The sequence below is a fragment of the Sorex araneus genome, chromosome 5 (assembly GCF_027595985.1).
Source record: "Sorex araneus isolate mSorAra2 chromosome 5, mSorAra2.pri, whole genome shotgun sequence".
In the NCBI taxonomy this organism is placed as follows: Eukaryota; Metazoa; Chordata; class Mammalia; order Eulipotyphla; family Soricidae; genus Sorex; species Sorex araneus.
In genome coordinates this window covers 183,063,108-183,207,286 of record NC_073306.1, presented here as the reverse complement: position 1 = coordinate 183,207,286, position 144,179 = coordinate 183,063,108, and the positions used below count along the sequence as shown (strand labels likewise).

General features: G+C 41.7%; 3 protein-coding genes and 1 non-coding gene across 4 annotated transcripts; all 4 read left to right on the top strand.

The window, feature by feature from the left end:
- Nucleotides 1–70,275: 70,275 nt before the first annotated feature.
- NMU (neuromedin U) lies at nucleotides 70,276–106,425 on the top strand. The gene is made up of 10 exons (XM_055140907.1): nucleotides 70,276–70,409; nucleotides 77,635–77,693; nucleotides 86,916–86,963; nucleotides 90,530–90,589; nucleotides 92,620–92,652; nucleotides 92,753–92,803; nucleotides 94,696–94,770; nucleotides 100,102–100,155; nucleotides 102,354–102,393; nucleotides 106,290–106,425. Exons 1-9 carry the CDS (start codon nucleotides 70,304–70,306, stop codon nucleotides 102,387–102,389), a joined length of 522 nt encoding a protein of 173 aa, XP_054996882.1. The 5' UTR covers nucleotides 70,276–70,303; the 3' UTR covers nucleotides 102,390–102,393; nucleotides 106,290–106,425.
- A 2,565-nt stretch (nucleotides 106,426–108,990) lies between these two features.
- Nucleotides 108,991–142,873, top strand: PDCL2 (phosducin like 2). Its single transcript, XM_055138816.1, has 6 exons — nucleotides 108,991–109,129; nucleotides 117,463–117,583; nucleotides 119,657–119,747; nucleotides 134,422–134,565; nucleotides 138,407–138,615; nucleotides 142,382–142,873. Exons 1-6 carry the CDS (start codon nucleotides 109,124–109,126, stop codon nucleotides 142,537–142,539), a joined length of 729 nt encoding a protein of 242 aa, XP_054994791.1. The 5' UTR covers nucleotides 108,991–109,123; the 3' UTR covers nucleotides 142,540–142,873.
- On the top strand, nucleotides 122,123–122,224 carry LOC129405455 (small nucleolar RNA U13). The gene has a single exon (XR_008630595.1). It is a non-coding gene; the product is annotated as a small nucleolar RNA U13 (small nucleolar RNA).
- On the top strand, nucleotides 122,223–123,024 carry LOC105942980 (ADP-ribosylation factor 1-like). Its single transcript, XM_055138817.1, has one exon. The coding sequence runs from the start codon at nucleotides 122,370–122,372 to the stop codon at nucleotides 122,862–122,864; it is 495 nt and encodes a 164-aa protein (XP_054994792.1). The 5' UTR covers nucleotides 122,223–122,369; the 3' UTR covers nucleotides 122,865–123,024.
- Nucleotides 142,874–144,179: the final 1,306 nt, after the last annotated feature.

Below are 144,179 nucleotides of genomic sequence, written 5' to 3'. Positions count from 1 at the left end.
TTTCGGTAAGATGATCAGCCAGCAATTGAGTTGAAAAAAGTGATATAAAATAATTTTGTGCGGGTAAGGGTGCAGTCTTGGGCGTGTGGGAAACTAGGGACAACGTTGGCGGGAAGGTCACACTGCAGTGAGATTGGTGTAAACATTTAAAAAATTAACCAAAAATACTTGTCTGGGTCCCAGAGAGAACATTGAGTGGCAGAGCTCTCACCTTGCATATAGCAAACCTAGGTTCAATTCAGGCACTCTACTTAGTGCCCTGAACATTGCAGGGAGTGACGTTGGAGCGCAGACACAGGAATAAGCCCATGACAGAGCTTCTCCAAAACAAAATTCATATCTGGATAAAGATATTCTTTTTCTCCCTTGAGATTTTTACTTCATCACTATCTCAAACACAAGACGCAAGAATCAGTGGCATGCTTAGAATTTACAAATGATAATCAAGAGGCACTTTTGTAGGGCATAAACTTTGATAAACTCAAGTTTTAGCCAATATCAGCTCAATCATCCTAGTAGTGGCATATAGGTATCTACTACTTTTGATATTTCCTAAATGCATAGGTATATATTGTACATACATGTATCTTTTGGAATTGGAGGCCAGGATTTAAATCGATTGCTCAATTTTACACAATGTGAAGGTGTCAAATATCCAGTATTCAAAATGAAATTGTGTTATGACTTTTAATAAGCCATAGCCATAGCATAATAAGTCATAGTTTTAGGAATCATTCACAAAAACCTGAACTAAAGGCAGGAAGAAGTATAAGGAGCCATGCTGGAAACTGGGAGTTAGAAGCAAGGAGAAGAACCTACACTAATTAAGTGGGGTCACACCTGAATCCATCCCAAAATAGCTGTATTCCTAAAAGCGCTGACTTGTCAAATGAGTAATTTCTTTTACAAGGAAAAAAATAACAGCTGAAAAAAGTAGTCTTTATCCTGAGTCACAGCAAAGCACGGCCAGGAATAAAGCTGGAATGCTTTCTGGGAAGGGCTTAGGCACTTTTGCCACCAGAATGAATTTAAGAAATCATGGTATAATTCGGTACCTTGAACATCACCACAAAGTTTCAACAGAACATTGATTCTTGTACAGTTTTGGATATCAGAAGTCAGAAACCAGTTTCACTGAACTCAAATAAGATGTGGGAGGCCCAGTTCCCTCTGGACGCTCTAAGGGATAATCCATTTCACTGGCGTTGAGTCATGCCAGTCCAATCTCTGTATTCTTCTCTTTCTGGTAAACTATCCCTCTGTCTCATAAGAATATTTGTAATTTAATTGAAAGGTATTCCCATACAATTCTGAGTAAATATTTTTCATCTCAAGATTACTAATCTTTCTGAAATCACATTCCCTATTGAAATGGAAAGGATATGCATGGAAGGATGTGGATTTTGGGGGACAAGATATTCAGCCTGCCTCAAAGCAGAATTTGTTTTTCAGATGCAGGTAATAATGTTTAGGGAAACAGCTTGTCCTAGGTCTCTTTATTTATTCATTAATTAATTTATTGCTTTGGGGGCCACACCTGACTATGCTCAGGGATTATCCTGGCTATGCATTCAGGAATTATACCTGGCAGTATACACAGGGGACCATATGGGATACTGGGGATCAAACCCAAGTTAGACACATGCAAGGCAAGTGCTCTCTTCACTGTAGTATTTCTCTGGCCCCTCCTAAGTCTTAAACTAATTCAGAATGTTTAATGTTCACGAAAATCTATTAAGTGAAAAATAGAAGTCAATAATGAATAAAGTGAAAGAAGATGCAAGGAAATAAAATCACATTCCTGGTTCATGGATCTGATGAAACAATATGATTAAGATAACCAAACTGATTTATACAGGGCAAGAGTGATAATCCAATGGCATGGTACTTGCCTTGCATGTGATTGACTCAGGATTGATCCTCGGCACCACATATGGTTTCCTGATAATCCCCAGGAGTGATCTGAGCACAGATGCAGAAGTAAGTCCTAAGCACTACAGGATATGCGGCTCAAGAAGTGGAAAAATAAATAAACTGTAATTGTAATAGAAGTATAGAAAGGTAGAGAGATAGTGCTCCGATATTAGAAAAGATGAAGTACTGCAATTTTTCTTCAATGGAATAGAATTGGATGGAGTCATGTTCAGTGAATTATACCAGAAAAAAATCCGAAGACCTGATTACTTTACTGATATGCAGAGTATAAATAAACGAAGCAACCAGATGAAATCCAACAGGCCAAAGCATCAGATATGTTCAACAGGGCAGAGTCTCTTGTCCCTGTGCCTGGCGGTCTTGACTGGGGCCCCTCAGAGAGGGTGGGTTGAGCTTCCCTCTCCAGCCTGAGCAGAAGCACTGCAGCTGAAGACCTCTGAAAGCCAGCCACAGCCCCAAAACTTAGTCCATTTCAAGACTGGGCACCACAAGGGCCCCTGTGTTCCCAGGTGCAGCCCTGGGGAGGCCCCAAGCACCACGGCTTGGGGCCTTGAAACACATTTCCCCCAGCTCTCCTCTCCCTGCCACTGCACCTCTAGAATGACCCAGGTAACTCCCAGCACCACAGGTCCAAGCCATGTTCCCTTGCTGTGTTCCTTGCATGAACCACCAGCCCAGCGAGGCAAGCATCACTGACAACGACGTCAGGCCTGAGCTCTGCTTGGGAGGCACTCCTGTCCCAAAGCTCCTCTTCCCTTTCGAAAGGGAGACCTGAAAGAAGAGGGAGATGGTAGAAATTTGCCCTAATATTATAAAGGTCCCATACAACAAACCCACAGCCACAATCATCCCCAGGGAAAACTAAGTCTTTCCTCTAAGGTCAGGCACAAGACAAGATGCCCACTTTGAGCCTGACTATGAAATAGAGTGTTGAAAGTCCTTACCACAAGCAGTCAAGAAAGAAATCAAAGCAATGCAAATTAGTAAAGAAGTCCGTGCCTTCGCCTGGCACCTTTCATCCGCTACACCTTGGGTTCCTGACCACTCCCCACTCTGCAGGTAAATAGGAAATCCCTTGGAGACCCTGCCCAGCACGGAGAAGACCCCTTCTGCCCCCTGCCCACCGGGATTTGGGGCTCGCCTTGACGCCCCCACCCCTGCCTGGCATGTTTTTGGCCACATTCAGCCCTTAGGGACCTGACCACTCCCCACTCTGCTGATTGGGGCGTGGCCTCAAAGTGGGCGTGGCCTCTTTCCGGAGCATCAGCTGCTTATGCTGCACTTATGCTGTGGTTTATTTACCACTCCATGCATTGTCCTTTGGCCACAATTGATAGAACCCACTCCTCTGAAGAATTCCCTGGTCATCTTAGTCACTAGATGTTAATAGTCAAGTAACCTAGCCTATCCTAATTTCATGAAAACCGTCAGTCAACACAGCAACGTGCACATAAAAGTCCTTTGGAAAAAGAGTATAGACCCACAACTTCAATCGAGGCCCCTCCCAAGCTAAGGAGAGCACCGGATAGTAAAGCCCATAACAACATGAAGAAACAGCGAAAATCCCCACCACCAGGAGAGATCCAAGAAAATATCTCACTAACCTCTGCAGCGACTTCCCAGAAATACACCCCCTCTCGGATAAAAAATTTAGAGAAGAAAATGTGAGGATGGTTTACGAACTCAAAGCAACTATGGAACGAACTTCCAATAAATTAAGGGAGGATATGGATGCAGCATTGCCACAGTCCACCAAGATAATCCAAGGAAGAAATGAGAGCAGAAATCTCAAAGCTACGAACAGAAGTCACACAACGAAAAGAATCAGTAGATGAAATAAAAAACTCGGTAGGAGCCCTCAATAGTAGAATGACTACAGCCGAAGACAGAATCAGTGAGCTTGAAGATGAGCTGCACAAAGCATCTAGGGAACAACAAATAATGGCAAAAGACCTCAAAATGGCTCTAGAGCGAATTAAAGTCCTAGGGGATGACCTCAGGAGAAACAACATAAGAATCATGGGAGAGCCGGAACCACAGGAACCAATCCCAATGAAAAAAAAAAACCCACAATTAAAGACATCATTGCTAAAAAATTGCCAGAGCTAGAGAATGCGGACATCCAGATCCAAGGAGTCCGAAGGGTGCCAGCTAAAAGGGACCCAAAGAGAAAATCCCCAAGGCATATCATAGTCAGAATGATGGATGCCGAGGATAGAGACACAATACCGCAAGCAGCAAGATCAAAGAAGGAGATCATATACAAAGGAGCACCCCTTAGATTCACAGAAGACCTATCAGAAGAAACCCTCCAAGCCCGAAGACAATGGTGGGACATAGTGAAAAAACTTCATGAAATGAATGCCTCACCAAGTATACTCTACCCAGCTAAACTCTCAGTTAAACTTGAAGGAACCACACTATTTCACGGAGAAGCAAAAGCTCAGGAACTTCATAGACTCAAGACCAAATTTAAAAGAAGGACTCCAAGGGCTACTATAAGACAAGGAAAAAACCTACAAGAACAACAAACCCTACAGAAAAATGGCACAAAAGCCCATGACAATAGAGGCACAGAGTGGCAAAATGGATTCAGAAACTAAACCCAACTTTCTGCTGCCTACAAGACGCACATCTGAATAGTCAGAACAAACACAGACTCAAAATCAAAGGATGGAAAACAATCCTGCAAACAAACAGCTCCCTCAAAAAAAAAAAAAAAGCGGGGGTGGCCATACTAGTATCCGATAGCATAGATTTCTGGCTGAAAATGATCAGAAGGGACAGCGAAGGTCATTTTCTATTCATCAAGGGATATGTACAACAGGAAGAAATCACACTCTTAAACGTATACGCATCTAATGAACGACCAGCTAAATACTTAAAAGAACTCCTAACAGAATTTAAGGAGGACATAACTAGCACCGCAATAACTAGTTGGAGACTTCAACACTGCCTTGTCACCTCTGGATAGATCGACAAGAACAACACTAGGCAAGGAAACGATGGCTCTGAAGGAAGAAATGGAGGAGACAGGGCTAATAGACCTAGACAGGTCCATACACCCCCAAAAGAAAGAATGCACATTCTCTTCCAGCGCACACGGAACATTTTCCAAAATTGACCACATGCTGGGCCACAAATTATACCTTAACAGAATCGGGAAGATAGAAATTGTATCAACTATCTTTTCAGACCACGATGCACTGAAGATGGAAGTTAATCACGCACAGATGCGGAGAACCAAATCAAACACTTGGAAATTCAACAACTCACTATTGAACAATGACTGGGTCACGAAGGAAATCAAGGAAGAAATCAAGAGATACCTCGAAACAAATGAGAATGAAGACTCAAGCTACCAGAACCTATGGGACACTGATCAAGCTTAACAAACTTTATAGCTCTGCAAGCCTTCCTCAGAAAGGAAGAAAGGGCCTAGATAGATAGCTTGACTTCGCAGCTCAAGATCTTAGGAGAGGACCAGCCAAAGGAGCCCAAACCAGATCGAAGGAAAGAAATCATTAAACTTAGAGTAGAAATTAACGATATGGAAACCCAAAAAACTAATCTGAAAGATCAATGCGACAAAGAGCTGGTTCTTCGAGAAAACAAATAAGATTGATAAACCCCTAGCAAGACTCACAAAGAAAGAGAGAAAACCCTAATAAACCGAATCAGAAATGAAAAGGGGGAATATTACAACAGAAACCAAGGAGATTCAAAGGATCATCAGAGACTATTTTGAAAGTCTGTATGCCACGAAACAAGAGAACCTAAAAGAAATGGACAAATTCCTTGACTCCTACAGTCTCCCAAGACTGAACCAAGAAGACGTGAAAGACCTGAATAGGCCCATAAATAGCAAGGAAATCGAAACTGTAATCAAAAGTCTCCCCAAAAACAAAAGCCCAGGTCCAGACAGATTCACTGGCGAATTCTTCCAAACATTTCAAGAAGACTTGTTGCCAGTTCTCCTCAAGCTTTCCCAGGAAATTGAAAAGACAGGAACCCTTCCAAACAGTGTCTACGAGGCACATATCTCCCTAACACCAAAAGCAAACAAAGACACCACTAACAAAGAAAACTATAGGCCAATATCCTTGATGAACACGGATGCGAAGATCCTCAACAAAAATTCTGGCAAATAGAATCCAACAACTCATCCAGAAGATCATACACCATGACCAAGTGGGATTCATCTCGGGGATGCAAGGATGGTTTAATATCCAGAAATCAATCAACATAATCCACCATATCAACAAAAGTAAAGATAAAAACCATACGATCATATCAATAGATGCAGAGAAAGCATTTGGTAAGATCCAACACCCATTCATGATAAAAACTCTCACCAAAATGGGTTTTGGAGGAACTTTTCTCAAGATAGACAGAGCCATCCATCTACCACGAACCTATGGCAAGCATTATCATCAATGGAGAAAAACTAAGGGCCTTTCCTCTAAGATCGGGGACAAGACAAGGATGCCCACTGTCACCCCTTCTCTTTAATAGAGTACTGGAAGTATTAGCAATAGCCATCAGGCAAGAAAAAGATATTAAGGGGATTCAGATCGGAAAGGAAGAAATCAAGCTCTCACTATTCGCAGACGATATGATACTAGACCTAGAGAAGCCTAAAAGCTCTAGTAAGAAACTCTTAGAAACAATTGACCTGTACAGGACAGTCGCAGGCGATAAAATCAATAACCCAAAAATCCATGGCCTTCCTAGATGCCAACAATGAGACAGAGGAAAAGGACATGAAAAGAGCAATCCCGTTCACAATCGTGCCCCAGAAAATCAAATACCTTGGAATCAGCTTAAGTAAAGAAGTAAAGGACCTCTACAAAGAAAATTATAAAACGCTACTCCATGAAATAAAAGAGGACATGAGGAAATGGAAACATATCCCCTGCTCATGGATAGGGAGAATCAACATTGTCAAAATGGCAACACTCCCCAAAGCATTATACAGATTTAACGCGATCCCTATAAGGATACCCATGGCATTCTTCAAAGAAACGGATCAAGCAATCCTGAAATTTATATGGAACAATAAACGCCCACGGATAGCTAAAACAATTCTTGGGAAATAGATGATGGGAGGCATCACCCTCCCCAACTTTAAACTCTCCTACAAAGCGGTAACCATTAAAACAGCATGGGACTGGAACAAAGGCAGAGCTGAAGACCAAAGGAACAGGGTGGAATATCCCTACACACAACCTCAAATGTACGATCACCCAATCTTTGATAAGGGAGCAAGAGATGTGAAATGGAGCAAGGAAAGCCTCTTTAACAAATGGTGCTGGCAGAACTGGACAACCACGTGCAAAAGAATGGGCTTACAGGGCTGGAGTGATAGCACAGCGGGTAGGGAGTTTGCCTTGCACGCGGCCGACCCGGGTTCGAATCCCAGCATCCCATATGGTCCCCTCAGCACCGCCAGGGGTGATTCCTGAGTGCAGGAGCTAGGAGTGACCCCTGTGCATCGCCGGGTGTGACCCAAAAAGCAAAAAAAAAAAAAAAATGAAGAAGAATGGGCTTAGACCTCGAACTGACACCATGCACAAAAGTCAGACCAAAACGGATTAAAGACCTCAACATCAGACCACAAACCATAAAGTACATTGAAGACAAGGTCGGCAAAACCCTCCACGAGACTGAAGATAAAGGTATCTTCAAAGATGACACGGAACTAAGCAGTCTAGTAGAAACAGAGATCAACAAATGGGACTACATTAAACTAAAAAGCTTCTGCACCGCAAAAGATACAGTGACCAAAACACAAAGACTATCTACAGAATGGGAAAGGATATTTATTTACACAATACCCATCAGATAAGGGGTTGATATCAATGGTATATAAAGCACTGGTTGAACTCTACAAGAAGAAAACATCCAACCCCATCAAAAAAATGGGGCGAAGAAATGAACAGAAACTTTCCCAAGGAAGAGATACGAATGGCCAAAAGGCACATGAAAAAGTGCTCTGCATCTCTAATCATCAGAGAGATGGAGATCAAAACAACCATGAGATACCACCTCACACCACAGATTCTAGCACACATCCAAAAGAACAAAAGCAACCACTGTTGGAGAGGATGTGGGGAGAAAGGGACCCTTCTACACTGCTGGTGGGAATGCCGACTTGTTCAGCCCTTTTGGGAAACAATATGGACGATTCTCAAAAAACTAGAGGTTGAGCTCCCATTTGACCCAGCAATACCACTGCTGGGAATATATCCCAGAGGAGCAAGAAAGTATAGTCGAAAAGACATCTGCACTTATATGTTCATTGCAGCACTGTTTACAATAGCCAGAATCTGGAAAAAACCCGAGTGCCCTAGAACAAGTGACTGGTTGAAGAAACTCTGGTATGTCTATACAATGGAATACTATGCAGCTGTTAGAAAAAAATGAGGTCATAGAGTTTGCATATAAGTGGATCAGCAAGGAAAGTATCATACTAAGTGAAGTGAGTCAGAAAGAGAGAGACAGACATAGAAAGATTGCACTCATCTGTGGAATATAGAATAATAGACTAGGAGTCTAACACCCAAGAATAGTACAAATAAGTACTAGGAGGTTGACTCCATGGCTTGGAGGCTGGTCTCTCATTCTGGGCAACTCAGAGAAGGGAACACCAAGTAAAATGTGGTCGAAGGTCGTGCGGGCGGGGTGGGGGGGGGGGGCGACACGTGCCAAATGTACACTAGAGACTGAACACAATGGCCGCTCAACACCTTTCTTGCAGACCACAACACCGAGAGAGAGAGAACGAAAGGGAATACCCTGCCATAGTGGCAGTTTGGGGTGGGGGGAGACGGGACTGGGGAGGGTGGGAGGGACACTGGGTTTGCTGGTGGTGGAGAATGGGCACTGGTGAAGGGATGGGTTCTCGAACTTTGTATGGGGGAAACGTGAGCACAAAGATGTAAAAATCTGTAACTGTACAATCATGGTGATTCACTAATTAAAAAAATGCGAAAAAAATTAGTAAAGATGTCGGACTAATGCTACCTGTGTATGACATAATATTATCCGAAGAAAACCCTAAAAACTCCTTTAAAAAAACCCTGGAACAATAAACAATAAAGAGTTACGTAGCAGGTTAGAAAATAAATGCACAGTAAACTGTTTCATTGTCTTTAGAGATTCATTATTCCCCCATTATGTTCCCTTAGACTCCACACATAGGAGAAATCATTCTGTATCCTTCTGTCTCCCTCTGAAAAACCTCACTCAGAACGATACCTTTTAAAGACCTCGGGAAGAAAGAAAATGAGAGCTAGTAGTCAGTAGGAAACTTACTATTGAGGAGGCTGGGAGACTGGACAGGGAGACGGAAATGGCTCTACTGAAGAGAAAACCAAATTATTGAAGTATTGGAAGTATGTAGTGCTGAAAGGTGGTAAAGTGTTTTGTATGAAATCCTATCAGCCACTGCACAGTAAACCACAATCAAAAACATGTAATTCATAGAACCAGATATGTATGCTTATGTATACTTTTATATAGAACTCATCGCTGTTTCTCCCCTAGGGGAGCATAAAGTGAGGCTCCCATAACCATGCCCAGGACTCCGCTCCTGCCTGTCTCCACTAGGGTTGCCCCAGAGGGGGGCGAGTGAGAGCCCTCCCCGCCCCAAGAGACCCAGGTCTGGCAGCCGACCTCCACTAAGCAAGCACCGCCACGATCCAGGCTTCTTTCCACATGCTCGGGCTGAGCTCACGTATGAGCAGAGTTTCACGGAACCCAGGTAATGCAGAACTTTGTGATCTTGAACTCTGGGCTCAATGAGACCCAGGAGCAGAGATCCTTTGCCTGCTTCATCCAATCTCCAGCCACCCTGGGGTCACACCCAAAGCCAGCTCCTGCCATCTCTACACAACCTCGTCTTCGGCCACCCTCCAGAACTCAAGGCTGCTTTTCCTGGAAGGGAGTCTAACATGAGGTTCCCATAACCATACTGCCAGACTACACGCCAGGCAGTCTGCACAGCCTGATTGAACACAGGTGAACCAAAGGAAACCAAGTGGGGGGCGGGTGAGAACCCTTCCTGCCCCAAGGGACCCAGATTGGAAGCCGACCCCCACTACCCCATGTCGCTAAGCTATAGGCCCCTTTCCACAAGCTTGGGTTGAGCTTCATACATGAGTGAACATATTCTTGGACACATCCACTCCAATCAGAAAAAACATGAGTAAAGAGCATGGGTGGTGGTACAAATGTACATATGTAGGTAGAGATAGACAGAGAGATAGACAGACAGACAGACAGATAGATAGAGACACACACGTGTATGTGTGTGTGTGTGTGTATTCAATTTTAAAGCACTACAATTTGGGCATCTACTCATTAAGTAATGCACCCATTTACTCAACACTCAAAAATGTATTGATGTTTTAAGAAATTTTAGGCCCTTCTCTTTATTATGGTTTAAAATTATGCTCAGGTAATGTATCAGTGAGGAAATAGAGAGATAGCACAGCAAGTAGGCTGATTGTAGCATATGAGGCCCACCCAGGTTCAATCTTCTGCATCCCATGTGGTTCTTCTGAACTCACCAGGATAAATTACTGAGCACAGAGCCAGGAGTAACCCCTGAGTCTATGGGGTTTGACCCCATAATCAACAAGAATGAGGTAACAATCACCTCTCTCTAGCTGAGATAAATTGGGTTAACAAAAAAAGATAACAGGCAGAGCCTGGCAAGCTACCCATGGCGTATTCACTATGCTAAAAACAGTCATGATAGGTCTCATTCCCCTGAACCTAAAAGAGCCCCCGATCTTTGGGAAAGAGGAGTAAGGAGAGGCTGCTAAGATCTCAGGGCTGAGTGTAATAGAGATGTTGCTGGTGCCCTCTCCAGTAAATCGATGAACAGTGGGATGACAGTGATGCAGTGATAAAGTGATATGTATATACATACTCATACATACATATGAGCATATACTATTCATGGATTAAACGTATTCATGAGCATATAAATAAAATGAAATGGATCAAATAATTAGAATGCTGAGTTAGGAAAGAAGATGGAGAAGATTGGTAGAAAGAGGTGAAATGTTCAAATAAGAGATCAACAAAGGTTTTAAACAGTATTTAAGGAATAGAAAGAATGTGTGTCTGGGACGGACTAATCACTTTATCACTATCATCCTGTTGTTTGTCAATGTACTAGGGAGGGCACCAGAGGCCTCTCTATTCCTCCCAGCCCTGAGAGATTAGCAGCCTCACCTTACTCATCTTGCCCAGAGATTGGAGGCTCTTTCAGGGTCATGAGAATGAGACCTATCCTTACTGTTTTTGGCATATCGAATACGCCACGGGTAGCTTGCCAGGCTCTGCCGTGCGGGCGGGATACTCTCAGTAATTGTTGGGGTCTCCGAGAGATATATGTGTATATATATATACATATATATGTAAATGCATATATATATATATATCATGTACTCTCTATGATTTGTTGTCTGCTGTGTGAACTCCATCCAATATGGTGTGGTAATTATGCCCAAGGCTTCCTCACTAAGGACTGAATTGGGCTTTCTAGAGATAGAACAGAGGTTCTCAATCTTGGGCAGAGAGCAGAAACCCTTGGGATGGGGAAGAAAGAGAAGAGTTGGGGAGTGGGGGTGTTGGAAAGAGGCAAATTTTCCAGGTAGTGCTAACCAGATCTCAATTCTGCCATAAACATCATCAATGGCACATAGTGATGAATTAGAACTCACATGCACACTGTCAACATGAACCACTTGAAAATGTGTATCTAGACCCAAACTTGCCAAAGTGAAGGTACTGCAGCCCTGGGTTGCTGGAAGGATCTAGGAGGTTAGTAGTAGCCTAGGGTACAAATGGGAATATAGACATCTCCACTTAGTTATTTTAAATTATTCAGGGGGCACTGAATTATTTTGCTTCTGAAAAAAAAAGACAGCAGGCCAAGTGTTTGAGAATGTCTGATATAGACCAAAGCGTAATAATTTTCAACTCGACTAAACTATGGCATCTAGTCTTTCAGACATAAACCTTACTTAGAAAATAACTGCACTGAGTTCACTATACACGGGACTGAATGACCAGACTCCAGCTATTTCTCCAAGCTTATTTCATATAAAAATATCGCACCCTCAGCTGTCACATCTGCTACTGGAACACCTAAGTTCTTTCCTGCTTTGGACCTTTGTATTTGCTTTCTTCTTCCTTGTGAATATAATTCTTTAAAGGATTACCTCATCAGGAACAGTTTCCTAATCTGCTCTAACTAGGGTTCACCAGTAATACCTAAATTTTCCCTCATCACAATACTTAGAAGTCTGGTTCTCTCTTCACAAAAGTGTGTGTTTTGAGGGATCTTTTTTAAAAAAATTTATTTATGAGTGAGTCACAGTGTGGGTACAGTTACAGATTTATACATTTTCGTGCTCATGTTTCCCTCATACAAAGTTCGAAAACCCATCCCTTCACCAGTGCCCATTCTCCACCACAAATAAACCCAACATCCCTCCCACCCCCCCAAATCCCATCTTCCCACCCCACCCCACCCCCCACCACTGTGGCAGGGTATTCCCTTTTGTTCTCTCTCTCTAATTAGGTGTTGTGGTTTGCAATAAAGGTGTTGAGTGGCCATTGTGTTCAGTCTCTAGTCTACATTCAGCACTCTTCACCCTTCCCCTGCGTGGTCTCCAACCCCATTTTGCTTGGTGTTCCCTCCTCTATCTGAGCTGCCCTTTTCCCAGAATGTGGGGCCAGCTTCCAAGCGTGGGAGTCAACCTCCTGGTACTTATTTCTACTATTCTTGGGTGTTAGTCTCCTATTCTGTTATTCTATATTCCACAGATGAGTGCAATCTTTCTAGATCTGTCTCTCTCTTTCTGACTCATTTCACTTAGCATGAAACTTTCCATGCCGATCCACTTATATGCAAAGTGAAGTCATTATTCCTTAGTGAATGATCTCAAAGGATAGCAAGAAATTGGAATTTAAATCTATAGTTGTAAATATACATTTATCATGGAGAGGTTACGATGTCCGAGAGTATTCCCTACTTTTCAAAATCATTTTCGATATGAGCAAAACCTAATATGATTTTCCATTCCTCAAAGTGTGTGTGGATGTCAACATCTCCTCACCCATTTGATTCAAGAAATCTCATGAATAAAGGTCTAACATTAATTTCATATATGACCAATGTCCAACATGACAAAGATTGTTAACTCCAAGGGCTTTTTCCTGGTTTGGGTCCTGACTTACGGAACCCAGGGATCAACTCAGATTGCCCAGGATTGCAAACGCCCGTACCTGCTGATTTTCTCTCCGACCACTACAATGATTCTTACTGTTCAGTATGACTTTTGGATCCTGAACGTCCGCTTGCCATATGCCTTAATAGACAGTAGCAGCCATATGAAAGATCCCAGTGAACTAAGCCAGAGAACGAGGTGCAGAAGAACATATAGAGTCATATTGAATTCCCAATAGCATCCTGTGAAGATTTCACCACGCCCACTTTGTGCTTCTTATGACAATCTTCCACTACTGAAGTGACTTTGTTGGTTTGGGGCCAGATGCATCAGTACTCGGTGTTACTCCTGGCTCTGTGCTCAGGGAACACTCCTGGCAGGGATCAGGATACCGCAGCAGAAATGGCGGGGACTAAACCTGCACTGTCCTCATACAAGGCAAGCACCTTCCCATGTACGATCTCTCCAGTGTTGTTCCACTAGAGTAGATAAAGAGACACAAAGGACGGGCATGTGATAGTTGCTCCACAGCCCTGACCGGTCAGATAACACAGACTAGGTTCCTATCCTGGCTAGACCAAAGACCACTGGTGTTGACCTAGGGGCACGTTGAAGATGGAATGACATGCTTTCAGTTGTTTGAAAATCAAATCTGTAAAGCACCTGCCCAAGGGGCAGGCAAGAGACCAGGGGCTGTGGGGTGGGGTGCTGGGAGAGAACCTGGGGATATTGGTGCGGGGGGGGGGGGGGGAATGTACGCGCGTGGAGGGATGCGTGTTGGAATACTGTATGACTGAAATTCAATCACGAAGGGCTTTGTAATGCTCTAAAGGAAAAGCAAAGAACCCCCCCAACACACACCCGTCCCCGCCAAACAACAAAATAAAATAAAATCTGTAGAATGAAGTGGAGAACAAGTGGCCCGTTAGCTCTGGGCAATTTATCCATTCCTTGGAAACTTGGAAACTCAGAGGCCTGGGTGAGCCTGGGAGGCTGGACACGTGGCTCCACGCGGGGCAGAGCAACCCAGCACAGCATCTGGGGTCTGGGCCCCGCCTTCAGCAGGCGGGCCTTCGGGACCGAGGGAGGGGGCAGCGCCAGGCGCCCAGGCCTTGGCCCGCACAGACCGTGGGCGCTGAGAGCACACGCTCAGCGACGTGTGCTCTGGCCGACAGACCTGAGCAGCCCCCAGCGTTCCTGCACGGATTCGATCAGGTCCGACCCCCCTCCCCGCGGCACGACTTCTAGGCTCCCGCACCCCTGGAGCGGCCGCCCTCTGCCCTCGGACGTGGTCCCTGAGCCCCGCGCTGGTTTGGTAGAAGCCACGACGGTCTTTCCCGTCACGCCCCAGGCGACGTCACAATCACTGCCTGGGGATATATTGACCGCCCGGAGCGGACAAGACCCAGAAACTTGGCGTTTCTATTACGGTAATCCGTGAGCTTTGATCGTCGATCAGAGAAAACAATGGGCAACCTACTAGCACGAGTTGGCCTCCTGCTAAAGAGTCGCCACCGTGCCCCACGGGGTGGTCTGGGCCAGACCCGACCGCTCCCTGTGTCCAGACAGCCCACCGCTCGCCCTGGCCGGGGGCACCCCGGGGCTCCGCCACCTGCCCACCACCCGCAGAAGCCTAGGAGGCCTCCGCCAGCCACCTTCAAAATCACCCCCAGGAGGCCGTGTGCCCTGCCACCGGCCACGAGCGCCCCTGTGCGGGTTCCTGCGGCATGTGGGGGCCGTGGGGAGAAGCTGGTGCTCTCCCCGTCGAGGTCAGTGACCTTTGCGTACCGGGGCCCCGTCGGGATCCGGGCTGCGGGGCGCCACTTCCGTGTCCTGCGGATGCGCTCCCTCCAGACCCTCAAATCCTCCAGGCGCACACTGGAGGCCACTGGAGAGAGGAGCCGAGACCACCCCCAGCCCGCAGGACACCGGGAAGTCGGCGTCCAGACGGGGCCGTGGGAGCACGGCGGGCCCCTCAGCGGCAAGGCGCCTTTGTCCAGCGGCCTGCAGGCCAGTGGCGCCGGCCCCAGGTCCTCCCGCGGCCCGCCTCTCCACCTCCAGGCCTTGCAGGCAGGCCCACAGACACCCTCGGCCTCATCTCCACAGCCCTCTGTCCCGCCCCCGGCCAGACAGGGCCAGCCTCCTGGGGGGCCTCTTCCCAGCGCGGCCCTGGGGGCTGTGCCCTGCTGCTCGCTGCCAGGGAAGTCCACAGCAGAGGAGCAGCCTGCAGAGCCCCGGGCCAGCCCTCCCGGTCCGCCGGTAGGCACCGAGGTCGCAGGACAGAAGCCTCCAGGAGGTCCATCGGGGAGCGCTCCTCCACAATCTGCAGGCAGGCGGGCCAGCAAGAGGAAGCAACCTCCAGCGCAGCAACCTCCACCGCCGGCTCCTCTGCAACTGCCCCTGCAATGGGGTCGGGGTGAGTTTCCCCCGCCTCCCAAGCTCCCCTGTTTAGGCACCACAAACTGGCAGGCAACCAACAACACCCAGGTGCCAAGCAACAACATCCCATCCAAGGGGAGCACAAACCAGCTTGTCATCACGGAGGGCCCAGCAGAGCCCCGGGCCAGCCCTCCCGGTCCGCCGGTAGGCCCCAAGGTCTCAGGACAGAAGCCTCCAGGAGGTCCATCGGGGAGCGCTCCTCCACAATCTGCAGGCAGGCGGGCCAGCAAGAGGAAGCAACCTCCGGCGCAGCAACCTCCACCGCCGGCTCCTCTGCAACTGCCCCGGCAATGGGGTCGGGGTGAGTTTCCCCCGCCTCCCAAGCTCCCCTGTTTAGGCACCACAAACTGGCAGGCAACCAACAACACCCAGGTGCCGAGCAACAACATCCCATCTAAGAGGAGCACAAACCAGCTTGTCATGACGGCGGGCCCAGCAGAGCCCCGGGCCAGGCCTCCCGGTCCGCCGGTAGGCCCCGAGGTCTCAGGACAGAAGCCTCCAGGAGGTCCATCGGGGAGCGCTCCTCCACAATCTGCAGGCAGGCGGGCCAGCAAGAGGAAGCAACCTCCACCACCGGCTCCTCTGCAACTGCCCCGGCAATGGGGTCGGGGTGAGTTTCCCCCGCCTCCCAAGCTCCCCTGTTTAGGCACCACAAACTGGCAGGCAACCAACAACACCCAGGTGCCGAGCAACAACATCCCATCGAAGAGAAGCACAAAAAACCAGCTTGTCATGAAGAAGGGCCCGGCTGACCCCGGTCCCACGCAGCCTGTCCCTTCCAGCACCACGAGATCTGGTGCCACTACCGGGCGCCTGCTCCCACCCAGCAGGACGCGCCAGCCCCATACTGCTACTACCAGCGGGCATTACCAATCGTCAGGTTCCCAAAGTGGAGCCCAAACACGCCATTCCAAATTCCCAACTGCTCCATCGGACGCTGAGAACGAGTTAGCAGAATTATTTGCCCGTGTATCCATGGGCAAATAATTGCCCATGGATACAGGACGTTACCTCTAAGTCTTAGCTATCAGCGGAGGCACAAAATACAATTCCCAGCCAGTCCTCTCGAACTGTATCCATGGACAGACCTGATTTCATCCTTGAAGTGAAACAACAAGGACTCTCCTTTGTGTTAGCACAAACCAGCTTGTCATCACGGAGGGCCCAGCAGAGCCCCGGGCCAGCCCTCCCGGTCCGCCGGTAGGCCCCGAGGTCTCAGGACAGAAGCCTCCAGGAGGTCCATCGGGGAGCGCTCCTCCACAATCTGCAGGCAGGCGGGCCAGCAAGAGGAAGCAACCTCCGGCGCAGCAACCTCCACCGCCGGCTCCTCTGCAACTGCCCCGGCAATGGGGTCGGGGTGAGTTTCCCCCGCCTCCCAAGCTCCCCTGTTTAGGCACCACAAACTGGCAGGCAACCAACAACACCCAGGTGCCGAGCAACAACATCCCATCGAAGAGAAGCACAAAAAACCAGCTTGTCATGAAGAAGGGCCCGGCTGACCCCGGTCCCACGCAGCCTGTCCCTTCCAGCACCACGAGATCTGGTGCCACTACCGGGCGCCTGCTCCCACCCAGCAGGACGCGCCAGCCCCATACTGCTACTACCAGCGGGCATTACCAATCGTCAGGTTCCCAAAGTGGAGCCCAAACACGCCATTCCAAATTCCCAACTGCTCCATCGGACGCTGAGAACGAGTTATCAGAATTATTTGCCCATGGATACAGGACGTTACCTCTGAGTCTTAGCTATCAGCGGAGGCACAAAATACAATTCCCAGCCAGTCCTCTCGAACTGTATCCACGGACAGACCTGATTTCATCCTTGAAGTGAAACAACAAGGACTCTCCTTTGTGTTAGCACAAACCAGCTTGTCATCACGGAGGGCCCAGCAGAGCCCCGGGCCAGCCCTCCCGGTCCGCCGGTAGGCCCCGAGGTCTCAGGACAGAAGCCTCCAGGAGGTCCATCGGGGAGCGCTCCTCCACAATCTGCATGCAGGCGGGCCAGCAAGAGGAAGCAACCTCCGGCGCAGCAACCTCCACCGCCGGCTCCTCTGCAACTGCCCCGGCAATGGGGTCGGGGTGAGTTTCCCCCGCCTCCCAAGCTCCCCTGTTTAGGCACCACAAACTGGCAGGCAACCAACAACACCCAGGTGCCGAGCAACAACATCCCATCGAAGAGAAGCACAAAAAACCAGCTTGTCATGAAGAAGGGCCCGGCTGACCCCGGTCCCACGCAGCCTGTCCCTTCCAGCACCACGAGATCTGGTGCCACTACCGGGCGCCTGCTCCCACCCAGCAGGACGCGCCAGCCCCATACTGCTACTACCAGCTGGCATTACCAATCGTCAGGTTCCCAAAGTGGAGCCCAAACACGCCATTCCAAATTCCCAGCTGCTCCATCGGACGCTGAGAACGAGTTAGCAGAATTATTTGCCCATGGATACAGGACGTTACCTCTGAGTCTTAGCTATCAGCGGAGGCACAAAATACAATTCCCAGCCAGTCCTCTCGAACTGTATCCACGGACAGACCTGATTTCATCCTTGAAGTGAAACAACAAGGACTCTCCTTTGTGTTAGAGCATGCAAATGAGTACATAGGATTTCAAGGTGCGGTGGAAAACCAACCAAATTCAAACCATAGGTACAATGACTTAGAAGGTTCGTCATGGAGATGCATATTCGCTGAGTAGCACAGTAGCACTGTAGCACTATCGTCCCATTGTTCATCGATTTTGTCACGCGGGCACCAGTGATGTCTCCATTGTGAGACTTGTTACTGTTTTTGGTATATCGAATGCACCACGGGTAGCTTGCCACATTCTGCCATACGGGCGAGATGCTCTCCTTCTTTTCCGGGCTCTTCGAAAGGGACGTAGGAATCGAAGCTGGGTTGGCCTCATGCAAGGCAAATGCCTTCCCGCTGTGCTATCCAGGGCTGGTGAGATGGCACAGTGGGTAGGGCCTTCACCTTGCATGCGGTGGACCCGTGTTTGATTCCCTCACCCTTCTCGGAGAGCCCAGCCAGCTACCGAGAGTATTCCACCAGCACGCAAGAACCTGGCAAGCTACCCGTGGTGTATTCGATATGCTAGAAAGAGTAACAAGTCTCGCAATGGAGACGTTCCTGGTGCCCGCTTAGTGCAAACCCATGACAAAGGGATGCTAGTGCTACAGTGCTACAGTGCCACTCAGTGAATATGCATCTCCGTGAGGAATCTTCGACAAGTCATTGTACCTCAGGCGTGAGCGGGACTTGAAGTCAACAGCGCAACAGTGCTACAGTACTACAGTTCATCGACTAATGTCTCTAAATGGACTGAATCCAGGTCTGCAGTGAGCTCGGCGTTGGAATTGGCAGGATGCCAACTTCTACTGCTTCTTTAGGCTTTATTCACCCCTACGCACGATTTCTCAATCTTTGTCCCCAAGTGCTTGAAGCACATGTATGTCTCCGAGGTACTTGTATAAAACTTAATGAAGTGAATGCTTCGTCTGTCTCTGCTCATGGGTCTTTTCCCTTCAACTTAGTTGTAGTGGAGAAACTGACATTCCCACGGTCATATGTTGCACCCAAGTCAACCGCAAAATTTGTGTTCCAGTGCTTAGGCCGTGAAAGGAGTCATGCCGTCTGGCTGCACGGCTGACTCCCGATTCCTGTAGCGGATCGAAGGAATGTGTCAGCTGAGGAGGAAGATGATGATAAGGAGGAAGAGTTGGGGTGACTCTTCCATCTATGCTTCTCTCGTGTCTCCTACCACTCTAGCCTCACTCGATGCTAGTTTGGCCCCTATGCACAGGAAACCTAGTTTTGAAAAATATTTGTTCATGTTGTTTTGGGTTTTGGTGTACGCTTGTATGTGATGGTGCCAGGAATCAAACCAGATGTCAAACACATGAAGTGTGTGGTATACCACAGCCATATCCCTGGTGCTTATGGCTTTGAATTGATTATTCAAAGCTGACACTTAGAAGTCAGCATTATCCTATTCTAGCTTCATTCAAAGAGAATGGATTTGACATCCCGGTCTTACATCTGGAGTAACAAGAACACTTTTATATCTTCTCTGTCATTTTTGAGAATTTAAGTTTGCTTAAAAGTTACGTTTCTGCAGCAACTGGATGCGTGCGAGATCTCGGGACGGGCATAAGCGGTACCGTGCTCTGCCGAGATGTGACCCTAGTGGCCACACGATTGCCGCTTCTCCGTTGCTTGATGACCGTGATCCCGGAGGCCAGAAAAACTATTGCTGGTACCTGCAGCTGCTTGCAGAAATGTCTCTAGACTGTGAACTCATCCACAGCCCCATGCTGCACCAGGAGGGGAAAGGTTTTTCTTTCTCGGCTTTTCCTTTCCGGGGGTGGGGGGTGGGGGGTGTGGCGGGTAAGGTGTGGCAACCGCCATATTGTAAGGACCCCTCAAGAGAGGTACGAGCTTGCAATGATGCCATCCATTTCTGGCAGAAATTTACATGGACATAAGATTTACTAAAATACTAAACGACAGAAATCCAAAACCTCATGATGAGTCAATTAATTATGCAAGTTTAGCCTCTAGTGTCCAACACATAACACAAAAACCACTGACTGTTATTTCTTACTTGACCAACTTAACACCTAAAGCCAGGGTTTGTTCTGCACATGTGGGGGTGCTCCCATAGTTCCTCTCCTGCTTTCCCCTGTCCACTTGGTCATTGGTTTGTAGCTGGACTACAACGTCAGTTGCTCTTGGATTCCTTAGACAACAACCTGCATGTGAAGAGGGCCAAGGGAGCCGAAGAAAGAGGCAGGTAATCTGAAATCAGTGGATAACAACTTTATTAGTACACAATGGTAGTTACTTTGGTTTTTTTTGTTTTGGGCCATCTCAAGATGTTTTCTTTCCAGTGTCAAAGTTTTGCACAGACTCTGTCCAGAAATAGATGCAGTGTCAGGAATACAATACCCGTATCCAAGCTCTATCCGTAGAGCAGCGTCTGCAAAGCATGTACCTTGGGACAGATATGAAAAGTGCCTGCCCAGATCTAGCTTCTGGCTCAAATGAGTGATCCTAATTGGCATGGGGTGGGGCGGGCTATGGTAAGGACCTGGCCACTCTCCCTGCGCTGCAATATTTTGGGGACCTACTGGACTTGAACTACACACATAGGATTTGTGGCCGTGGTGTGGTGAGGCAGTGCTAGGTTTTCAACTCAGGCCTTGGATCTTGCAGGTAAGGTATACACTATTGAAGTCCCATCCCCAGCCATCGCACAGACCTTTGCTAGCCTTCCTCCGTGCATGTTTGCTTTTTTCTCTGCTGCTTATGTTTATAACGTGATAAGCAATAGAGCAAAGTATGTCGTGTTTTATTCAGAGGTTTGCTCAATTTTTCAAATAGAATTTTTTAACCATTTCTTAGTCTGAAGAGGACTGTATTTTCATGTTTGAAAGTGCAGTGCTCGTACTGCCTTTAACTTCGATTGTTTAAAATGATCCTGTGTTTTCGTTTGGTTTTGCTTCAACTATTATTTGGTCATGATGATTTTATTGCCTATCCTGATAGTTGAATAATCATTCTTTTTCATAACTTTTCATTATTGGCCCAAATCGTTATTTTGTGGAGCCTGCTTTTGGAATGCTAGTAACTAATTTCAACTGAGGCTTAAGTCAAGCAAAAGGATGCCCAGGAGTGAAAGTGATTCGAGTCAATTAACTCCTAAGTTACAGAAGCACAGCAGTATCAGTTTTCCTGTGTCTATACAAAAACAGGACATTGCTATGAAAGAAACTATGCAAAAGGATATAAGGGAGCGATAAAAGCAAGAGTTCACTTACAAATAAAAAATCAGAGATTTCTGAGGAATTTGACTGGGCAAATCAAAGGCACTGCTTGCTGTTTTGGGGGAACGGTGATTAACCAATTGGGGAAGCAGAGCACAGAGAGGTTAAACCTAAACACAGAGGAATAGCACTGCTTCAGGAGCACTGTGAATGGTGTAACCCAATAAACCTAAGCTCCCAGAACCAGGGAGAAAGAACAACCCAATGGTATCCTACAATTGTGGGGCTCATACTTAGCCATGTAACCAGTTTACCTGCTGAGCCTAGCCATAGCCTACCTAGAGAATATATAGTCCTAGACGAAATGTACACCAAGGGGTAGCCTAAGAAAAAGCTTAGGGAAGTCCCTCCCTCACTCCCTCCCTCCCACCCTACCTCCATCCCTTCCATTTTTCCTTCTTCCTTTCTTCCTTCCTTCCTTCGTTCCTACCTTCCTTCCTTCCTTCCTTCCTTCCTTCCTTCCTTCCTTCCTTCCTTCCTTCCTTCCTTCCGTACTCCTTCCTTCCTTCCTTCCTTCCTTCCTTCCTTCCTTCCTTCCTTCCTTCCTTCCTTCTTCCTTCCTTCCTACCTTCCTTCCTTCCTTCCGTACTTCCTCCTTCCTTCCTTCCTTCCTCCCTCCCTCCCACCCTTCCCCAACTCCTTCCTTCTTTCCTTCCTCTGCCACACCCACATCACACAGTTGCTGCCATATAAACTCATCAGCCCTGCTTCTCAGATTCACAGATCCTGGACGTCCTGGCGAACGACAACTCCAAATTCCCCAATAATGACAGACCAGTAGAAACACACAATATTAGATGAGAAAGTAACATATAAGTCAACTAAACGCACCAAACAGAATAACATAGCAATAAACAGCTAAGCGAGCAACAAACGGCTTAGTTTACCCTTAGACAAAGACTTAATGACCTCATGGTGAGATTAAACAATTTTCACAAATTTTCTTTTATTAATGTATTTTTCGGTAAGATGATCAGCCAGCAATTGAGTTGAAAAAAGTGATATAAAATAATTTTGTGCGGGTAAGGGTGCAGTCTTGGGCGTGTGGGAAACTAGGGACAACGTTGGCGGGAAGGTCACACTGCAGTGAGATTGGTGTAAACATTTAAAAAATTAACCAAAAATACTTGTCTGGGTCCCAGAGAGAACATTGAGTGGCAGAGCTCTCACCTTGCATATAGCAAACCTAGGTTCAATTCAGGCACTCTACTTAGTGCCCTGAACATTGCAGGGAGTGACGTTGGAGCGCAGACACAGGAATAAGCCCATGACAGAGCTTCTCCAAAACAAAATTCATATCTGGATAAAGATATTCTTTTTCTCCCTTGAGATTTTTACTTCATCACTATCTCAAACACAAGACGCAAGAATCAGTGGCATGCTTAGAATTTACAAATGATAATCAAGAGGCACTTTTGTAGGGCATAAACTTTGATAAACTCAAGTTTTAGCCAATATCAGCTCAATCATCCTAGTAGTGGCATATAGGTATCTACTACTTTTGATATTTCCTAAATGCATAGGTATATATTGTACATACATGTATCTTTTGGAATTGGAGGCCAGGATTTAAATCGATTGCTCAATTTTACACAATGTGAAGGTGTCAAATATCCAGTATTCAAAATGAAATTGTGTTATGACTTTTAATAAGCCATAGCCATAGCATAATAAGTCATAGTTTTAGGAATCATTCACAAAAACCTGAACTAAAGGCAGGAAGAAGTATAAGGAGCCATGCTGGAAACTGGGAGTTAGAAGCAAGGAGAAGAACCTACACTAATTAAGTGGGGTCACACCTGAATCCATCCCAAAATAGCTGTATTCCTAAAAGCGCTGACTTGTCAAATGAGTAATTTCTTTTACAAGGAAAAAAATAACAGCTGAAAAAAGTAGTCTTTATCCTGAGTCACAGCAAAGCACGGCCAGGAATAAAGCTGGAATGCTTTCTGGGAAGGGCTTAGGCACTTTTGCCACCAGAATGAATTTAAGAAATCATGGTATAATTCGGTACCTTGAACATCACCACAAAGTTTCAACAGAACATTGATTCTTGTACAGTTTTGGATATCAGAAGTCAGAAACCAGTTTCACTGAACTCAAATAAGATGTGGGAGGCCCAGTTCCCTCTGGACGCTCTAAGGGATAATCCATTTCACTGGCGTTGAGTCATGCCAGTCCAATCTCTGTATTCTTCTCTTTCTGGTAAACTATCCCTCTGTCTCATAAGAATATTTGTAATTTAATTGAAAGGTATTCCCATACAATTCTGAGTAAATATTTTTCATCTCAAGATTACTAATCTTTCTGAAATCACATTCCCTATTGAAATGGAAAGGATATGCATGGAAGGATGTGGATTTTGGGGGACAAGATATTCAGCCTGCCTCAAAGCAGAATTTGTTTTTCAGATGCAGGTAATAATGTTTAGGGAAACAGCTTGTCCTAGGTCTCTTTATTTATTCATTAATTAATTTATTGCTTTGGGGGCCACACCTGACTATGCTCAGGGATTATCCTGGCTATGCATTCAGGAATTATACCTGGCAGTATACACAGGGGACCATATGGGATACTGGGGATCAAACCCAAGTTAGACACATGCAAGGCAAGTGCTCTCTTCACTGTAGTATTTCTCTGGCCCCTCCTAAGTCTTAAACTAATTCAGAATGTTTAATGTTCACGAAAATCTATTAAGTGAAAAATAGAAGTCAATAATGAATAAAGTGAAAGAAGATGCAAGGAAATAAAATCACATTCCTGGTTCATGGATCTGATGAAACAATATGATTAAGATAACCAAACTGATTTATACAGGGCAAGAGTGATAATCCAATGGCATGGTACTTGCCTTGCATGTGATTGACTCAGGATTGATCCTCGGCACCACATATGGTTTCCTGATAATCCCCAGGAGTGATCTGAGCACAGATGCAGAAGTAAGTCCTAAGCACTACAGGATATGCGGCTCAAGAAGTGGAAAAATAAATAAACTGTAATTGTAATAGAAGTATAGAAAGGTAGAGAGATAGTGCTCCGATATTAGAAAAGATGAAGTACTGCAATTTTTCTTCAATGGAATAGAATTGGATGGAGTCATGTTCAGTGAATTATACCAGAAAAAAATCCGAAGACCTGATTACTTTACTGATATGCAGAGTATAAATAAACGAAGCAACCAGATGAAATCCAACAGGCCAAAGCATCAGATATGTTCAACAGGGCAGAGTCTCTTGTCCCTGTGCCTGGCGGTCTTGACTGGGGCCCCTCAGAGAGGGTGGGTTGAGCTTCCCTCTCCAGCCTGAGCAGAAGCACTGCAGCTGAAGACCTCTGAAAGCCAGCCACAGCCCCAAAACTTAGTCCATTTCAAGACTGGGCACCACAAGGGCCCCTGTGTTCCCAGGTGCAGCCCTGGGGAGGCCCCAAGCACCACGGCTTGGGGCCTTGAAACACATTTCCCCCAGCTCTCCTCTCCCTGCCACTGCACCTCTAGAATGACCCAGGTAACTCCCAGCACCACAGGTCCAAGCCATGTTCCCTTGCTGTGTTCCTTGCATGAACCACCAGCCCAGCGAGGCAAGCATCACTGACAACGACGTCAGGCCTGAGCTCTGCTTGGGAGGCACTCCTGCCCCAAAGCTCCTCTTCCCTTTCGAAAGGGAGACCTGAAAGAAGAGGGAGATGGTAGAAATTTGCCCTAATATTATAAAGGTCCCATACAACAAACCCACAGCCACAATCATCCCCAGGGAAAACTAAGTCTTTCCTCTAAGGTCAGGCACAAGACAAGATGCCCACTTTGAGCCTGACTATGAAATAGAGTGTTGGAAGTCCTTACCACAAGCAGTCAAGAAAGAAATTAAAGCAATGCAAATTAGTAAAGAAGTCCCTGCCCGAGGTTTGGGACTCACCCTGACGCCCCCAGCCCCGCCTTGCACCTTTAGACCACTGCACCCTATGGACCTGACCACTCCCCACTCTGCTGGTTAGGGGCGTGCTCTCACCTTAGGGGGCGTGGCCTCAAGGTGGGCGTGGCCTCCTTCAGGAGTTTCGGCTGCTTATGCTGCAATTGTTTTTTGCCCATCCATGTATTGTCCTTTGGCTACAATTGATAGAACCCACTCCTCTGAAGAATTCCCTGGTCATCTTAGTCACTAGATGTTAATAGTCAAGTAACCTAGCCTATCCTAATTTCACAAAAACTGTCAGTGAACACAGCAACTTGCACATAAAAGTCCTTTGAAAAATGAGTATAGCCCCACATCTTCAATCGAGGCCCCTCCCAAGCTAAGGAGAGCACCGGATAGTAAAGCCCATAACAACATGAAGAAACAGCGAAAATCCCCACCACCAGGAGAGATCCAAGAAAATATCTCACTACCCTCAGCAGCGACTTCCCAGAAATACACCCCCTCTCGGATAAAAAATTTAGAGAAGAAAATGTGAGGATGGTTTACGAACTCAAAGCAACTATGGAACGAACTTCCAATAAATTAAGGGAGGATATGGATGCAGCATTGCCACAGTCCACCAAGATAATCCAAGGAAGAAATGAGAGCAGAAATCTCAAAGCTACGAACAGAAGTCACACAACGAAAAGAATCAGTAGATGAAATAAAAAACTCGGTAGGAGCCCTCAATAGTAGAATGACTACAGCCGAAGACAGAATCAGTGAGCTTGAAGATGAGCTGCACAAAGCATCTAGGGAACAACAAATAATGGCAAAAGACCTCAAAATGGCTCTAGAGCGAATTAGAGTCCTAGGGGCTGACCTCAGGAGAAACAACATAAGAATCATGGGAGAGCCGGAACCACACGGAACCAATCCCAATGAAAAAAATAAAACCACAATTAAAGACATCATTGCTAAAAAATTGCCAGAGCTAGAGAATGCGGACATCCAGATCCAAGGAGTCCGAAGGGTGCCAGCTAAAAGGGACCCAAAGAGAAAATCCCCAAGGCATATCATAGTCAGAATGATGGATGCCGAGGATAGAGACACAATACCGCAAGCAGCAAGATCAAAGAAGGAGATCATATACAAAGGAGCACCCCTTAGATTCACAGAAGACCTATCAGAAGAAACCCTCCAAGCCCGAAGACAATGGTGGGACATAGTGAAAAAACTTCATGAAATGAATGCCTCACCAAGTATACTCTACCCAGCTAAACTCTCAGTTAAACTTGAAGGAACCACACTATTTCACGGAGAAGCAACAGCTCAGGAACTTCATACACTCAAGAACAAATTTAAAAGAAGGACTCAAAGGGCTACTATAAGACAAGGAAAAAACCTACAAGAACAACAAACCCTACAGAAAAATGGCACAAAATCCCATGACAATAATTTCTCTTAATGTTAACGGTCTAAAAGCACAAATCAAGAGGCACAGAGTGGCAAAATGGATTCAGAAACTAAACCCAACTTTCTGCTGCCTATAGGACACACATCTGAATAGTCAGAACAAACACAGACTCAAAATCAAAGGATGGAAAACAATCCTGCAAGCAAACAGCTCCCTCAAAAAAAAAAGTGGGGGTGGCCATACTAGTATCCGATAGCATAGATTTCTGGCTGAAAAAGATCAGAAGGGACAGCGAAGGTCATTTTCTATTCATCAAGGGATATGTACAACAGGAAGAAATCACACTCTTAAACGTATACGCATCTAATGAACGACCAGCTAAATACTTAAAAGAACTCCTAACAGAATTTAAGGAGGACATAACTAGCACCGCAATAGTAGTTGGAGACTTCAACACTGCCTTGTCACCTCTGGATAGATCGACAAGAACAATACTCAGCAAGGAAATGATGGCTCTGAAAAAAAAATGGAGGAGACAGGGCTAATAGACCTATACAGGGCTATACACCTCCAAAAGAAAGAATACACATTCTTTTCCAGCGCACACGGAACGTTTTCCAAAATAGACTATGTGCTGGGCCACAAATTATACCTTAACAGAATCGGGAAGATAGAAATTGTATCAACTATCTTTTCAGACCACGATGCACTGAAGATGGAAGTTAATCACGCACAGACGAGAGAACCAAATCAAACACTTGGAAATTCAACAACTCACTATTGAACAATGACTGGGTCACGAAGGAAATCAAGGAAGAAATCAAGAGATACCTCGAAACAAATGAGAATGAAGACATAAGCTACCAGAATCTATGGGACTGCAATTTTTCTTCAAATGGAATAGAATTGGATGGAGTCATGTTCAATGAGTTATACCAGAAAAAAATACGAAGACGAGTGCTCTCCTCACTGTAGTATTTCTCTGACCCGTCCTAGGACTTAAACTAATTCAGAACGTTTAATGTTCATGAAATTCAACTTTAGGATACTGTGAATCATTGTTAGCCCTCATCCCTCTCTTCTTCCCTCCCTCCTTCCCTCCCCCATCCTTTCCTCCCTCCCTCCCTTCCTCCCTCCCCTCTCTCTTCCCTCCCTCCCTACTTCTTTTTTTCCCAGAGCACATATATGCCAATTCCCAGGAGTTACATACAAGGCTCTGTCCTCAGAGTTCACTTAACTCCTGGTAGTTCTAAGATCTTATGGGGTTGGGAATAAAATCAGGCCTTCGCATACATAGCATGTGCTCCTGACTAATGAGTGCTCTCTCTCTCTCTCTCTCTCTTTCTCTCTCTCCCCCTCCTTCCCTCCCTCCCCCATAACCTGCATTCTTAACCACTACAGGCTCTTGGTTAAGAGACTCTCAGCCACCTAGACCACATTGCATAAAATACGGCATACTCTTTCATCACTCTGTTCAATTATTGCATTTATGAAATTTTCCCAATCAAAATATTTCAGAAAACTGTTAAAAAGTCTTATTTAGTTTTTACTATTTTGTTTTAGCTTCATAATAGAGGACTTTCTTATAGGATATGACACCAAGTACTGTTATCACCACCTCATCTATTTAAACAATCTACTACCACCAAAAACAGTGGATGAAAACATGTCAGGAAACTATCTAGAGTCATTCTGGAAGGCTAGAATCACATATCGGGTGCCCAGCTCTAGATTCATCATATCCAGACCTGATTAATCAGTGACATATTTAGAGGAAGAGTGAGTCTAAGTTCCATCAACTGAGACCTGATACCCCAAATTCCACATCACAGAGTCTTGTATTATTCTGCTATCCTCATTCTATGTGAGAAAGATTTTGCTCAGTATTTCAAATTCCTTTCCCGCTTTTGAAAGAATGAGTGGCTTTACTCCTCTGGCTATGACCTATAGTATGTTAGGAAGGAAAGTGGCAAGCTCATCTGTAAAACCTACCCCCGACATTTATGGAACATTCATCAGGTTCAGACGCAGTCACTACATTTTTCTGAGGATCAGTAATGATTTGCTGAAAATATCATTCTTGCTTTCCATAAGCCTGCTGACAGGGCATGATCTCTGATTTCCTTCCCTTCCATCTGTGGGCAAGAATTTGTACAAATATTTGAGACAGCAGCTTTTTAATATATCATCTCATCTCTTAACATTTCCCAGATGAGTCTATAAAAATTAACTTAGGTGTGTTATCAAAGGCATTCTTTTTGTCCCTATTCCACATCTTTTGAATATTTATGTCCTTTATGCCCTTTGAGACTCTAATGTGGAGCTGGAGCAATAGCACAGCCAGGAGGGCACTTACCTGGCACACAGACGACCCGGTTCAATTCCCAGCATCCCATATGGTCCCCTGAGAACACTAGAAGTAATTTCTGAGTGTATGAGCCAAGAATAACCCCTGTGCATCACCAGGTGTGACCCCCCCCAAAAAAGACTGTAATGTGTTTTTAATGGCTAGTACTCATTTTTATATTATTAGGGCTACAAAAATGACAGTTGGTACGTTCATTAACTACTCATTTCTTTCCCTCCAGATGGTTTATAGTGATCTGCTAAAGATTGCATGTTGTGGTGTTTTGCAAAACTCAAGGCAGACATAATTGTAGGGAAAATTCTGTTCATTTTTCTCCTTGTGATATTGAATAGAAAGGAGATTCAACTGATGTAAGTTGTTTTGTTTGATTTGATTTGGCCATACCTATGTGTTGAAGCTATTGTTATTCTTCTAGATCACTCCTGGCAAGAGCTCTGGGGACCATAGTGGTGCTGGGGATTGAAATGGGTCAGTCACGTGCAAGGCAAGATTCTTAACAATCCCTGTACTATTTCCCTGAACCCCAGGGTTTTCAACATATATTTGAAAAAGAACTAGATCAGATTTGCTAATTTAATGTTTTCTGATGGAGGTACTTTGCATTTCATAAAATAAGATTCATTCGATGTGAGGAACTTCCTTTAGCTTTTTATCTGCTGTCTCACGATTTCTCCTCTGCATATTGCTGTACAGGAAAATTCTGACAAAGTCATCAGTCAAATGACGTATTTTCTACTTCATCATTTACTCTTTACACTTTTGGATTACTCTTGCCCATGTGGAATTATATTTTTTATTTGATTTTTTTGGCTCACACCTGGGAATGCAGGGGTTTCCTCCTGGCTTTGCACTCAGGAATAATTTCTGGCGGTGCTCAGGAGACCTTTTGGGATGCTGATAATCGTATCTCGGTCGACTGTGTGCAAGGTAAACTCCCTGCCTGCTGTGCTATTGCTCCGGCCTCTTAATTTGATGTTTTTCCTACATTTAATTATTTATTTTTTGGTTTTTGGGGTCAAGACCCCGTAGTGCACAGGACTGACTCCTGGCTCTGCGCTCAGGGATAGCCCCAGGCAGCAGGGATACCATAAGGAGAGCCGGGATTGTGCCCAGCTCAGCCCCACGCAAGGCTGCTCATCCAAGGTAAGTGCCTTACCTGCTCTGTGTGCTATTGCTCCTGCCTCAGAATTCTTGGATTTTTTGAAGCCCATCCGCTGTCTTTTTAACGTTTCACTGAGTTAATCATACTTAAGCATACCAAGACTATGCTTTCTTCTTCTAGTTTGTATTTTTCTAAATATTTTTCTTTCAGCGAATCTTACCAAATGTATTAGAGAAAGTCTTCACTTTATCTGTCAGCTCTGAGTGAATTTCAGTTACAGAGTACAGTTAAACAACTCCAGTCCCGTCGGGTGCACTCGCGTTCTGGAGGGGGTGGGTGCGGAAGGATCACTGGAAAGAGCTTGCTGCCTGCACCCCATCCCACCCACGCGTCCCCCGCCACCCCCTCGTCTCCCCAGGCTGATTGGACCCAAGTTCATGTTTCTTTAATGATTTTCTATTCTTCAGTCACCATAGGAAACAGCAATTCTCCACTAGCGATTCTGCATTTTGTGTCTAAGAGATCAAAATATTTGCAACTTCCTAGAAAGAGGATTATCAATGGGAGGATCTGCCAACAAACTGATTTTAGACATTATGCAATATTATATTTTGCCTTCTACATCGGGCAAATTTTTCTTCAGAAAGTGAACTTAGCATTTTAGACTTAATGATTTGGAAACACTAGACACTGAATTTGAAAACGTTTGTGAACTGGGTTTATTTTTCCATGTAATTTCCGTTTAATTTTCCAAGGTTCACAGTAAACTTGCAGAAATGGTGAGGTCTTGGAAACTAACATAAATGAGACTGTGAGACAAATTGTTGCCTAAAGTAAGCTGGAGAAATCTGAGGCTGGGTCTCGGAGTTGGTGCTGTATCAGAGGTAAAGAATATGAATCTTCTTGAGATACCAAAAATATCAACATTGGTGACAGCTGTATAAGAATGCCAAATGTGCCTTCTTTGAAATGAAAAAATAAAATAAAAAAGGGCATTTCAGAGAAATATTCACCGGGGCATCCAAGTTTATCATACAATTGTTTACCAAAAACAAAGAGTCTTAATTTTCGCTCCTGAATCAAGGTATTCAATAGAGGTTTTGTAAAATCAGCATGGAAGTTCCATGCTTCTTTTCTAGCTTAGTGGTTTGTAAAGAAATGGAGTAGATCTTGTGTGATTTTTTCCCCTAAACTGCATTCTTATGCCCACCTCAGACATGTCTCAAGGTCCAACATGAATCTCCCAATTATGCAGAACCAAAAATATTGTTTTGAAAAATAACAAGTGAGAATTCCTATATCTTTCTATTGTCCCATTGCTATTTAAAGTACCCAGTAAGTATTGCATGGGAACATGACTTATTCTCTCAGTTAAACTCTAAGATAAACTGGAATTATAAAAAAAATCCAGTTCTTTAAAACACCATTCAATTTTGGTAACCACTGCTTACAACATCAAAATAAACACATCAAATAGAAATGTTGCATTTAGCCCATCATCTAAAAATCACCATGTAAATAACAGATAAGTATCATTATTGGTACATAATCAAAGCTGTGGTGCTTCTTTACTGTTACTCTAGTCTCACACGGACAGTAAAATTTGCCATAGCACTGACTTTCCTGAGACATGTCACAAAAACAGTGCAACAAAGATGAAGAAGTCGCAGAGAAAAGGGAGAATAGTAAAAGTACAGTTCTTCTTTTCTAAAATTCCCTTCTACCCTTTCCCTTTTTGTCATTGTGACTTAGGGGGTGACACGGATAGCACATATGCTTAGCTAAGATAATGCACTATACCTCTCGTCCTTGGAGTGAAATTCTCACAGAACTTAAATGGGATTTAGGGAAAATGGTGACCATTGTAACGTTGAGTATGCAAACCTTAGAAAGACTATTTATGTATACAACAGAACTTGGTAAAGACAAAATCAATATCATGTTTCAAAGTCAACAAAGTCAACATAAAGAAAACTGATTGCAACAATGACAGGGATGTCACAAAGTAAGTGATAACAACAAGAGAACTTCATATTCAATGAATTTCAAATGTGTTTTATGTCTTTGAATGCATAGAGGATAAATTTGAAATCTAATGCAAGTATGACAACTTTACAAATCATATTAAAAATGATTGCGTCTTACTATGGTTGATGTAGAGAGCCTGAAAGAGCCTCCAGTCTTTGGGAAAGATGAGTCAGGAGAGGTAGCTAAATTCTCTGAGCTGAGTGGAACAGAGATGTCACTGGTGTCGTGCTCGAGTAAATCGACGAACAATGGGATGACAATGATAACAGTAACACTATGTTATATGAAAAGAGGACACTGTGCAAACTATTACATTTTTCTCTTCAATTTTTATTTAATTTTCCCACTTTCCCTTCATTTTTTAAAATATAAATAATTGTATTGTGCTGCCAGATATTAAATCCACACATTAAAATTAATCACTGGACCCCATTCCTGGCACCTTCCTTACTCCTTCCACATAGAATTGACATTTTTAGAGCACTTCTAGGTTCTCAGAAAAACTGGTGATCAAATACAGAGAGTTCCCATTTCCCTTCTGCTCTCTCACAAACACATCCTCTTCACCATCAATTTCCACACCAGGGTGGTCCATTTGCAGCTGATGAACCTATATGAACATATTATCAGGCAAAATATACAATTCTATGGTTCACTCTTTTTGTGTTGTTTTGCTTGGGGGCCACTTCTGGCCATGCTCAGGGCTCACTCCAGGCTATACACTCAGGAATCACACCTGGTGCTATTCAGGGGACTCTACAGGATGCTGGGAATCAAACCCAGGTCTTCCACATGCATGGAGAGCGCCCTACCCACTATACTATCTCTTCAGCCCATACTTTTGTATAAGATTTTGCCAGTGTGTCTTTGAAAGAATTCTTCTATTTTATCTAGATTCTAAATTTTCTCAGCAGATAAATTTTCATAATATTCTTTTTTGTCCCTTAATTGCTGAGATATCTAGTGATATTCCCCTCTTTCATTTCTAATATTAGTAACTAATTCTATTTCTTCCTCCTTCCTTCCCTACTTTCCCTCTTTTTAGTGATCTTGTCTGAGTTTTAAAATTTTATAACCTATTTCAATATATCAGCTTTCAGTGTGTTGTTTCCCTTGCTGTTTTTTCCCTTATTTTCAATTGCATTGATAGTTGCTTGAACTTTTCCTAACATTTTTTTTTGGCTTACTTTGGATTCAATCTGATTTGTCTCTACTTTTCTAAGGTGGGATGTTCTGTTATTGATTTTAGATATTTCTCCTCTACCTTCATCACTCTTCTTCCTCTTGTTCTCTCTCATTTCCTTTGCTTCTTTTCACCTTTTCTTCTTCCTTCTCCTTGTTTACTTACAGCCTTCTTCTGTTTGCAGGAGACACACTAGGACTTTAACAATAAAAGAAGATCAAAATGAAATGCTGCAAAGCAATTGTACAGATAAAAGTCTTAAAAAGGGAGGGGCAATCACTGATGACTAGCGATGTGGAGCATTTTTTCATCACCCTTTGGTCATTTGTATTTTTTTTTTTTTGATGGAACTTCTGTTCATTATTTCTCCCCACGTTTTGATGGGGTTGGAGGTTTTTCTCTACTACAACTCTACTCGCGTCTGGTATATCCTGGATATTAATCCCTTATCAGATGGGTATTGGGTAAATATTCTTTACCATTCTGTGGGCACTTTCTGTATTTTGGACACTCTTTCCTTTGAAGTGCAGAAGTTCCTTCATTTGATGTAGTCCCATTTGTTTTTGTTTGCTTTCCCTTGCATGGTCCGTGGTGTTTCATTCTTAAAGATAATTTTAGCTTCAATGTCATGGAGGATTCTGCCTACGTTTTCCTCTATGTATCCTATGGATTGCTGTCTGATATTGAGGTCTTAATCCATTTTGATCTGACTTTTGTTCCTGGCACTAGGTGTGGGTTCATTTTCAGGTAGCTATCCAGTTTTCCCAGCACCCCTTTTTGAGGAGGTTTTTCTTGTTTTACTTCACATTGCTTGCTCCTTTCTCAAAGATATGTTCATTGCAGCACTGTTCAAAATAGCCAAAGTCTGGAAACAACCCAAAGTGCCCTAGAACAGATGACTGGTTGAAGAAACTTTGGTATATCTACATAATGGAATACTATGCAACTGTTAGGAGGGATGAAGTCATAAAATTTGCTTATAAATGGATAGACATGAAGAGTATCATGCTAAGTGAAATGAGTCAGAAAGAGAGCGACAGACATAGAAAGACTGCACACATTTGTGGAGTATAAAATAACATAACATGAGGTTGACAGCCAAGGTCAGTATATACAAGGGCAAGGAAGATTGCTCCATATCTGGAAGCCTGCTGAGTGGAGAGGAGAAAGAAATTGGAATTGAGATGGGATCACTAAGAATATGATGGCTGAAGGAATCAGTCGGGATGGGAGACATGTGCTGAAATTAGATAATGAATCAAACATGATAACCTCTCAGTTTCTGTATTGCAAACCATAATGCCCCAAAGTAGAGAGAGAATATGGGGAATATTGTCTGTCCTAGAGGCAGGGGGAGAGTGGGAAATGGGGTTATACTGGGGAGATGGTCGTGGGGAATGTGCACTGGTGGAGGGATGAGTGTTTAGTCATTTTGTGATTGTAACCGAAGCATGAAAGCTTCTAACTATCTCACGGTGATTCTCTAAAATTAAAAAAAAAGGAGGGGCAGTCTTATTCCTATCAACAAAGTACATTTCAATATAAAAACAGTAAAATCTTTTTTTAAAAAAAGATACTTAGGTGTGAACAGAACTTTTGAAATGCATCATTAGACCAGAGGAACTTGGTTCTTTGTTTTCATAAGAAGTCTAAACATCATTTTATTAAAAATATCCATTTTTCTCATCCTCAGCAATGGAAAACAAATTATCTAATGCTTCCTTTTCAGCAGGTCTGACTTTAGGGGAGAGACTCTCCAAACAATAATAGTGAGTTTTGTTGAAATATTGTATGCAATCAAAGTGAAAGTAAAGTGAAATTTATTAGTTACACAGGCGGGGGGGGGGTGGCTAAGGGTGGGAGGTTAGGGGCGTGGGGGGGTTAGGGGTTGGGGGGGCGGGGTGAAGCTATACTGGGATTCTTGGTGGTGGAATATGAGCACTGGTGAAGGGATGGGTATTCGAGCATTGTATAACTGAGATTTAAACCTGAAAACTTTGTAACTTTCCACATGGTGACTCAATAAAAAATTTAAAAAAAGAGATATAACACATATATAAAAGACATAAAATATTTATATATCAAATGTGCTTTAAATAAAAGATTACAAATATAAAAAATATCCATTTTTCTAGTGAACCTCTGAATAGAGTAGGATCCATCCTTTACATATAAAGGAAATTGTAGAGAGGAAAGAGAAACTAGTATTTGTTATTTCTACTCTTGCTGTGGAATAATTTCTGATGTATATTTTTGAAAATAAATCTCCTCCCTGACCAAAAAAAACAGCCAACCTTGTGAGTTATCCCTCTATTTATGAAAGAAAATGAAAATGAGAATAAATTTTAAATTGATGCTTATATTTAAAAAAAAGGCTGAACAAAAGAAAAATCTGTCTTTCCTTCCCAAAAGAAAGGGCAGGATAGAGATAATGCAGGTAATAGATGATGTGTATGTGTACATGTGTATCTGTGTGTGTGCATATTACATGTCTCATTTTGGATAATTTGTGAAAATCAATCAGCACATTATGTGAGTTTCTGTATCTGTATTTATGTGTATATCTTCTTTGGTTTTCAATAATATTTTCCAGTTTTATTCATGATATAGCATATATCAATGACTCATTTGGATTGTTCATTCATCAGTTGTGAACATTTGCATACATTTCTAATCAATCAAGATTTTTTGTGGCTATTTTTAAAACAGTGAAATGGTTGTAATACAGATGGGGCTGGAAACAAATATTCAAATATTGAAATGTGTTATTTGAGGAGTATTATGTGTGATTTTGTTTTCTTTTTGGGTCACACCTGGCATGGCATAGGGGTTACACCTGGCTCATGCACTCAGGAATCACTCTGGGGGTTCTCGGAGGACCATATGGGATGCTGGTAATCGAACCCAGTTCGGCCGCGTGCAAGGCAAACAGCCTAGCCTCTGTGCTATCACTCCAGCCCCTCAAGTATGATTTGATGGGGAAAATGCCTAAAACATGGAAACTTAAAATAGTCCTTGAAAATCATTCCTGGAATACAATACTATATTTCTGTGCTGCCTGCAATTCACATGTGAAATTTCAACATTATGAATCACAAGATTTCATAATTTTTAATAGCAGTTTCAAGATGGCAAGTGGTACCATATAAATTCTACCCCCAAGTTTTATCTATTAATTGTTTCTCTTTCACTCACAATCAATGAAAATAATATTTGGTTTTCTGTGAAGTAAGATTCAGTTTTCTCACTGTTCTACAGGCTCAGAAACAAATATGCAAATATTTTTAGAGATTATTATTATTTAATTTTTCTTTTATTATTTTTTTAAATTTCATTTTACTTTTAGAAAGTTGTTCACTATAATTTATTACATTCAATGATCCAACACCAATCCCACCACCATTACACCTTCCCTCAACCATTGTACAAAGATTTAAGTCCAGGGGCTGGAGCGATAGCACAGCGGGTAGGGCATTTGCCTTGCACGCGGCCGACCAGATTTGATTCCCAGAATCCCATATGGTCCCCTAGCACCGCCAGGAGTAATTTCTGAGTGCAGAGCCAGGAGTGATCCCTGTGCATCTCCGGGTGTTACCCAAAAAGAAAAGAAAAAAAAATATTTCAGTCCGACCCTGGACCTGGAGCAGTGCTTCTTGTAAAGTGTGCAATTGCCCTGCACTGTCCTGGGGTGATGAGAGTCACCAGTGATGAGAGTCGTTTAGTCCTATTTTGAAGAAATGATGTGTCTGGATCAAAATTGGAGAGTTGTTCCTTGTAATGGCAGCCATAGTGGTTGCAGCAGTTTGTTTCTGGGGAGCAGACAGAAGTGACCAATAAACTACAGAAAAAACTGAATTAGGCAGGGAGCACTGGAACAAGCAGGGAGCACTGGAACAGGAGCATCACAACTTCTGGCAGGAGTTCTTCAGCAGGAAATGCAGCCATTCTCTGACCAGGTTCATAGGCAGTCACAGAAGTGCAACATAGCTATTGTTTTAGAAAAAAAAATACTTTTTAAAGTTATCAGAGGCTCTGACCATCAGGGCTTGGTCTCCATGCCTGGGGGGAAAAGAGAGAAACAGCAGGGAATATCCAGTAAAAACGGATATCCTAGAGAGAAATGAAAAGTTGTTCCTGTTAAAATTCATTCCGTTCTTCTCTAGAACTGAGGCACCTATGAATTCCAGGGTCAAGGTATTATTGAAGAAGTGTTAATTCAAAATATAGAGTCCTGGTGTTGTCCAATCTTCAACCTGTAAAAGAGGAGCATAAGAAATATAGGTAACGTGAACTCCCTAGTATGTAATAAGAGCAAGAGGCCTTTGCTACAGGTCCCCTGACGCTGGCTCCTCTGATCTCCTTATACTTCTGGCTGCAATCATTTTGGCGATGGCTTGGGGCTGGAATTTGCAGGATTGTGAGAATCTGAAGGTCTTAGAGCCTAATCAGGTGGATGAATTCGATTCCTGATGAGACACAACGGAATCCAAAATTTCTCCATGGGGTTATCATCTGTTGAAACAAAAGCATAGCCTTATCCTTGAATGAGAAGTTTCCCCGTGCCCATTCTTTGTCAATTTTAGTCTAAGAGGCAGAATTAATAATTTCCTGAGCTTGTACATCTTCCTGAAAATACCTCTTGGCTGCTGTATAAGGCTCTCCTTGAGATATATAAAAAATTTTAAAGTAAACAATGTCAAGAACAAGGCATCACTGGAGGCACGCCTCCTCTTTTGCCTTTTAATTACTGTGTTTTGAGGGTTCCCTGGGCTCGCTCAACTATGCCTTGTCCCTGTGGGTTATAAGGAATTCCAATAATGTGCTTAATTTTAATTAATCACAGAAATCTCGAAAAGCTTTACTAGTAGATGCTGGGCCGTTATCTGTTTTAATAGCAGAAGGAATTGCCATACAGAAAAACATTGTAGTAGAAGAGAGCAGACTGCTTTGGTTATCTCAGAAGATATGGGAACAGCTTATAGGAAGCAAGAATAACTCTCTATAGCTACAAGGAGAAAAGGTTTCTTGGGAAAGCATGTGACCTGAGTAATATGCATTTGCCATAATTCATTGCTCTGTAGGCCTCGGGGGTTAGCTGCAGCCACATGATGGGTACACTGTAAAGGAGTACAGAAAAGCAAGCACAGACAATACGCCTGGCATCTCGCATGGGGATGCGATGGTGAAAATGAAGGCAGCGGACATTCCTGTGTAAAGCCTGGTGTTCTTCTGCAGCAGAGGTAAAAATTGGCGCCGCCCATAGATCAGCAGTTTCATTTCCCGAGTCATTGGTCCAGGAAGACCAGAGTGAGATGTGATAGGAGTCATCAAAACAGGTTCAGAGCACTTTTGTAAGAGAGCTGGTAGCTGCTGAAGCAACTGCTGAACTATAGCATTGGTGGCATTTAGAGAAGCCATCCCGATGCCAGGAAAAAGACCAACCACATAAGCTGAGTCTGAGACTCTAGTAGCAGGCCCTGGCACATGGGAGAGTAGATAAACCAAAGTGGCAAGTTCCACTTGCTGGGCAGAGGTATAGTTAGTGTTTCCGGTTGTAGTATGGAGGGTCCGGAGATCCTGCCCTGAGGCAGAGCCATCAATGTATATACCAGAGCATCAGTAGTGGGGGAGGAGCAAACGATGGAGGAAATGACAGATGGAGTTCTTTTGAAAAAAATCCCAAGTTTTTCCAGCTGGATAGTGGGAGGAAAGTTCTCCTGATAAATCAGCTGAGGCTCTTTGCAAAACCTCACTGACGGGCAAGGTGGAGGCAAGTTCCTTCACAGGGACAGGGAGAACAAAGAGATGAGGATCAAATCCCAGCATAGCTAGGGCTCTGTCTTCCTTTAATTTTAAGGTTAGCCAGTTTGCTATGCAAATGGAGCCATTCTATGGGGCCTAAAGCTGTGCCAGTACAGCAGTGGCAACTGGGGGGTATCAAAATGCAGGAGCCACCATTTTTCTCCCAGAGAAAACTGAGAAAGATGGGATTTCTGGAGTGGGTTTAGAAAAAATCCCAGTTCTTTCTGAGCCTCAGGGGTTAACTGCCTAGGACTGCTCAGAGTGGAGTCTCCTTCAAGGGTCAGGAATAAAAGATAGGGGTCTGAATTTGGAATGCCTAGAGAGGGATTGACCTTAGTGACACCATTTTGAGGATGTTTAATGAGCTCAAAGAAACAATAGCATAAGAACTCAGAAAAGCACAAGTAATTATGAGACCCCAAATGAGAAACTATAAACTAAAATGACAGATATGAAGAGTGTAGTAGGTGATGTAAAAAACCTCAGTAGAAGCTCTGAGTAAAACAATAGCAGCTGAGGAAAAGATCATTGTGTTTGAAGATGAGATGACAGAAGCTTCTAGATAACTACTGGTTGGATAAAAGAAAAAAGCCTGAAAAGTAATGAACATCATACCAGGGAACTATGGGATTAGTTCAAAAGCACTGATAAAGGAAATCATTGGAGCCCCTGAAGAACATGAAGGCGAATGTAGTAAAGAACCAATAGTTACAGAAGTCATAGACCAGAGCTTCTCAGAGTTGAGGAATACAGACAACCAAATACAAGAGGCCTGAAGGGTCCCAGCAAAATAGGCTCAACTAGAAAAACTCCAAGATACACTGTACTCAAAATGACTAAAGACAAACATAGAGACAGAATATGAAAAGCAGTAAAATCAGAAAACAATTTTTCTGATTTTGTATTTTCATGGACAAATTTTGTATTTACATAAAATGTACTTACATGTACAAAGGAAAACTGATAAGATTCACAGCATAGCTTCCGAGTGAGACTGTCGACGTCAGAAGAGAATAGAAGGACATAGTACAAAAACGCAGTGAAAGGAGAACCTCACCAAAAATACTCTATCTAGCAAGATTATCATTCAGATTTGAAGGAAGGATACAGAGCTTCCTGGACAGGCAACAACAGCTGAAGGAATTCAAAGTCTTGAAATAAGTCATGTAAGAAGCTTTAAGGGAGCTTCTTTCAAAGACAAGACAAACTCCTGAGCACTTGGCATTGAGTATGGCATTCACTCATGGCACTATAGATTGTCCTCTGCAAGATTAAGGTTTATTCCTGTCCTGCTAAGGGAATTTAAATATCCTCAATTACAAAGGCATGTATGACTGTTCCATATCTGATCAGACATCATAACATCCATAGAGATTTTTTATTATATTCCTTTACTTTTTAATGCATACACTTAGGCAGTATCTAAAATAGTTTCTAACATAAATACAATACACCCTTTCTTAGGAATGTCTATCTACATTCTCTCCATGAAAACTATAGCTCATAGTACTGCAAATTACAGTACCTCAAGAGAAAAAAAATTTTTTTAAGAAGCACCTGACAGTACAGTGGACAGGACTCTTCTCGGAAGAAGCTCGTCTTGTCTGCTAGCAACTCCATAACCTTTCATACCAAAGTGCTGTGTAGATCTAACCTGCCCAGCAAAACTTCAATCTGCTGCGTGTAATGTCTATGCAGTTAGTGAAGCTAACGAAACCCACACCACTTCCTTGCCCAAAGGAAAATGCAGAGAAGATCCATGAAGACCCTAATATGGCAGGACACCAGGATATTGGTGTGAAGACCAGGCAGGAGCAGGACAACAGGACCCTCAGTAGCAAGGCCCTTTTGACTATCGGCCTGGAGTCCAGTGACACTGACCCCAGTTCCTCATGTCCCCGACCCTCCACCACTAGGCCTTGCAGGCAGAAGAGAGACCCTCAGCCGCATCTCCCAAGCCCTGTATCCCACACCTGGCTCTCCGTGTTCACACTCCTGGAGAGCCTCATCCCAGCGTGTCCATGCTATCTGTGCCCTGCTGCTCGCTGCCAGGGAAGTCAATAGCACAAGAACAGCCTGAAGACCCCGGGCCCAGCTCTCCTGGTCCGCTGTTGCACATCAACATGGCAAACAAGAGCCCTCCAGGTGGTCCGGCGGGGAGCGCTTCTCCATCACAAACTGAAAGCAGGCAGCTCTGCAGAAGGAAACAGCTGCCTCCCTGCAACTGCCCGTGCAGAGGGGTCGCGGTGGGTTTCCCCCCATCCAAAGCTCCCCTGTGAAGCCCACACAAACTTTCAGACATTAAACAACACTGAGATTCCATCCGAGAAGATCCTGAAGAATAAATGGTCATGATTGGTGGTCCAGCTGACTGCAATTCCATGCAGCCTGGCCCTTCCTGTCCACAAGTTCCCATGTTACAGCGGGATCCCAGAGCCCATCTGTTTCTCAGCCTCGTCAGACCCCGAATACTGATAAGCACCCAGAATCCACCGTCCCTCGCCTGTTTCCTGGTCCTGCAGCGGGGAGGAGGCCAGCAAGCAACAGTCCCGCTGAACAGATGCCATCTCAGAGAGGAGGCCCTTTGCATTCAGTCCCTGTCACAGCAGCTCCTGTTTCTCACTCCCTGGATCCAGCTGCTCCCATCCCCACGTCCCTGCACCAGCCCTAGCACCTTTTTTATATACATATTTTTTAATTTTTTATTTTTTTAATGAATCACCTTGAGGTAGTTACAAACTTAAACTTTCGTGCTTACGTTTCAGTCATACAATGGTAGAGTACCCATCCCTCCACCAATGCCCATTCTCCACCACCAAAGTTCCCTTTTCCCTGTGTTTCTCCCATACTCACCTCCCTCTGCCTCTATGGCAGGTGTATTCCCTTCTACTATCTCTCTCCTTTAGGGTGTTGTCGTCTGTAATGCAAGTATTGAATAGCCATCCTGCTCAGCCTATAGTCAACTTTCACCACACATTTCCCATCCTGAGCAGCCCTCCAAACACCCTTTTCTTGGTGGTCCCTTCTCCATCTTAGCTGCCTCTTTCCCCAGCATGTAAGGCCAGCTTCCAAACCATGGAGCAAACCTCCTGGTACTTATCTCTGCTATTCTTGGGTGTTAGTCTCCCATTGTGTTACTTTATATTCCACAAATGAGTGAAATCTTTCTATATCTGTCCCTCTCTTTCTGATTCATTTCACTCAACATGATACTTTCCATATTGGTCTACTTATATGCAAATTCATGACTTCATCTTTTCTAACAGCTGAATAGTATTCCATTGTGTAGATGTGCCAAAGTTTCTTTAAACAGTCATATGTTCTCAGGTACTCAGGTTTTTTCCAGATTCTGGCTATTTGAAACAGTGTTGCAATGAACATACAAGTACAGATGTCATTTTGACTATACTTTTTTGCATCTCTGGGATATATTCCCAGAAGTGGTATTGCTGGGTCAAATGGGAGCTCAATTTCTTTTTTGAGAAACTATACTGTTTTCCAAAAGGGCTGATCTAGTCAACATTCCCACCAGCAGTGAAGGAGAGTCACTTTCTCCCCACATCCACACCAACACCGGTTGCTTTTGTTCTTTTGGATGTGTGCCAGTCTCTGTTGTGTGAGATGATTTAATTTTTTTTTCTAGTTTTCAATTTTTATTTACTGTTTCACAAAAGAAAAAATAATCACAGTATGAAGAATATCTTTTAAATGAACCCAGGTATAAGCAGTACATTTCAAGTAATCACCTCTCTGTCTCTTCATCATAGTATGTTTGCAGCGAGGCCCTATGTTATTTGTTAAGTGTGCTATGGAAAGCAGTTTGGTGATTTTTTTTTAGGTTTTTTTTTTAATTTTTTATTGTGGAAAGTTACAAAGTTACAAAGTTTTCAGGTTTAAATCTCAGTTATACAATGCTCGAATACCCATCCCTTCACCAGTGCTCATATTCCACCACCAAGAATCCCAGTATAGCTCCACCCCGCCCCCTCACACCCCAACCCCCCCCACGTCCCTAGCCCCCCCACCCTAAGCCCCCCCCCCCGCCTGTGTAACTAATAAATTTCACTTTACTTTCACTTTGATTGCATACAATATTTCAACAAAACTCACCATTATTGTTTGGAGAGTCTCTCCCCTAAAGTCAGACCTGCTGAAAAGGAAGCATTAGATAATTTGTTTTCCATTGCTGAGGATGAAGAAGTATGAGGTCGAGTGACCACACTTAGCGGCCTCTCAGTTTTGGGTTTCTGTAATTTAGTATTTTAGTAACTAAGTCCAGAGAGATATCTGCCAGAAGTTGCATCGTTGCCAACTTGTACTTCTCAGTTACATTATATTCCACATATGAGTGCAATCTTTCTATGTCTGTCTCTTTCTTTCTGACTCATTTCACTCAACATGATACTTTCCATGTTGATCCACTTGTATGCAAATTCCATGACTTCATGTTTCCTGACAGCTACATAGTATTCCATTGTGTAAATATACCAGAGTTTCTTTAGCCAATCGAGATGATTTAATTTTTAAAGAAAATTTACAGAAGCCATGAGAGGATTAAATTTGAATTTTAAAAAATCATGAAGCATTTAATGTAGTATTGCAATTCTTGTTTGTTAGTACACAACATTACCAACATACATTTGAATTCACCAGTTTCTATAACAGTTAGATAGACTTTGGCATAAAATGTAGAATCAGAATGAAACAAATTATTCTTCTTTACCTGTCTTGGTAGCAAAGATTGCAGGTATATCATATCTTTACTGTAATAAAACTCACAATGCTTTTCTTATTTATTTTAACTTTTCTTTGATTTCAATACACCACCCATATATCTTTCACTTCTCACCCTGCCATGCTTGTGGAGTTTTCACAGAAAACTTAGAATAGAATTTTGCTTTCTATTTATATCAAATATAAATATAAAAAATACAATATTAAAATATATATTTTATATATATACAAATTCTGCAAACTACAAACCCCAGGCAGTCCCCTCGAACTGTCCTGTACTCACCGGGGACGAGTTAAGAAGCTACACAGGAACTCTTTGCCAAGCAACCAACCTGTAGCCCAAACACAGTATCCAAAATCCACATCTGCTGTCACCGGTTCTAAAAAACAATTATCCATGGCCTTAGCCCATGACTTGATCTATATCCCTGAGATGTAAGTGGACACACAAACTATACACCCCAGTCAGTCCCCTCGTGTTGTCCAGTACTCATCTGGGACGAACGAGAGTTAAGAAGCTACACAGGAACTCTTTTCTAAGCACCCAATGTGAAGCCCAAACACGGCAGACAAAATCCCCATCTGCTGCCGCAGGTTCTGAGAAACAATTATCCATCGACTTCACCCATGACTGGATCTAAATGCCTGATTTGTCAGTGGACACACAAGCTACAAACCCCAGTCAGTCCCCTCGAGCTGTCCCAAACTCATCTGGGACGCCTGATCAGAAGCCACATAGCTCTTTGCGAAGCACCCAAAGTGCAGCCCCAACACAGCGTACAAAATCCCCATCTGCTGCCACCAGTAATGAGAAACAATTATCCATGGACTTCACCCATGACTTGACCTATATGCCTGTGAAGTCAGCGGACACACAATCTACAAACCGCAGGCAGTCCTCTCGAACTGTCCCGTACTCATCTGGGATGAGAGTTAAGAAGCTACACAGGAACTCTTTTCTAAGCACCCACAGTGTAGCACAAACACAGCGTACAAAATTCCCATCTGCTCCAGCAGATTCTGAGAACGAATTATCAGAATTATTTGCCCGTGTATCCATGGGGTTTTCCCATGACGTTACCTCTACATCTTAGATGTCAATGGACACACAAACTACAACTCTCAGTCAGTAGCCAGGAACAGACTTTATTTCATCCTTGAAGTGAAACAAGTACTCTCCTTTGTATTAGAGCATGCAAATGAGTGCATTGGATTTCAAGGTGCTGTTGAGTTCGAATCGGGTTCAAACCATAGGTGCAGTGACTTTTGGGGGGTTCGTCATGGAGATTCGTGTTCGCTGAGTGGCACTGTAGCACTGTGGCGCTATCATCTCGTTGTTCATCGATTTGCTCGAGCGGGCACCATTAATGTCTCCATTGTGAGACTTGTTGCTGTATTTGGTATGTTGAATACACCACAGGTAGCTTGCCAAGTTCAGCCATACGGTCGAGATGCTCTCCTTATTTTCCAGGCTCTTCAAAAGGGACATAGGAATCAAAGCCGGGTTGGCCTCATGCAGGGCAGATGCCTTCCCACTGTGCTATCCAGGGCTGGTGAGATGGCACAGTGGGTAGGGCATTCGCCTTGCATGCATTGGATCTGTGTTTGATTCCTCCACCCTTCTCGGAGAGCCCAACAAGCTACCGAGAGTATTCCACCAGCACGGAAGGGCGTGGCGGGCTACCCGTGGTGTGTTCGATGTGCTAGAGGGAGTGACGGGTCTCACGGTGGAGACGTTCCTGGTGCCTGCTTAGTGCAGACTGATGGACAACAGGATGCGCATGCTGCTGTGCTGCAGTGCCGCTCGGTGAGTGTGCATCTCCATGACGAATCTTCCGGGTGTCATTGTACCTATGGTGTGGGTTTGATTTGAATTCAACAGTGCAACAGTGCTGCAGTATTACAGCTTATTGACTAATGTCTCTAAATGGACTGAATCCAGCTCTGCAGTGAGCTCGGAATGGGAATTGGCAGGATGCCAACTTCTACTGCTTCTTTAGGCTTTATTCACCCCTACCCATTCTTTCTCAATTTTTTTCCCCAAGTGATTGATATGCATGTATGTCTCAGATGTAGTATAAAACTTCATTCTGGTTCAAAAAATAAAAATTTTAAAAAAAGAGTTCTTTTGAAACTTTCCAAAGTTCTGCCTCAGGGGCCTCCCCTGCACCCTTGGGATTTCAGAGGGACTCTATAGCAGATGCTCTAGAATTTCCTCTCAGCAGCTCTAAACTCTTCAGCAGTCTCTCTCTGCACCCGTTTGCCAGAGAGCTTCTCTGGACCCCTGAGCTCCATCCAGACACAGAAGGGCAGGGAGAAGGAAGCAATGAGGAATTGATAGCCTTGAGCACTCTCAGCCAAGATTGGATATGTTGTGTAGATACCCACCAACCTTTAGGGTGCAGGTTTGGAGATGTGTATGACATCACATCCCCAGCTTCATGGTAGCACAAATGATGGTTGTGATGTACACCTGAGGTCATGGACCAGGTTGTATCAGGTTGACCTCGTGGGACCTGGAGTCTGCATATCTAAGGTCTGCCATATAGGTTCTGCATGCCTGGTTGACTAACTTATACTAATATTCTGGCCATCAAGGCTCTAGTGAGCTTTGCTAGCTGGAAATACTTCACATGTGTTCTCACGCTGCTGTAAGGCAGAATGAGGTACATCCCATGCAATTTCACTAGAAGGCATCTACTTTAATTTTCCTTTAACTTTGGCCTTGCATGTTCCCAATTTGCTGAATCTGATCTGTAACCTTTCACTGTAATGAATAAACAATATAATTATAACCTCTTTATTGTTTTTTTCGTTCTTGAAACTTGCAAATTATTTTTTATTATTTTTTTAATTTTTTTTAATTTTTATATGAATCACTGTGGGGTACAGACTTACAAACTTTCATGCTTATGTTTCAGTCATACAATGATCAAGTACCCATCCCTCCACCAGTGCCCATTGTCTACCACCAATGATCCCAGTATCCCTCCCACCACCCCCACCCACCCTGCCTCTGTGGCAGGGCATTCTCTTTTGTTCGATAACTCTCCTTTTGGATGTTGTGGTTGAGACTTGTAAATTATTGAGTCTGAGTGTGGTCTTAAAAACACTTGACATTCAATATTTCAACAGACCTTGGCTGGTGTAGTGAGACTATTTTTGTAGTGATTACATTTTACTTTTTTTTTTATCACATACTACAATGAAAATGTTTTCACTGTGGAAAAAAAAATCCCAGAAACTTGTCAATGGGTAATGAACATATTGCTCCAAAGTTGAATGGCAAGAATAAAGTTAGAGGATGCTGAAAAGGGAGGTGGTCACAGTGGAAAGAGCGAGTCCTTTGAAATGACATCAGCCAACCTGTGCTTATACCTTGCTGAACCTCTACTTCCAAATGAGGGAAGTAACCTATACAGGTATCCTTTGGCTCTTGTAAGAAAGAGAACATACACTTTCTCTTTGACCTACTCAAACAGGCTTTATCTTATCTCTAAGTGGCCACACAGAGATTTCTGGTTGAAAATTAAATAGATTTGCTACAAGAAATCAAGAGATCATCTGTAGAATGGGCACCGGTGGAGGGATGGGTAATCAAGCATTGTATGACTGAAATACATGCACGAAAGTATGTAAATCTGTAACTGTACCTCACGGTGATTCACTAATAAAGACCTTTTTAAAAAAGAAAAAAAAAACACTTGACAAAACATGTAATAGACAAAGATAAACTTTGAGTCTTCCATGAATAAGTTTGCTGATCCAGCAAACAGAAGAGAGAAGGAGTGAATAAAGGACATTCTATCAAGTTAATCGACACTGTGAGATCTGTTGCTTGATGCTCTTGGGACATTCTGGGGAGCAATCAAATATCAGCACAGTCTTTTTTTTTTTCCTTTTGGGTGATACCCAGCAATGCTCAGGGGTTACCACACTCAAGAATCATTCCTAGTGGTGATCAGGGAACCATATGGGATGCTGGGGATCAAACCCAGGTCCGTCATGTGCAAGGCGAGCGCCCTCCCTGCTGTGCTATTGCTCCAGCCCTAGCACAGTCTTCTTAAGGTGAGGAGAGAACATCTGGTTTTTTTAATTTTTGAGCATTAAAATTGAACATGTTTTCCTAGCTTCCAGCCCGCCCCTGACCCCGGAAGTCACGCCCTCAACCTGCCCCTGGAGCCATCTTGCTGCACTCAGCAGTGAAGAGTCCTGGCCGGTGGGCACCACACTGGAGAATGCTCCGGACCCCAGACTGAGCTGATAACACTGGGGTGCCCCAGATGGAGAAGGTTCAGTCTCCTCGCCTTCTCCAGATGGAATCCTGGTGACACTGAGCTTCTACTAACATGGCTCTGGTATGTGGGGACCAGGACTATTTCTCCAAACTGTGCGGCCACGTAAGACCTTTCCTGATATACAAAAAAATTGTCAGGAACGGCTCCTTCGCCCCTGAACAGCCATGATCCCAGAGGCACACAAACCAATCTCAGAACGCAGCGGCTGTTAGCAGAAATGCTCCTGGACTGTGAACTAAGCTACGACCCCGTGCAGCCCTGGAGGGGAAGGGCTTCTGGCCCTTGGCCTTTTCCCTTTTGCGGCAGCATGGCGACTGCCACCTTTCAGAGCCAATTGGACAGAGAGGTAGGAGCTTGCAGTGATGGGGCACAAGGGAAATCTAGAGATGGGCAGGGGGCAGAGGGAGCAGAATGAACCCTGCTCCCTGCCCAAACGGGATCCTGAGCAGCTGCCCACAAACAGCTCCTCTGCTCCTGAACAGCCATGATCCCAGAGGCACAAAAACCAATCTCGGAAAGCAGTGGCTGCTGGCAGAAATACCTCCGGACTTAATTACTGAAATACCAGAATTCCAAAACCACACTGAAGCTGTCAAGGCCGTGCAACATTATATGCTCTTCATTATCAGCAATAGAAAACAAATGAACTAATGATGCTTTTTTGACAGGTCTGATTGTTGGGAGAAAATTCCAAATAATAATAGTGGATTTTCTGTGGAAGATTAAATGTAATCAAAGTAAAGAGAGAGTAAAGTGAAAATCACCTGCCACACAGGCAGGATGGGGAGTGGGATGGGGGGTATACTGGGGTTCTTGGTGGTGGAACATGTGTGCTGATGAAGAGATGGATGTTGGATCATTGTATGATTGAGACTTAAATCTGAAAGCTTTGTAACTGTTCTCACCGTGATTCAACAAAAAAAAGAAAAATATAAAGAAAAAAAAGATTGGACATGTTTGGGTATGGCACAAAAGAGAACCGAGAACAGAAAGTTGAAGGTAGTTGGCAGAGTCTAGCAAAGTTGTTATTAGAGCTATACAAAGCTGATTGCCATTGTAATGACTGAGAGAATAATGGGGCCGAGAGCTCGTGAGACAGCCCAAGGGAAGCTCATGATATATCCTCCTTGAATCACAAGATCTGCTTGTACTTATGCTGAGCCCAAATATGAGCTCTCAAAAGGGTGACTGACCACAGTTTCTACAACTGACTCAGTTCAGGAAGTTGAATGTGTTCTTAGTCATGTGGATAGTGTCAAAGTACAGTTGACGTTTTCTCTTTGCATCCTCATCCTAAAATTACAACAAAGGCTAGCAAGCTAGAATAAAGGAAGTTGCTACTACCAGAAGTTAGCATCCTGAACACATTAATAGGAAACATTTAACAACTTTTTGGATGTTTCTTAAAACTAATGCCTGTCAGGTTCTTTCTGTTTGGTCTCAGACATGGGAATTCTTGCTCGTAGTAGAAATCAAAATTCATTTTGTTAAATGCTGTTATTAAAGGGAATATATTATGTCCCCTAAGTGTTTCTTAAAAAAAATAAAAACTAAAACTGTGCTAAAAACTACTAATCTATAATGACTAATATTTCATTTACTTATTTATTTTCACTACTCTAATTTAGCTCACCTAGTTACAATAATGTTAACATTCTTTTCTTTTTTCTGCTTTTTGGTTCACACCCGGTGATTCTCAGGGGTTATTCTTGGCTTTGCACTCAGGAATTACTCCTGGCAGTGCTCGGGGGACCACATGGGATGCTGGGAATTGAACCTGGGTCGGCCGCGTGCAAGGCAAACTCTGCACCAGCTGTGCTATCACTCCAGCCCCAACATTCATTTTTTAAATATTAAAAACTTTTTATTTTACTTTTCTCATCTTATTTGAACATGATGGTTTGCAAAGTTGTTCATGATGATTTGTAATAGACATTCAATGTTCCAACACAAATCCCACCACTGTCACCTTCTCTCCACCTTGTCTACATTTTCCAATCACCTTTCAAGCCTGCCTTCCATAGCAGGTCCACAGTAATTTATTTTATATTGCTTGCTACTGCTTAAATGGCTAATGGAATGATCAAAAAATACTTCAGTAAAAAATTTTTTTTTGAAAATTGTTTTATCATACCTTGGGGACAAAAAGTCTTTGTCTGAGGGTTTTCTAAGCGATTGTTGCAAGTTAAGCCTTTTGTGTTAATGTTTTTATTGGTTGAGATTAGTTGGCTTCAACATTAGATTCCCATCCAATCTGGTGTGCTCCTACTGAGGTGTCAGGATTGTAGAGTTTGGAGGTGTTACTCGGTCACATCCACAGCCAGGCACTCCAGAAAATCCAGAATATTAAGCTGAGCGATCTGGGTGGAAGCATGGTGGTGGCTGTTGGGGTGACAGTGTAGCTGCCAGAGCTTTGGTAGGGCAGGAAGTTGACCCACTGCCCTGCCCTCCCAAGATCACCCTGGAGGTCTCAGCCGGGACTGGGTATCCAAGAAAGTTTTGCCACCAGTCAGTCAAAATTTATTTCGGAGTCTCTGGAACAAGGCCTGTAGATGAGCTTACACGGCGGCGGCAGTGGGACATGGGTCAACATTCATGTATAAAGTTACAGCACCTTCACCACCGCCAAAGTGCCTGAGACCATCTCCCACTGTTCTTATGTCACTTCTAATTCATCATTCCTCCCAGCAGCTGACATTCTAGGACTGGATGGACGGATGAATGGATGGTTGGATTTTTCACCCCCTTCTTTTCCCTCTGCGGATGTTGTGATGACTGGGTGTTATACTCACGCTAAGTGGCGGTGATCATACACTCAACCCTGCCGCTCCCCAAAGTTTACACTTGCTTCTTTCATTGCAGTGCTGTCACCTGGGCTTGCTCTCCAGGGCTCACACTTCAGTTGTGGTGCTGGCGCACATTTTCCCTGTAGTTCTAGTTCTCGACAGGGAGACAACACTTATTTAAGTTGTGAGGTTCACACACATATTTCCAGGGGTTGTACTCCCTGTCGTTGCGCTCATATACCTTTTCAGTTATGAGGTTCACACACATACTCCCAGGGGTGACAGACTCCCTGTTGTAGCACCCATAAACCTTTTAGTTGAGATGTTAGCACATCCCAGGTGGTGGTGCAGCTGGAGATTGCTTGAGGGTGCTGGGACCACAGAAAGCAGGAAGCCCCGCCTCCCTCTCATTGTTGCAATGACCTGGGAGTCACACACACTGGCATGTGGTACAAACACACTTTTTAATTGTGGGGTTCAGGTAGGTGTTACTTACTCCTGGCTCTGCACTCAGGAATTACTCCTGGTGTTGCTTGGGGGACCATCTGGAAAACCGGAGACTCAATTAAACTGCAGTTTTTGAATGAAGAAAATCCTAAAGTAGGTTTCCTAACTTATCTGTCAGTGAAACTTGACATGACTTCAATTAATTGGGGACAGAGATTGTTTGGAAATGGAAAGGTTTTCCTAGCCTTTATATATACCACTTAGTGTGGAATATTCAGCAATTTTCAGCATAAACAATTATTTATTTGTTAAAGGGTCTTACTCAGATCTAATGGGAGTTGTTTTACAATGCATTGACGAATAGGTGTTTAAAAAAATCTGAATATTCTTAATTATGAAATATATCTAAACTCGAGATTTTAGACAAGAATTATAATCCTGAAAAATAACAACAATGACAATAATAATACAGATGGCAAAAGTTAGTACTATAGTTTTTATACCAAATAACTTCATATAATTTTATTGTATGTGTCATCATGTGAATACTTCCTAGCTTTTTGTAGTAGTTTTGTCCTGATGATCTATTTAGAGGGCATAAAAATCATGACTCACCTCTTCCTGAAGTCTCTTAGCCAAATGTAGACCTGACATCAGACTCAGATTTAACATCTGTGATAGAAAATTAATTCAAATCATAAATAGAAAATGCTGGCTGGTATATGTATCTTTTTCTGATCTGTTCTTATGGATAAGTCTGTCTGGGGGTTTTATTATTAGGAGGTAGCACTATTTTAATTTTGTTATCTAATTACAATGGTACTGCTGTAATAAATGAAGAGTCTTAGGGACAAGCTTAATGAGAAAGAATTATGGCACACTAATAAAAACACAAAATATAGATCTCATATATAAATAATAAGGCTTTGTTGTTGTGGTTGTTGTTTGGGGCCACAACTTAGTTGTGCTCAGGGGTTCCTTCAGGCTCTGCACTCAGGAATCATTCTTGGAAGTTCTTGAAAGAACATATGAGATGCTGGGGATCAAACCCAGTTGGCTGCGTGCAAGGCAGAAGCCCTCCCTATTGTGCTATTGTTCCAGCTCCAGTAAATATGTCTTTGAACATAAATTACAGATCTCCTTTTGAAAAATATATTTTTCAAGGGTGGATATATAGCGGGTAGGGTGCTTGCTTTGCATGCAGCTGATCCAGGTTGGATCCCTGGTACCACATACGGTCTCCCCAGCCCACCAGGAGTGATCCCTGAGCACAGAGCCAGGGATGAGTCCTGAGCACTGCTGGCTGTGCTCCCCAGGCCAAAAAAGGTTTTTTTTTATTTCCTTCCCTTCCTTTTTTCCTCCTACCTTGTTGCAATGTGTGCAAAGGTCACACAATGGACTTCAGTGCTCACTCACTTTTTAGTTGTGGTGCTTGATGGAGGTCACACACTTGAGTTAAGATACTGGCACACACTTCACACACTTGGTTGTGTTGCTTCAGAGAAGGCATACTTTGTTCTGCATTACCAGGGGTTTTTCTTCATCTGTCAAACACAACCTCTTTTGGTCACTTATATGTTGACACATTGTTCTTCATATGCAACTAAATCTTTCATTGGCCCTGAACCATCAGTAATAAGTACCAAAATATAAAAATAAAATATGAAGTTTACCTTGGACTTTTATAAACTGGATTAAAAGGATTTTGAAGGTACCTTTTAAAAGGTGGAAATAGTACTGGTGTTATTTTTAATATCAAGTATGACAGACATATAATTTTTAGTGCCTTTGTGGTTTAAAAAATCTTCTACTTGGGGAGACACCAGGTTTGGGAATTTTCTAGAGTTATTTACATTTACCAGAATCACTGATAACTCAACTGAGCTTAAATTTAATTTACTCATCTAGAGTTGAACAGAAAAGAGTTGGAGTGTGCTATTTTTGGTATAGAAGATTTAAAAGTGAGTCAAATGATTTCAAGATTTTACAATTAATAACAAAAAAGTAACACTTCAATTCTATCTCGGATTTAGGGAAGTAAAGGACTCTCATGAAATCATATCCTCACAAAGTAGAAGTTACAGAATGAAATCATCAATCAAAGTAGGGAAGACAAGAGACATTATCCACTTACATCGTTATAAGTTTTAAATGAGGACTGTGTGTGCTTAGAAATGAAAGTCTGGCTGCCAGAGCTGCTCACAGGCAATGAGATCCTTCTCTGTCACAAAAGAATATTAATAATTTTAGGGATGATGTTTAGAATGATCTGTTTTCTCTGGACTGTCCTTTGATATAATAACAATTGCTTATCTTCTGCAACTGGGTGTAGATGGTATATATTTTTGTGTGCCCTTAATGTTTAAAAAAATGACAACTACTATTGAAGAAAATGCTAATGTTTGACAGTTTTGATATAGATAACTTTTAATAACAGTGAAAATAATTTATTGGTGGACTTTATCCAAAGAAAATGATTTCTTGTCATTTATTTATCTACCATTTGTGTTAGGTTTTCCCTCTTCACAAGATACTGAAATAATACTAGTGATTAAATAAAATTTGATTATAATGGACTTAAACTATCCATGATCCTGGGATAATCAAAATGCTCAAAGGAAAAATTGAATCGTGCATAAATTTTTCTATTTTTCTCTCCAACAGAATCTCCATTTTTCTTTGTGGTACAACATCATGAAAATTTCGTGAGAATGGTTTCTCAGAATTGTTCTAGTTAGTCATAAAAACAAAATGGTGCATTTCCTCAAAATTAAAATTTCGTTCTCTCTACAATAATTAAATCATGGACAATAAGGCTGTTGTTAACTCTATCAATGGCTTGTACTTTTAGAGAAAAAAAAAAGGAGTTTTGCTTATTTGTTTGTTTGCTTTGCTTGGGGCCACACCAGGAAGTGCGTAGGAACTTCTTCCAGCTCTGTTTGTGTGGGGAATTCATTCCCAGCAGTGCTCAGGGGACCAAGAGGTGCTGTGATCAATCTTGATTCATCAACATGCAACTTTATGAGCTATATCTCTTTGGCCCAAAAAAGAGTAATTTCAAGGAGAAGTTGTGTGTCAGACATTGATATTTGCTGCTTTTTAGCACTCAGAGGAAGATATTTGCTGAGTCATAGCTAAGGAATACAATTATAGATAATCCGAATGAAATAATATGACTGGTTCAACAGGTAAAAATTATAGTTGACTTTCAAACGTGCATACTGTTTTAATGTTTTATTTTGAATGTTTAAAACATAGGTTTGGATAAAAGTTCAGTGGGTAACAGACATTCATCCTCCAGCTATAACTCAGCCCCACCCCCTGCTCTCCTACCCACTGAATTATTAAGAATCAAATTCCAGGTTGTTTAGCTCATCCCTTATGAGAAACATTATGGAGATTCCTTTAAAATGACAATAGAGCTATCATATGACTTGGTGATCCCACTGCTTGGTATCCACTCACAATACATAAGAATGTCCATCTGAAAGGTCTATGCACTCTTATATTCATTGCAGCACTTAGTACAATTGCCAAGTTATGTAAACAACCCAGTTACCCAAAGCCAAAGAGTGGATTATGAAGATGGGCTGTACATAACGGAACATTTTTGCAGCACAAAGAATGATGAAATAAAGCAATTCACTGCAACTTGGAATAGAACTGGAGGGTCTTCTGTTAAGTAAGGTGAGTCAAAAAGCAAAAACCAATATTCGATGTTCTCACTAGTCTGTGGTCTATGAACTAAAATAACAAAGAAATGGTAGGTATCAAAGGTGGGCAAACACTGGCTCTAGATGACAGAAACAAAAACATTAAGAAAAGACAGAAATGGAGGCAGAAAGCAAGAAGAAGGGGTCTAGAAAGTAATAGAGGCAAGGGTCGGGGCCTTGAGTCCCTCTTTGATGGCGAGGCAAAGTATCTATATATAAACTACTAGTCCCAACACTACTATAAGAATGAGGCTAACGCTTCAACAATTAACAATTTAAAAATTTGTCAAGTTATCAGAATGCAGAGTAGGAAGGAATCTGGAATAAGCAGTGGAGGGAGGAGAATATGGGGTGGTGGAATTGGAGGTAAGAATATTTTATACCTGATATGTAACTCATGATATATAAATAAAACAAAAAACAAAAAAATCAAATTCCAGGTAACATGTTATTTTATTTCTTTAAAAAGGAAGTTAATAATCTCATTATTTCAAAAATACAAGAACCATAAAAAATGTGCTAAAATGGGTAGTTTTGTGGTACTGAAATATAGTAATGTGATGTTTCATTCATAATTTGTTCAAATGGAAATCACCCATATGCCAGAAAATGGATATCCATAAAGTGGGATATTCATTCAATGAAACACTACTGAACAAAAAATAGAAATGAGCTATTCATATATATACATATATATATATACACAAATAGGTAGACTGAAAATATCTTATTTTGGTTCATATCCATTAGAATAGCTATAATTTAAAGATAAGAAGTTCGGAAGATGGGGCTGGAGTGATAGCACAGCAGGTACGGCATTTGCCTTGCATGTGGCCGACCTGGGTTCGATTCCCAGCATCCCATATGGTCCCCTGAGTACTGCCAGGAGTAATTCTTGAGTGCAGAGCCAGGAATAATCCCTGTGCATGGCCAGGTGTGACCAAAAAAAAAAAAGAAGTTCGGAAGATGTGACTCTGGTAAAGCACATGCTCTGAATGTATGAGACACGGGTTCAATTGCACTGGGTTCAATATTGGCAACACATACACACAAAAATAACAAATGTTGATAAAGATACAAAAAAAGATAAAGATTTCATACAATGCTTGTGGGGATATAAAATGATGTGCTCACTTTGGAAAATAGACTATCTTTAAAAGTTTAACATAAATGTACTATGTAACCCATTAACTCATCCCTTCATAACAAACTGAAAATAAATATATAAATGGCTTGTATCAAGACTCCCATGTGTTTGTGCAAAGACACATGTTTGCATAAAGACTCACATGTCTTTGCTTATAGCATATTTTTCCTACTAACATGGAAAGTTAGGAATACCACAAATGTTCATCAAGAACTGAATGGATAAATAAAATGGTATATCCATGCAATTGAATATTTTCAATAGCTCCCTGATGCAACATAGATGACCAACAAAAATATCATATTAGCTGAAAAAGACTAGACACAAAAGATCACATTTGGCATGGTTCCATTTATAAAAGATAATCAAAAAATGGATTTGTAGTTTTCTGGGTAAGATGCAGGAATGAAGTTCATTAAAAATGGGAATGAAAATTTTTATTCGAGTGGTGATATGTTTTTATATGATATGATAGTAGTACATCTTGGAAAACTTACTAGAAGTCCTTTGACTGTGCATTTAGATTGGGTGGATTTAATAATGTGTAATGGCATGTAAAGGATGCAAGGTGTAAAACGATCCATTCGTGTGTAGGGATTCCCCCCCCCGCCCCTTTTCTTTTTCTTTTCTTCTGTCTTTTGGTGCATGGTTTCTTTATATCAACTCCAGGAGTAGGGAAAGTTGACTCAGTGTTAGAAAACAGAAGTTGGTAGTTCTGAGGTGAGAGTCAAGGGGTTGTTGAGTGGAAAGAAATATGAGTAAACTTTTATGATGATGAAATGTTCTACATCAACATTTATGTTTTGTTTTGGATTACTTGTCACCTAAATTATTAAGGGGTTACAAATTGTTATTATTCGTGTTACTGAACACTTAAGATCTATGCAATTTATTGTTAACCAATTATACATTCGTTAAAAACATAATAATAATTTTGATTCCTCAAATAGTTTTTTTAATGTGCCTCTTTGAATTTGTTCTAAAGAATTTGTTCTAAAGAAATTCCATGCATTATCCTTCATTGATATATATCTCAGATCTTCTTTCTTAAGGAAAATAGAAAATTGACTTTTATTCTTTTCCTCAGTACCTTATTGAGAGAAAATTCACATATGATTGAAAGCTTAAGTATTCGGCGAAAACTCAATAATCTTTAAAGTATATATAGCATATGTTTCTCTAATTAAAAAGCTAATTTACAAGCATTGTAAAAAGTATGTAAATGAAAAGATTAAAGCAATTACAATTGACACCAGAACTACAGTTCCATAGGCCAGATTGCAGGATTTGCATGCAGGAGAACCGGCTTCAGTTTCTAGCAAAGCGTAATCCCTCAAACACCACCAGAAGTGACCACAGAGCACAAAACTATGAGTAGGCCCTGAATATCACTGGATATGGCCCAAGTGCCCCCTCCACCTCTCACCAAATCAAGTACAATCACTATTTTTGGTGTGTTTTTTTATATCTTCATTTGCAGCTATCTCCTCATTAGTTAAGTGTGTGTGTGTGTGTGTGTGTGTGTGTGTGTGTAGAGAGAGAGAGAGCGAGCATCTTTATTATCATTGCATCAGTGCCCCCATTACCCACAGATGATACATTTTGAAACCCCAATCAGTGCCTGATACCACACATAGTCTAGAACTCTATGTATTCTGCTTTTTCTACACTGCTATATCCTTTATAAACAGGAAACAAGAGGTTCATATCTTTGGCTAATAAATAATAACTAAGACAATTATAACTATCCACTGTAATAGAAGTTATATTGCATGTGTTGTCTCAAATTAGTATCTAATTTTATCGTGCAATATTCTCAGATCATGATTGGCTATGAGTGGCTGAAATCTTGGAGAGCAGAACTGCAAATAACGGAGAACTGCTGGATCGATAGCATCGTCATTATCCCACGGGCATATATTACTGACAAAACGGTAGAGTGTCGCTATCACTACACTCACTAAGTGTAGAGTCTTAGCCACACAGCCATATTGAGTTCTGAAGCCCCAAGCACGTTGTTGGATGCCCTCCCTCCCATTGCCCGAGCCACGAGGAGGGAAGGATCTGGGTGTGCTGTTGTGTTACAGACATCACCTGCCTTCTGATAGATGGACTTTCCTCCTCCTCCTCCTCCTCCTCCTCCTCCTCCTCCTCCTCTTCCTCCTCCTCCTCCTCTTCTTTTTCCTTCTCCTCCTCCTTCTCCTCCTCCTCCTCCTTCTTTTCCTCCTCCATCTTTCGTTGTTGAATCACTGTGAGATATAGTTACAAAGCTTTCCATGTTTGATCATACAATGATGGATGATGGACGAATGTACCCTCCACCAGTGTCCATTTTCCACCACCAGTGTTTCTTTACGTTATTTGCAACCCTGCTTAAGTTTTCCTGAGGAATGAAAAGGTCTTTGGATACAAGGGACAAGAGTCTGTATTATTTTGGCTACAGAATTCCATTGACTGTCTTGTACTTTTCCAGCTGACAAAAAAGGTGCATGGTCTTTCCTTTGACATTTTCAAGTTGAGATGAAGAATGTTTTCTTGAAACTGATGTCATGTCCCGGCATATGTTTTGATCTGCACTGACTTACATAGAATTTTTTTTTTTAAAAGTTTTCGTGTAATACTTGAGCCATAGATTTTTTCTGTGATCTCATTAATTTCCATGTTAAATGCCAAGTTTTGTTAAGGAAGAAGAAACTATGTTAAATGATGGGAACTATGAGGTTTGGGTATTATTTTTACAAGCATTTTTTGTTGTTGTTCTGGTCTGGAAAAGGTCACCTTTCTAAGCATTGTTTCTTGGTGGGGGATAGGGACTGCTATTCCCTCTCCTGAGATGTAATGAGATGCAATTGATCTGTCGGCAAGAGTAGCTTTCAGAAGCAGGAAATGCAGTTGAGTCAAATCAAAGGAAATAAGATTATCCTAAAATGACGCTTGAATAAAAAAGTTATTTTCCTACTTTCTGAATCGCTTTGAAAATAATGCCAAAAGGATAAAAATACAATCAAAGGCAACTTAATATTCTTATAAGTTTAAGAGTCTTTGGGGGGATCTAGCTTGGTGGTGGAGCACATACTTTGGAAACAGGTTTAATCCCTAACATAAGCCTCCCCCTCTCCTCACACACACGCCCAAAACAAAGTGTGTGAGTTCTTCATTAAAAATAGTGCCAAAAAAAATGGGGCTGGAGTGATAGCATAGCGGGTAAGGCGTTTGCCTTGCACGCGGCCAACCCGGGTTCAAATCCCAGCATCCCATATGGTCCCCTGAGCACCGCCAGGAGTAATTCCTGAGTGCAGAGCCAGGAGTAACCCCTGTGCATCGCCAGGTATGACCCAAAAGCCAAAAAAAAAAAAAAATAGTGCCAGTATAAAATAAACTATTGTGGGCCTGCTCTGGGGACAGGTGAGGGATGGTTGGGAAAATTGGAGCCAAAGGTGAGGTGAATGATAGTGGTAGTGTAATTGGTGTTGGAATTGATAATCCTGTAACAAATCATTATAAATTACTTTGTAAAATCATGGTGTTTAAATAAAAAGGGTGTGCTGGGTATGACCCAAAAAACAAGAACAAACAAAAAAAATTGAGGTTGATTTCAGAATGGTTTCATGTTTTCAGCATTTATTTATTCAGGAAAGATTACAGGCTGAAGATTTCTATGACACCGATTTTTGGTTCTCATGAGTAAAATTCATAATTAATCATTAAAATATTTACAATCAGTAGTTTGTAAATGGCAGAATCTCGTGCTCCCACACCAGGCTGTCTTCACCAGGGGCCTCCTTAGAGGGGGGCGGGTTGAGTTTCCCTCCCCACCCCAAGCAAAGCCCTGGCAGCCAAAAACCTCCAGAACCCAGCCACAGCCATGCTCAAGGCCACTGTCCACATGCTCAGATGAGCCTCACCCATGAAGGAACCATCAGAGGAACACAGGTATGTGGGACCCATGGCTGAGATTTCCAAGCCTTCTCGGATCAGAACTGCGCCTCCTCCACCCAGATTCTCAGTTTTCCAGTAGCTTGGCAGCCACCCAAATAGCGTTCCAAAGAGGAATCGAAAGAGCTATGCTTGGAGTATCACATTTCACTCAAGTGAGAGAAGGAATCCGGAGTTTAACCTCCATTGACAATCAAGAATCAGGGACACTGTCTCGTTTGCCAAGGCGTCAAAAATCAGATGGGCCAGACACGTAAATCAGATGGGCCATGCGATTTAGAGACGACCGCTGGACTAGAGCTGTTACCGACTGGATTCCATGCAATGTCAAAAGACCACGTGGCACCCACCTACGGGATGGGAGATGGTCAGTCTTCTTTGTCAAAACCCTGAACAAACGGTTTGAGGCTCTTTGTGTGGAGCGAGCAGATGCCTTTGGGCTACACTAGCAAGCGACAGGGACAAGTGGAGACATTACTGGTGTCTGCTCGAGCAAATTGAAGATCAACAGGATGACAAGTGATGATAAGTAAAATAAAGCTTTTGTAAATATATATACATGAATTTCCAATTTTCCCCTTAGACTTTATATAAACACTGGTTTACAAAGTTGTTCATGATGCTTTGTTACAGGTATTTAATATTCCAGCACCAGTTCCACGACCGAATGGACCAGTTCCACCTTCCCTCCACATTGTTCTAATTTTCCTAATTACCCTTAAGCCTATCCCCATAGCAGGCCTTCAATAACAAGGTAATATTGATAACAAGTTAATATTGCTTGTTATCAATAATCTGTTAAAAATAATGATAAAAAATATTTCCTTAGAAGAAAGTTAGTGAAGATTGTTATACCTCACCTGGAAGCCACTAAGTCCTCGTAGAAGAGATCACTAAGATGTTGTTACAAGTTAAGCCTTAAGTGTAATAAAGCTTTTTTATAGATTTTTTAAAAATCATAAGCAAAATTTTTATAAATCATATTAATTCCCTTATTTCTATTTTTTCTGTAATTCAAAGGATTTAATAAAAATTCAAGATTCATGTGACAAATGACCAAGATTTTATTGAGTTCACCTTTTGCCTTCCCCCCTCCCATTTATCTCATCTTGTTTGTCTCATAGTGTTGCCCCATCAATTCCTCCCCCTCCCAGCACACACACACACACACACACACACACACACACACACACAAACACACACACATTTTCTAGTCTATGGTTACATGAAATATCCCACAGTGGTTTAGAAAACTTATTTCCATATAAGCTACATGGCTACCAACAAGTTTTTAATATTGACCTTTTTAGTTGACCAACATCTGTTTAATATATGACCTTTCCCCTCATCCTTAAGTATGCCTTTAAATTGTCTACCACCCTGGAGAGGTAAAGCATTCCATTTTCTAGTTTCCCTTGTTTTATTTGGACATGGAAGGGAAATAGAAATTTAAGTGTTTAGAGTCACTCCCGATTGCTAAAGTATATTCTCCAGTAATCCCTTTAAAGGGTATATGCGAAAATTAAAGTCTTTGAATTCTTCAATATCAAAAACAAACTTCGTTTTGCCTTCAAAGTTAAATGCCGGTTTTGAAGCGGGGGAGGGGGGGAGGTAATGGAATCTAGGCTTAAAGCCTTCTTCCTGCAGAACTCATATGATGTTGGCACATTTGTTTCTAGCATACAGAGTGCCCAACAATTAAGTTCCCTGATTTTTAAAGACCAGCATGTGGCAAGCACTTTGGGAAATGCCAAAAATTTGAGAGCATAGAATATGAAGTAATGTTTTTCAAGTAATAAAAGATTTAAAGCCTGGCATGAAGTTCTTATTGTAGCAAACGGAGACAGAAAAGAAACAAAACTGCAACAGGGAGCAATCTCATAAACTGTAGGCGCTCAGGAGCAAAGCTGTGTAAAGGAAACGGGCAGCACTGAAAGAAAGAAGCTCTGGATTGTGTAGGGAGGGGGGGTGGAAGACATCATCACACCAGATTTCCTACCTCCAGTGCTTTACCCCACTTAGAAGAATGGGCTCAGTGCTACAGAAGGGCTTTATTAGAATCCAGAGAAGTAATGATGTGAGGGGATACATTGGGGGTTGAAGTCATTTATCATATATACATATGTATATATAAATATAAGAATGTCAGCAGTTTCCCCCCTCCCACCTTCAAGTCTATCTCTATGGCAGGCACTTTCTCCCTCTCTCTCTCTCTCTCTCTCTCTCTCTCTCTCTCTCTCTCTCTCTCTCTCTCTCTCTCTCTTCCTCCCTCCCTCTATCTCTCTGTCTCTCTCTTTGTCTCTGTCTCTCCCCTCTTCCCTCCCTCCCTCCCTCTCCCTCCCTCCCTCCCTCCCTCCCTCTCTCCCTCCATGCCTCCCTCCCTCCCTCTGTCTCTCTGTCTCTGTCTCTCTCTCTATCTCTCTCTCCTTTTGGCCATTATGGTTTGCAATACAGGTACTGAAAAGTTATCATGTATGCCCCTGTGCCTACTTTCAGCACTCAGTTCTTGTCCAGAGTAATAATTTTCAACTGTCTTTGGTGACACTCAAAGTACAGAAGAATAGAAGGGGGAGAAAAAGAGATGTGAGAAACTGAGAGGCTGAGAATGTGGCATAAGGGGTAAAATCCACGTACTGCACGTCCAAGACCCTGGGTTCCACCTCTAGTGCTGTTTGCTCCCCTGACACCTCTACCCCCACTGCCAGGAGTGGCTCCTACAATAAAGATGACCCCAAATCAATTTGATTTTCCTTGATCATCTACATCCTCACAAATCAATTATTGACCGTGGAATAAATCGAGAACCTAAGCATCATGGTTAGATTGTCAGGGGTGATCTGCTTGAAAACCTATTCACTTAAGATGAATTTTATTTTTTCCACCTTTGCCAAGAAGTAAACACACCATTCTGCCTATTCTGCCCTTTTCCTTAAGCTATTTAAAAATTCTTAAAAGTGGGCTGAAACTTAGTAAGACTGAAAGCATTTTACATCCAAAATCCTACTTTATGAGTGAAAAAGAAAAATAACCCGTGGTCCACTTTCAAGAAAAAAGGATTTTATTACAGATGAACAATGAGAATAAATTACTCAACACTGTACAATTTAATTCTTATCAGAAATTTCTTAAAATATCAACTCATTGTTAATTTAAAGCAATGTACAACTTACAGTGTAGTCCACTTAAAAATCAGACCTAAAATTATTAAAGGCACTAGAGATAACATAAGTAGTGATTATTCCTTTCATGATACTAAAATGTCACTTATTTTGATATTTAGAAACTCACTCCAGGACTTTCTTGATATATTACATTTTTAAAAAAGACGAAATTATACTACTTTTGGGCTGGAGCAATAGCACAGCGGGTACGGCATTTGCCTTGCACTCGGTTGACCCGGGTTCGATTCCCAGCATCCCATATGGTCCCCCGAGCACCGCCAGGAGTAATTCCTGAGTGCATGAGCCAGGAATAACCCCTGTGCATCACTGGGTGTGACCCCCCCTCAAAAAAGACTAAATTATACTACTTTTCTCTTCATTTGTTTCAATTACCCTTGCCCAAATTCAATAATTTTTTTATTTGAATATATTTGCTCAAGATCAAACCAGGGGTCCATGCGCAGTGCACTCCAGCACTTTGGGTATTCTCCCTGACCCTTGTTTTATTATTTGAGGAGAGGACACGACTTAGAGTACTCAGGGGCTTTTCCTGGCTCTGTGCTCAAGAATGACTCCCAACAGTGCTTGGAAGAGCATGCACATGTGTGATGCTACGGATTCAAATCAAGGTCGGCAGGATGCAAGGCAAGTACCTTATCTCTCTGATCCCTTTTGTTTCATTTTAAATAGGGTGAAAAGCAGTCAGGCAGTAAGAACAGATCACAAAGTTTACTGTATAAAAATAATCTTTGAAGAGTTGCTCTATAATGGCCTTGTATCTCTTTTTTTAGCTATCATTTTATTTTAAGTTCCATTTTTCTAAAATCTCATCTATCTTTCTGCCAGCTTTGTCCCGGTGTAATTCATAGATGTGTCAAGAAAAATCTAATAAATCCTCATTTCACATGTATTAATATTTTAATTGCAATTAAAGAAACAACAGAAAGAATCTGCCTCCAACAAATGACAGTTTTTTTAAGGAAGTGTTTCCAATTAGAGACAGCATGCTGCTTTCCTCTAATGGTTCTGCCCTCCCTGCATTTTTCATGTGACAATCAAGCATTGTAGTGCAAGATGCAACTGCCTAAAGTTACTGACTTTGCTTTAAAAAAGAAATCCTCTCCTATTACTTTTATCAAAAGGAATTTATCTCTAAAGCATCTCCAACATAAACCTGTGCAGCTTTCAGATTGGAGCTCTGGAGAATTCCCTGACAATGCTTCTCATCTGGAGAGACTGAAGAGATGAAATAGAGCTCCTTTGGGGGTAAAAAAAACACATCAGTAAGAAAAAGACATGGTAATATTTTATTCACCACAAGTCCATATTCTAGTCACTATGAGCATAACATGAACCTGAAAACAACCTCAAGGGCAAGAAAACAGTTTTGGTTTTTGGGTCATATTTGGCTGTGCTCAGAAGCTACTCCTGGCATTGTGCTCAGGGGTCATTCCTAGTGGTGCTCGGGGAACTGTGTCAGGAATTGAACTGGAGTTGTCTGCATACAATTTAAGTGTTTTAACCCCTGTACTATCACTTTGAACCCTCAAGGGGAAGAACTATTAATGTCACTTAGTTGTCCCATAAATTGTTTAAAATAACTTTTCTCCAATAATTTGAAAAAATAGGAAGAGCTTTCTTCTCCTATAAAGTTCAAATTTTTCAATATTAGGGTGGAGAGATGGGGACTCAAACATTGTATGACTGAAATGTAATTATGCAAGTTTGTAAGTCTGTAACTGTATCTCCTAGTGATTCATTAAAATAAAAAGTTAATTTTAAAGAGTGTTCAATTTTTCCTACAAAATAAAGTCTTGACAAATCTAGATGTGTATGTTCTGTGATGTATTTGGTCTCAGGCCCTTCAGTTGTTGTATTTTTCATTAGTTTGTTTTTTAGAATTGTCTCAGAAGAGCAGTTTTTTCCTAGTGGGTGTGGCATGGGGAGGGGGGAGGGGTACTTTTACAATATGAAAAAGTGTATTCAAAAGTTCTTTCTAAATAAGAGATCTCCCAGAAGAACAGAGGCTGATACATGCATAGTTTAAAAATACAAATGAGAAGGGAAAATTAGAATGATTTAAATTGCTATAAAACTTATAAAGTACTGGCCAGAGTGATAGCCCAGCGGGTAGGGCATTTGCCTTGCACGAGGACAACCTGGGCTCAATCCTTGCCATCCCATATGTTCCCCTGAGCACCGCCAGGAGTTAATTCCTGAGTGTAGTCAAGAGCAACCCATGAGCACTGCCAAGTATGATCCAAAAAGCCAAAAAGAAAAAAATTAAAAACGTATAAACTATTGGTCAAAGAAAAGGCAAGTATTTGTAACTAGCAATTTAATCCAATTCTAAAGATGTTTGTGGAAGAAGGCAGAAGGTAGCCCTGTCCCTAAATGATAGATAGCCATCATCTGAACCAAATAAACATCCCTACCTCATTACAAGACCATTTTCCTATAATTGCTACAAATGAGTATCTGACCTTGAGCCTGAGCTCTGTAGCCACATTGTTGGCTTCTCTCCTGAGCCCTATTTAGAAACCAGGGATTGAATTAAGTCTTTGAAGTAGTTTGGATTGTGGCTTTTAACTGCCACAGTCTTGGTAGAATTGTACTGTTCAGTATTAGATACCAATAAGCCAAACGAAAGTCGATGCTTTAAATTTAAATTAGTGAGTTATTTCTAGATGGTTTATCTTGCAGGAGCTTAGTAAGCTGGTGCCTGAGAAGATGACAGAGAGCAGGTCATGGAGAAGTTAAAGCAGAACACATGACTCTTAGCATCATCTCCATCAGTCTTTGGGGCTGACACTGGTTTAATAAATGCTCCATTGGATGAATGAGTAATGACTGGGTATCCTATGGAACATTTATATGTAATAGGTGTCAGCATTTCACAAACTGGACACTTCCATTTTTCAGTTAGTTCATAGTTTTACCCAAATGACTACAAAGATCAATGTTCTCTATCTGGATTTTATGATAAAATTTTTTACCCTAAAACATTTAAGCTGGTGACTATTGTCCTTGCAGTGCAGGCAGGATACTCTCGACAGCTTGCCGGGCTCTCTGAGAAGGACGAAGGAATCAAACCCGAGTCAGCTGCGTGCAAGGCAAATGCCCTACCCGCTGTGCTATCACTCCAGTCCAAGAGTACTAAATATTCAGGAATCATTCAAGAGCATTTACTATTCAAAATAGACTTTACTTGTTATTATCTGCCTCTCCTTGAAAATATGTCAATTTAATGAAGACAGAGACTTTAACTGCCTTGGCCATGGTTGTGCCCCATGTTTCCAAGAAGGGTTCTTAGATGCAATCTATACTTGGGAGAATACATGGCTATCTTGCCTGGAAGACTTAGATCTTCCAGGTCTGGACCTTACTCTCAGTTCCTGAACCTGGGCATGTTTACCTATCAGTAGACATTGTTATTGCCAACTACAGTCTATCTATAGCCACTCCCATTCTATGGAGTCAAGCAACCATCCTCCTTTCAATACCTTCTATTACCAGCAGTAAAAGGTCAACTGAACACCAAGTTGGAAATAGACTCTGAGTATTGCTCAGTATGGGTCCCCCTACTCAAGAAAAAGAATGCAAAGAGATTGTTCAGTGCTTATCTTGACCTGCCTTGCAAATGGATCTCCAGTGCCACTTATCCACGAAGAGCAATCCTAGAGCTCTACTATTTGTGCCCAGCAGTTCTGCTATCTGACACCTCTGATGTCACAAACATATCTGATTGCACCAAAGCCAGCTGCAACACCTGATGAGCAGAACAATCGAAAAGATGTGTAAGGACTGTAGCTAGGAGTATGACGCTCAGCAAGAATTGTGTGAGTACTGCAGGGATCCCAGAGGAGCACTACAACCAGAATATGTGCAAGTAACACAAATAAATAGTATGACGCCACTGAGCATCACAATCTTTCCTTCTTAAACAGGCTATGGAAAGATGGTGCTTTATACCTGGTGGTATATGCTGATATACACATGAATTCACATAAATACCACTTTCTAGATACAGATTGTGTGTTTGTAACTGAATTGTTTATCTTCCATTGCAAAGATTTGGATTCTAGCATCTTTGGAATATATGAATAAAAGATCTTGAGGAGCAGCCTTCTTCCATTTAGTCATTTGTTGAATTCCCAAATTTTGCTTCTAGTTATATAAAGTCCTTATCTCTCCCCCACACCCCCATCTATCATAAATTATCATTCAAGTGACATACATAATGGTCTGATCATTAGTCTGCAAGACTTTCTTATGTATTTCTTTAAAAAAAAAATAACCGACAATATCCATAGTAGAAGCAAGGAAAAAAGACATATAAGGAGAAATACTTGTTACACATTTAACTAGCAAAAGTTCCAGAATATATAAAGCATTTCTACAATGGGTAAAATTTTTAAAAGCCTAACAACCCAATTGGAGGAAAGTGATCAAAAGAGATAAAGAGACATTTCATTGAAAACAACAATGGACAAACATCTGTGAAAGAGTCTCAACTTCATAACTACACGGAATAATGAATTAAATTCAGAATGAGATGGCACACTCATTAAAAGGGCAAATATTTTTTGCAAGATTGTGTAACAACGGTAACCTCATACACTTCAGGCGGAATATAAATTGATACAGCCTATTAGAAAAACAATTTACAGTTAAACTAGATTTTCCTTGTGACTGAATAACTCTACCTCAAGGAATAAACCCAGGAAAACTTGCTCACTTGTGCCCAGGGACGTGTACAAGAACATTCAGAGAGAATAGCTTGATTCATGCAGAAAACAACTCGTCATGAAGGAAGTGTTTCCTTTGTAAAACTGCTATGGGAGTTAAAAAAGCATTGGGGGACTGGACTGATGGCACAGCAGGTAGGGTGTTTGCCTTGCATGGTGCCGATCTGGGTTCGATCCCAGCATCCCTCAGCACACCAGGAGTAATTCCTGAGTGCATGAGCCAGGAGTAACCCCTGTGCATCGCCGGGTGTGACCCAAAAAGAAAACAATAAAAGCATTGGACCTATTTTCAAGTTTCTCTGTTCTATCTGACAACTCACTTCACATAATGAGTGAGGACTATGGATTTCAGTCTATAGAAGACACAAAACTTTTATTTCTTTTGGTTTTTGAGGTATGGGATCAGGATCAAACCCTGGTCTCAGACACGTAAAGCACGTGCTTTGCCGCTGGGCCATCTCCCCAGTCCTTTCAAGAGACACAGCCAGACCATGGGAGACCAGAGCCACCCACATGGGCCTCTTCCATTCCTATTCCATTATTGGGTTTTGCTTTGTTTTGTTAATTACCTTGAGAATTAAAAATGTGCTATCGTGCATTAAACCTGTTCTTGGGCAGCGTTAAACTGGACCAGACTCTAGTCCAGCTCAGCACAGAAAAAGCACTTAGAACCAGCAATTATAATTTTTTTTATTGTGTCCATCCAGCTTCTACTCTTGCCTCTATTTTGGGGGGATGGGGAAGGGGTGTGCCCCTAGTGGGTTTTGGAGTGATTTAAAAAGAAACAAAACCAGACTATGATCAGGGCTTAACGACTTACTCCAGACTCTCCTGAGGAGGCTTGGGGGGCCACACGTAGATGTGTTGGGGACCAAATCCGGGTCTGCAGCATGGAAGGCAAGTGCCGTACTGGCTGTACTATCTCTCTGGCCCCTCCTGCCTCTTCCGGATAATACCAGCCCAACCTACCTTGTTCAAAAGTTATTTGAGTGTGGATTTGTGATCCTTCACCAAATTGTCATTTCTTTTGCCCAAAAGTCTGCTCTTAGCAAATGGGTTCCTTCAGGGCATGCCTTGAGAGCAGGTTGTGATGAAAAAAACCTGATTTAGGGGAAGCATCTTCCACACGGCCGTATGACCAAGGGCTCCCTCGGTATTGTTCCCCTTGTACAGATTGTTTCATGCCACTAAGCCCCATCAAATGACACTCCTAATAATGTTACACCCCAGCAAGGACATGCGGATTGCGTAAAAGAGCATGGAAAGAGCCTGGAGCAAAGCTGCCGGTTCAGAGAGAGTTAACATGCTTCCTTCTTCCCTGGGTATAACTCCCCAAGGGCGTCTAATGAAACCAGCCCTCCCTCATTCTGTTCCAGGAAATTAAAATCCTACCTACCAGTGTCCTGGAAGAGATGGGTTTCTGAATGTTTTCAGGAGGTAAAGGGGAGTATGGAAAGGAAATGACAGAGGCCAGATAGCTCTGGAAACCCCTAATGCAACATCCAGGGAGTGAAAATGCCAGGGGTGCACAGGGAAGGCAAGACCTTGACGCCCGCGGGTCTTCCCTGAGACCTTCTCCATCCGTTGTCAACAGGTGACATGCCTGTTATCCTTCCTGACCAGTTATTCATCCAGAGACAACTACATTTCCCCCAAACGCCCTCAGAATTGGGGACTGGGGTGGCTGGTGGTGGTAGGGTTGTGGACCCACCGCACCCCCACCTGGGAAATGCCATTGATCTAAGTGGCACCAAGCACTGCGCCGTGCACCCCCCCATACCCGCTCTGTGCCCCCAGGTACCCCCCCACCGTCGCGCTCCTGCTTCCCAAGGAGGGCATGCCTGCGCGCGCTTTTGAAATTGCTCGGTCCCTCCCGGAGACCCTCGGACGGGAAGGGGAAACTGAGGCGTTCGTGGTCCGGAGTTGGGAGTTCGAGGCGCCGCGGGGGCGCGCGGCGGGTGCCGAGTGACGCGAGGCTGCAGGGGGCGGCGGATGCTGAGTGCGGGCCCCGCGCCGCCCCCGCCCGCCTGTGCGCCAGATTTAAAAGTTGCGGAGCGGGGCGCGGCGGGCACAGCGCAGGGTGCCGAGCCCCGACCGAGATGCCGCGCGCCCCCAGCCGCCGCGCCCGGACGCCCCCCGGAGCCGGGGCGTCCCCGCTGCCGCCGCTGCTGCTGCTGCTCGGATGCTGCGCGGGCGCCTGCCGAGGTAGGGTCCCCCCATCCCCGCAGCCCCGCCGCCTGCCTCGGCCTCGCTTTGCCCGGGGTTTGCTTTGGTTGTTTGCTTTGGGCCGGGGGGCTGGGGCACACCAGGAGGTGGCTGAGGGGTTACTCCTAGCTCTGTGCTCAAGGATCACTCCCGGGGGGGGCTGGAGCGATAGTACAGCTGGGAGGAGGACGTTTGCCTTGCACGCGGCAGACCCGGGTTCGATTCCCAATATCCCACATGGTCCCTTGGGCACCGCCGAGGTAATTCCTGAGTGCAGAGCCAGGAGTAACCCCTGAATATCGCTGGGTGTGACCCCAAAAGCTAATAATAATAATAATACAATAATAAAAATAAAAAAATTTTAAGGATCACTCCCGGTGGGGCTGGGGAGACCTTCTGGGGGTGCCGGGGATCGAACCCACGTGCAGAGCAAGCGCCTCACCAACCGTACTAGGGCTTTTTCCGTGCTTTGATGGGCCCGGGACATTCTCCGGCCAAGGGCCCAGGGCAGCAGGGGACGCAGCCGCCACGACCCCGGTGCCCACCCCATCCCGCGCGCTGCTGGAAAGAGGCGATTGCCGAGGACTCGAGTCAGCCAGGGCACGTATCGGGGCTCCGTAGCCCGTGGACGTTCGAAGGCTACGAAGGCTTCCGTCACGAACACTGGAGGGGTGGGTGGTGGGTTTGGCCGCTTGCTGGCTCGAGGTAAACTTGGAGGGAATATTCAACTTTCGGTGGGTGAGCTCAGCGCTGGGCAACTTCTCCTGAGCCGTGAAAAAAAACCTATTTTTAGCTGCTTACTTCGGGCAAGAGGGAGTGAAAGAGGGCTGCGGAGACCTCAAATGGGCTGGAGTGCAGGAGGCGCAGGTTTGATCCTGGGCACCACCTGGAGACTCAGCACCCAGCAGCACCCCGTGTGACCCTCCTCCCCCCCTAAAATTAAATGAATGAAGAGGGTCAACGGCACGCAAGTGGATGGAAAGCAAACTTTTGGTTGGCTATCGTGACTGTGGAACATATAGTTGTCTAATTAGAATGTATTCCTAAAATTTAGATAATGTTTAAACCAGTGTTACTATTTTTGTTGTTGTTGTTTGTTCACAAATTAATAATAGTGAGAGCCATAATAAGGGTAACTCTGTGCCTTATAGATTTTCTGGCAGCCAACCTGGAAAAGAAATTGTTTCTTATCACGGAGAGGTGAATGTGAAAATGCGAACCGACTTTCAGTCATTGCCAGAGCTAAAGGCAGGGACAGCAGATGAGATCTGATAACAGTGAACTGTTTCGGGACTCGCCATTGAGGCAATAAGAGAAAAGCAGAAGCAGTTCTCGGAGAGGAGGGCCAGAAGCTTGGGGGACAAGGCAGAGGGGATTACATTTGAGCATCAGTTCTTCCACCCTCTCTCCCTCAAGGTCACTTACCTATACAGGTACCACATGCTTCATCCCCTGAGCTTGGCGCCAGCACCTCCTCCTGGGCCAGCCACTGCTCTGCCAAGGTCTCTTAGCTTCCTTAGACCACTTCATCCTTGTTCAGAATGTTGGGATGTGAAACCATGCAGAGACCTTTCGCAGCAGCTAGCTTAACGACAGAGGTCGGAAAACAAGCTGTTCTTTCCGTAAGGAACATATTTATTTCAGTTACTGTCCTTTCCTTGTTTTGCCTTTTGAGATATCTGGAGAGAGAGAGAGAGAGAGAGAGTATGTGTGTATTGGGGAGTGGGGAAATCCCCTGTTTGAAAACAGGGAAATTTAGCTAAGATATCCAAGCAGTCAGAATCTAGTAGATCTAAACATTCTCTGAGACAGAGCCAAAGGGATTAGGCATGACTTCTGCAAAGTAGTGCTCCTTTTTCATTCCGAATGTATCGTTGAGAGCCAGGGAAAGGGCTGGAGCTTGTGTTCTGCACAGATTTTCCCTTGGCCTGGTCTCCCGAACTCCTTTGGATATGGCCCTACAGACACAAATAAATAAACAAATAATGAGCTATCAGCCTTTTTTTTTTTTAAGTAAAAAAACTTAAACTAAATGGAAGAGCTAGCTCAAAAATCTGGTGCACATGCTTTGTTTCTTTTGGGTTGTTTGTGGGGGGTTGTTTTTGTTGGGGGGCCACACCCCACATTATTCAGGGGTTACTGCTGACTCTACACTCAGGAACTATTCCTGGCAGTGCTCATGGGATGATCAGACTGAACCGACATCACCTGTTGCCAGGCCAACACCTTCCCACAATACCGTCTCCCCAACCTCTAGGGCACATGCTTTGTATGTGACAGTCCGGCTTGGCTCCTCACGACTACATAGCCCCTCTCAGAGCACCAATGGGGATGAGCCCCAAGCAATATGCCCAGTGTAGCCCCTGAGCACTACTGGCTGTTCCCCCTAAAACAAATAAAATAAAATTAATGTGATATTGATAGTTGGCCATTTAAAAAAAGCCTACCTAATTAAGGAAGCACATCATCATTGTTCAAATACTGGCTTTGTAAAGTAGATGTGCTTACCTATGTGTATAGACTTCAGTGACATTTTGCACCTATGGAAATGATCCATCTTTGGCCAGGGAGGGAGGTTTCTCAGGATGCTGGTAATTGAGCAGAAAGGGCAAGACTGTTTCTTAAGAAGACAAGTCACAGATCTTTTTTCTAAAAGAATGTATGTACTGGTTGACAGATCATCTCATGCATATTCTCATCTATTTTGAGACAAAGGGAGACCTCTGTGGGGTTTCACTCTGCCTGGACCCCAGAGGTGCCCATTTCGTGTCCTCTTTCTCCTTCAGACCTGCTCTTCTGACTAAGAAACTAATTGAATTTCTCTGAGACTGTGATGGGAAGGGGAGGTGTGGAGATCCACTGAGAGCTTCCCCAGGACCTGAATCCCTAAAGATGTTTCTGGAGAAAAGCACAAACAGCCTGTGCAAGACTGGCAGATAGTCTCCCAAGATTAATAATTCTGCAGGAAGCAAATGGCTATACCTAAAGCACAGCATGGTGAATGTCACTCAGCCAGGGGAAAATAATGTTAAAAAAGCAGCATCCTTGGCAAATAAACAGGCAATAGTGATGAGAAAATAAAGCTAGGGCCAGCCCAAGACACAGTGGATGGGAACATTATGCTCTTCCAGAATGTTATTAAAATAAAGGAGAATAAAATTAAGGGGCACCAATTTGACGGTCAGTAACAGTAGCTTTACTTGGACCATTACTCAGGCTCCTACTCCTTGAACACGTCTTCACTTTCAGGACTCATTAATAGTACTTCATTTCTAGATTTTACAGCAGTTAAGTACTACTAGAAATATGCAAATAGAATTGGTATCACTCTTAGAATAACCTAGTCTCTTTCATTCTCTCAAACCTCCCACCTCTACCCAAAGACAGATTGTTTCCATAGGTGTAAAACATCACTCCAAATATATAACACACAGATCAGCACATCTACTTTACAACTATTTTTTTAACAGTAATGGTGTGCTTCCTTAATTAGGTAGGCTTAAAAAACATAGCCAATTATCAGTTGGCCATTATAGCCAATTATGATGCACTGTATCACTGTATCACTGCCATCCTGTTGTTCATCGATTTACTGGAGTGGGCACCAATAACATCTCCATTCGTCCCAGCCCTGAAATTTTAGCATCCTCTCCTTACTCGTTTTTCCCAACGATTGGAGGCTCTTTTCAGGGTCAGGGGAATGAGACCTGTTATTGTTACTGTATTTGGCATATTGAATATACCACGGGAGTTTTCCAGTGCACTACAGATGCAAAAACTAGGTTATTTGTATCAGTTACATGGAAAAGTATAAGATTGCAAATTTGACCCTACTAGTTAGTGTTATAGTATAAATGTTCATTAAATAAATTGATTAGTAACTGAAGTATTGATGATGTAGAAGACTTAGGCACTATCTCTCACAAAATTTGCAAAAGTTTCTAGTACTGACCTCTGATGATGAAAACCTTATTAACTAGTTAACAAATAAGCAAAGAGGTGGGGGTAGTTCCCCCTCTGTTTGGGTTCAGTGGCTAGATAACAGTAGGTTTCTGTAAATTACAGAAAAGTACTAAAACTTCTGTCTTCTTAATCTCTATACCTTTTTAATATAAGACTGTACTTACATGTTCTGCTTAAAAGCCATAAAGCACAAAAGATTATATACATTCTTGGGACTAAGTTTTATTTGTTTTGTTTTGTTCTGTTTGGGGGCCACACCCAGCAGCGCTCAGAGCTTACTCAGCTCTGTGCTCTGAGATCAATTTTAGCAGGGCTCAGAGGACCCTGTGGAGTTCCAGGGATTAAACCCAGCTCAGTCATATGCAAAGCAAGCTCCTTACCCACTGACTGGCTCAGGGTTTACCCCTGACTCTGTGTGCAGGGGCCACTCCATTCCTTTGCAGGGCTCAGGAGACCACATTCAATGCCAAGAATTGGGCCTGGGTCAGTCACAAGCAAGGCACGTGCCTTACCTTCTACACTATCGCTCCAGTTCCTGAATTAGAATGGCATTTTAAAAAGCCACCTGTTGGGGCTGGAGCGATAGCACAGCGGGTAGGGCGTTTGCCTTGCACACGGCCAACCCGGGTTTGATTCCCAGCATCCCCTATGGTCCCCTGAGCACTGCCAGGGGTAATTCCTGAGTGCAGAGCCAGGAGTAATCCCTGTGCATCACCAGGTGTGACCTAAAAAGCAAAAAAAAAAAAAACACCTGTCCTTGGCATTATGATCTGAGACACACAGTATTTTTTGGGGGGGGGGGGGTCACACCCAGCTATGCACAGCAGTTACTCCTGGCTCTGCACTCAGGAATTACCCCTGCCGGTGCTCAGGAGACCATATGGGATGCTGGGATTCGACCCGAGGTCGAGCCACGTGCAAGGCAAACGCCTTACCCATTGTGCTATAGTTCCAGCCCCCGAGACACACAGTTTTATCACATCTTGAAAATAGAGCTCAGAGCTAATAAAATGAATTAGAAAACTAAGCCAGTGGACAAATGATTATTTGGGGGGGCTATAAACTTGTTAACGTTTTAATTTTAACAATAATAGAAACCCTAAAATGTAATTATTTAAAAAAATATTTTGAGAACATCCCGGCAAGCTACCGAGAGTATCCTGCCTGCACGGCAGAGCCTAGCAAGCTACCCACAGTGTATTTGACATGCCAAAAACAGTAACAAGTCTCACAATGGAGACATTACTGGTGCCCGATCAAGCACATTGATGAGCAACCAACGGGATGACAGTGACAGTGACAGTGACTAAGAGATAACTTATATGTCATAATTTTTGTTTCCAGCATGTAATGCAGCAATTTTCTTTTCTTTTGGTGGAGTCTGTCTCCCCCAAAGGCACTCCGGATCCAGGGAGTCAGTGGTGCTGATGATGTCCAACTGCCTGGGCTGGCAGGATCAGTACTTGAGCCCCGTGCTGCTATGCTGCTGACATCCATGGTTCTGTGGTTGGGTTGGGGACGTGGGTGGTGGAGGCACATGGTGTTTGGAAGAAAATCCAGGGGTATCTCTTGCAGTGTGAGCCTCTGCTTCCTGTGCCTCTCCCTAAGCATACAGTGTAGCAGTTTTCAGTTATCACAATAGAATTTTCTACCAGTCCCCAAAGCTCTATTGTGTCTATTTACAGCCAATCCTGGTTCTTATCCCAAGCCCCAGGAAACCACTAAAACGCTTTCCTCCCCTCCACTCTTCTCCTCTTCCCTTCCTTTCCCTTCCCTCCCACCCCTTCCCTTTTTTTCTTTTTTTTGGGGAGAGGCAGTACTTTTGGGTCACACCCATCAGTGCTCTGGGCTTAACCCTGGTTCTGCATTCAAGGATCATTCTTGGTGGAACTCCAGAAACCTAAGTGGTGCTATGAATTGACCAGGATTAGCCAAGTGCAGGGCAAACACTTTAATCTCTATAATTATTTTTTGAAAGGTGAATGCTATTGGATATGCCAAAAACAGTAACAATAAGTCTCTCAGTGAGAAGACGTTACTAGTGCCCACTCGAACAAATCGATGAGCAACGGGATAACAGTGACAGTGACAATTATGTTTTGATCCCTAGATTCCATTTCTAGAGACTATAGATAAATGGCATCATATAATACCTGGGCTTTTGTATTTGATCTCTTTGAGTATATGTTGCAGATTTATCTATATTTTAATTTTATCTGATAGCACAGCGGGTAGGGCGTTTGCCTTGCAGGCACTGACCCAGGTTCGATTCCTGCATCCCTCTCGGAGAGCCCGGCAAGCTACCGAGAGTATCCTGCCCGCACGGCAAAGCCTGGCAAGCTACCCATGGCATATTCGATATGCCAAAAACAGTAACAAGAAATCTCATAATGAAGACATTGCAGGTGCCCGCCTGAGCAAATTGATGAACAACGGCACGACAGTGCTACGACAGTGCTACAATGCAATATTTTATTTGTTTGTTTGGTTAGTTGGTTGGTTTGGGGACCATACTCAGCAATGCTCAGGGTTATTCCTGCCTCTGCAGTCAGGAATTACTCCTGTTGGTGCTTGCAAGACCATATGGGATACCAAGAATCCAACCCAGGTTGGCAACATGTAAGGCAAGTGCCCTACCCACTGTGCTATCACTCTGGTCCTGATTGAGCTATATTTTAGCAAGAACATGTAATAGTAATTCATTTACTTTTATGGACCAGCTGTATTCTTTTGTGTTGTATGTGTCATGTTTTGTTGATTCATTCGCCAGATGATGGATCTTTGGATTATTTTTATTTTTTTTTTGTTTCGTTTGCGGATCGCAACCAGCATGCTCAGGGTTTACCCCTGTCTCTTTGCTCAGGGACTACTCCTGGCAGGGCTCAGGGAACCATGTGGAGTGCCAGGGATCAAACTCAGGTCGGCCATATATATGGCAAAAGCATCCCTTGATTTATCTTTATTTGAGGGATATATGGGTAATGATACTAAGAATATTCACATGTGTATTTTATGTAGGATAGTATAGAAGTAATTTCTTCTTAGGAATATTATCTTTATATCATTAGTAAGGATTATTTAATATTTCTATATTAAGCCAAATGCTGATATATCTAGTTGAAATAGGAGGTATAAATGACATCTGAAAATGACAAATATTTAAATCATCTGAAAATGACAAATATTATCATCTGAAAATGACAAATATTTAAATTTAGAAGAAAACTATGAGACTAATATGTGAATATAATTTTACTTTTAGGTGCCCCACTATTACCTCAAGGATTACAGCCTGAACAAGAACTCCAATTGTGGAATGAGGTAAAGAATTATCCTCAGTGAAATAAATGGGGACCTGCATTCCTTTTAAATTATCCTGGTAAAAAGAAATAATATATTTGTGCTTTAGAAAAACTATGACAATACAAATGATATCATCATGTTCAAAATATTTTTTTATTAAATGAAAGAAGAAAGAGATAAAAAGGAGCCTAACAGTACAGTGAATGGCAAGATGGCAAAAAAAGTCCTAAAAATTATAATTATTAATCAAATTGTTTTAATTTTAAAATAATTGTAACTAAAATTATAAAAATGCTAATGAAATATACAGCCTAATATAAATATTCTTAGACTGGGTTACTTTAAAGATTCTTTGATAGGTTGTTTATGAAAGTTACACTTAAAACAGAAAACTATGTCTAAGCCATAAAAAGATCAAATAAAACACTTAGAATATAATATGGAAAGCCAAATTAATATTCTTAATATCTCATAAAATGTTTAGAATTCAAATCGACACATTAGCAAGACCAAGTGGGATCTCAAAGCTGATCACAGCGCCACAAAAATAGTAAACTGGAGTCAGACTTAAATGGTCAAGCACATGGTGGTGATTGAACTTAGAACCAAGGATACCTGAAGTGATTACTAATTGCTCTGTAAATCACCAAACCTAAATTTAATTATCTATAACCATCATCAATAGACATTTAACAAAGCAACTTTACGATTTAACTCTTGATATAACTTAAGAAAAAAAATAAGTAAATAAACTGTGTTGGAAACTCTAATATACCCCTCTCACAACTGAGTTTGAGCAAATAACACATAAGAGGATGTATCCAAGAGCTATTTGAAATATTTTTTAAGGACTCACATTCAGTAGGAGGCACATTCTCTTTGACTATAATTGGAACATTTTAAAAATGAATAGACAGGGCCAAGAGAAACAGCACAGGGGGTGAGGTACCTGCGTTGCATGTGACAGACCCTAGTTAGATTGCTGGCACCACATGTATACGGTTCCCTAAGAGTTCCCAGGACTGGCACTGCTGAGAGAACAACTCTCTCCTCCACAAACAAGAAAGCAAATAAAGGATACAAAATGATAGAAGAATAGCACAGTGGCTCAGCGTGTTTGTCTCACAAGCAGTCGCCCAGTCACAAATTCAGTCTTTCTGGTGGCCAATACAATCTTCACAGTGATTGTTGGTTCCCATACCACACCGTACAACGTCTATACATCACAGAAGATGGGTGTGACCCCTGGTGAGCATTGCAATGAAAAAGATATATAAGAGCCATGAAAAGTTGACCACCAATGAACACTGCAGTGACCCCTGGTGAGCACTGTGTGCTAAAATACCTCAGTGAGCCTCATATGGCACCTCCAGCAAGCATCACAGCTAACAATGTACTAACAAGGTAATCCGTAGATATCTTGTGACTTTGGGACCAGAGCCATAGTACAGTGGGTAGGAAACTTGCTCTATATGAGGCCAAGTGGGTTTGATCCCCGGCACCACCTGTGGTCCCCTGAGTCCCCTATGATCTCTGAGTGTAAGTCTGAGTGAGTCCTGAGCACTGCCGGTGTGCACCCAGCCAAAAAAAAACTCTGAAAACAAGCAATGTAAAGATACCACAGCCAGACATGTGTCACTCCCAGTCATCACAACAACATCGAAGGGAAGGAGGAGAAAGGACATTTTAAAAAGCCATTGGAAATCAAAGTTCCTGTAAGAGAGAAAGATTAATTTTCAGTGTTTCCAATCATAATATAATTAAATGAGAAGTAATTAACAGGTATAATGTAAATATCCCACCTGCTTGAGAAACCAATAACATTTTCATAAATAACCCTGAAAAAAATAACTACAAGGGTCCAAAGAGATAGTATAGGGGTAGCACTGTAGCACTGTCATCCCGTTGTTCATCTATTTGCTCGAGCAGGCACCAGTAATGTCTCCATTGTGAGACTTGTTGTTACTGTTTTTGGCATCTCGAATATGCCATGGGTAGCTTGCCAGTCTCTGCCATGCGGGCGGGATACTCATGGTAACTTGCCGGGCTCTCCAAAAGGGACAGAGGAATCGAACCTGGGTCGGCTGCGTGCAAGGAAAATGCCCTACCCACTGTGCTATTGCTCCAGTCCAGTATAGGGGTGAAGGCAAAAATAATTCCTAAAGTGTGGCCAACCCTAGCTCAGTTCCCAGCACCCCATGGTCCCCCAAGCATTGCCAGGCGTGGTCCCAGAGCCCCCAGCACTGCCCAGCCCTGCAGGGTCCAAGCAGGCTCTTGCTTTCAACTGTCCCTCAGCTGGACTCTCCAGCACTGCTTGGGAACCCCCTTCCCCCCAAAAGGGTTAAACAGCTCTGCAAATAACACCAAAACCCACTAACTTGGATAATTGTGCAATTGAATTGATTGTGTGGCCGGTTAATTGTATCTTACTAAAACTGTACCCCCAAAAGTACCATGGTAATATTTGAAAACTTAAATGAAAAGAATACATTTTAGAAAAATACCTTATGCCAGAAAGGTGCAACAGTAATTCAATGCACTGTAACAATGATGCTTCTTCTTTATTTCGTTGGCCAAAGTCTCTAGTATTATGTTACACAGGAAGTATATCTATCTCTGTCAGTGTAACTTTGCCCCAGCATTTTGATGTATAACTTTTGATCTAGTCAAGGAAGTTCTTTTCTGACCTTAAAGTTTTATTATCCCTAAGTACAATGGGCAGTTAAGCTGATACTTTATCTGCATCAATGCTGAGGTATCAGGATGGTATTTCTGTTTCAGTCTAGTATTTTTCTTTCTTTCTTTCTTTTTGCTTTTTGGGTCACACCTGGCGATGCACAGGGGTTACTCCTGGCTCTGCACTCAACAATCACTCCTGGCGGTGCTCAGGGGACCACATGGGACTCGAACCTGGGTCGGCCGAGTGCAAGGCAAAGGCCCTACCCACTGTGCTATTGCTCCAGCCCCAGTCTAGTACTTTTCAAAGTGATGGGGACTGGATAAATCTAGGGCGCAGTAGTAGCCTCAAGAACAATTGTGGGGAGAGGGAGGCTGTTTGCTGTTTATTCGCTTAAGGAAGGTTGATTTCCAGGGGGTGTGCTACATGATTTTGTTGTTGTTTCAGAGCCACACTAAGTGGTGCTCAGGGCTTACTCCTGGCTGTGTGCTTAGGGATCACTCCTGGCAGTGTTCAGGGGAGCAAATGCAGAGGCAGGATTCAAATCCAGGTCATCCGAGTGCAAAGGAAGCATCCCATCAGCTGTACTATCTCTCAAGCCCAACATGATTTTATTTTTTTAATAATGGAAGGCAGTAGGCCAAATAAGCTTGGGCACCTCTGATCTAGAATCATGATGAATTGCATTAATAAATATCTTCCTCTTAGAAAAAAGGGGGAGAAACACTCAAATAAATGTTTTCCTCTAAAACTCTTGGAGCTGATATAAAGGTCAGAAAATTCTGGATATACCATTATAGAAGAAATAATAACACTTATTTTCACTAGAAGAAAATAGCATGAAAATGAGCTCGGAGTGCAGATAAGTGACCATCCCACCTCACCTGGGGTGAATTAAAACAAACATACAAAATGTGAAGAAAAAACCTTAAAAAAGAAAGTAGCATGAAAATGAGGTTTCAATTAGAGGGATGTCACAGGGATTAGGGGTATAATGATTGAAGGGGTATTGGCCCAGAAAAGATTAGGGCTGAGACTGTCTCAGTACAGTATGTGCTTCACATGATGAGGGCCTCGCTTCAATCCCCTGCACCCACCCATAACTGTTTTGTAATTCACACATGTCACATGAATACATTTGTGGGTACAATCCCTGGCAAATAAAATTATACATATAAAATACAGTCTTATAAGTCAGTGTTAGTTCAGTTTTTTAAAAAAAAAGAAATGAGAAAAGTAAATTAAAAATTAATCTGGAGACTTAAAAGATAGCACAGCAAGAAGGGTGTTTGCTTTGCATGCAGCCAACACTTGTTTAGCCCCAGACACTGAACATGGCCCCCAAACCCCAGTAAGAGTGGCCCCAGAGTGATTACAAGAGGGTAGACCAGCAGTACACCCTGAGCACCACAGGGTATGCCTCTCCAAAAATAAGTAAAATAAAATTGAAAGAAGCTATGGTTCACGATAGCAATAAAAACTCTTTGGAAGTAAAAATAACCAAAAATTAAAATAGTTTAAAAGAGAAAATGTTAATGTTAATAAAAGGTATATGAGGCTGGAGAGATAGGACAAAGATTAAAGCACTTACCTTCCACACATCTGGCCCCGGTTCAATCCTAGGTACCTCCTATGGTCCTATAAGCACCTTCAGGAGTAATGTCTGAGCACATACCCAGGAGTAGCTTCTGAAACTATTAGGTGTGGTTCAAACATCTTGCAAAAAGATATAGAAGATGATGTGAAAATATGGAGAGATATTCTCTGAACTTGAATGAAAAATTAATGTAATAAAGATATCTATTCTCTACTAATTAATATGAACAGCATAATATCAATGCAATTGTAATCAGAATTCCATTTAGTTTTTTAAAATATATTTAATAAATTTAATTTTAAAATGTGCATAGCAGTCAGAGCAACAGTCCAGAGGGAAAGGTGTTTACCCTTTATGCAGCCAACTCGGGTTCTCTCCCTGTCTAGCACAGCATAAGTTTCTTGAGCCACCAGGAGTGATCCCCGAGCACAGAGCCAGGAGTTAGCCCTGAATACAGCTAGGCGTTCCCCCCAAATAAAACCAAAAATGTACACAAAAAGGATGAAATTAACTAAGTAAAATTTAAATGCTGTTGTGAAGTACATCAAAGCTGGAATAATAAAAAGGGATGATGATGTTGTACCAGACAAAGGAACAACCGGAACAGATGAGAGCGGAGGGAGTTTAATGGGCACTGTTGCTGCCCTGACACAATCTGCTGGCATTTATTATTGTAGGGCACCCAAACCAAGTATCTCCTGTTCCAGTACTGTGCCGGCAAGCCCGAGCTCTGCTCACAGCAGACCGGAAACCCTGAAAGTAAACGCCACCACGGAGAACAGCCCTCACTCGGTGGGATAAAGAGCTGAGCTGCCTCTCCTCTCAGCTGATGTGTGCTCCATACTCACTCCCACTCTTCCTCACAGACAACAAACCCATTTTTCTAGCACTTCTCGATCCTCTTTCATTTCTTCACTCTTCTACCAATACTCCTTATATCATCCTTTCAAATAATGTGCTTAAATTTGTGTTCTTATTTCAGTATTTTTTTTTCTGGGAAACCAATCTGAGATGATAATGTACACAAGTATAAACTTAGCCTATCATCATCATCATCATCATCATCATCATCATCATCATCATCTTGGTCATCGATTTTCTCGAGAGGGCGCCAGTAACATATCCATTCGTCCTAGCCCTGAGATTTTATTTATTTATTTTATTTTTTTATTAGTGAATTACCGTGAGGGTACAGATACAGATTTTCATATTTTCATGCTTGTGTTTCAGTTATACATTGCTTGAGTACCCATCCCTCCACCAGTGCCCGTTCTCCACTGATGACCCCAGCATCCCTCCAATCCCCCAAATCCCGTTTCCCCCCACCACCTCTGGCAGGACATTCCCTTTTGTTCTCTCTCTCCTTTTGGGTGTTGTGGTTAGCAGTGGAGGTATTGGGTGGCCATCATGTTCAGTCTATAGTCTGCTTTGAGCACGCCTCTCCCATCCTTAGCGTAGCCCTGAGATTTTAGAAGCCTCTCTTTACTTGTCCTTCCCAACTATACCGCATTGGAGGCTCTTTCAGGGTCAGGGGAATGAGACCCATTATTGTTACTGGTTTTGGCATAAGAATACGCCATGGGGTACTTGCCAGGCTCTCTCATATGGGTAGGAAACTCTTGGTAGCTTGCCAGGTTCTCTGAGAAGGAGAATTAGGCTATAAGATGTAGCTTCCAGGAATGTGGTTTTAGAGTCTCTGGATGTTGGCTGTTGATGGGATTACAAGGTGCCGGGGGATGTTTCTGGGTGTGACCACCTAGCTACTGGAAAATGGAGGGGGGAGGGGGGTCTGTGCAGAAGAGGCTCAGTCTCGATCCAAGCAGGAGATCTCAGCCCCAGGTCCCACACACCTGGATTCCTCTTCCTGTTCCTTCATGTGTGAGGCTCATCTGAACATGTGGAGATGGACCTTGATCATGGCTGTAGCTGGGTTCTGGAGGTCTTCGGCTACCGGGGCTCTGCTCGGGGTGGGGAGGGAAACTCAACCCACCTCCTCCAAGGTATAAAGTTTTGTTTTGCCTGCAGCTGACCCTGATTTGATCCCCAGCACCACATGGTCCCCTAGTGCAGCCAGAAGTGATACCTGAGTACAGAGCCACAAGTATGTCCTGAGCACTGAAGGGTGATGCCCACCAAATAAAACAGACCCCAAAAGGAAATCTGGATACTGGGAAGAGTTAGGGAGAATGTAGACTATAGGAACCCTCAGGCACTGCTGGTGAGTGTCTACTGGTAGAGCCACCTGGAAAACAATCTACTTATTCCTCTGATCTAATCATTCCTTTCCATGTATGTGGCCCAGAGATCTTGAGATCTTTAAGTAGAGGATAGATACCAGTGAGCAATCCTAACTGTGCACTTCTGAGAAGTGTGCAGGCAATGGGTAGTAGCTGAAACTAATAGAGTGCTCTACAGAATTTAGAAGCTACATGTCACATGAACCCAGTTATACAGATGAATCTCAAAATTGTACTGTTAAGTGAAAAAAAATGAGCAGGAAAATACATCCACACAAAACAGCAAGGAAGCTTTTACAAGCACATAAAAAGATTCACATCAAAGAATTTGATGAATCAGAACAGCTGCCTCTGGGAGGCTGGCATGGAAGTGAGAAATGGAGATGAGAAATTAATCCAGTGATGATAGTGAACTACAGACTGGAAGCCCCTCATACCTGAGACACCGCGGCACAATTTGCAAAGTAGTTACTTTTTAGAAACTAGGTCCTTGAACAAGTTTTTATTCAATGTTGTTGATTTTCACTCTCACCAAAAACATCATTAAACATTTTGAATCTAATAATGTAATTTGATGAATCACAATATGTAAGGAAAAAGATAAAGCAGATGGTGGCTACCAGTTGGCAATCTTTAAAAGCATTTACATTTATAAAATTTTCTCATAAGAGTCTCTGTATTGGTTTATCACAGTACATGCTATATGAACCATCTGAGGAATAACTTAGATGGCTGGTATTAATGTATAATACAGAAATATTTTAACTAGAAGTCATTTTTTTTCTGGGGGACATATATGAAAAACTATTTGATAATGCTGGAAGAAAGTTCAAATACTGCTATAAAAGCACCATAGATTTTCTTCTTATATAAAAATAAACATTTAAAGAAGTTAAAATGCAAAGAACACGAGTTAAGTTTTCTAGGGGGAGTTTTAAAAATGAAAAGCCATTCAGACAATAAAAATACATACCTTTCATCCACATATAAAGACATGACAGTTTTTAAATAGATCCACCCATGAGTGGATATCTACAGAGTTCTCTAAAGCAATTACTGACATTTTTAAAACCATTAGGGCCATAAGCTAAGTTAAATAAACAGATGCCTACACAAATAGAAAGTGGTTTAGAAATGTTGCTGTGCCCTTTATAGGAAAGCAAAGAGAACAAAGACCAAAGAGCTTTGGAAATAGCTTCCAATTTGATGCAGCATGTGTGTGTGTGTGTGTGTGTGTGTGTTTTCTTATCCTGATATATGTTCAAACAATAGCAATGGCTAACTAGCCCTGAGTTTCAAGGATTCCCTATTCATGGACAAAGCCAACTCATACATTCAGAAAGCCTGGTCTGTGAGTGAGTAACTTTCCCTTTGAGTTGAGACATTAAGACATCCATAATGTCTTCAGGTACCTAAGCATGACAAAAATTTCAGGAGGAGCCACTTCCCCTACCCTTATCAAAGAAAACTAAATAATTTTCAGAACCAATACGATGGTGAAATATGCTCAGTTATTGAAGCGATCAACAAAAACTCTTGGGTAGAAGCAGGACCCTGGAGATATTATACAATGAACAGAACTTCACTGAAATCACCCCGGATAGACAAAACCCAAGACCATTTTTTATCTCTTCCCAGTCTTAAAAGCCACCAAGGAAATGAAAGCCCTAAAAAGCAACTCCAGATATCTAGTTTAGCGTTCAACTTGTCAGCATCGTTTTAAAAACAATTAACAAATATCTTATAGCTGAAATCTTTCCAGTTTTCTTTTGGTTTATTTATGTTTTCATTTTTGTTATAAAGCCACACCCAGACGTGCTCAGAAGGGCTAGTCCCAGCTTAGAGCTCTGGGGTCACTCCTGGAGGTGCTCAGGAAAACAGGTGGTGCCAGGGATCGAACCTGTGCCTCTAGCGTGCAGCATGCACTCAGTATGCATCCAGTATGCACTCAGCTTGTTGAACCATCTCTCCAGCCCCTCCAGTTTTCTTCTGAAGGTAAAGACCAAGAATTATGCCCCAATATAGTAGGACTCATGTCCAGTTGTGGCTCCTGAAGTGGAGAACTAGCTTATATTATCAAATTGAGGTGTTGCTGTATGCTCTTCACCACCAAGTGCTTATTATGCTATTTGTGTGGGTGAACTGATGGGATTATAAGTAACAGGGACCCATATGATAACAGAGTGCCACTGATGTCAAGACCTGTCTTCAGCGATTCACATTTCTCAAGAGTTGGTAATTGGAGAGGTAGTACAGTGTGGTAAGGTGCTGTTTGCCTGGCACATGAGCAACCTGGGTTCTATCCTAGTATCCCATATGGTCCTCTGAGCCCAGCCAGAATTCCTGAATGAAGAGCCAGGAGTAACCCTTGAGCATCATGGGGTATAGCACAAAAAAACTGAAAAGCAAAAAAAAGAAATTGGTAACACCTCCAATTCTTTCTCTGAATGTGTTTAGCATTGTTAGCTCTGATGATCTCTATGAAAGGTGAATGCAGACTTCTGTGCCTGGGAGCGTGGGGGGGGGGGATCCAATTTCCAATTTCAGGACTTCTTTGGAACGTTTGAGAGTTTTCTCCCCCAAATACAAGCTACTGAATTCTCCGGAACTTTGGTGAATGTTACATCGATAACTTGACTTTGTAAAATCTGCTCTTCATTTTCTGTAGTTTTCTGCCTAGTTATAATATGTAACTGCCGTTTTGTTTTGTTTTGTTTTGTTTTCCGCAGCTAGATGAAGTCTGTTCATCTTTCCTGTCCCTTAACTCCCAGCTGCAGGTAATTTCTAATGGGGATATTTTGTAATGACATTGATATGAGAAAAGTACCCCCTTTTCTCCCTTTGGGCCTGTTACTAGTTTTGGGACTTACTAAAACTTGTCAATGCAATCATCATGAAGTGATAAAGTGATTACACCACCGGCTGGTAGCAACCAGTGTCACTACCAGCCTGTGTTGTGAAGTCCTCAGGTTTTTCCCTTTAAATGCAGTAGATTTACAGACAACACACATATGATTTTAGAAATTGAAATTTCTAAACTTTTTGAAGTCAAATTCTGCATGAGATTAGAGAGCTCAAATGGCCCTGAGTTTCACCCCTAGGGTGTGGTGGTGGTCTCTGAAAACTGCACAGATTGAGTGGCCAGGCCCAACACACAGGCACACACAGACACACACACACACATAGACACACAGACACACACACCACTGCAAGTGTTCCAAATAAAAAAATGACAAAACATTACCATAGAGATAATCCAAGAGGTAAGATACTTGTCTTTTATACAGCCATTTGTCTTTGACCCTAGTTTGTCCTCCACATGTGGTCCCGAAGCACTGCCAGGAATCATTCCTGAGCACAGAACCAGGAATGGTCCCTGAGCACTCCTGAGCGTCACCCCAACCTTCATACCACCACGCCCTCCCTGCAAAAAAAGTCCAAAACAATACAAATGCTGTGTCTTTTGCTATATTTTGAAGGCTAATATCCTGTCTTCCAGCTGAGATTGAAAATAGTCTCGTGGAGTCAGACTTACAGATGCCAAAGTATCATTGTCACTGAAAAGTCTAACTTGTGAATCTGGCCTTAGATCTGATGCCAAGTGTGTTTGCCAGAACCATTCCCGGAATTAAGATAGGGTCACACGATGATGAGGGGCTTCCTGTCAGAGTGAGGTTTTGTGTCTCGGGGGAGAGACATACCGTAACAGCTGTCCAGATGGCTAAGATCTGGCTAACAGCTGGACACAGAAGCGCTGGGAGGAGCATGCCCAATTCCCTCCTCCCGTCATCCGCTGGTAACTCACCCCTGTTCTCCTAGAAAACGACAGGGGTGGAAGGAGTGCTGGTCTAGCATGGAACCAGGAGTAACGGGCGAGACCTCGAGTACCGTCCCCTCTGGATGCTGCTCTGTGGCCATCGCTCTGTCTGTGCAGGGCGACCAGCTAGTTGTCCTCCGTGTCTGGACTTTGTTAATCATAATCATCTCATGAGAAGAAGGCTCAGGAGGGGCCCCTGGCTTAACTTTTTCAGTGCAGTGACCTCTGTTTGCTGTGTCCCTCTGTCAGTTCTGAGCAGGGGCCCACGTCTTTTACATGGCCCCTCCAGTATGCCATCCCAGAGAGCACAGCCTGGTGTGGCTATTCTTCCTGCTTCCACCCATCACCTGCCTGCAGAGGGTAGTTTTCTGAAGCTCAAGGAATTAGCTAGTTGTCTTTGTTTCTGCTTTATTGGCCACACCTGCCTGTGTTCGGGCGCTGCTCCCCTCTCTGTGCTCTCGGGTCTCTCCCCACAAAGCAAAGGGAACTACACAGTACTGGGACTCAAACTTGAGTTTTCAAATAATTGACTCAGAACTTTGAGCTGCCTCCTGGCACCTAAAGGCATTAGATAGTAAAGCTAGACCAGCATCAGGAAAAATGACTTTGGGGGATAATATTTAAAATAGTTAAGGAGTGTTGATCACTCCTAGATAACTTTTCTTTCTATAACACTAAGGGGGATAAACTTGAAAGCATTCATGTAAACATTATAAAAATGAACCTGCTTTTTCTTTTTTTCCCCAGTGCCTGGGATCAAACCCAGGGCCTCATATATGCTAGGCAAGCTCTCTACCACTGAGCCGCATCCATGGCCCTGGATATGAAAAATAGAAACAAAGATTTTATTTATTTAGAGACTATGGCAATGTTAATTGGACTGGAGCGATAGCACAGTGGGTAGGGCATTTGCCTTGCATGTAGCCAACCCGGGTTTGATTCCTCCATCCCTCTCGGAGAGCCCGGCAAGCTACCGAGAGTATCCCGCCCGGACGGCAGAGCTTGGCAAGCTCCCCATGGCATATTCGATATGCCAAAAACAGTAACAACAAATCTCACAATGGAGACGTTACTGGTGCCTGCCCAAGCAAATCGATGAACAACAGGATGACAGTGCTACAGTGCAGTGCTAGAGACTATGAACATTTTAAGGAGAGGTTGGTAGATTTACTATTGGATTCTTTCACACAGACCAAATTAATTTTTTAAAATTGTTTTCACATTAACTATTATTTTATTATTTATGTGAGGATTTGAATAGTGCTTCCAAACATTTTGAGCCAGAGAGACAGACAAGGTAGACGTTTATCTTGCATTCAGAAAATTCCTTCCCTGGCACTGCATATGGTTTCCAGAGCACTGCTACAGCTGGTCCTTAAGCACAGAGCCAGGAGTAAGCCCTGAGCACCATGGGGTACTGTCTAGAGAACAAACAACAACAGGACTCCGGAAGAGATAGTCATCAGGGCACAGTCCCTGGCTCCCCGTGTGATCCCCCAAGCACCTCCAGGAGTGATCCCTGAGCACAGAGCCAATAAGCCCCGAGCACTATTGGGTGTGTCCCAGAAATAAACAAGAAAAAGAGCTCTGGAGTGATGCTGTCTCTCCTGATTGATTTATGGCCAAAGAAACTATAATTTAGAAAAATTAGGTAACCAGCCAAGATAACACAGCTAACGATGATAGAAATGGACATGGCTCCTTATCTGTGTGGTAGACTGCTTAACTTAGTAGCCCAGGTTTATAACCACTAATTATATTGCTTCCCCTCCCCTGTTGTTCCACTTCATTACTTCCCACATGAATTTGTTCACTTGTCAATTGTACTTCCGTGCAAAATTCTGTGCAAAGGAGGTTTCGCCCCTACTTGTCCATTTGGGCCACTCCCCACCACACCTAGCAGGCTGTCAACCATAAGCAGCTCTGCCCTATTTCTGTGCTCCTATGCTTGGAAAAACCTGATCCTGGGGTGTGCAGTCAGCAGCCTGCAAGGGCGGTGATGTGGATTAGGTGCACCCCACGTGACGTCTCCCCCCTCCCCAATTCCTACTTTTGCAAGCAATGACAGCAATTTCAAATTAACCAGTGATGAGTAATATTTGGTTCACGGTTTTCACCAGTGGTTTCAGACTTTGCTACAAACTGGGAAGAATAATCCCTTTTGGCACTCCTCTCGTTATGCTTAGTCATTTTTTATGGACTCTTAGCAAGGGCTGAGAACTGTAGATTGGGACCACAGGGAAAGCCTTAATCAATGCTTACAAACAAATGCTTATATTTGTATATACACCACCACCACCACCACCCTTTTTTTTTTTTTAACTGATTGAAGGAATGTTTTACTTTTTATGAAAAAGCGTTTATCATGAGAGAAATCAAGAGATTCCAGAAGAGTTACAGTGAGATGCAGGAAGGATTCCTCATAGTTGGACTATCTGTGTGCTCCTAACATTTCTCTGGTTTTATCTTCTATGCAAATGTTGTGAAAGCAGAACCATGGCCTATTTATTTTCTCATTCCCATTAGACTTCCAAAGCATTGGAGGAGTTTTGCTTCACAATTCTGGGAACTCCACCCAGGCCCCAGGTAAGGCTGAAATTGTGTTTGCTCAGTGATAACTTGCAATTCCTCCTGGAAGAAATTATACTCAATTCAGAAAGCATGTCAAGAGGAGTTGGAAGAGACAAGTGGATTTGGGATAGGAAACAAATGCTTCCATTTTTCTCTTGCTCACAAATGTAAAGTCATAGTAACAAAGTTTGCAAAAATTGAATTGGAAAATTCTATGTCTTCTCAAATATGAGATGTGTGTTCTAGTTCTCATGAGAGAAACTTGGGATCATTTTGGTTCTTTTTCCCCCCAGGCCTCATGTTACCCTTGGAGAACAGATGAATGTTGTTGCTCTGAGGTTACTGTATCACTGTTAGGAAATGTCTGCAGGGCTGGAGCCCTGGTACAGCAGGTAGAACCTTTGCCTTGCACGCCACTGACCCAAATGCAATTCCTAGCATCCCACACGGTCCCCAAGCACTGCCAGGAATAATTCCTGAGTGCAGAGCCAGCATTGACCCCTGAGCATCGCTGACTGTGACCCAAAAAGCAATAAATAAATAAATAAATAGATAGATAGATAGATAGATAGATAGATAGATAAATAAGAATGCCTGGAAAGAAAATGATGTGGACATTGTTGAGTTTGAAAATCATATTCATACAGTGATGTCTGCATTTCTTATTCTTTATTTCTTCTCAGACAGGTCTTTCTGTCTTGATGGGATGATAGTTGGACACTTGAAACACAGCAGAATGCACCACAGCTCATTTCATCTTCTGTGTCTTTTCTGTTGATGGCCTGACATTAAGAACGACATGATTAAAGACAAGAGCCTCTGATTAGATGATTTCTTTTCATTCGCCATTCTTGTTTGACATATGATCATCAGTACATGCTCAAGTCACTACTTTTTATATGCAGTTATTTGATGAAGCCTTGCTATTTTGATACCTTGGTGTTTTTTGGGGTCACACCTGGCAGTGCTCTTCCAGATTTGTGCTCTGGATTGCTTGCAGAGCTGCTCAAGGACTATGAAGTGCCACCGATCCCGCATGAAAAGCAGGCGCTCCAGCCTTTTGAGCCATCTCTCTGACCTGAAATTTTCATATCTGTTTGTTTTAGAGGGGCACACCCATCAGTGCTCAGGGGTTACTCTTGGCTCTGTGCTCAGGGGTCACTCATGGTGAGGTTCAGGGAGTCATATGGGGTACCAGGTTTGGAATTTGGTTTGCCACATACAAGGCAAGTGCCCTGCAGACTGTACTATCACTTTGGCCCCCTGGCATCTTGATATTTTTAAAACATGTTTTTCGAGTCTAAATAATCTGTTTACAACGGTGTATACTTTTTCACTGTTTTAAATAGCCCCGTTTCAAAATAAAGCCTTAATAATCTTTTTCTACGATAAGAAATGACTATAATAGTTATACATATGGTTTTACGTTGCAAAAGCAAATGAGTATATGTGACAATCCAAATAATAATACAACACTTTAAGATGAAACAGCTCCTGTACCTTTTTTAAGATGTTAGAGAAATAGAGAAGAACATAGAAAAATCCATAAAGAAAAGTAAAACTAGGTAACAGAGAGATAGTGCAGGGATTGAGACACTTGCCTCGCACGCAGCTAGACCTAGTTCCAGCTCCAGTACACAGCCAGGGACGGCAAAGAGAAAGCAAACATAACTCATAAGATGGTTACGACATTACAAGATTTTTGATTTGATTTCTTATAGACCTTCCTCTATGTATTCTATCATTTGATCTTATTATAATTTCCTGTTTTAGCACTGTTGAACATTTAGGAATTTTCTAATTTTTCACTCTTTTGAATAATGCTGTATGATAATCTCTGTTTACGCCTGTATTTACATATAGCGTGTACTCAATTTCCCAGTTAATTTTAGATTAATACAATCTTGAGCGATTTTAATGATAAATCTCATATGTGATATATTTAAGATGATTTTAGAATTATATCATCTTATATTGACATTTTAATTAGAAATTATACATAATGCAGCTTTATGATGCATTATAATATTTCTGAATCTTTTCAGCAAGAAACAGATGAAAAAGATAATACCAAAAGGGTAAGATGATTTCCATACATATGTAAATACTTTAATACAAAAGTAATTAAAGTAGCCACTGATTGTCTATAGTAAATATTACTACCTTTCTTTGTAACAGTTCTTATTTCATTATTCGAAGACACAGAAGCTGGGCAATTCAAATGTTGTGGTAAGTTGAGGGCTATTTCTTGTTAATAATCACTAATATTTGTTCATAAATATATATATTTAAAAAGACTGTTTTAGCAGCTTATCTAAATTTTGAGCTAGATCAAAATTTATGTTTTTGACTTTTGAAATTTATATATATGTCCAGAAATATAAATGAATGGTAGAGCACATGCCATACATAGGTTCAATCCTCAGTGCCAAAAATAAAAGTAAAATAAAAACTTACATGTGAATGAACAAATGGAACAAAATATTTTATTTATATCAAAATATAATTAATTATATTAAGTTCATTCCTTCAGTAGTTGTTTATGGAGTATCTACTGTGGGTCAAGCATTATTCTAGATACTAGAATACTAGAATACTAGTATTTTTCTATGTACTAGAAAAATAGAATTGAAATTAGTAGAATTGGAAAAGAGAATCTGTTCTCATGTAACATTCTGGTGGTGGGGAAATTTAGTAAAATCTTGTTTTAGATGATGATTAGTGCAAGAAAAAATATTCAAAGGCATTTTAAGAATTCTTTTTAAAAAGTATTGTCAATATGTAATATAAATATAATAGCTAGGGATATTCACCTTTGGTCGTAATATCTCCTTATTTGTAATTAAGCATTTAATCTGACAATTTAGTCTCTAAAATTAGCCAGATACCAATAACTTGAATTCAGTTCATTCTTGTTTAGTTTTTTTTTGTAATTTTTATTTTATATGTGGGCTGGAGCACAATAAGTAGGGCGTTTGCCTTACACGAGGCCGACCCGGGTTCGATTCCTTCATCCCTCTCGGAGAGCCCGGCAAGCAACCAAAAGTATCCCGCCTGCACGGCGGCAGAGCCTGGCAAGCTACCCGTGGCATATTCGATATGCTAGAACCAGTAACACGTCTCACAATGGAGACGTTACTGGTACCCACTCGAGCAAATCGATATACAATGGGATGACAGTGCTACAGTGCTATTTTATATGTGCAAACTTAAAAATACTAACTAAACTACGTTACTATAAAAGTCTAAAATGCTTAGTAATTATTTGATGATAATATTATAAATTTATGACTCAATGTTGCAAACCAGTGTAGGGAATGAGCAACAGCAGGTGTGTAATTATAGAAAGGCTAACTAGAATAGTTAACTCCAGTTTTAAATATTTAAAGACATTGAATATTCTTACACAGGAGCGTAAAACTAGATTGCGTTGGCTTTAAGCCAAAAACAAGTTGAATTGATTAATAGATGATCATTACACGGAGCTTCATTTGATAAGTGAACTTAATGTTTGTGAGAAGTTCGGGTTTAAAGCATGGCTTGAAAATGAAACCTGTGTCAAATGTGCTTTCATTTCTTCTCTTAGCAACTTTACATTTTGAGAAAAAGTATCTTAGTTGCAGTATTTCACTAGCAACAGCACCTTGTTATGTTTTGTGCCCCCGATACCTCCTTCCATAGTCATTTAAAGTACAATATATAACTTTAAAAGGAGATTACTAGATGCCACACAAACAATTTTATCTCAGAAAACTGATTTTTCATAGAGAGGTTTCACTTGCCCCACACTGTTCTAGGAAGTACAGAAGGGGGCAGCTTTTTGCCTCTCAAAGATAAGGGTCTCTTACTGGCTGGCAGCTGATAATACAGCCAGACTCTGGGGAAGTGATTCTTCCGCATAATGACAAAGACTCTAGCATGGAGCCATGAAATCATATGCCAGCACTTCACTGTGTCTCCACTGCTCTCTGAAGTGCTCACATAAGGAGGTCTTAGAGAACATCTTATTCATTTTTTTGGGGTCTGGAGCCAGTACAGTGGGAGAAATACAAAGGAATAGGAAACTGTCTTTCTGCCCAGTGCTGAGAAACCTTTGTATTCGTTCTTTGTCTGTCTCCCAGTCGTCTGTCCTGCATCCTTTGCTGCAGCTCATTCCTCAACTGCACGAGAGAAGAATGAAGAGAGTCAAAATGAGTGTACGTAACCAAATGCATGCCTGCTTTGTCTCTGTCTGTGGACACCCTCCTGCTTCATTCCCTGACACTATGGGCGAGGAGACACTCCTCTTTCTCAGCCCCACAGACAAACCCAGGTGGTCTGCCTGAGAGCAAGAGCGTGTAAGTTTTCTACACTCAGGAAGAAAAGAATTGTTCCCCTTGCCCATCCTACACGCTAATTCCAGCTGTGGGTGATGGGGAGAGCTGGGGTCACATTCCCTCCCGTGGACCTTGACCCTGTCAGGGAAAAAACCTACCTGGGAGTGAAGAGATAGTACAGGGCTGGAGTGGTTTCTTTTTACCTCGCATGTGACTGAACCTGGTTCTATTCTTGGCACCGCATGTTCCCCTGAGCCGTGGCTGGGAGCAAATTCATGCACAGAGCAGAGAGGAGCTCTCAACACTGTCAGGTGTGGTTCCAGTCCCACCCCACCCCAGTCAAGAACATGGTAGCATACTGAGTCCTTAGGATGCCTCCGTGAAAAGACAAAGGAAAATTTACCTCTCTGCATTTAGGTTGGCAAAAGTCTAAGAGGACAACTTTCTATCCAAGTATTGAAATGATGCTAAGAATAATAATCTTGAAGTCAATAAATAAGAAAGAGAGGTTTGGGGGCTGGAGTGATAGCACAGCGGGTAGGGCATTTGCCTTGCACGCAGCCGAGCCGGGTTCAAATCCCAGCATCCCATATGGTCCCCTAAGCACCGCCAGGGGTGATTCCTGAGTGCATGAGCCAGGAGTGACCCCTGTGAATTGCTGGGTGTGACCAAAAAAGCGAAAAAAAAAAAAAAGAAGAAGGAAAGAAAGAGAGGTTTTGGTTTTTTCTTTTATTTTTCCTCCCACAACTGACAAAACTATGGCCTAAATACAGCCTCTGTGTTTTTGATGAATATAACTGAGTTAATACATTGGTTTGGTTTGGGGCCACACCTGTCCATGTCCATGGGTCATTCCTGGGGATGCTGGGGAACCATTAGTGGTGGCTGAGATGAAATCAAGGTCAACCATATGCAAGGCAAGTGCCTTAATCCCTATATTATCTTTCCAGCCTGTTAACACATTAATTGGGGGGTCTTTATTGCTTTTTTTTTGGGGGGGGGGAGGAAGGGTGCGGTATACATCTGGAAATGGTCAGGGGCTAATCTCAGCTCAGAGTTCTGGGTGTATCCTGTGCCACAGATCAAACCAGAGCCACTGGATACAAGCTGAGTTTTCTCTCTGGCTCTTACTGTATTCTAAAATAAATTCTGATTTGTCTCCTTGATTGCCTGGGTGGAGGGTGGGAGGCGGTTCTCCCAGGTTGGGGCCTGGCCATCTGGGCAGGTAGTGCAATGCAGGGGCCCCGCGGATACGGTTTTCTTCAGCCTGTGGTGCTGAAATCACCTCTCAGCCCAGGCATTGCTTCAGTGCCTCTAGGGCCACCACCCGCAGGGCTCAGAGGCCTGCACAGATGGCCCAAGTCCACTGCATACCACAAGCGCCTTAATCCCCATACTATCACTCCAGTGCTAGAATCCTGATTCTTTCAATGATAAAAGATTCTAGGTATAGGTTTCTGTTGGAGCCCGATACTATTTTTTTTTTTTTGTTTTGCTTTTTGGGTCACACCCGGCAATGCAGAGGGGCTACTCCTGGCTCTGCACTCAGGAATTACTCCTGGCGGTGCTCAGGGGACCATATGGGATACTGGGAATCGAACCCGGGTTGGTCACGTGCAAGGCAAACAACCTACCCGTTGTACTATTGCTCCAGCCCCAGGAGCCTGATAGTATTGTAATGAATCTTAGTTTTACGTGTTTTAGACGATGCCATTTTTTTTTCTTGGCTTCTCTGTTAGTACTTTCAATGGGTATTGTTTTAATGGGTATTGTTGTTCTCAGTTTACAGGAGGGAAAAGAACTCAAAATAGTTTTCTAAGATCATACTAACCAGTGAGTGAGATTAGAAATTACAACACTTCTGATTTCTAGTGATTTCTAGTGTAGATGAAAATTTCTTCCCCCTACATTTTCCTACTTTGGGATCCTTGATCTCATTAGTTTTTCCCTCAAATTTATATGCCGTGTTAATTTCATTCTTCTTAAAGCACTATTAAAAGTTTTCAAATGTATATAGTTTAAGGAGATAATAAACTTTTATAGTCGCTGTTTCCTCCCTAAATTTTTCACATTCTTCCCTTTTTGGGGGGTGGGGCAGACACATCTAGCAGAGCTGGGGTTTACTTCCTGCTCTGTGCTCTGGGTTCACTCTCAACAGTGCTCAGAAGTCCATCCATGAATATTGAGCTCTCTCTGGCCCAAGTCTTAATATATGTTTGTTTTTGTTCTGTTTTGTTTTTGTTTATTGGACAGGGCTATCCTCAGCAGTGCTCAGGGTCTACTCATGGCTCTGTTCTCAGGGATAACTCTTATAAGTGCTCAGGGCACCATACGGTGCTGGGGATCAAATAAAAGTCTGCCAAGTGCAAGGCAAGCACCTAGACACTTGTGCTATCTCTCCAGCCCTCAGTTTTTCATACTTTTAAACTAATCTTCCATCATGAAAGATCATGAAAATTTTACAATCTGCAGTGTGAGAGAAAAATAAGTTGTAATCAAAATTTTTAGAAGTAATATGTGCTTTTTATGACTTAACTTTTACTTTATGAACATTTTGGTTTGACTTAGTAATAGTCTAAATTTTAATTTAAAGATTTAGTTGCTGGATAAGAGAGATAGTATAGGGGCTATGGAGTTTGCCTTGGATGTAGCTAATCCCAGTATATTCCCGGCTGTAAAAAACTAAGGCTCGCCGAGGGGCGAGTGCATTCTCGGGCTCTCCGGGTGGCTCTGTCTCACCACCCGCGTTCGGTGCTCTGGAACCGCAGTGTGTGGACTGGATCGGGACGGCCGGTGGTCAAGGACAGGCGAAGGAAGAACGAGGACCAAACTGGTTGCTGATTAGTTACCGTTTATTCAATCTTCAATCTTTCTCATCTCCCGCACTCCCAGCTCCGGCCTCTCTCTGGATCTACTGCTCAACTGCTGCCTCTCTCTCTCTCTCTCTCTCTCTCTCTCTCTCTCTCTCTTCCTTAGTCCAGGAACTTATTAACATCTTAATACTAGTTATTTTTGTATGGACATAGCAAGGGATACATTGAGGCTTGCAAGGCAGCTCTCCTGGCAACATCTAGCCACAGGCTCAGACCACAGCACTCAGGCCAGATTAATCATTCCTCACCCTAGCAGGGTCCGAATCTAGTTATCACTGTTTGGATCATGACAACATTTGTCCATGATCAAGCTCTTAACTTATAGTTAAGCATTAGGCACTTTGGCCAGGCCCATCTCGATGCCAGGGTAGCACACAACTCACCGCTTGCCCTGGGTCCTTCTTGTCCCACGTCGGGACCGTGCTTTGGGGGTGCTAGGAAGTAAGGGCAGCTGAGGCTTAGGTCAAGAGAACAGATGCCCTGGAGGAAAATATCATGTAGAGTCAAATGACTCCCAGGTTACAAAAGCATAACATTTGTTAAGTCTTCCTGTGTCCATACAAAAAGGACTTGCTATGAATAAACTATGCAAAGGACTCAAGGAGAAGAGAAAAACATTATTTACAAGTCAACAGAACACTAAGAAAGAAGGTAAAAATAAACAAAGAGGAATAGGAGCACTGTAACGGGAGTAACCCAATAAACCTAAACTACTGAGGCTATGTTATCCTACACCCGGCATCATATATGTATCTGCTCCCCTGAGCACTTCCAGGAGTAAGCACTGAACAGTGCCAGGTGTGATCTCCAAGCTCACCTCAAAAAAAAATCCACAAAATCAAGATTCAAATTTCTTAAAATCACTAACACTTACTACTTTTTTAAAAAAAATTTATTAGTGAATCACCATGGGGTACAGTTACAAACTTTTGAACTTTCATGTTTGTATTTAGTTTACATCCCTCCACCAGTGCCCATTCTCCTCCACCAATGATCCCAGTATCCCTCCCACTACCCCCATCCCAACCCCCACCACCCCATCCTGCCTCTGCGGCAGGGCATTCCCTTTTGTTCTCTCTCCTGTTGGATGTTGTAATTTGCAATAGAGGTATTGAGTGGCCATTATGTTTGGTCTATAGTCTACTTTTGGTACACAGCTTTCAACCCGAGTGGGTCCTCCCATCATTCTCAAACACTTATTACTTTTGTATATAAGTTCATTGTCACCATTTGCACAGCCTAGCTAAATCTTCAGCGTGAATGGGCCAGTTTGGGGTTCTAATGAGAGACACTGTATTTCCAGCTAACTGAAATCAAGAGCTCTGACATGGTAGGGTACACTATTGGATAAATAAAACACCTCAAAGTATATAGCTAGAAACCAAGTTTTCTAGCAACCAACGAAGGGAAAGAATGTAAGACATGCATAGAAAAAAATTACAGTTGACTACTTTGCTGGGCATGTCACCTGCTATGAAACATATTTGACCATAAATTGTTCAGCATTCTTTTTTTTTTTTTTTTTTTGGTTTTTGGGTCACACCTGGCGATGCACAGGGGTTACTCCTGGCTCTGCACTCAGGAATTACTCCTGGCGGTGCTCAGGGGACCATATGGGATGCTGGGATTTGAACCCGGGCCGGCCACGTGCAAGGCAAACGCCCTACCCGCTATGCTATCACTCCAGCCCCTGTTCAGCATTCTTAAAGAAAATTAGTTTTTGGTTCATTGGGGTTTGGAGTTTTATTTTTCTTCTTTTGAAAATGAGTTTTTGGATATTAATGCATCTACCTTTCTTAAATTTTGTTTGCTAGGCATAATTATTTTAGCTCTCTCATATTTTTAAATCTCTACCACCCAAATTCTTTTGTATTAATCTCTATCTCCAGTGATAATATTGAAAACACCTATATGTTTGGATATGAAAATTTAAAATCGGGGCACATTTTTGGTTGTTTTGGGGTTCTTGGAGTTCTGGAAGTACTGGGAACTACTACTAATAGTAGTCAGATGATCATATTATGTCAAGGAGTGAGGGAGATCATAAATATAATAATCATCTATAAGTATCTATCATTCTATTTCTACTTAAGAAAAACCATACGTATGAATTATGAGTTTTCCAAGATACAATTTTCTGATGGTATTCTATTGCTTGTTGAAAATTCTTTGAATACTTATATATTGGTGATTTATTGATATGAATTTCATACCTAGACCCTGATTCCATCTATGTTTAATTTTGTTGTCAAAAATAACTTAGAGTTTCATTATAATTTCAAGCAGAGTTTATACTTATTTTTACTGTTTTTTCATGTGTTATGACTATTTCTTCCAGGGTAAATTCCAGATTCCTTTTGGAAAGCCAATTCCAAGTTTCTTCAGGTTCAAGGTACATATATATAATATTTAAAAAAATAATATTATAAAAATTACTTCACTGTATTTACATAATTTACTTTTTTTTTTTTGCTTTTTGGGTCACACCTGCTGATGCTCAGGGGTTACTCCTGGCTCTGCACTCAGGGATCACTCCTGGCGGTGCTCAGGGGACCATATGGGATGCTGGGAATCGAACCCGGGTCGGCCACGTGCAAGGCAAATGCCCTACCCGCAGTGCTATCCCTTCAGCCCCTATTTACATAAATTTACTTTTTAAGTGTTGAGGTTTATTTATTGATATAGTCTGAAATTCTTTTTTTTTTTTTTAACCAGCTTTTGCGTTATACTGTGGATGGCAGCCAGAGAGAGTTCAAAGGGTTAGGCACATTCTTTGCATGTAGAAGACCAGTTTAAATTCCAAACACCACATAGTCCTCTGAGCACCTGATAACAGAGCCAGGAATAGCCCCTGAGCACTGTCAGATGAGCCCCAAATCAAACAACAACAAAAATATCATGTTGGCATCTCTGATCTCTTGTCTAATCCACTACTCAAGTTGGTAAATATTCCAAACGATAGCTACATATGTAATAGTTTAGTTTCATAATATGTACAGGAAATGAGTGTCTCTTTTGGGAAGACGAGTGTTTGGGCCACACCCAGCTGTTTTCAAGGTTTATTTCTGCCTCATGCTCAGGAATCACTTCTGGTGGTGCTCTGGGTACCATATGTAGTGCTGCTAGGTTGTGTGCAAGGCCAGTGCCTTACTTGCTGTACTATCTCTCTGGCCCTGGCCCTGGCAATGAGTGTATTAACAATGTATGATTCCTTAGGAGAATATGCATATAAATCCCTTCCCAAAAGTCATTCAGGGCTCTTTCTTCTCTGGAGAAGCCTGTGTCTTCACCCCTTTGCTTTTGTTTTGTGGCTACAGCTACGATGCTCAGGGCTTACTCCTGGCTCTGCACTCAAGAATTACTCCTGCAGTGCTCGGGAGACCATTTGGGATGTCAGGAATCAAACCCAGCTTATCCAGGTGCAAGGCAAATGCCCTATCCACTGTACTATTGCTCCGGCCCCATGAATTGCTCTCTTGAATATGAAGTTACCCCTTCTTTCTCTCACTTTATATTTCATAAATAAAACTAATTTTTTTAAAGAAAAAGGATGTATTACTCCTTAACTTGCAAGGAATTATTTACTAAATTTTTTATGCTGTGGACTGGAGTAGTTGTTGTTATGTTCACAAGTTTTTTAAAAATAAAAGAATCATTTATAGAAGAATATAGACTTTGTAACCACATTTTGTATAACCTATGTCCAGACTGAGTGTGAAATGTGAATTTCTTTCTAAGTAGCTCTCATTTCTAACATGTCTGTGTCCTTAAGATTCTTTATTCTTTATTGATTTCTTTTTACTGTGTGGCTTTATATTTCCAACCTTTTGCAATGCCACAAAGAAGTTCAGGGTTGGAGAAAGTCAGGTTGCAGACTAATGCAGTACAATAATAAATAAATGCACACAAAATACTGTTAAGTGCCCCTTCAGTTCAGCCTGTTCTTTCTAAAAGGTACTTAACCCAGTTAAACCGAGCCTAAGGTGTTTACCCAGCTAAGGTGAAGACTTTAAGGACTTAGCCAATATGATATTTAGTTATGGAATTTCAACTTTGATGTGAAGGCTAAGGTAAGATTTTGGTTTTTAATATATACTGTACATATCTTAGGACAATAGAATTAGCATATACCAATTCCAACAAATTGGAGAATCAGTTGAAGGAACGAACAAGACTACCAAAAGGAAAAAAAAATCCAAACAAACCTGACTTCAGTTGGTATGCGTTTATATCATAAGAAAATTCAGAGAATTTCATTTTACATTTAAAATGTTTTAAACTTTATATTTTATTTTAAAATGTAAATATTGGTACTGTCAAGGAAATAAGCAGGCTCAGATTGTCTATAATTTTTATGGGTACTGGTATCTTTAGCATCACTTTAACTTTCCAGAAATACAAATTATAAGCCCGCACCCCTTGCTTACAGAAGCACTCGAAGTGGGATGTTTGAAAATGTCTGTGTTGGAAAAGGCCTCAAGGTGATTGTGGAAAGTTAAACGCTCACCTCTGGCTCAGTGAGACAATTTTCTATGAAATGAGTGTTCCTCTTTAGTTACTCTGATCTGTTTATAATTTATTATTTTCCAGCCACGCAATGGGAGACGATCAGAAGCTTACATTTAAGCCGGTATGTGAAAAATGTAATGGAAACCAACCAGCCCTGCCACCAAATGCTTAAACTTTGATAACAGGATGGTAGTTACCCCAGAGAGAGAGAAAGGGAGGGGCGAAAAAAAGGGTTCAGTGAATGATGGTGGAGGGTAGCTAGACCACTGGTGGTAAGCATGCTGAGGTAGATAGGCCTGTTGATGAGTAGATAGATTTGTTGAGGTGTGAAGTTATGCTCGTAAAATTTCAGTAAAATAAAATGCTCCAGTAAAATAAAACAAAATGGTGTTTCACTATTCAACCCACTTTGAAAAATTTTGTTATTTTCAGATAGTTACAAATTAAATCTACTCAATTGCTTCTATTACTTAATTGTACATGTACACTAATACTCTACATAGCACTGTAGCACTGTCATCCCGTTGTTCATCGATTTGCTCGAGCGGGCAACAGTAATGTCTCCATTATGAGACTTGTTGTTACTGTTTTTGGCATATCAAATACGCCACGGGTAGCTTACCAGGCTCTGCTGTGCGGGTGGATACACTCGGTATCTTGCCAGGCTCTCCAAGACGGATGGAGGAATTGAACCTGGGTTGGCTGCGTGCAAGGAAAACACCCTACCCGCTGTGCTATAGCTCCAGTTCACTCTACATAAATATTATAATTATAGATTCCATAAAAACTTTTATCGAGTGAGAAAGGTCAGTATATTGAAGCCAGATTTTTCACTGCCCATATGTGCCTTCCTTGGACAGGTCCACGGAAGTGAATGTCACCAACTTTGTAGACATTGACCTTGTTGTCTGTGATTCTGAGCCATCGTATTCTTGTTTATCAGGGTCTACAAAAATGAACTAGAACTGGAAAGAAAGTAAAGAGGTTGAAACACTGCCTTGCACCCGGGCTATCCAGGTTCCATTTCCAATGACACTTATGATCCCCAGCACCACCAGGAGTGACTCCTGAGCTAAGAAGTAGCAGTAGCCCCTGACCACTGCTGGTATAATATCCAGCCTGCCATGAATATACTGTACCACTGTAAGAGAACTAAGAATACATGCAAAGATGTGACATTATCACTTCTTTTTTGAGACCCTGAACTTCCACCTCAATGGAGACATGGCAGACATTTTTCCCTATTGAGGCCGACCCGTGTTCGATTCCTCCACCCTCTCGGAGAGCCCAGCAAGCTACCAAGAGTATCACGCTCTCACGGCAGAGCTTGGCAAGCTACCCATGGCAAATTCGCTATGCCAAAAACAGTAACAACAAGTCTCACGATTGAGAGACGTTACTGGTACCCGCTCAAGCAAATCGATGCGCAATGGGATGACAGTGACAGTGACAGAGTATCTCTATTTGCATAATTAGTATGTTAATCCTAATATTTTACAAGACTATAGGTTTTGACACTAAACCCAAATTCATATTGATATACACCACAGAAGTAAAGTCTGTTTATTAATTTTATATCATCTTAAAACAGGTTCTATGCTGAGCATACTTTTGAAATATTTGAATTCTATCATTTCAAACACTAAGTGCACTTATTGTTGTGATGTTTTCAGGGACCACACCTGGCATGGGTCAGGGGTTGCATGTGGATTAATGTTTAGCTAAGTAATCCCTGGTTCTGTGCTCGTGGATCACTCCAGGTGGTGCTTGGGAACTACTTATAGTGCTCGGGATGGAACCTGGACTTTCTACACATAAAGCATGCTTTCCAACCCATTGAGCTCCCACTCTCACTCTCCCTGACCCCTTTAAGCATACATTTAACTCTAAAATGTTGATATTAGGCACTGGAAAGGAGATATAGTAGGACACTTGCCTTTATGTGGCCTACCTGGGTTCAGTTTCCGGCATCACATGTGATTCCCTTGAGCACCACCAGAAGTAACCCTGAGCACACAGCCAGGAGTAAGCCTTAGCGCAGGTGGTGGGCCCTTCAGAAAACAATGTTATAATACTTAAATTTTCTCATAGAAACCAAAATTAAACACAGAATACACTATTTCCAATGAAAGAATACATTAACACCAAAATTATGTAAAATATATAGAAAACAATAATATAAAGATAGCATGTTAACAACAACAAGATTGCCAAAGTCATACGCAGTTGAGAATTCAAAGTTTTTAACTCAATTCAGCAAGAATAAATAAATGTAATAAAAATTTATTGTTTTTTTTTTTTTTTAAAAAAAAGATCCCAGGAACTAGCAAGGCAATCCCATCTGACCTTGGGTCTCAAAGGCTGCCTTAGGTGATGTTTGGGGTCCTCCTGGACTATTTACCTGATGAACGCTGACCAGTGCAGGGCTGTCTAGCACTGGGGTCATACCAGGGTCCTGGACATGTTAGGCATGTATACCATCCCCCTGTACTGTCTCTAAGTCTCTCATTTTAAAAATTTTTCCAGGAAGAACCAGGAATTAATAGAAACAAAACTATTATTTTTGTAATTCTACAGATGTTGAAGCATCCACCAAATGTGAACAAAAATAGGCATATATTAAACGGAATAAATAGTGTCATCCTAGCATGAAGTATTGGAGTGTTCAGAAGTGAGAAATTGAATTTAATTCATGATTTGGTCAATTTAGTATAAAAAATTTCCTGGGTCAGGGGATGGTTCAGAAACTGAGCATATGATCTGCCTGCAGGAGCTCCAGGTTTGACCTGTGGCACATCATGGTCACCTGAACACCAAGCTGGAAGTAGCTCCTGAGCCACACTGCCAGCTGCGGCCCCAAAACCCAAAATGAGGTTTGACACGACCCCCCCGGAAGTAGAGAATAGCTTTATTTCCAAGATTATAATGTAGATAAATTTATTCACTCAGGATTTCTTTTCATTTGTCATTAGCGAAACAGTTCAAACACCAATTTTTTCTCATCTTAATTATCTGAGGTCGAATTATAGTTTGTAAAAAGTGGTTAGAAAATGATCAAAGATGGGGTTGGAGTGATAGCACGGTGAGTGGGGCACTTGTCTTGCATGAGGCCAACCCAAGAGTAATTCCTGAGCACAGAGCCAGGAGTAAGCCCTGAAACATCTAGGTGTGGCCCAAACACCAGAAAAAGGAAAAAGGAAAAGGTCAAAGATAATAGAACCCTGGGGGCTGGAGGGATAGTACATCGGGGAGGGTGTTTGCCTTGACACAGCTGACCCGGGTTCGATTCCCAGCATCCCATATGGCCCCCCAAGCACCACCAGGGGTAATTTCTGAGTGCAAAGCCAGGAGTAACACCTGGGCACCAATGGGTGTGACTCAAAAAGGAAAAAAAAAAGGTAATAGAACCCAAGAACTGGCTTATAGAACTGGGCTAACCAAGAGGTTGGGAGGGTAGGGGCACTCTGGGGGAAGGGTATGGTGTTGGAACATAGCATACATGAAGAATTGTCATGAACAGTATTGTAAATCATGGTGTTTCAAATTAAAAATAAGTGACAGGTTCGAAAAAAGTGGATAGAGAAAAAATAGAATTTCATCATAGGTACAAAGAAAGAATGATAACTCATTTGAAATATTTTATTCATAAATGCTTGGTTAGCATCAGCAAACCTCAGGAAACCTCTTTTATATAGTAAAATACTGTAAAATTTTGGAAAATACATACAAAATAAATGCCTCATCAAAAGAATTTAAATGATAGCTAAAACTATAAATCCCCAGCACCACATACAGTCTCTGAGCACCACCAAAAATGATCCATGAGCACTGAGCCAGGAGTAAGCCCTGAGAATTTCTGAGAGTGCCCCCACACAAAATAAATGGGAGTATCTCAAATATTAATTTATAATTCATGAAAAAATACTTATAGAAATGTTCAATACCAACATTGTTTTACATACATATTGACATAATCATCTGTGCTTGAATCTAATTTACTTTTTTTTCTTTTCATAGGATACCGAATCTTTTCCGCAGTAGCAACACCACAGGATATAAAATGTTCTTAGAGTTTGTTTTCTTATCAAAAATAATCCTTATGTTTGATGTGTTTGAGAATTCCTGAGTTGTAAACATTCTTTGTAAAAATTTGGTTGATGTTGTACATGTGTAGTGTGTTGAAAATTAAAAAAGCATCTTAGAATATTTTTCTTAGTGTTATAATCATAGTGTGTAATAAAGCTATAAATACCAGCATCGTTAGATCCTACTAGAATTGAGGCTTATGCTTTTTTTGTCATTTGTATTTTTACGAACAATTTTGGCTTATCAAATTTTTACCTCATCAGTAACAAAATCAAATAGTTCTTGCAAATACTAGAACACACAAAACTGACAGTCTTAGAAAGTGAATACTAGCTGGAGATTTTAGCCTTGATCCATTCAATAGTCCAATAATCTTGGTCTAATTTATACACTGTGAACTAGATGTTTGATTGCCTCAAACAAATCAGGAGGTTAGTGGTTTTTCTCTACCAATCAACTTAATTCAGTGTTTTTGCAATAATTTGTATTCTGATATTCTATTCTAGAATATCAGAAAGTCAGCTTAATTGTTACTTTTCAAGGATCACGAATATACCAGAATTTTAACTATCAAATCAATGTTTAATAGATTACATTAAATCACTGTGTACATTAATTACACAGACTTAACTTCAGATGAATACTGAGATTGTTTCCTTTTACTTTTTTTTTGTGGGGGGGGATTATTCCTTTTAGCTTCCCCCAGAAATGATTTTCCATTCCAGCTATTCCGCACCAAACCAGTTGCTGGCTGATCAGAGATTGTTCTAACTGGTTGGGGTTAGGTCATCAGACCTAATTATATTCTTTAAAGAATCTTACAAACCTTTGTCTTATTAACAGTGTTTACCACTGATTGTCCTTTGCATTATTTCATTTACTAACAAAGGCCCCCAATTTCACTTCTTATTCATCTTTGCAAAAAAACATAAGGATCAGAAGGGACCCAAAAAGTATGTTCTTAAGGTGAAAAAAGATTACCATCCTCCTTTTAAAATCAATTACTTAGATATGGGAACTTGAAAGCAGGGAGCAAGAGCCTCACGCTTTAAAGCCACAGCTACATAGGCAACATTTGCTGGAGCTTGGACTATGGTTGCCAATAGTTCCCAGGAACTCCCCAAAATTCAGGGACTTAGGCTGCTCATAAAAAAAATGTAGGGGCTGGAGCAATAGCACAGCGGGTAGGGCATTTGCCTTGCATGCGGCCGACCCGGATTCGATTCCCAGCATCCCATATGGTCCCCTGAGCACCGCCAGGAGTGATTGCTGAGTGCATGAGCCAGGAGTAACCCCTATGCATCTTCGGATGTGACCCCCCCCAAAAATGTAGGGCTTCTACATGTTAACAAAGAGCAACAGGGAGCAGAGAAATAGTGTAGGGGTGAAAGTGCTTGTCTTGCTTCTCTTCCTGCACTCAGCACAGGGTATTAGTACCCCCAACACACACACCACATACAAGCAAGTCAACTGAGGACTCTATGTACTCCTGGCACTGCATGATGCCCAAGGACCAACCAGAGCACAAAGCTAGAATAATCCATGAGCATTGCCCTGCGTGGCCCCAAACAAACAAAACAACAAAGAAGTATATTTATTTTTGATCCCAGGCACGCCCCCCCCCCCCAGTGCTGCCAGGTGTAGTCCTGGAGGTTCCCGAGCAAGACAGGGGTGGTCCTGGTGATCCCTGACAGTACCTGCAGCAACAGACCACACCATGGAACCTAAGCATTGGGCCCTGGGGACCCACCACTCTGAATATCGTGGGGAAAGGCCCCCGGGGCCTCATGAGCACTACTTAGGAGACCTATCGACCTCTCAAAAGAATCGGACAGAAACTCAATTCCTTAACCTGTCCCCATCCAAATTATACACATAAAGCAATATCCAAGATTATTTAGGCGCCAAAGCTCAGGTCTCTCCTAGAACTCATCTCAATACAAGTTATGGACTGCATTTTAAGATTTCTACTTGTTTGGGGGATGATTGCTCAGGAGGGATTGGGGCGGGGAAGGGGATAGGGGGCATTGTCAATTCCTTTTTCTTTTCTTTTTCTTTTTTTTTGTTTTTGGGTCACACCCAGCGATGCTCCGGGACCATATCGGATGCTGGGGAACGAACCCGGTTATCTGTGTGCAAGGCAAACGTCTTAGCGACTGTACTCTCGCTTGGACCCCATTGGCAATTCTTTCTCAATCCGTCAGGCTGTTCAACGCAAGTGTCTGAGCAGCACTACGTTTCCTGGGATGACGCGCCGCTGTGGTGTTGGGGGTCTAAGAGCTGCACTCGGCACCTGTGGCGCCAGGAATCTTTATAGGAACCACTATAACTATCTTCCCGGTTTCTTAAGGCGCTCTCTTCCCCAGGATTGGATAGAGATGATGAAGATGATGAAAGGAACGCCAGCACTGGTACTAGTCGCTTCTCAGGACAGGCCTTGCCTTCACTCCAAGCTGCAGGAGCTAGGGCGAGTGCCCAGGCCGGCTCCCTTAGCCCACGCTCCGTCTCCCCTAGACCACACCGCACCTCCCGTAGGCCACGCCCAGGATCATTAGGCCACGCCCCGCGTTGCTTAGCAACAGAAATGAGAGCGTGCGCAGGCGCAGGACAGGAATCCCTGGTTCGAGGCGCCCGCTTGCTAAACTGAGGAAACCGACAGTCGCCTGGCGGCCGACTTCCGGCCTTGAGGCGACGTCGCCGAGACGGAGTCGGGCGGGGGTCTCCCGGCCCGGCCTTCGGCGGCGTGAGGAAGCGAGCGGAAGACCATGCAGGTGGGCAGGGCCCGGCGGTCGCAGGGCGGCGGTCAGACCCGTGCCCGGACGGCCCGGGCGGGCGGCCCAGACGTTGGGGTCCGAATGCTCTTTCCAAGCTGCATTTTGTGTCGCCGGGACTGTAGCCTCGGCCCACGTTTGATGCAAGCGGCAATTGCTTGCGGCGTGCCTTATTATTATTATTATTATTATTTGCAAAAGAATGACTTGCGTGGACCGCGGTACGTTCAGCGGTCTTGGGGTTTGCGTGGAGACGCACGAAACCAGACAAACTTTCCGCGACTGTTTCTGCCTTCAGACTTTGGGGGCCGTTGGGGGACAAGAGTCACGGTACAGCGCGGAATGCGTTTGCCTTCCACGCGACCCACCCTGGCCCAGCATGCCGTATATCTCCTGAGCACTGCCCGGAGTGATCCCTGAGCACGGGGCTAAGAGCTATCCCTGAGCACAGAGCTAGGAGCGATCCTGAGCACAGGGCTAGGAGCAAACCCTGAGCACAGGGCTAAGAGCGATCCCTGGGCACGGGGCGAGGAGCGATCCCTGAGCACGGGGCGAGGAGCGATCCCTGAGCACAGGGCTAGAAGCGATCCCTGGGCATGGCGCGAGGAGCGATCCCTGAGCATAGAGCTAGGAGCGATTCCTGAGCACAGGGCTAGGAGCGATTCCTGGGCACAGAACTGGGAGCGATTCCTGAGCACAGAACTGGGAGCGATCCCTGAGCACGGGGCTAAGAGCAATTCTTGGGCACAGGGCTAGGAGCGATCCCTGAGCACAGAACTAGGAGTGATCCCTGGGCACGGGGCTAGGAGCGATCCCTAAGCACGGGGCCAAGAGCGATTCCTAGGCACGGGACTAGGAGCAATTTTTGGGCACGGGGCTAGGAACGATCCCTGAGCACAGAACTAGGAGCGATCCCTGAGCACAGAAAACTAGGAGTGATCCCTGGGCACAGGGCTAAGAGCGATCCCTAGGCACGGAGCTAGGAGCGATTCTTGGGCACGGGACTAGGAGCGATCCCTGAGTACAGAACTAGGAGTGATCCCTGGGCACAGCGGGGTTTAGGTCCCCCAAACCATAAACAACCTGTAAAAGACTCTGGGGCAGGCGAGGGTTTGATCCTCAAACACCACAACCAGGTCTGCCAGGAACAAGCTGCAAGCGTGGATGGATCCAGACCCTACCAGTGTGGACTCCCCCCACCCAGAAGGAGGGCGGCGGGGGGGGGGGGTGGGGGGGAGAGAGAGAAGGAGGGAGGGAGGGAGAGAGAGAGGAGAGTGGGAGAGAGAGGGAGAGAAGGGAGAGCGAGAGAGAGGAAGAGAGAGAGAGAAGAGAGAGAAGAGTGGGAGAGAGAGAGGAAGAGAAGGGAGAGCTAGAGAGAGGAAGAGAGAGAGAAGAGAGAGAGAGATGAGTGGGAGAGGGAGAGAAGGAGAGCGAGAGAGCGAGAGCGAGCAACAGCACCGGTCAGCAAGTGCCCTGCCCCACTCCCTTGGAAATTGGTCCAATCTGTCTTTAGAAAAACCAGGTGTGTTTAGAGTTTATCTTTCCTCAATCGCAAAAGATGGTTCGATTCCATTCTTAGAAGGCTGCTTCTCTGTCTAAAGCTTCTTACTTAACCAAGAAAAAGTGCACCTTTTTTATTACTAGAGGTTGTGATTTGCTAAAACAACTTTTCTCCCACTACACTCCGAATTAAAGCCATTATTTTTCTTGTTTCACATATTAATTTTGGTATTTGTAGATTCTGTATAATTTATTAGGATATTTTGAGCATAAATATTATTTTAAAATAGGTTTTTTTGTGTTAATAGATTTTTAGCAAGTACATTTTTTCCAGTACTTAAGAAATTAAAACTTTGAGACCTGTCCAAGAAATTAGCTATATTGTAAAATAAAGGAATAGCTCATTACCATTAGTTTATTTTTAAAAATTATTCATTCAGTTCATCACTGGCCAGTATTCAGTATCTAAGTTTAGTTAGACTTCTTAAAATAGTACCTGAGAGTATAAGAAGGCAGCATAACTATTTGTGGCATGAAAAATTCCATAATAGCTAAAAATAGGTTATGATACCTGTTTCTATTAGATAAAGCGAAGTCATTTATAAAAGTGAAAAGAGTAGAATATAGCGTGTTTGCTGTTAAGTCCCATTACAGCAAACTACTAGATTTGTTAAAACAGAGTGGCCAGGGAAGTATATTAAAGCAAACTGTAATGATATGGTTCCATGGATATCAAGAATTTTTCATTTGTTTTGGGACTATGCCCAGTGGTGCTCAAGTCTTAGTCCTGGCTCTGTTTATGCTCAGGGATCATTCCTGGTAATACTCGGGGAACCACATATGGTGTGGGGATAGAATTTAGGTTGCCACATACAAAGCAAGAGTCTTAACCACAAGAATCTTTTAATAAGATTGAAAAAAGAAAAAAGTGATTCCAGTTCTGCTCAAGCAATCAAACACAGTGGCTATTCATTAAAATTAGCAACATGACATTAGTCAGAGGCAATTAGAGTAGTATTGGAAAGAGAAACCATCTTTCGAGTCTATAGAAGACTGAGTTGGAAGTAGAAGTAGTTAGACAATTCTTGTCAGACGTTAGCCTGTGAAGATAAAAGAGAATTGTAGGGTATGTAAAGTGCAGGAAATATTTTTTTTAAAGATGTGATTGCTGAAATGTATGGTAATGGCAAGCAAAGTTACTTGAATTGACTCTTAAGTACAAGTAAAAAAGTGTCTAGACTATAAAAATATCCCCTCAAAAGCAGCAAAGAGATGGTCTGATAGAAGAACTGTATCAAACAAGAATTAAGGAGATGTGACAAACCAAGTGAATGAATTCCAGAGCTCTAGCCCGCTTTTTCTCTGAGGGTATTAATCATCTGTGTTATGGCCCTTGGTAAAATTACAGGGAACCAACTTACATATAGATATGGTCCATCAAAGGATGAGAAACTAAGAGGTATCTGAACCAGAGATCAACTCTTGTCTAGGGGGCTGCAGCGGTAAATGTCCTTCATGCATAACGAAACAAGGGGAGGAGAAAGAAAACCTGTTCTCTAGAAGTTGTGACCCAAGACAGCTCTCACATTGATCCCCAGCAGAAGGCAAATTATTTGGATGGTCCAGTGAACCTTAAACTATTAATTTGATAAAAATTAGTTACATACTGTAGCACCTGAAAGAAATAATTGAATTTTCTCTAGAGGAATGTATCTATATCTTAGTCCTCAGAAAAGGCCTTAAATTTTCAGAGAGCAAAGAGAAACCAGTCAAGATTAACCAAATACACAAATAAATAGAAGCACCATGAGCATGAACCAGCAACAACAACAATGACAACAACAACAAAACTGCAGTGACCCCAATTTTCAGAAAGACAGGTTTTAGAAGCCATAAAGTTAGTATGGTAGGTAAAGTGCTTGCCTTGCATGAGTCTGATCCACGTTCATGTGGTCCCTAGCACCACATGTGCAACATGGGTGTGTCCCACACACCCCCCAAAAGAAACAGGTTGTTAAAAATTAGTTTTAAATATGTTAAAAAAATAAAGACCAGTAAAGTTATCTGTCATCAAAGGAGATAATAAAAAGTCACCTTAAAAATGATTTTTTTTAAAAAGCCTTTCTGTACACTAATTATGAACAGTCTAGAAGGAAATTAAGAAAGCTATTTCATTTATAATAGTATCGCAAGGAGTAATACTTGGAAATAAGTGAAGTCAAGGAAGCAAAAGATTTGTGCATTGGAAACATTGCTGACAGAAAACTTAAGTTGAAACAAAAAGTTCGTATTATGAAATGGAACTTGTAATGTTAAAATTTTAATCCTTCTAACTCAATCTAAAGATTCAATGTGATTCTTATCAAAATCCCTATTTTTTTAAACTAGGAAAAACCCATGTAAAAATTTATGTGAAATGTTGAGGAAAACCCCAAAATAACTAAAACAATTCTGAAAAGATTAACAAAGTTGGAGGATGCTCCAATATTTTCTGGTTTCAAGATATGCTCAAATCTGTGGTAATCAAAACTCTGATGTGGGTAGGAATATAAACATACAAAACAGAAACTTCAGGAAGAAACTATTACATACATTGGCTCAATTTTTACAAAAGGTGTCAAGACCATTCAAATAAAAGAAGCTTGGTCTTTTTTACAAATGATACTGGAGGAAGTGGATAGTCACATGAAAGAGTGAAATGGATTCCTAATTAAAAAAATTTTTTTAACTGAAAAAGGATCAAAGACCTCAATGTTTGAACTAAATCTGTAAAATCCATAGAAGAAAACACATGGGAATATCACCAGTGCAGTGTTCTTACCTGAACCAGATCATGCTGGTAACTAATTTCAAATTTCCAACCACTCGAATGGTAGAAAATACATTTTTGTTATTTGTATGCCAGGCATTCAACAGGACTTTCTTATACCAATCTGATCTAAAAAACTAATAAATTGGGGCAGGGGAGGGGAGTAAATGGAGTTAATGTATAACAGCATGTAGGCAGGATCAATAAAGAGCATGGTAAAATGGTGAATCAAAATTTTAAAAACATCAGTATTTAAATATAGAAGATAAACTATATGCTCTAGTAAAAAGACATATTTTTAGACTAGGTTAAAAATAATTGGAGCTGAAGATATAGCTCAGCAGAATAACATATGACTTGCATGTAGCAGACTATGGGTCCCATCACCAGTACCACCAAGATAATAAGTCGTATGAGAACCCAACTATATATTCTTTATGAGGAATGTTTAAAACCTGTTGATCCATATAGTTGAACATAAAGGGATCAACAAGCCACAGAAAGGAAAAGAAGTAGAACAAATTTTACTGGTTTATTGGTGAATTTTATCAAACATTCAAAAAGAGTACCAATACTTTTCATACTCTCCCCTAAAATAGATAAGCGAATGTTCACATCAGGAAGCAAGCATTACCATAATACCAAAAACTAGACAAAGATGTCATGAGCAAAGAAAAATCACAGGTTAATAAACATAATGCACATAGCAAAAAAAAACTTCAAGGAAGTAGTGCCGAACCAAATTCAACAATGCTTTGTGGGCCACACCCTGCAATGGTCAGGAGTTACACTAAGTATAATTACTACTGGTGGTGTTTGGAGAATCACATGGGATGCCAGTGATTGATCGACAGCCGCATGCAAGGCAAACGCCCTATCCCCAAAACTCAACAATACTTTGAAAGGATCATCTACCATAATCAAGTTGGATTTATCTCAGAGGTTCAAGGATCTGCAAATGAATCAGCCATTATCACAACAACAAAATGAAAGATTGAAATCATATAATCATTTCCAAAATTCAGCATCCATACATTATTATTTTTTAAATCTCTCCAAAAGAGGTCAGGGAGATGGCTCAATGGACTGGTTTATATCTTGCATATGTGAAGCCCCGAGTTCCACCCCTAGTACCTTTTGACGCCCCAAGCACACAAGTGTAACCCGGGTAGTACTGTCAGCTCTGTGCTCAGGGATGCTCCCAGCAGTGCTTTTGAAGATGTTGTATGATTATATCACAATTTAAATACTTAAATTGAACTATTATATACCTGAAACTTAAATAGCAATTATAAATCAATAAAAATTTTATTTAAAACAATTTTTTTGGTTTTTGTTTTGGCCACACCCAGCAGTGCTTGTGTATGCTGCTACCAGCTCTGTGTTCAGGGACTGCTCCCAGCAGTACTCAGAAGACTATCTGATGCCAGGGATTGAATTCAATCTTTCCACATGCAAAGCATGTGCTTAGCCTGTTGAGGTAATCACCCTGACCTCTGGTTAGTTCTTTATAACATTTTCTAGAAGTTAAAAAAAAAAGGACGCATCTATAAGTTGGCTTTTCTGTATATCTAAATACCTCCCAATTTAATAGTTAATGTAACAAATGTTCACTATATCATTTTTTCTGGAGGTCAGAATTTGAGTGTCTTGGTAGGCTATTCTGGCTCATGCTCTTTAATGAAATTATAATCCAGACATCTGCAAGAGCTGCTTCCAGCAAGGCTCCCAATTCTAAATATCAGTAGGAAACCTCAGTTTCCCTGTATCCTTTGACTTTTCAATGGGCCCTTCCCATTCAATTCACATGTATTGGATGGAAAGAAGCACCATGTAACAATTCATATTATCCCCTAAATGTAACAGTGTTTGGAGCTGGACTTTTAAGGAGGTAATTAAGATTTTAAAAAGACATAAAGATGGGTCTTAATCTATTAGGACTGCAAAATGCTTATATGAGGATGAGATCCAATGCGTACTCTCAGTGGAGTGGGAAAGAGGTATAGCCATTTGAGGACCCAATAAGAAGTCCTTAGACTTTCAAACTATGGAATATGGAAAAAATTAATTTCTGTTGAAGCCACTGGCTAATGATATTCTCTTGTGGCAGTCCAGTGAGACTATCACAGTTATCCCTTTGAATATCCCCCCAACACATGGCCAAGCTAGTAGAGGCAGATTGAAAGGAAGAAGTCAACATGAATGCCTTTAATGATTTAGCATCAGAAATTATGCATTTCTGCTTCCATTGTTTTCAGTTTACTGTAAATAAGGCTTGGATCCAGCCCTTATTCACTGAGAATAACACTTTGAATAACACTGTGCTTCTTTAAAAAAGGAGAGAGGGAGAATTTACATTTTAATTGAGGTAATCTCATTTTACATGACTGTATATGTCTTAGAGGTAGAGTTTCAAGCCTGTTTAAAATATGGAACCGTATTCCATAGTTTGAAAGTCGATTATCAAGGCAGCAGCTGGTTGACACCTAGTAACACCTATTTTCCTGGCTTGCAGGATTTCTTATTGGATCCTCAAATGGCTATACCTCTTTCCCACCCCACTGAGAGTACGCATTGGGTCTCATTCTCATATGAGCATTTTGCAATCCTAATAGATTAAGACCCATCTTTATGTCTTTTTAAAATCTTAATTACCTTCTTAACAATACCCTAACCAGAATACCAATATTTCCTCACTGTAGTCCATTGGACTCCCCACTTCAGTCCCTCTTTCTATGGACTTCTCTAAAATTAACCCAGAAGTGAATGTTTTGTGAAGCTATATAGCTTAAGTGAGAAGCAATTTCACCTGAAGGTCTTAAATGCTATATCAGAAAATAAAACAGTTTGGGCAGTCTGGAGGAGAGATAGTAAAAGAGTGACTACTTGCACATAGTCAATCCCAGTTTCATCCCCGGGACCACATACGCTTCCCCAAACAGTGATAGACGTAAGCCCTGAGCATAGAGCCAGGAATAGCCCCTGTGTACTAATAAAAGTGACCCAGAATCTTATGCTTCCACAAAGGTCACATACTCAGAAATAAAAAACAACTACTGACATATGCAACAACATGGATGAATATCAAAAGCATATCTTACGTGAAAGAGGCCTTAAAAGACTTGCTGTATGGTTCTGTCCATATGACACCTTGGAATGAGCAAGACTCTAAAGACATATTTCAGATGGGTAGCAAGTAAGAATTGAGAGGTGAGGGGAAGACCACTGGGAAAGAAACATGAAAGACTTTCTGGGGTGAAGGCCAAAAATAAGTCCTTGTCTATGAGGAATTGATTTTCCCTGCTCTAATTATCAGACTTTTTATAGATTATGAATTTATTTCCTTAATGTTTAATAACCTCTCAGAGAACCTGGCAAGCTACCAAGAGTATCCCGCCCGTATGGGCAGAGCCTGGCAAGCTACCCATGGTGTATTTGATATGCCAAAAACAGTAACGATATGTCTCATTCCGCTGACCCTGAAAGAGCCTCCAATTGTTGGGAAAGATGAGTAAGGAGAAGCTGCTAAAATCTCAGGGCTGGGAGGAATAGAGATGTTATGGGTGCCCACTCCAGTAAATCAGTGAACAATGGGATGACAGTGATACAGTATTTAATAAATATTTCTATAACTTTTCTTAATAAGAGCCACATACAACACTGATGGGATGGGGGTCCTTGTCCCATTTTGATTCTCAGCAGCAGAGCTGGGCCAGGAGGCAAAGGGCAACATACACTGCCAGGAATCAGAGTCAGGATCTTAAATGTGACAGGCAAGTGCTCTTTCCATTCAAGCCATCTTGTTGATCCCCTCAGTATTACTTTGAGAGGATATATTCAGTGTAGCAAGCTGTATTTTTTCCTAGTAATTCTGGTAAATGGCAAAAAGCAGGCCACTTTGTTCTGTAATTTGAAAATAGTTATCTTAGAGTTTATTAACAATTGCATAGTTGGAAATACACGTATAGTTCCACACACATATAAATATACAACTTTGCTTAAACATTTTCTATTATTTATTTAGGATCCAAATGAAGATACAGAATGGAATGAAATCTTAAGAGATTTTGGCATTCTTCCTCCAAAAGAAGAACCAAAAGATGAAATCGAAGAAATGGTTTTACGTTTACAGAAAGAAGCAATGGGTATAGTTGTATATTTGGTGGGCTGGATGAATGGATAATGAAATTGTGATAGTGATAGTATAATTCATGTAGAGGGAGATAAGATTAAAATTTAACCATGAACATAACCTTTGAAATTAGGATATTTATGTCTAATATTCCTAATTTAAATGTTTAAATATTGCATGTCAGTAACAGCTGAAATCTCCTGATATCTAAGATAGTTAGCATTTCTGCCCTCACCATCTTTCTCTACCTGCTATTTTTATTTGTATAATTCTATACAATATTCATCACTTGTCAGGATCCCTAGGTACTTGGGAAAAATATATGGAAGCAATTGATTTTTCACGTCTGCTTTTTGTTGCTTTTGTTAATCTTTTGGGGGGGCCACACTGGTGGGTACTCAAGGGTTACTCCTGGTTCTGCACTCAGAAATCACTATTTGTGGGCTCAGAGGTCCATACGGGATGCCAGGGATCTAATCTGGATCGGCTACATGGAAGGGAAGCACCCTACTTGCTATGCTATTGCTCTGGCCCCTTCACATCTACTCTTAAATGTAGTTTGATAGCTCTGTGACCAGTGAGGGTATCATAGCTCTTTAATGTGGAAGTTTCTCTGATATAGAAAACTTTTTTGACCATTTGCTTCAGGTTTTTTATGGTATATGTGGAAGAGAGGTGTTTGAGTCACTCTGGGTGGTTCTCAGGAGCTATTCCTGGCTCTATGCTCAGAAGTGACCTCTGGCAGTGTTTGGTATACCACAGTGGGGTGCTGGTATTGACTGGGATCAGCCACATGCAAGGCAAGTGCCTTAGTGTTAGAAAACATTGGGTTGTCCTTGCTCTTCCCACAGGGGTCTTAGGCTTATTGAGTTACTCCTACAATAGTGCCCCTGAGGCACACCCAATTTCATCAGACACTATTAATCCTATATTGCTTTGTCTTTCCTTTATGTCTTTTTGCAACATTAAGCTTAATATATCTCTTACTATGTTCATACAAAATGACTAGAAATATTAAGAAGCAAATTTACTATGATGGTTTATATGGATTGCTAGTAGAGGAAAGGAGAAAGCAATGCACCCTAGATGGAATCCTACCCTTGAGCGGATCTCCTAGTAATCTAGAATGCTAAACCCTCAGATGAGATTTTTGTCCTTGAGTTAATCTCCTAGAACTTCTCCTGAAGGAGTGGTTTTACATTTGTTTGTTGTTATGACAATGTTTAATCCCACCTATGTGTACCCCGGCCCTTCATGATTTCTATCTAACTAGGCTAGGGAAAAGGGGAAAGATGGAACTACCTTGGGGAAAAAGGAGAAATTACTATGCGATAAGAGGTGAGATCAAACTACGTTGTGGAAGAGAGACAAATATGACTATCAACCAGCCTGAGGCCCTGTTTCTCCATTCCCCTAGTTCCCTGTCCTTCATCTATCCATCGCCATGAGCTGGTCAGGGAAACGGTTCTCCAACACTCTTGTCCCACACACCCACGCTTTTTGAAACTCACAACTTACCTCCTATATGATCCCTCTGGCTTCTGGTAGTGTTTTTAAAGTATTATTTTTCTGGAATGGATACGTTCAAGGATGAAACTCAGTGCCTCACATCTATACAGCATCTGCTTTACTATAGAGCTGTTTAAAGATAACTTTAGTCCTGTTTAAAGATATTTTTGAGAGACTAGAAGAATAAAATGGTGCTTAAGGCTCTTTCCTTATACACAGCTGACTCTGATTCAATTCCTGGCACAGCAAATGATGCCCTGAGCACTGCTAGGAGTCATCCCTGAGCTCAAAGTCAGGTATAAACCCTGAGCACCACCAGATGTGCCTCAACCACTCCCCCCCCACACACACACACGCCATATATTCCTGATCTCCATTTATCTACTCTATTCGTTTGGACATGTAACTGCAACATTTTAAATTGTTATCATTTATTTATTTTTAACTTAAGCATCTTGATTTATAATGCTATTAATGATAGGGCTTGATACAATTTTCCAACACCATACCCTCTACTAGTATGTGTCCTAAAACATATTTTTATACATTAAAGTTTTTGTGATTTGTTTTGTTTTAGTTAAGCCATATGAAAAGATGACTCTTGCACAATTGAAAGAAGCTGAAGATGACTTTGATGATGAAGATATGAAAGCTATTGAAACATATAGGTATGGTGATTATTTTGGATAAATCATAAATTTTGAATAAACACCTACTACGGGCTCTAGCAATAGCTCAATGAGCTGGACATATACTTTGCATGCAGGATGCCTGGGTTTGATCCTTGGCACCACATCATATTGTTTCCTGAGCACTTCTAGGAGCAACCCCTGAGCCCGAAAGTGGAAGTGAGCACTACCAGTTGTTTTGCCCTTCCCAAAAATATATATTAGGAATTAACTGAAAAAAATATTCTTAAAAGGCTTGGGCCAGGAAGATAATACAATGTTTAAGGTGCTTACCTTGCACACAACCAAGCTAGTTTTGATCCCTGATACTTCTCCTGAGTACCACCAGGAGTGATCCTTGAACACAGATCCTTGAACACAGACCCAGAAGTAAGACCCAATAACCAAACAGAGAGAGAAAGCCTTGCTTTGCTTATGAAATAAATTGTTGAGTTAAAAAAAACTAATTTTAAGTTAATATTTTAAAACTTAACTTGCTATATAAGATGGACTTTTAAAAGTTTTTCCCCAGGTATGGTGCCACCAGCAGGTCAACCTGTACCTGCGGGGCGAGTGCATCAGCAGCCTGATGGTGCCTTCAGGCTTTCTGACCCCCAATTGCCCCTGTGCCTTTGCCTGGACCCCAGCAATTTGGGACCAAGTATCCCAAGAAATTAAAGGGCCCAAAGTTAGTATGTGGGAGCCACGCCCACAAACCACCTCCAACTCAGCTATCCAAGCTCATTTATCGGCCTTATTTCAGACATCCATAAATAAATCTCAGAAAAGGTCAAAAGCTGCAATTAATCTTGGACCATGCATGGCTGAACAGACTGGGGTAAATTGGAGGGGGTGTGTCAGCCTGGAGCCAGCTCAAGCAGAGCCCCCGGCAGCCACTTGCTTCCACAATCCAAAATCACTGCCATACCCCCAGCTTGTCTCCACCATCTCAGGATGGACCTCACAAAGATATAATCTGCTGAAAATCCAGGTATGCAGGTTTTATGACTGAAATCTCCAGTTGGAGATTTTCTCGGAGTTGGGATGAGCTCCCTCCCCTACTTCCCAATACTCCTGGAAGCACTGGCAGCCAATCCCATAAAATAACTTCAGCACCACCATGTAAGCTCTACTACCAGCCTTGCTACAGAGACCTATAAATAAGTGAAAAATATTTAATAAAAAAAATAAAGAAAAAAATATAAAGAAGACGCTTATTTCGCTTATTTTCCTGCTAGCATGATCTTTATCAAGGCTTTCTGTCCTTTAGTGAAGAATTGATTACTGATCATAAAAACTATTTTTCCAAAAATTAGAACATGTGAATGTATTTTTTCACTTACTCTGATACTAAAGTCAGACAGAGGTTTTGCAAAAACAATGCTACAAAAAACAAATCACGTATGCATGTAGGCATAAGTTTATTTTCATTGTTTTTTTGTTTTTTGAGGGTCACACCTGTAATGCTCGGGGATGACTTTCACTCTTACTCTTTGATTGGAATTGCTACCAGCAGTGCTCAGGGGACCATGCAGTTTTGGGAAATGAACCTGAGCCTCCTGCATGCAAAGCATTGACCAGCCCATTAAGCTATCTCTCTGGCCCTGAGCATGAAATTTTTTTTAATTAATAGTTTATTTTTAATTAGTGTGTCAACGTGAGGGTACAGTTACAGATTTATACATTTTTGTGCTCATGTTTCTCCCTTACAAAGTTTGATAACCCATCCCTTCACCAGTGCCCATTCTCCACCACCAGTAAACCCAACATCCCTCCCCCCCTCCCCAGTCCCGTCTCCCCCCACCCCACACTGCCACTATGGCAGGGTATTCCCTTTTCTGAGCATGAAATTTTTAAGAAAATTATTACCAAATTAAGTCCACTATTATAGAACAAAACCAAACATCCTGATCATGTGGGATTGGTCTCAAGAATTCAGAATTGTGGACCAGAGTGACAGCATAGGGTGTTTGCCTTGCACGTGGCCGACCTGGGTTCAATCCCCGGCATCCCATATGGTCCCCCAAGCACCGCAAGGAGTAATTCCTCATTGCAGAGCCAGGAGTAACCCCTGAGCAATGCTGGGTATGACCAAAAAAGCAAAAAAAACAAAAATTCAGAATTGTTTTAACATGAAAACAGTGAGCCGCTGACATGGATTGGAAGAAGCAATACTCTAGTAGCAGTAAGCATACCTTCTTGTTACTGTTTTGTAAATACTGTTCTCCTATAAAAAGGATTGAGTGTTCTGAGAGATCCTTAGCGTAGAGCCAGGAGTAAGTCCTGAGCACCAAAGGGTATGTACCTGCCCCCTTACCCACAAGAAAGAAGAAAGAAAAGAAACTCGATTTGATGATCTAAAAAATCCACATCATCTCTATCTATGGTTCCTAAGTGTGATAACTGGGTGTTCTTCTGTCTTTGTGATTTATGCCTCTTTCAAACCTTGTTAAAACATTAGCACATTAGGTGGGAGCGAAACCAACGCCTGGCTTAGAGCAGCAGCAGCGCCTCGGCCGCCCGGGGTGAGGTTTTTTTTCTGACCAGTGTTGCTCCCACCAATCTACAAGTATAGGGAATATCTTTGCCAACCTCTTCAAAGGCCTTTTTGGCAAGAAAGAAATGCGCATTCTCATGGTGGGCCTGGATGCTGCAGGGAAGACTACCATCCTGTACAAGCTGAAGCTGGGTGAAATTGTGACCACCATTCCTACTATAGGCTTCAAAGTGGAAACTGTGGAATACAAGAATATCAGCTTCACCGTGTGGGATGTGGGTGGCCAGGACAAGATCTGGCCTCTGTGGCGCCACTACTTCCAGAACACACAAAGTCTGATCTTTGTGGTTGACAGTAATGACAGAGAGCATGTGAACGAGGCCCGTGAAGAGCTCATGAGAATGTTGGCTGAAGATGAGCTCAGGGATGCAGTCCTGCTTGTGTTTGCTAACAAGCAGGACCTCCCCAATGCCATGAATGCGACTGAGATCATGGACAAGCTGGGCCTGAATTCCCTGCACCACAGGAACTGGTACATTCAGGCCACCTGTGCCACCAGTGGGGATGGGCTCTATGAGGGACTGGACTGGCTGTCCAATCAGCTCCAGAACCAGAAGTGAGCCAGAACTCCTCTCTTTCCCTTCACCCCCTCTCTGCCCTCGCTTTTCTCTCTTGTGGCAAACGTGCGCCCTGTGGTGTGAGTGCCAGAAGCTGTCTCCATGGTTGGTCACAGTGTGCTTCACCGTGCTGTAAATGTGCAGACGCAGCCTGCAACCGGGTTTTTATAGTTTTTGTTTCCAATGAGGCAGTTTCTGGTACTCCTATGCAATATTACTCAGCTTTTTTTATTGTAAAAAGAGAATCAACACACTGTTAGTACTGAGAAGGGATTTTAGGCACGTGCGGCCTTCAGGAGTTGCTGTGTCAGACAGACTCGGCGCACCTCCTCTGGGCTTCAAATGTGTGTTAAGATCCATTTTGAGGTTGGTTTTTAACCCAAACTCAGTGCATTTAAAAAAAAAATTAAAATACAAGATAAGGAGAACACTTGAACACAGAAAGGAGAAATGTGCCTAGTGTAGATTCTGCAGTAAAGGCCTGACTGAGTGTGGTCCTGTTTCCTGTCGGGAACGTGAGACGATCCATTCTGCATGGTCACAATAGGGTCCCTGTGATTTGCTGTCGGGTCATCCCATGTCCATAGCGTTTGTGCTTGTATTCGTGCTTAAATGGCCATCCAGGAGATGGGCTGGGGGGCTGTAGCCAGCTGCTCTTGGACCTCTCGCAGGGACCTGGGCCTTCCTTTGGGTCAGCGTGGCTGGAAAGCCCTGTTATTCCCGTGCTCACTCTGGGCTGGCTGGGTCTCACCAGCAGGAGTGTGGGCAGGCAGGCAGGGCTGGTCACCCTAGAGCTACACCCCTTGGAGCACCCGCTACACGTGCTTTCCCTCCCTCAGCCTGCAAGGGTCAGATTTGCCATCAAAAACAACGACCTCTACTTTTTTCTTTTGTATTTTGATAAACACTGAAGAAGCTGGAGCTGTTAAACTTTATTTTGGGGAAAACCTCAGAAATGGTTCATTTGGTGTCATGGAACCTCTTACTGCTTTCAATACACGATTAGTAATCACCTGTTTTGTATACTTGTTTTCAGTTTTCATTTCAACAAACAAGCACTGTAATTATAGCTTATTAGAATAAAATCTCTTAACTATAAAAAAAAACATTAGCACATTATATATTTGACATGCAGGGCTGGGAGGGACATAAGAAAACCTTAGAGATTTAGAGATATACCTTGAATCTACATGGTATTGTAAGTCAATATTATCTCAATTTTAAAAACTGAAATAGCATTAGTTAAATCCAACTTCAAAAAATAAAATTAGAAGATCAGGTTGAAGTCTGGAAATCTAGCAGAGTTGGGTGCTCCAGGACTTTGTCTAGATCTTTGCTCCCTAAACTTTGGGTTGTAACTGCATACTTAGTTGTATAACTAAGTTGGAATTGTGTAAAGCATTTTAATAAGCTTATGATATTGTGAGTATCACTGTATCACTATCATCCCATTGTTCATCGATTTGCTCGAGCCGGCACCAGTAATGTCTCCATTGTGAGACTTCTTGTTACTGTTTTTGGCATATTGAATACATTCTTTAATTTGTATACCAATGTTACATACTCAGGGCCACATAAAAATTTCTTGGGCGAAAGGTTTGTGAATGGAAAAAGTTTAAGGCCTGATCTAGATCTCCTAGACCATATCGGTAGAAACGGAAGTAACAGTTTGCAGAATCTGAACATTTGCATTATCTCAGAAAATGTAACTGGTAAGTTCTGGTTAGTTTTGGTTGATTTCAATTCCCATTTTGGTAGCAGCTGTACATCCTTTACCTGCCAGTGAGATATGGCGGGCTTCTCTTGAGGACAGCAACTGTATTTCTGGTGTGGTTTGCTGGAGGCAGGGTGGACAATAATGACTTTATCCTCCAGAGTCTGGGTTTTGATTGTAGAATGCTGTTTCTGAATGCAGAGTCACAGGCACAAGATACTGCACACCATTATGTCAACCCTACTGGCTCACATGTCTTCCAGAGACTCTAAAGGCACCATACTTACATATTTGGACATTCAAAGCAACCATATATTTGGGACCATTTAGAAGCCTTGAGAAATATGAAGGCTTAGAGAAGATCTTCGAACTTAGACTTTTATTTCAGGCTGATCCTGAAAATAACCTTAACTTTTTTTTCTATTTTAGCAGGGAAGGATTAAAATCCGGTTTTATGTGATTATAAGAATCAAATGTTAAATTTCCTTTTCTATGTAGGAGTACTGCTATTTATTCAGCCATTGATTAAGTTGTCAAATGTTAAATTTCAAAGAAAAAAATCACAATATAGTAATTGAAGTAAAAAAATACATGAGAGCTTCAGAAGCAGATTTGAATAAGCAAAATAAAAATCTCAGTGAATAGAATTTGAAGATAGGATAAGTGAATGTTTTGAGTCTGTCCTCAGACTCATAGAGAAAAAATGAAAATGAACCTAGTCTAACTATGTGATTAAATAGTAAGTGATCCAATTTATGTAGCATGAGAATTCCAGCAGGAGTAAAGAGAGAAAAAAAAATTTAAAGAAATTATGTCTGAAAAAAGAGATAAGCCTACAAATCCTGTATTAAAATATTTCTAAATAAGATCAATACAAAGAGACTCACACCAAGGACACATTATCAACTGTTGAAAGCAAAGGTAGAATCTTGAAATCAGTAAGAAAAGTAACTTAGTACATAGACATCAGGCAATTTCTCTTAACAAATCTTATAGCTTAGGGAGTGGGATGATAAATGTAAAGTTGTAAGAAAAAAAACAATCAACCAAGAATTCTATAGCTGTCAAACCATGCTTCAAGATAACAAAATTAAGATATTTTTACAGGATAATGAAGGTAAGATTTTTACTGGTAGGGCTGGAGCAGTAATACAGTGAAGTAAGGTGCATGCTTTTAGGCAGCCAAACCTGATATGATCCCTAACACCATATTTGGTCCCCCTGACTCTGTTAGGTGTCACTTTTGAGCACAGAGCCAGGAATAGCACCTGGATATGCTCCCCCCAATATTTTTACCTAATAGCTTTCCATGAGACATTAAAGGAATAATTTTATGGCTGAATTTAAAAGGCAATAATGCAAAGTCAAAATACTGGACTGGGGATGTAGCTCAGTATATAGTACTTACCATGCATGTGAGAGGACCTGGATTCAATCCCAGTACCACACACACAAAAAATTCAAACAAAAAAGCCAGCAGAATCATTAGTTATTACTAGATCAGAATTGCCATTACTAGATCATAAGGAAAACATATGTTTAGTTTTATAAGAAATCTCATTCTGTCTTCTGAAGACTATCATTTTGCACTCCCATAACCAAGTAATGCAAGTCTCTGTTGCTTCATATGCTTGCCAGCATTTTGTGTTTATAGTGTTCTAAATTTGGGGCATTGACATACAGGTATGGTGTTCTCTTGTTTTAATGTCCATCTTCCTGGAGACATACGATTTGAACATATTTTCATATGTGCATTTGTCATTTGTATACATTGTTTGATAAGAAGACTGTTAATGTTATTGTATATCTTTTCTATCTCATCTACCCTCCATCACACACACACACACACACACACACACACACACACACACACACGTGGTTGATTCCAACCATTAACCAGTCCTCCTATCTCCTAGCCCCTATTTTCCTTGGCCATGGTTATTATTCTTCTAATACACACATATGTGTATGTATGTATATATATATCACTTGTATCACTTGTCATCCTGTTGATCTTTGATTTGCTTGAGCAGGCACCAGTAATATCTGCATTCGTCCCTGTCATGCGCTAGTGTAGCTCAATGGTATCTGCTTGCTCCAGGAACAGGAAGAGCCTCAAACTGTTCATTCAGGGTTTTGACGAAGAAGTCTGACCATCTCGTAGGTGGGCGGCCATGCGGTCTTTTGACATCCCGTGGAATCTAGTCCATAACAGCTCTAGTCGCATTATGTGTCCAGCCCATCTGATTTTTGATGCCTTGGCAAGCAAGACAGCGTCCCTGATTCTTGATTGTTGATGGAGGTCGGAACTCTGGATTCCTTCTCTCACTTGAGTGGAACATGATACTCCAAGTATAGCACTTTTGATTCCTCTTTGGGATACCTGAATAGTGTTCTCATCCTGTTTTTGTAGGGCCCAGGTCTCTGAGGCATATGTTAGTGCAGGAAGAACGGTGGAGTCGAAAAGATGTGCCTCAAGCCCAAGGTTCTTTGTCCTCTTAACCACTTCTTCAATGCTCTTGAAGGCGTTCCATGCTGCTCTCTTCCTCCTGCGCAATTCTGGTGCCAAGTCATTCCTCATGTTGAGTTTTCCACCCAGGTATACATAGCTGCTGCATTCGGAGATGTTCTTTCCATTGAGAGCAAGTGGAACGTCAGGGACTAGTTCGTTTTTCATGAACATTGTTTTGCTGAGATTCTGCTGCAGTCTGACCTTTCCACACTCAAGATTGAAGTCGGCCAGCATTTGTGCTGCTTGGCTAATGTTTGGTGTTATTAGAACAATGTTATCAGCGAAGCGGAGGTGGTGTAGCTGGCACTGAAGAGTTTCTATCACCCTGCCAAACCCCTCTCTACGTCAATGATCACTTCCTTATAGAATGGTGAGATCCTGGTGGTGAATCTGTAATACAGCTTGTGGAGGATTTTGACATACTGAGTTTGAATGCCCTGTTTGGCTAGGGCTTTGATGACCGCTTCAGTCTCAACAGGATCGAAGGCCTTCTTTATTTTTTTATTATTATTATTTTTGCTTTTTGGGTCACCCAGCAACACACAGGGGTTATTCCTGGCTCTGCACTTAGGAATTACCCTTGGTGGTGCTCAGGAGACTATATGGGATGCTGGGAATCGAACCCGGGTTGGCCGCGTGCAAGGCAAATGCCCCACCCGCTGTGCTATTATTGCACCAGCCTGAAGGCCTTCTTTAAATTGATGAATGTTAGACAGAGTGGCATCTTGAACTCTTGTGAAACTTAAATGAGCTTGGTCACTGTGTGGATATGGTCAATCATGCTGAATCCTTTTCGGAATTTGGCTTGCTCGCATGGTTGTCCTTCATCTAGTATAGTATTCTATTCAGGATGACATGAGTGAACAACTTATAGGCGACAGACAACAAGTAGATTGGGCGATAGTTGCTGATGCCGTGGATGTCTCTATTCTTTTTTTTGTTTTTTTGCTTTTTGGGTCACACCCAGCGATACTCAGGGGTCACTCCTGGCTCTGCACTCAGTAATTTCCCCTGGCTGTGCTCAGGGGACTATATGGGATGCTGGGAATCGAACCCGGGTCGGCTGTGTGCAAGGCAAACACCCTACCCGCTGTGCTATCACTCCACCCCCATGGATGTCTCTCTTGTACAATAAAACGGTCTTGCTGGTTTTCTATTGTGACAGAACCTTGCATTCAGGTAAGGTAGCCTGTGAAGAGCCGAGCCAGTGTATTGATGAGTACTGGCAGCAGTTTCTTCAAGTCTGATCTTGTCTGAACCGGTGCTGTACGTGGTGTGTCTGAATTCAGAAGGGAGGACGTTGGGAACAACATATCCATCCTGTGTAATTTGGTATGTGGGCAGGTGGACGTGGCTGTCAAAGAGATCCGAGTAGAAGTCATGAATAATCCTCTCCATTGCCCTTCTGGAAGATGTGATAGATCCATCAGGATGTTGGAGGGCAGTCATCTTGGTCTTGTAGTTGGCAAAGGACAGGCGGGGGTTGTGAATACTTTTCCCGGCTTCTGCCACATCAGCCAACACTGCTGCTCTTCTCTCTTTGAGGTCTTCCTTTATTGCTTCTCTGCACAGCTTTTCGAGCTCGGACGTTAGCTTGTGGTTGCCTGAGGCTTGTGCCAAACCACATTGGCAAATGAGCTCGAGAGTTTCCGAAGACAGGTGTCTGTTTGTGACTTTCCCACTCTCGGCATTCTTCGCGCAGTCATGAAGGTGCTGAACCAGTTGATCATATTCCCTGTCGATGTTGTCAATTACGGCATCTTCCCTATATATATATTTTGCATATATATGCACATATATATACATATCCACTATGCGTGTATATATATATGTATATATATACTCTATGGCAATATATATGTATATATATATATACCACAAATGAATGCAATCATTCTATATCTGTCCCTCTCCTTCTGACTCGTTTCATTCAGCATGATACTCTTCATGTCCATCCGTTTGTAGGCAAATTTCACGATTTCAGTTTTCTTAACCCTGTGTAGTATTACATTGTGTAGACGTACCCTTTTTTCTTTATCCAGTCATCTGTTCACAGGGACTCACGTTGCTTCCAGATTCTGGCTATGGTGAATAATGCTGCTGAATCGGAGTACAAATAGTGTTTCTGCTGTGTGCTTTTGGGCCCCTAGGGTATATTCCCAGAAGTGGTATTGCTGGTCAAATGGGAACTCAATTTCTAGTTTTCTGAGGCATACCCATGTTGTTTTCCAAAAAGGCTGGACCATTTGACATTCCCACAATCAATGAAGGAGAATACCTTTCTCCCTATATCCACGCCAGCATTGGTTGCTCTTGTTCTTTTGGATGTGTGCCAGTCTCTGTGGTGTGAGGTGGTACCTCATTGCTGTTTTGGTCGGCATCTCCTTGATGATTAGTCATGAGGAGCATTTTTCCTGTGCCTTTTAGTCATTCAAATTTCTTTTATCTGTTCATTTTATCTCCCCATTTTCTGATGGGTTTGATGTTTTTTTCTTATAGAATTCAATTGGTACCTTCTGTATCTTTGATATTAACCCCTTATTAGAAGAGTACTGGGTGAATAACTTTTCCCATTTCATAGGCTGATTTGTTTCTTGGTACAGTGTTGGGTTTTCTTTCTTTCTTTCTTTCTTTCTTTCTTTCTTTCTTTCTTTCTTAGGTACAGAAGCTTTTTAGTTTAAAGTAGTTCCATTTGTTTATCTTTGCTTCCACTTGCTTGGTCAGTGGTGCATCATCTTTGAATATACCTTTAGCTTTAATATCATGGAGGGGTTTGCCTTCCTTTTCTCCATGTATCTTATGAGTTCTGGTCTGATGTGAGGTCTTTAATCCATGTTGATCTGACTTTTGTGCATGGTGTTAGATGTCTGAACCCATATTTTTTTTTGTATGTAGCTGTCCAGTTTTGCCAGCACCATTTGTTAAAGAGGCTTTTCTTGCTCCACTTTACATTTCTTGCTCCTTTATCAAAGATTAGTGATCATATACTTAAGAGTCTGTGTGAGAGTATTCAATCCTATTCCATTGGTCTTCGGGTGTGTCTTTATTCCAATACCATGCCATTTTAATTACATCTGCTTTGTAGTACAGTTTGAGTTTGGGGAAGGTGATGCCTCCCATATTTTTCCCCTAAGAACTGCTTTATCTATTCATGAGGTCTTATTGTTCCATGCCCCAACATGTGAGATTGGTGGCTCGGAACCTCCTCCCCACCTCCCCAGGCCTCCCCAACAGAGAGACAGAGAGACAAGACGGGGGACCACAGCTTTATGGTAAAAATGGCCTGTTTAACGCAGAACTGCTACCATACTACCAAACTCCCAAGATTAGGAGCATAGCATTAATGATCTCTCTTTGTTTAACCAAAGAACATTGCTCTTTAATATTGTAAAATATTAAAAGGCTAAAGGGAAATAAGAGAAGCAGGTACAAATACACAGCACTTCAAATACAAAGCAGTACAAACACAAAGTTCAGAATACCAGGAAGTTTTGGCTTATAAGTATCAAGACTGACTTGGGGAACTGAGACAATGAGAGGTAAAATACAAAGGAAAGGTTAAAGATAAACTTTAACTAAATTAGGGATGTTAGAAAGGACACAATAAACTTCTCTGGGAGGAGGAAAAAGGCAATTCACAGATGAAGCCTCAAACACTTTGGGTTAATATCCTACAGTTTCTAACATGTGGGAAGTTCTTTCAACCCCTGTTTTATTGAGGGTTTTTATTATAAATGGATGTTAGACCTTATCAAAAGCTGCCTCTGCATCATTTGATATCATCAATGGGGTGATGATATGAATCACCCTGGGATGAATCCCACTTGATTGTGGTGTATATATTTTTTGATGTGTTGTTGAACTTGGTTTGCTCAGATTTTTGTTGAGGATTTTTGCATCGATGTTCATCAAGGAAATAGGTCTGAAAATTTTTTCTTTTGTAATATCTTTGTCAGCTTTGAGTATCAGTGTAATGTTAGCTTCATAGAAAGTGTTAGGAAGGATTCCTGTTTCTTTGGTATTTTGGAAAAGCTTAAGGATGAACAACAGTAAATCTGTATGAAGGTTTGATAAACTTACCCATAAACCCATCTGGGTTAGGACATTAATTCTTAGGGAGATTCTTAATTCCTTTTTCAATTTCCTCGCTTGTGACTGGCCTGTTCAGGCTCTCTTCTTCCTCCTCATTCAGTTTTGGGAGGTTACATGTTTCTAGAAAACTATCCATTTCTTCTAGGTTCTCCAGCTTAATAGAATAGAAGTGTTCATTGTAAGTTCTCTTGATATCTTGGATTTCTGAGGGTTCTATTGTAATTTCTCCCCTTTTGTTTCCGATCTGATTTATTTGAGCACTTCATCTTTTTTTCCTCATGGGTCTAGCCAATTATTTATCTATTTTGTGTATTCTTTGAAAAGCATAAACTTTTGGTTTATCTTGGTTCTTCTGGTTTTATTGGTTCTTTGTATTACTTTCTTTGTTTCTATATTGTTGATTTCTGCTCTGGTTTTTATTCTTTCTTTTCTTCTTTGGATTCATTTGTTGTTGGTTATCCAGATATTCAAGGTATGCCTTTAGGTTGTTGATGTTATCTTCTTTCTTAGGGAGGCCTGTATTGTTACGAATTTCCCCCTAAGTTCTGTTTTCGTTGTGTCCCATAGATTTTGGTAACCTGTTTCTTTATTACTATTAGTATCAAGGAATCTTTTTATTTCTTCCTTGATTTCCTCTTTGATCTATCTGTTACATGGCAGCATGTTGTCTAGTCTCCAGTGTTACAATTTCTCCCCATCTTTTTATGGTTAATTTCTATCTCCTTGGCATTGTGATCTGATAGGATGCTTGGTAAGATTCTAAAGTTTGTGTGTATGTGTAAGTTAGACTTACGTCCTAAAATGTGATCTATCCTGGAAAATGTTCTGTGTGCACTAGAGAGGAACATGTATTGGGCTTTTTGAGGATGAAAGGCCCTGTATAAATCTATTAGTCCCAGCTCTTCTAGTTTCTCATTTAGGGCTCTTGTGTTTTTGCTGATATCCTGTCTAGTGGATCTATTCAGTGGTGACAGTGGGGTGTTGAAATGTCCTACAACTATTATATTTTCATCCAAGTGTTTCTCTAGGTTTGTGAGCAAAAGCCTTACAACCTTTGCTTACCGAACATTTGGTGCATATACGTTGATTAGAGTTAGTATTTCTTGGTTGTTTTTTCTGTTGATTAATAAAGTGTCCAGCACTGTCTCTGATTACTTTCTTTAGATTGAATGCGGTTTAGTCTGATATAGATATGGCTGTCACAGCTTTTATTTTGTTTTGTTTTCTATTGACTTGCATATTTTAGATACAGTGCTATATAGATGAGTCTTTTGCAGATATGTTATTGGTCTTTGCTAAAGGGATAGGGGTCTATAAATAAACAGTTGTTACAGCTTTTAGATCAGAGTATTTTGATACCATAGCACACAATTAGAATAGTAGATCCAGACTCCCTAGTTTCTGGATTGCAGCAGACAGCTTCAGACTAGTTTTGCAATGTTGCTCTTCGAGTCATACCGAGTAGCCCAGCCTAGAGTCCTCTCCTTTGTCTCCATATATTTTGTGGAGTGCTTAATTGCTTCCACAATTAAGCTAAGAGTTTTCTCTTTATGCAACAGAGTCCAAACTGATTTGGTTGTCAGATCATTGACAAGGATGTGACTTTCTGATGCAAACCCTTCTGCTCAATTCCATTATAAGAAAAAAGAAAAATAGGAAGAATGTGTAGAGGGAATCAGGAAGGGAAGTAGTTGGTATTTGCACCATTAATTAGGACATGGTATCATTATTTCAACCAAAACTTTTGGGAATTTTTTAAAGCTATGAAACTAGTTGAGGAAAAGCTAAAGGTAGTCCTGCTATATATTCAATGGACACAAAATTTAGCTCCAAAAATCTTTGGAATAACTTCCATGGGTTCCAAATATTGGGGGCCATAGGAAAAAAGTAGGACTTTAATATGTAAACCTTAAATTTGTAAGGAAGCCCTAAGTTTGAATGACTGTTCTTGAGATTTGTCTCTAGGCTTTATTTTGCTTGGATTATTTGTTAATAAAAGTGAGTGGTTTGGGAGCCAGAATATAGTACAATGAATAGGGCGTGCTTGCCTAGCATGTGGTCAATCTGGGTTTGATCACTGGCATCTCATAGCCTGCCAGGAGTGATTCCTATGTGCAGAGCCAGCAGTAAACACTGTGACCCTACCCCCCACCCCAAATAAAGTGAGTGGTTTTACCTAACATGTTTCTAATACATGAAGTAAAAATAGTTCTTTTAAATATACATCTGTCTATCTATCTATCTATCTATCTATCTATCTATCTATCTATCTATCTATCTATCTATCTTCATTTATCTGTGTATGTTGATATTTGACCTCACCCAGCAGTGCTTAGGACTTACTCCTAGTTTTGTGCTCAGGGGTCATCCCTGGTGGAACTCGGGGGGATCATAGAGGGTGCTGGGGATTGAACCTGGGTCAGTCATGTGCAAGGCAAAGCACCCTGCCTGCTATACTATCACTATAGCCCTGTAATGCACTTTAAGCAGTACCTGGTGAACACTGAAGAAATGACCACTGAACACTGAAGAAATGACCACATGTAATGTGTGGTCATTATGTATATTCTCCTTTATAAGTGTTTTACTTGCACGAGAGAATTTATTTCCTAAATGTCTAAATAAACTCTTCTAAGTAATGATTAAAACCTAATACTAAATAAGCTTTAAAGTCAATAGCTAACTTACACTCTGTAATTTGTAATAGTAACACAAATTTCCATAGTAAAAGGGAAATGGGGGGTCTGGAGAGATGGTTTCAAGGTCTAGAGTAAATGCTATGAATGAATAGACCCCAAGCTTAATACTTGGTACTGCAGAAATCCCTGAGCACTGTCAGGCCACTGAGTACTTCCAGGTGTGGTCCTTGTTGTTCCCAAGCACTGCCAGCAAGAGTGATACCACATTGTTCATCTGAGCATGGAACCCGCAGGGCTGAAAAATAATGAGGAAGGACAGGAGGGATAGTGCAGGGTTTAAGATACATGCCCTGTACGTGGCTCACCCTGGTTCCATCCCCAGCACCACATGTTTCTCTGAGTCCTAGCAAAGGGCCCAGGTACCACTTGGAAGTCATTTCTCCCTCCCTGAGCCCCCAGCCCTATGCACAAAAACGATGGTAGGGAAATTGGCATAAAACCATGATTTAATATTTTAGCCTTTTGAACTGCTTTGATATGTACTGTCAGTTATATCATTCATTGCTCTGAATTATTCTGTAATTTACCTTCCTTTTTAATTAGAGAAAAGCGGTTAAAGGAATGGAAAGCACTTAAGAAAAAACAGAAATTTGGGGAGTTAAGAGAAATTTCTGGAAATCAGTATGTAAATGAAGTCACAAATGCAGAAAAAGATGTGTGGGTTATAATTCATCTCTACAGATCAAGGTAATTACCTCATCTTTGCAAAATGTTAATATGCTGAGTTTTAAGGGACATATTTTTAATTTCAAAGATTTTATATAACAAAACTACTCAATAAAAATATGTTTATAGTCATTAACTTTAGCAATTTAGATATTTTGAAATATTTTCATATCTAACTTATAGAACTTGTTATATTCAGAAAAATAAACACTGACAATTAAAAGGAAATTCATGGTGCAGCAACTTTGTTCATCAAAAACATAAATGATAACACTATTGTAAGCAAGGACTTATTATAAAACTAAATTTCATACTAAAAAATAGAAACAAACATACTGAAACAGAGAAACAAGATAAAATGGGCACACAAAATATCAGCCAGATAGATTCAATAATTAGTCTTTTGACATATTTATATCTTGCAGTGCATCTATCTCCTATTTTCAGGAGCATTTAAGTTACAATGCATGTACTTATTTCAAAGTAACTGCAGAGGGGATAATGCTTTATTCTGAAGTACTTTAGTATGCTAAAGTACTATCTTTAACACATAAGAGCATTTTTCTATGTATTCACAGTACTGTTTCTTTACCTAGAAAAATCAACAATGATTCCCAAGTATTTGATAACAAATACTCAATAAAATTTCTCCAACTGAATTTTATAAATACATAATAGCTTCGAACAAGGATTCAGTCAAGAAAGATGCTGAACTATTTCAGAGTTTTATGTGTGTGGCTGGGGTCATGGCTATGCAGTGGAATATATATTTGGAATGTATATTTCTCAGCATTATCACACACACACAAAAAGAAGAAATCCCAAAATCTTTGATGAACTCCTTGATGAATTCAAAGAGTAAAAACCTATTTTTTAAAATTTGTTTTGGGGTAACACCTGTATTTAAATATTTGTGTCTTTCTCAATAGTTTATGTAAAAAATCTAAGATACTTGTATAAGATGTTAGTTTTCTTGATATTAAGAAAATGCAGTCACATGGAGGTGTATAAAATGTACATTATAAGAACATTAATCTAGGTACCAGAGATAATAGAGGGCCTAAGGCATTTGCCTTGCATCTTATCAACTTTTTGCTTGAATTCCCGGCACCACATAAAGTTCCTGAGCACTGCAAATGTTGATGTTGAGAACCAGAAATAGCCCTTGAACACTGTCCAAAAAAACCCTACCACAACTACCAACAAATAGAAAATTAATTTATAATCAAGTTTATAAGTTGTATTTGAGAATTCCTAGAAATATTTTTTAGAAAAATATACTTTTAAATAATGGATTTACTGATAATTTTGTGTCTTCTTGTAACTGAGATATAGCTGCAGCAAACTTTGGTGGGCAAGATATGGGGCCAAGCAGTGACCAGGGCTTAGGAATCACTGGCTCTGTGCTCAGGGATCACTCCTGTGACTGCTCAGGGATCCATATGTGTGCCAGGGATCAAATTGGAGTTGGTTGTATGTAAGGCAAGTGACTTACTTTGTACTATTTCTCCTGCCCCGAGAGCAAATTTTTATTTTAAGTAGCAAATGAAACAGCAAATGAAATGGCAAATTTCAGCTGCCATCTATAAATTTTATTTATTGGGGTTTCTCTTTGGATCATTTAACTTGATCTCAGACCTTGTACATACCGAACGTGAGGTCTACCACTGAGCTACATCCTTTGCCCCATCTATAAATTTAACACGGGTCAAGAGTTCCTTGACCGTGTACTTATGAGTGATAACTGATCCTGAGCCAATGAGCCTCGTGAGTCAGCTTTGAGTCAGTTTTGTTTCTCATTTTATTCAAACTTGCACCTTTGCTTATTGGTTATATTCATTGCTCTTATACCCAGTTACTTATTTTGAACACTGAATACTAGAAGTCGGCCCTTAGCTTGCTGCTTGAGGTCTCCTTTACACTTTACTGCTCTTCTGGGATTCATTTCTAGAGGCTAGAGAGCTAGCTCCATGGGCTGAGCACATGTTTTGCATGCAGGAGGGCTGGGTTTGATCCATGGCATTCCATGGCCCTCCAGCCACTGCCAGAAAGTAGCCCCTGAGTACTGTCAGGTATGGCTGCAAAACCAAAAGAAAAAAATAATTGGCTGCTGAGACCCAGCATCAGATTTGTTACCCAACCACTTGCTATCAGAACTATCTTCAGGCCGTTAGTCTCTCCCTGCACTGACTCTATTAGGCTCCGTGCTCTTAGCTCCATTCTTTTCACTGCCACCACCAGTGCCCACCCGCCTTCTGCCATTCACACCACCCACCCAATAAATGTCTGTCATTCCATTGACTCAGCTCTCATTCTGACAGTAGTGATAAAATTTGTCCCAATTTTATCCACACAGACCTGAGTGGAGTTATTTTGCCTGGTTGAGGAAAATGGAAAGGTTTAAAGTCAGTTTATACCACTGTTTTGTGTTTTACACTAAGCTGCTATGTTACAATGATATCTAAATTATATTATATGATATAAATATATATTAAACTGATACTTAAACTAATATTAGCTAGCCGGTATATATTTCTCTTGTCTTTAGTATACCACCCACAATACTAAAGCAGTAATATCTAGATTTGTAGCAGGTTATAATTATCAAAAGAAACAATATATATATTCAGAAATGTGAATTAAACATGGCAGTCATTTAATTTCTTTCAGTTTCTAATTTCATAAATTTATATATAATATGAACTGGTAGAGAATCTTATAGATGTTGGAGTTGTGAAGGCATATATGACCTCTGCCAATAAGAAATTTAAAAAATCACATGTATTAGTTTTTTAAGTACTATGGTAGGATTAAATAATAAATACTAAGAGGGAGTTCTTAGTGCTACCCTTGGAAGACAGAAATGTGTAACTTTATACAGAGTAAGAAGTTCTTAGTTTTGACTCAAAAGATGAAAGTTCCCATAAGTTTACAGGATTGAAGGTGGTAGACAATTTGAATCAGGGATTTCTTATGGAGTTTAATAGAGACGCAGAAACAAGGAGCACTGTCTTGCTTTGGTGGACCTTTAAAGTCATATGCTAGGAAGTAAAGCATAATGTTGCAGAAAGTAAGGACTGACTGGGACCATGAAGAACCTTGAAAACTATAGGAAGAGCCAAGACTATTACAAAAGCAGTGCAGAGCCACTGAAGGACTTTCACCAAAAGTTGGTGAAACTTGTAAGCATCAAGAAAATTGAGGAGGACCAGAAAGATAGTATTGAAGCTAAGGCACTTGCTTTGGATGTGGCAGAAGCAGTTAATCCTTAGCACCAAACTACAAACTTCCTTAGAGAGAAGCAAAATGAAGGGAAGGGAGGGAAAGAGATGGGGGAAGTTTGAGAAGGAATTTTGGATAGGATAATCTCATATGGAAATAAACCCAAGATGATGATTCAAGCTCAACAACTCAGAACTGTCAGGGATTCCTTAGAAGTGTTCATTCAGGGCAGGGTTTTGTTTTGGTTTGTTATGGGTTTTTTGTTTTGTTTTGTTTTGTTTTGTTTTTATAAAATGAGAACTGGCTTGAATTAATTCGATGCTAAGCAGATGTATTAACCTCACATATGTATCAAATTCCCATGGTACCAAGTATCATTCCCAGGTTGTAATCGTATATATAATATATATATACATATATATAATATATAAAATAATCTTTGTAAGAAAAATCAGAGGACTCCACAGCTCATCCTCATTGCTAATGGTCACAATGATAACTGATATGCTTTTAATCCTAAATAAATATCTAAAGATAACTTTTTGTCATGGAGATGTCTGATGGTCTAAACTGAGATGACTATTCTAAGCTTCAAAGATACTGTGCAAACTGTTTCTTTTCTTTTCTTTCCTTTTTATAGCATCCCAATGTGTATGTTGGTTAACCAGCATCTTAGTCTCCTAGCAAGAAAGTTTCCAGAAACTAAATTTGTTAAAGCCATTGTGAATAGCTGTATTCAGCACTACCATGATAATTGCCTGCCGACAATTTTCATTTATAGAAATGGTCAGATAGAAGGAAAATTCATTGGAATTATAGAATGTGGAGGGATAAATCTTAAGCTGGAAGGTAACAATACTGTTTTAAACATTAGTTTATTTAAATTAATAAGTATAACAAATTTTATTACCATAAAACAGTCTTTTTCTTGAGGTCAGAAAGAGACTACAGGAAGGAAGGCACTTGCCTTGCATGTAGCTGTTTAAGCTGTACACTCCATATAAAATACCCATGATTCTAGTTAAAATCTGCAGTACCACATCTGGTCCTTAGAGCACTGCCACCACATATGCCCAACACCCTCTACCTCCCAGTGTTTTTCCTTCTTGTAGTCTCTTCTTGTATTCCTCCAGGTTAGTTTTCTTATAGTAATACTCAACAGAACACTTGACTAAATTCTGGTTTTGGTGGTGACGGCAGGGAGGGGGCACACTGGGTGATGCTCAGGAGTTACTGTGGTGTTCAGAGGACCATATGGGGTGCCAGGGATTGAACCTAGGCTGCCTGCATACAAGGAACCCGCCTATACCCCATACTGTCTCTCCTTTAAACACTTGATTAAATTCTTTTGTTGTTGTTGTTGTTTGTTTTGGGGCTACATCCAGCAATGCTGAGGGGTTACACCTGGCTCTGCACTCAGGAATCATTCCTGGCAGTGCTCAGGGGGGACCAATCGGGATGAGGGGGATGAAACCCAGGTCGCCCCCCCCATGCAAGGCAAGTGCCCTACCCACTGTACTAATGCTCTGGCCCCTGATAAAATTCTTTTTTTTGTTTTTTGGGTCACCTGGCATTGCTCAGTTGTTACTCCTGGCTCTGCACTCAGGAATCATTCATGGTGGTGCTTGGGGGACCGTATGGGATGCTGGGAATTGAACCTGGGTAGGTCTCGTGCAAGGCAAACACCCTACCCGCTGTGCTATTGCTCCAGTCCCCCTGACTAAATTCTTAGTGGTGTCTTCACTGTATCACTGTATCACTGTCATCCCGTTGTTCATCGATTGACTCGAGCAGGCACCAGTAACGTCTCCATTCGTCTCTGTCGCATGCTAGTGTAACCTGATGGCATATTGGGGGCTCTTTCAGGGCCAGGAGAATGAGGACTGTCATTGTTACTATCTTTGGCATATCAGAGTATGCCATGGGTAGCTTACCAGGCTCTGCTGTGCAGGCAGGATACTCTCTATAGCTTGCCGGATTCTCTGAGAGGGATGGAGGCTTTTAGGGTAGCCTCTAATTGCCTTTACAGGTGTTCCCAGTCAGGCACATATATATATTTTCCCTCTATGATTTGGAACTGGAGTCAGAGTAATAGCACAGCAGAGATGGCGCTGGCCTTGCACATGGCTCACCAGGGTTTTATTCTTGGAATTTCACATGGTCCCCTGAGCACCAGTAGGAGGAATTCCTGAGTACAGAGCCATGAGTAACCCCTGAGCATCCTTGGTGTGACTTTCAAGTCTTACCTCAAATAAATTAAAAATTCAGAATTCAAAATCTTACCATTGGAGAATTTCAGCCCACTTAACCAACTATATTTTTCATTGTCTTTAAGTTTCTCCCTAAGCCAGGCAAATCTTTTGTGTAGGACCCAGACACATGTTACTCATTTGTTCTTTTATGCTTTGTTTCCATATTAATTTACCGTGCCTAAAATTCCTTTCTCCCAAGGTCTATTTCCTCTTAGATCTCCTTAGTGTGTGTCTGTCATGTCATTTGAACCAGTTTATAGTTCATCTTCTCTACTAAATTTCTGTTATGTTCTCCACTAAACTAACTTTTCGTTTGCCCATATACTGTCTCACTTATTATTAATCAATACCCTTGTACTCAAAAGTACAAGGCCTTTTTTAATTCCATGATACACAACACAGAACTTTATATATCTTTACCTTTTAAAAAATGTTCCCTAACCTACTTCTAAAATCAGGTGCTTGATCTAGCCATTCCATCGAATTGCTTTAATTTTCACTGTTATTAAAAGCTTTTTTCCTTTTCTGCCCTATTAAAGCTATTGTTAACAGCAGTTTTAAAGACATATTCCTTACGATCATTCCCTTAAAACTTTTTGCTTTTACTGGGGTCTCTAATACTTTTATTCCCAGGATTTCTCCCTTTTCCTTTTTTCGTAGTCTCCAAGGCCCCTCTTTGTCTTACCGCTGGTTTTGTTCAACTTGGAGCTTCAGGCTCTTAATTAAAAATAATGTAAGAGTACAGTTATATATCAAACATTCATGTAATCATGATAAAAAAAATAGGGGCTAGATAGGTAGTACAGGGTAAGGTGGAACATTGTTCAATGCCTGGCACTGCATATGGTCCAATGCCTGGCACTGCATATGGTCCAATGCCTGGCACTGCATATGGTCAGAGAGTATTGCCAGGTCACTCCTAAGCGTGATGAGACCACCAAGTCGAGTCCAAACCTCCCTTCCCCAAACTAAAAAAAAAAAAACAACCCAAATCCAAAAATCATTGCCAGAAATAATAGTGGGAACATTTTTCATATTTGTTTATACTATTCATTTTTTACTGTTGAAATAACATGACATCTTTTGTTCAGGTTACCTGTATTTCCATGCTTTTGCTCAGTCTTCTCTTACCTTCATATAATTCATCACTATCATGAATCATGTATCATTTGGTTCTTGTATTTTTTATTGATTTATATTCTTTAAATGCCTTAAATGTAAGGTATACCCCTAGAAATTATCATCTTAAGCCATTTTTTGGGCCACACCTATTATATTCAGGGGTTACGCCTGGCTCTGCACTCAGGAATTAATTAGTCCTGGCAAGAACTTGGGGGACCATATAGGCTTCCAGGGATCAAATCCATGAGAGCCACATTCAAGGCAAACACCCTACCCCTGTACTATCGCCCTGGTCCCTCATTTTTAATATGAGTGTATAATTAATGGTAATAAGTACATCTTCACTTTGTGTTACCATCACCATTATCCAGCTCTAATACTTATTCGTCAATTTTTGGAAGGAAGGGGGTGGGAATGCTTAGGGCACTTACCATTTTGTTCATCTTGATAGGTGATAAATCATAGATAGGTGATAAGTGATATATATATACATACATATATCTGATAAATCAAGTAGGTCATCACCTATCCAGCTCCTATTTTTGGTCCTGATTTTGTGCTGAGGTCATTCACTCCTCATGGTGTGGTGTTCAGGGTACCGTATTTGGTGGCAGAGATCAAACCAGAGTCATCCATGTGCAAGGCAGTGCCCTACTTGAGGTCCCAGCTTCAGTCCCCATTATTTAAGCTTTCCAGTGTATTGGCATAAATTTTTTTCATAATAGTCTCATGATTTTAAAAATCTTTTTCTTGGTTGGTTTCTTCCCTTTTCTCATGTAATTTTTGCCTGAGGTGTGTCTGTTCTTCTCTTCAAAGAAACAGATTTTGATTTTGTTGGTTATTTCTACTGATTTTGTTTTAATACTTCTGTTGTCTTTTCTAATGTTTTGTCTTCTGGTTTCTTTGAGTTTAATGTTCCTAGATTCATGATCTGATCTTTAAGAACATGTATTTTCAGTTATTTAAAAATAAACTTGGGGGAGGGGGAGTAGAGCAATAGTACAGCAAGTAGGGCATCTGCCTTGCATATGGCCAACCCAAGTTCGATCCCCGGCATGTGATCCCCAGAGCACCAACAATAGTGATCTCTGAGCTCAGAGCCAGGAGTAAGCCTTGAGCACGACTCTATATGGCCCCTAACCAAAAATTTAAAAAAAAAACTTTTAATTTCATACAGGTGAGAAATTCTTCTTGCTTTACCAGGACTTTTATCTGATTCAATGATGGGTTGTTTATTGCAGAACTTGAATGGAAGCTAGCAGAAGCTGGAGCAATACAAACTGATTTGGAAGAAAACCCCAAAAAAGGCATTGTAGATGTGATGGTATCTTCAATCAGAAACACTTCTATTTATGATGACACTAATAGTTCAAACAGTGATAATGATGATACCAAATAGAGAACTTTTTAATAAATAGCTTTTAACTATTAAGTTTGCTACTGCCTTTATAATCAAATATAGTTTATTTTCATTTTTATATTTATAACTTTATGCCATTTTAGAAACTCAGTTATTTTCACTAGAATATTTATGACTTCTAACAAAAGCAGAATTTTTGTTGACCCTTGATAATTTCTTGTGCCGCACCCTTTTGTGAACTCACATTAGAGAAAAACACACATTTTGTACCTTCTGTGTTGCTTATAAACCTCCAAATAGTCCCATGCATGAAAATTATGAAAAAGAACAGTCACATTTCATTTAAGTTGGTAAATTTAAAAGTTTATTATTTAGGATCCTAAAGTTAAATTCTTATTTAAAGCCACATATGCTTTTCCTTTGGAAATCTTTTCCTTTTTTAAAAAAGCAAAATGTTAACTACTCAATAGGAAAATGCAGCAGATTCTGAAAAGTAAGAAACATCACCACTGTCATTATTTTTGTTATCAAGACAGACAATTACTAAGTGCTTTCATTTATAGATTATAGAAACATTAGACAAGTGTAACATGTAAGTTTCTAAATTATGAGAAGAAAATTGTTGTGACATCTATCTGTATTTTAATAATTATCACAGAATGATTTGTGGGCACTGCAGAACACTTGGAGTATGTTTTTATCTTGGCTTAATAATGAACAATGTTTTAGTTCAACAAAACTTTATTCTACTTTGTATTGATGGTTATGTTTAAGGTTTGACACAGATGTTTGTGAGAAAACCTCGATTAAGTTTAAATGCTTAAAAAATAAATCAGTGAAAATTAAAGCAGTTTAAAAAATACCTAACTTTGAAAAGTCTGAAGATCCCTTCTGAGATAGCAGAGCCTGGCAAGCTACCCGTGCGTATTGGATATGCCAAAAACAGTAACAATAAGTCTCTCAATGAGAGACGTTACTGGTGTCTGCTTGAACAAATCGATGAGTTAAAAAGATTTTTTAAAATATTCATCTTGGGACTGGAGGGAATAGAGCTGGGAACACAAACAGCAGTCTGCACACACTTAAGGGGAATAATTATACTAGTCCACCTCTTGAAACTCTCCTTAACAAATTGATGGTTAAATTCCTACTGGGGCTAACAGTATGTAAATACAAAGTCATATTATCAAAAAGTTAAAATGTATGTTTGGGGGCCTCTTGCCCATAGGGTTGGAGCACATGGCTAGCATGTATATGAGTTAAATTTCCCTGTGCCACAAGGCCCTCCCAAACATTGCTGGATATAGTCTTGGTGTACCCTACCAATGCCTTCCCAAACGGAACTATAATAGCATGTATTGTATATATTGCATATAAATATAAACATTATTTTCCTCTCCAGTTGAAACCAAGTGCAATAGGTCTTCTGAAATGCAATCTATTTTTAGTAAATATGTTTGTATTTTTTCTCTTTTGGTTAAAAGATTAAAGTACTAATGGTATTTAAGATATCAGAATTAAGGGGCTGGAGCGATAGCACGGCGGGTAGGGCGTTTGCCCTGCATGTGGCTGACATGGGTTCGATTCCCAGCATCCCATATGGTCCCCCGAGCACTGCCAGGAGTAATTCCTGAGTGAAGAGCCAGGAGTAACTCCTGTGCATCACTCGGTGTGACCCA

Coding starts and splice junctions, on each gene's coding strand:
- LOC105942980 (XM_055138817.1), top strand. CDS start 122,370: ATGCGCATTCTCATGGTGGGCCTGGATGCTGCAGGGAAGACTACCATC.
- PDCL2 (XM_055138816.1), top strand. Junction 134,566..138,406: donor ATTCATCTCTACAGATCAAG/GTAATTACCTCA, acceptor TCCTTTTTATAG/CATCCCAATGTGTATGTTGG. Junction 138,616..142,381: donor GATAAATCTTAAGCTGGAAG/GTAACAATACTG, acceptor TGTTTATTGCAG/AACTTGAATGGAAGCTAGCA.
- NMU (XM_055140907.1), top strand. CDS start 70,304: ATGCCGCGCGCCCCCAGCCGCCGCGCCCGGACGCCCCCCGGAGCCGGG. Junction 70,410..77,634: donor CTGCGCGGGCGCCTGCCGAG/GTAGGGTCCCCC, acceptor TTTTACTTTTAG/GTGCCCCACTATTACCTCAA. Junction 92,804..94,695: donor TGGGCAATTCAAATGTTGTG/GTAAGTTGAGGG, acceptor TCTGTCTCCCAG/TCGTCTGTCCTGCATCCTTT.